The sequence below is a fragment of the Epinephelus fuscoguttatus genome, linkage group LG19, assembly GCF_011397635.1.
Source record: "Epinephelus fuscoguttatus linkage group LG19, E.fuscoguttatus.final_Chr_v1".
Taxonomy (NCBI): domain Eukaryota; kingdom Metazoa; phylum Chordata; class Actinopteri; order Perciformes; family Serranidae; genus Epinephelus; species Epinephelus fuscoguttatus.
Window position 1 is genome coordinate 8,391,738 of NC_064770.1, and position 144,179 is coordinate 8,535,916.

The 144,179-nt window shown below is 40.0% G+C and overlaps 1 protein-coding gene across 1 annotated transcript; it reads right to left on the reverse strand.

The window, feature by feature from the left end:
* Positions 1-2,410: 2,410 nt before the first annotated feature.
* doc2a (double C2-like domains, alpha) lies at positions 2,411-119,187 on the reverse strand. Its single transcript, XM_049561568.1, has 11 exons — positions 118,930-119,187; positions 91,200-91,529; positions 83,748-83,827; positions 56,882-56,956; positions 56,025-56,134; positions 47,589-47,715; positions 46,487-46,546; positions 21,722-21,945; positions 14,285-14,366; positions 11,434-11,530; positions 2,411-8,930 (listed from the first exon to the last, which is right to left on the reverse strand). Exons 1-11 carry the CDS (start codon positions 118,982-118,984, stop codon positions 8,794-8,796), a joined length of 1,377 nt encoding a protein of 458 aa, XP_049417525.1. The 5' UTR covers positions 118,985-119,187; the 3' UTR covers positions 2,411-8,793.
* Between the last annotated feature and the right edge of the window lie 24,992 nt (positions 119,188-144,179).

Here is a 144,179-nt window from a genome sequence, read left to right on the forward strand (position 1 = left end):
TAATGTAACCTTAAAGCAACCTGCAGTTCATAATTTGCAAATTTTAGCGACACAATTACACTCACACACACACACACACACACACACACACACACACTCCACTCCCTGTCCCCCCTCTCTCTCTCTCTCTCTCTGTCTCTCTTTCTCCCCCCTCTCCCCTCTCTCTCCCTTCTCTCCCTCTCTGCATGTCACTAACTCTGCCGTACTGCATGTCAGTAGTATACATACCAAATATTCATTGTGGGTGTATGTATGAGAGAGAAAGACAGGGAGAGAGAGATAGACAGAGAGAGAGAGAGAGACAGAGAGAGAGAGAGAGAGAGAGAGAGAGAGAGAGAGAGAGAGAGACATGGAGAAAAAAAATAATGTAACCTTAGAGCAACCTGCAGCTCATAATTTGCAAATTTTAGAGACACAATAACACTCACACACACACACACACACTCCACTCCCTGTCCCCCCTCTCTCCTCTCTCTCCCTTCTCTCCCTCTCTGCTCGTCACTAACTGCCGTACTGCATATCAGTAACTCGGCCTCTTCTCCAGAGCCTTTGTGTTCCACTGTCTTGCAGGTTAACTTCTATCACAGCGGTGCCTGGATAGTGTGGTGTGTGTGGTTGTGTTGCTGCTGTGGTGTCAAATGCGTCCTGCTGATTCTGTTATCATTAGTCATTAGTCAAACTGAACTTGAAGTGCCTGTGCTGTCACCTAAGTACATGGTCATTAATTAGCATAACAATGGCTTCACTCTGACAGACACAGGCCTGTGTGTGTTTGTGTGTGTGTGTTGTTTGATCATTGCACATGTCAAAGTTTCATTAGGTCACATGGCTTACGTCTGCAACTTGAGCTGGGGGACGACGGCGGGGGGCCGAGGTCCCTCCCAACGCTGCTTGCAGCTTTAATTTTAACAGTTATTTTCATACAGTCATACAGATTGGGATTCATGACAATAAATATGAGAAGGCAGGAGGTTAAGCATGAGCAACCATTCTCAAAGTGACAAACATTTTGTTTCACCTTTGTGTCTGCCTCTATTCCTTTTTTAAAATTTTAATTTTAACCTTGGTAATGACATTGTATTTTTTCTGTTGGTTGTCCATGTTTATATAGCCTGCATGCATGCAAAGTACAGTAATAATAATTTTATGCTGTTTTTAGATCACTTTTCAGGATCCACATTACAAAAGACTTCTCAAAGGCAGCAAAATAAAACAGAAAAGTCAAAAAACCCACAATTTTTAAGACAATAGTTTAAAAAAAACAATTTGGTGTATAAAAACCAATACAATGAAGATGTGCCTCACTTCCGTCTTCCTGCCTGCCTGCGTGCCTGCTGTTCTGCCATGCTCACACCCAACCATCTCCTCTGCCTTAATGCCCCACTTCTCCAGCTACCAGCTCTCTTCTTCATCCTCTGCTTCCACCAGCCGGATTCATCCATCTTAATTCCCTGGAACCAGTAATCATTCCATCATTATCAGTCTGGGTCCTGCGTTTAGGTCCATCTGCTCCTCTCTTTATAACAGATTGCCATGTATTAGCTAATGGGAATCCTCTAACTGAACAAATAATCTAAGGAGTCTATTTAGGACTTGAAATCAGTTATTTAGAGACAAGAATGCTTTTAGAGGGATTTTTTAGTGGAATGTTTTGTGTTTTTGTTGTTTTGGTGTCAGATTAGAGAGTTTATCACCACCTCAGCAACCACTTCACGATTGAGCTTAAGTGTTAAACTCTGACAGTGGTGGTGCTTGAAACCACTATCCCACTTCTATTTATCTCAGAGGGAAAGATACACTTTTTATTTCAGTACATCTGTTGTACAGCTGTAGATACTACCTATTTTTCAGATTAGAATTTCACATGATCACTTTCTAAAATATGATTTATTATAGATAAAACCACTCAACAGTATAAGATGTAGGTAAATTAGCTCCTTACTGACAAAAGTTACAACATTAAAGTACAACCTCAATAATGGTCTAATAATATAAAACTGACAGGGGCCAATCTGCATTAGGACTGCTTTTATTTTCTTGCTTATTTCCTTAAAATTGACTTAATAGCTATACTTTAAGCACATTTTTGAACGCAGGACTTTTATTTGAGTATTTTCATAGTTTGCAATTGCAACTTTTAACACTGCCTCCTGATAGAAACTAGAAATGTAGTAATATAGTTTAAGCCATCTGTTGGTGTTAGAAGTGTGATAGTAAGTGAAAATTCTTCCCATCTTTTGTACATTTATTACACAGTCAGATGGCTGCAGAACAGTCACACTGTGTTCAGATGTTTGTGAAGCTGCAGTTGTAGTCCTCTTTCCTGGCTGTAGGGGGCAGTAGTGAACCGCTCACCCGAGGAGCACAACAGCATGGGAACAAACCAAAACTCGCCTCTCTGTCTGTGTTGCATTCCAAATTTATTGTTGCATCGTACATAAAACACCTGATATAAATGTAAGAACAACTGTAAAGCACAAGATCAGTGTAAACAACAGTTCAACGATATTGTATAGAAAGCCACATTCATACATTCAGTCGTGCATTAAAGAAGAACAATAACACTGTAAACCCAAGAATTAGAACATGAGCCGTACCTGAATGTTTCATCATGTCTCAACACTTTGAGTTAGAAAACAGGCAGGGGGAGTATAGAGATATAAAGAAGTATATCAACATATTGCATCATGCAACACCAAGGAAGAACCACTTGTATTGAAATATCATTATCATCATCATCATCATCATCATCATGGCAATAATAGGATGCAGTTTGTTTTTTCACAGTCTCATTGAGGAGTGCAATAGAAATATTGTTCTTGCATTACAGAGCAGAGAAATGACATGACAGAATTTAGATTATATAAGGGTTTGACCGATATGGGTATTTGAAACATGACGCCTGTACAGTCTTAGATGAAAGCTGCCAGTGGCTCATATTTTATGTGTCTTTCTGATGCTGTATAACATAAGATGATGCATAACAAAATGCACCAAGGGTAAGAAATGGTATACACTCTCCTGTTGGCACCACGCCCCCCTCATCCCCCCACCTTGATTTGAAGTGCTATTAACGTCGTGTGGATAAATATAAGCAGATTTAAAACAATGAAACATGTACAGTACAAATTTAGAGTTTGCACCTTATTTCTATTTATTTATTTATTTATTTATTTATTTATTTATTTTTCTTAGGTTCACATTTTAGAATGAGTCAGCTAGAAACATTAAGAAGTCGTTTCATGAAGCGAGCATTAGCTTAATTAGCAACAGCTGGTAAAGATGTCACTTAAGGTGATATTGTTGATCATTGGCTAGAAATTATGAGTTGCTTTTGTCTCCTTCTATCTGAAATCAACGAGCCATTCTTTCATATAATGTGAACTTTGATGGTGAATGTGCCACCGTTGTCATTATCTCTTATCCGTCAGAGTGGGAGGATTTCTCATGAAATTACAGAATGTTCTTGTTGTTTTGAAGCATTTGAATCAGTGGACATTAAACCACTTCACTGAAACGTACAATGGTGAGAGTCCCTCACCGTTAGCACCTTTGAAGACCCGTCATCTATTGAAACAGCCGAAACTCTGGAAGATTTCACTGCCTTTACAATACTTCATACAAAAAAAAAGGAAAAGAAATAACAACGAACAACAAAAAATAAACAATTGCATGGATAAATAAAATTACATATTGCTGTTGCTTTTCCAGACTGCTTTCCTGTCAGTGGTGCCAAAATCGACAGTCACCCATTGAAAACCCTGAACTTGCCAAATGGTCATAAAAATTGTCGTAGGTCTCCCTGTAATGTTCTGTAGCATGTTATTAGTGCTAAATGGAAAATAAACCACTCCATCCAAGGACATGTCCCTAGTCTTTTCATTTTAATAAGGTTAAAAACTAATGTTATATTGAAAATGATCTCCAGTAACACATTAACTTTAATTACATTTGGTTTTGTTGATCATCAGCTATCAGTCATTGTGTGTCAAGCTGAGACTCCTGAACCCAGGGCCCTCTCAATATATAGAGTGGTGCATGCTTGAGTCCTAAAATGCTGAAATGAGTTACCATTTTTGCACTTTTGGTTCCTTCATCTCAAAATCAGTATGTTTTTTTGTCATGGTTAGAAGCCCGAAATAAGGTCTGTTGTTTACACAAGCTTAAGAGTTTTTCATGCTTTGTTCTATGAAATAAAATACATCAGAAAATGAGTTTTGAGGCTTTTACATGTCTTCAAAACGACGGCTGCCAACAAGTTGCTACAGCTCCAGAACATCATCACACCAAACATGGCTTTCCAGCCTCATTGTGGTGGTGACGCTGAAGCCATGCGACTATGGTGTAGTTCATTTATAGCCTAGCATTAGCTTTTTACATCTGGTGGTTGTATTTGCTTTTCAAAAATCATAAAAGTGAAGATTATAGAGCTTAGATTGAGCCAAAAAAAAAAATCCAGCCCGACCCCACCCGAGCCTGTGCATGTTCTGGCCCTTTAACTGTAATTATGAGCCCGAGCCCAGTTTAAACCCTACATTTTTTTAAGGATACAAACGTGGACATTGAAGGCTGACTCTTATCTTTCTTTCCATGGCAAGCCTTCGACATGTGCCTCTTAAGTGTTGAGGTCCCCGTCTTTTTGCTGTCATATACCAGCCTCGTGCTACACTAGGTACACTTGACGAAGCCGACACATACGTTACCACCGCACCGTCAACAACTCACATGTGCGCAACCACTGGCACTGAAAACAACGTGTAGTCAAGAGTTAGCTAGGCCAGTACAGTCCAGTACTCTGTAACACTAAAAGATTCAGTGCCAGTTTGCAGCACTGGGAAGAGGGGTAGGCCGCTGTCTGCCAAAACCGACACACAACAACCTGCCATTCTCAAGTCTCCCCTCACATTAATAACTTCTCAGACCCCTTCTTAGCGACTTTACTTTCAAAAAGCGACTTGAGACAGACTAACAACTTTTTTAGACCATCAGGGAAAAAGTTTTAATTAATTTCCGGGCATGCTGCTCAGAGTAATCCAACCTGTTCTAATTTCTTCAAATTTGGCACAAACACCCACTTTGAGACAATGATGAACGGATAATTTTGTAAAGGTGATATCAGAAGAAGGCCGTGAGGGAAGGTCAAAGGTCACTGTGACCTCATGTGTGGCATTCTCATGAACGTGGCATCTCAAGAACACTTTGAGAGAATTTCTTCAAATTTGGCACTAACACCTACTTTGACACAAGGATGAACTGATTAAAATGTGGTGGTCAAAGGTCAAAGTCACTGTGACCTTGCATCCATCTCATTTCGTAAATGCGATATCTCAAAAAGGCCTTGGATTAAGGTTGAAGGTCAAAATTTGAGGTCACAAAACATAGCTGGCCATAGCTCAGGAATTCATACGCCAATTATGACAAAATTTTACATAAATGTCTGACAGTATAAAATGATGAATGATGACATTTTATATCCAAAAGGTCAGAGGTCAGCTTCCCTGTGACATGATAATGTTCCGCAGAAACACTTTTCCTGGCCATTATTCAATGTCAGTTTTCAGGAACAGAAGGGGAGACATTTTGTCAGATACTGAATTGGTGACACTAATCTTGGGTGTGAATCTTGAAACTGTGCTGATTGAATAGATCTTCTGTGCTGCCTGGGGGAAGATGTGTGTGAAGCATCCATGTTTTCACTGAAATGGATGTAAACTAACTGCAACTTTTCACAGAGGCAAACAACTACAACAACAACAGCAAGGCAGTAATTCTAGTTTATCCATGTTTCATGATGTTTATCTGTTTGCCACACTCTCTCAAGTTCAACTCTGCAAGGCTAAATTATGAAGTAAGTTGGTCCTAAAAAATGTAAAAAAAAATAAATAAATAAATAAATAAATTAAATAAAAAAAAAAAAAATCTAAAAAGTTCTATTTACGTGCAGAAGACTTGCTAACTAAATCTGGATCACTCACAGAGCTAAGGCAAACCAAACTCAGTGTTCCACCCTGTTATAGACCACCTGAAATGATAATCTGAGTGCCTGGGATTGGTGATCGATGTTTTTTTGTGACAGTTAAACACATCAATATTTTTATATAACACAAGCACATAAAAAAAACCACTTTTAATTTATCAAAACTTTTGAGGCCAAAATGTTGGTGGGTAATGAGTTGGCTATGGTACTAAGCTTTCCTGGTATGGGCGATTGCGGTTTTTCAGAAATAGACCCATGCAGGACTCTGACTCATGGGGTAGAGTGAAAAAGCATTAAGGCTCTAATCAGTAAGGCTTTATTTTCACTTTCGCTGGTGAGCATGTTTGCGAACAGTAGGTTACTGACAATCCTGTGTAGTATACCTTTAAAGAGCCTTCCATATATTCTGCTGATTAGCTCACTTTCAGGTTGGGGCTACAGTTTGTCAGCAAACTGTTGTGTTTCACTTGTTTCACTGTTGTGTTTCACTGTTGTGTTTCTGTCCGAATAAGATTAAGGTGATAGATGTCTGGCAAATGTTGAAAGATAAACCTAATAAGATTCAGTTGGGGATTCAAAAGGATTCAGATTTAGTAAGTGGATTCAATACTGTTTTTTTTTCCAATAAAATGCTACCATACCAGCACTGAAACACAATGTAAACAAACTCACTGTGGTAAGTGCAGCTTACTTGGCAAAGACAGTGTTTTGTTAGCAGTGGTATTGAAGATTAAGGACCACAGTTACAACTGATTAGCTCTCTAGCTAGCAAACATTAGCAGTGTGGTTTTCACAGATCTGATTGTTTGATAGTTTGTTAGCGAGCGGTGCAACACAAGACATGTTCATGCTTGTTACATTCTGGATACATGTAAATGTAGCACAACATGCCTCTGCAGTACTGTACTTCATTGTGATTGTACCGATAAAGCATATTTGAATTAAACTGATAAGAAGAGACACAAGCTAGAAAGCTCACGCCTCTGGTTGTGTCTCAGGCAGTTGCAGCTGTTAACTTACTGATTCATGCAAATACGCTACATTTAAAATGACATTATTTCATTGAGGACAGCTCCAGTTTGTGCTTCTCGTGTTTAATCATTACACTCAAGTCAAAGAGCTACGCATCCGACAGTCTGTAAGGTAAATATCCATCAATCTGTGCTGTTCCGAATCCTCAAATTCTCTTCCAACAATGGATGAAAAAATACATTTGCTGTATGATTACAATTATTTTTAATCTGTTTGTGACTTTTTTAAGTTTCAGGTAGCCAGAAATACCACACACCCTAGCTCTTTTTTTTGAATATAAAATATTAGGATGTTATTTGAATCCACATAGTACAAAAACAGCATTTGCAGCTACCGTGTCTGGAAATGTGTTAAAATGGTCATTATTGTGCAATGGATTTGAAATTTTCCATCCAGATTGTTAGGAGAGTCTTTAAAGATTCTCACACACACACACACACACACACACATATATATATATATATATATACATGCAATGAAGTGAACAAAAATTTAAATGCACCACTGTTCTTGCTCCCATTTTTCACAGGCTTAGACTTTCTTTATGCACTCAATAGATATATTTATCTCAAATTTTGGTTGAAAATTGTTTAAATCCATGTCAGTGAGCACTTCTCCTTTTCCAAGATAATCCATCCACCTTACAGGTGTGGCATATCAAGATGCTGATTAAACAGCATCATTACTCATGGGTGTGCCTTGGGATGGTCACAATAAAAGGTCCCTTTAAAAAGTTTTGAGTGAGTGTGCCATTGGTATGCCGACTGCAAGAGTGTCCACCAAAGTTGTTGCCTGTGAACTGAATGTTAATTTCACTATAATAAGCCATATCCAATATTGTTTCCAAGAATTTGGCAGCACATCCAACTGGCCTGACAACCACAGACCACGTGTAACCACATCAGCTCAGGACTGCCACATACAGCGTCTTCACCTATCGTCTGAGACCAGCCACTGGGACAGCTGGTTTGCACAACAGAAGAATTTCTGCCCAAACTGTCAGAAATCAGGTCCTGACCCTTGGAGGTACTGCCACATTTATGACAACAAATTTGCAACCAAAATTTGAGAGAATCATATCTATCTATCTTAAACCTGGGTTTATATATATATATATATGTGTGTGTGTGTGTGTGTGTGTGTGTGTGTGTGTGTGTGTGGTTTGGCCAGTAAAGCTGATTGTGATATTTTTTGAAATACACATACTGAGCTCTGTGACTCAAGTTTGAGAGTTACACATGAGAGGTATAAACTGGAACAATATGTAAAGAAGTTCTCTGTCATTGTAGACAGACTGAATGACAGGGAGTGACATCATGACACTAAAAATGTAAAATAGAAATTTCCCCCTTTGGGAAACTATTTTTTTAACAACAAATCTTTATGCTGGAGTAGAAAAACAACATGCAGTTTCATGTTTTCAAGTACAAGTCTGAGTCTACAGCCGTGGTTTAAACTTAATCTTCACGAGTTCCACCCCTCATCATTCGAGTGTATCGGTCTAACCCTGTTATATATGCATGTGGTCTGGTGTTAATGTCAGTTGACAGTGTTGATGGAGCTGCTTCTTCTGAATGACTCATTGATCAATAATGAAGGCACACCACCGTGCTGCTGCAGCCTCACCCTGTTCTCTCTCGTCATGGCGGCTATTATTATAATACACTTTTCCCCTCAATTGGTGCTGATTCCTGTGGTGAAGTTTCTCAAGTCCGTCCCGTAAAGAGGATCTCTGTGAACCATGTGATCCCTGACAGCAACCGTCTGCAGGATGCTCTGTGGATTTAGTCATGGCTGAGGGTTCGTGGCAGCTCGTTGGTCAGGATATGCCACCGCTCCACCCTCCTGCCCTTGTTCTTCAGGCAGTCCATCCAGTGCCGGAGGCCGTCACCCTGGGAGTGACAGCTCAGGCAGACGCCACCTAAACAAACAGTAAACAAACAACAGGAAGTGTCTGCAGTTAGTGTCAGTGTCGCATCAAAGCCTAAACTCCGGTGTCATTTCATTTCACATGTTCACTTTCCATCAGTTTCTAATCACATGACAGATGTAGTCCTCACAATCAGTGGTGGAAACTCCGTACATTTATTCAAGCCCTGTACTTAAGTACAGTTTTAAGGTAGTTGCACATTACTTGAGTATTTCCATTTTATAATACTTCACACCTTTACTCCTCATCTTGGTTTGTGTAACTCATACTAATGAAACCACATATTAGCATGAGATAAACTTCAGAATAAGGAGGACATGAGATTTAACCCATCGGAAGTACATTATGAATGATTTCATTTCGCACCTGAAAATCCAAACCAAGGTGTGCATTTTTTTTATATTGTATCCACCTTATTCCTGAGGGCACTACTATGGAAGTGATCATGTGCACAACTTCAAGTGAGATAGCGCAAGTAGCAGTAAGCTAGTTAGTCCCATAGACTGTCTGTGGTTAGTCCCAGTCGCCACTCTTAGTGGCTAACCGCCAACGCTGGTTCTTTTCTGAAGTAGTTTGCCTTCAGTTTAGCAAATACTGATTTATTTTTCAACAAATATTTATCTAATGTTAACTTTGCATTTTCTAAAAGGTCTATGCAGAGCTCTGGTACTTGTTGCACTATCTGTGTCTATAACAACTAACAACCAGAGGAACAATATATAAAGAAGCTAATTGTGTGTTGAACATGTAATAAGAACAAAAAGGGATTGTTCCTGTTGCCAAAGGAACCATTGATGTGAGAAATAAAACCATAAGAATTAGCGAAAAAGTATTCAATCAGAATTTGCAGAAGAGAATGATACCTAGACTGACAGGTCCATCACTCAACGTCAGTACATGATATCCCTGTCTTTCCCCGTCTGACATCATTCTCAAACTACATTAGAAAATTGCTCGTTATAAAATAAACTCAGCATCATACCTTGAAATATGTATTTAGTCTTTAGGGCTGAGAATGTTTTACTGATTTACCGTACTTCCTTTTTTTTAATAAATCACAAGCTAAAAAACATGCAATCTGCATGGTTAACGCAGACGAGCAGAGGATTAGCTGGGAAACATCACATTTATTCACTTTACATGCAGCTACAGTTAAAAGTGAATTATGTTAAATGTTTGCCAAATGTGTTAGTATCTCTTACTAAGTCATCATAAATCATACATCATCTTTAGAAGGAGAAGATGTTTACCTTAAGGTAGCTCAGGCCATGTTAAAGTTAACAATATTTTAACAGAGCAAGGCAAGCTAATTGCTAGTGTGCTGGGTTGAAAAGGAAATAGTGCTGTAGTACTGTAAACAAACTGTTACCACTGGAAATTGCCGGTGTCAACACAATGCTAGAAGATATCATGGGGAAGGAATAAGGTGGATACATTTGACATTTAATCTTTGTTTTACATTGCAATCGCAATGTGAGCGTACTAAAGAACTATACATGACATACCTATCAGCATTGATATTGACTGGTTTGTAGATGGGCACTCGTGTCCAATTTGGTTAATTTAGAGATAACGAGCAGTTTTTTCCCCATCGACCAATTGATTGGTTGAAGAGTAGGAAGAATTTCAGTCAACCAAGATTTTCTTCGTTTACACCAGTAGCAAACCAAACAATGGTTCAGTTTGATCCGGAACGAGACCACCTCTTTTTGTTTGACCAAGGTTTGTCTGTTTGGTATGAACTTTGGTCTGGAGGAAATTTCACACCTGTAATTTTGGTTGGGATCAAACTGAAAAGTCCCAAAGTCCAGACCAAACAAGGTAAATGTAAAGAGGGTCCCCAATGTCCAGTATAGACAGAAGAACAATTACAGCAAGCAAAAACCTTTTGATTGTCCATGTATGCACCTGATCGTTGACGGAAGACATTAAATATCCTTTAAAATCTTGAATGCAGATATGTTTGATACTCTGATTGTTTTCATGGTAAAACTCCAGTGGGTGTACACTTTAAAAATACCTTTTCTTCAGGACAAACAGCAGGAAACCAAACACAAGCTGCAGGTCTAATTAAGATGTTGGGGTGAATTATGGCAGCCAAGAGCACTTTTTGTGTCTGTTTTAACAAGAATATCAACATAATAACAGAAACTGTGTAATTATTAAAAAAAAGAGGAAAAAGGGAGCCTGATCAGGAATACAGCTGATAAGATTACAAACATACACAAGCTTTGACAGAACAGCTCTGCTGACACTAATTAGCAGCATGTGTTAGATTCATTAATGTTTACAGCTGAACCAGGCGATGATCTTCTGTTTATTTTGTGGTTATGCACTCCATTCATCCATGAAACCTATTCTTGAGACTTCAACAGAGAGACCACAGGCTTCAGAGAGGTCTTTCTGGACCACTGGGTTTCCTCAGCATGATTTTATGTTCAAAGTAAAACTCAGTGAGAGGGTCAGCAATCACAATGAACCATCAGTGTCTCACCTATAAAGTCATTGGAGCGTCCCAGGTCATAGTCCCACACCGTCACTTCCAGCGTCTTGTTGGTGAGCTCCGACAGGGAGATCTCATAGAAAAACTCCTGCAGTGATCAAACACATGCAGGGATTCAGATTTAAAACACAATACAGGTCTGTGAGGACTGGCGTTAGAAATAAAGAAATAACCTGCATCATGCTGTGTTGCCTCCATTTTAGCTGGAGGATATTTAAGTAGAAGTTTGGTGATATTCTATATTTTTTTCTTATTGTCAACATTTTCACTTTCAAAACAGCACTGAATGTATCTTTTGCCAAGTGTTGTGTGTTTCAAAGCCTGATATATCTTCTTCCTTTGTGTCATAGATCTTCATTGTTGAAAAATATCAGTGAGCCTCACTGCTGCACTGAGTGACATGTTCCTTTATTACCATAAACACATACACTGTAGTTTTGTGTGTGTGTGCATATGTGTGTGTATGTGTGTGTGTGTGTGTGTGTGTGTGTGTGTGTGTGTTTGTTTGTTTGTTTGTTTTGTTTTGACTCAATTCCATACATGAGTACATTGAAAACAAAGATCTTTTGCAGCAGATTTCTGATGGACAATATCCACTTAGTCACAGAATGTAATACAGCTCATATGGACACCATGCACGGATCGCATGTCTTTCAACAAAATATTTCACAAACCTGGCTACACACCTGGCAGGTCAACCTCCTCACTTATTTGTCACTATGCATTATCGGTCAGGTTTTGATCTCTGTACTGCTCCATGTGCATATTCCACAAGACTGGATGGCAAAAAACACTCAAAATTAACTTTCCTCCCATGTCCATGGTGGCCTTTCTATCCATCCATAAAGAAATGCATTTCCTGATATTGAACACTAAGGAGCATACTCTTTATACTAAACATATGGACCCAAAACAAAAATGAATGCAAATGAGGCATGACTGAGATAGAAATCATGCTTTTAATAGATTTTACTCTCTTCTAACGGCGGAGAAATGACTTTGCGCTCATTTTATGTTCAACAATAAAGTGACACATTTTGGGGAGGAAGGCTTGATTTCAACATGATGTGAGGTTTTTTTTAATCAACATTAAAACTAAACCATTTTATATTTCTATAATGCTGCCATTCACTGAAAGGACTGAATCACATTAGCCTCTGCTTTCCTTAGTTAACTCCTTACCTGTAGACCCCATCGCCTAATTAAAGAATAATACTGCCAAAAGGTGAGCAGACAGACTGAAAGTTTTGACAAGAAGTACTTGGAGTCCTTACCCTTAGAAAACTGTAAAACTGTGCTCATTATTGTTAACTTAAGTTATGGGTGATGGTAATTAATGTTCGCTTATACAGACCACAGATAGATAACTTCATTAATTGCCAGTTAAGTTGCCTATGCACAGTGACAAATAAAGGAGACACAAGTCAGACAGGTCACAGGAGAGAACATAAAAGACAATATAAGTATAATTAACACACATATTCCAAGGGGACATGTGTACTTCCTAGCCACTAAATTTAGAAACAACATGTTCTCACTCCCAACTTGTCAAATACAGCAGCTTATTCAGTGGCCCTTACACTTCAAACTATGAGGCTCTAACGCCCGGGCTACACTGCCTGCATGAGCAACCTGGCTTAACTGTTGCGTCTCACAAGTGTGTGGTGTTCACACAGACAGCATTGCTGCTGAAGAGCTGTCCTCTAATATGATTTCTATATTTCCACAGTTAAAAGTCAGCACTCCACCAATTTCTGGAACCGTGCCAGCCACAACATTGTCAACAACATGATCTTGAAAATATCTCACAATAAAAAATCTTTTAGCAAATTCAGGAAGTCTGTCCACAGAAATGTTGTCAGAGGGCTTTTAGTTGAACCAGAAACAGATAGTGTGGAGTTTAAAATAATTATTTATATTTTTCCCTGTCTGTGACAGATAGAGACAGTGAAACTGTAGTGAAGGTGGTATGACATCAATATGAATATAAAAAGATAATTTTTATTGCCTAATTTTGCTGAAAACCACATGTGTCACATAGAAAAAAGTAGGCAAGACTCCCATTCTCTCGATGTTCCACAGCTGAACATTAGCTAAGTCGTACCTGAGTGGTGCTGCTCACATGGACAGTGTGGCTGCTATAATCTGTTATCACAGGCACCAAAAAAAACCAAAACAAAACATGTCTTTCAAAATAAACTTTCATGTCAGCAGGACATGTAACAGGACTAAACTTCAGGTTTAGACAACAAAACTTGTTATTTATAGGGTTAGAAATATCTATATAACTTTTTAAATTGATATTTATATAACTATTTGTTATGTAACAACCTAAGTTAACCAGTATGTGACATGACACATATGTCATGCGACCTTAACTACTAATTAAAAAACAACCCTCAACATTGACATTTGGTTTCAGATGCGAAACCAACAGCAGTCTGCTGGGTGAAAGTTCATTCATCCTTATCCATCTCTATTCTCTATTCCATATCTATTTTTATAAACCAGCAGTGGTAATAGTAAACACCAGTGAGTGCTGTCTGATTTTTGAGGTGACAACAATCAGATTTAGTGCAGGAAATCCAAAGTACATAATGACTCTTTAGAAAATTCTGGTTATGATTTATGTGGGAGAAACACTGGAGACGTTTCCTCTGAATGGAAGACAGGTTTTCAGAAACATAAGATGAAGCATTGCAGAGGTTTTTCATGCAGAAGGACAGAGAGAGTGAGCTCACTGACATGGTCTCAGTGGAGCAGTGGGGCATGTGTGGAGCTGATGTGGAGCTCGGGGGTTGGTCGGTGTTGGGGGTGGGGGGCCACCTGTGGGAGTTCTTACCTCATTGAATTCAGGGTTGAGGGTCTTTTTCATCACTGCTGTTTTGTGCTTTGATTTCTTCTGTAAGTCAGGCTTCAGGTATCTGACAACAGGAAGAGAGAAGAGGAACAAGCACGTTAGTTTGCTCTAATTTTGACATAAGTAGAAACGATTGACAGTTCCAAGCCTTTCCAACCTCTGTGATGCTATGTGTGGTCATAAATGTGCTCCAACCACACCCAACATCGATGTCATAGTGTCCTTGAGTACACCTGTACAACAAGCTCTCAAGATTTTCCGGGGCAGCTCAGTAACATCTTAAAGTCTTCAGGGTTTTGGTCAGTCATTGAATTTCGGAAAAATCATGAGGAACATTTTTGTAGGCTGACACTTTTAAATGTTACAGTACAATGGTCATATAAAAACAATCTTTATGTTTCTTTCGCTAATTTGATGTTTTTTTTAACCATATATTTCCTCACAGTTTTAAATATTTTTGTGTAATATTAAATTTTTTTCTTTCTCTTTTTCTCTATTTTGTCATATTTTATATATTTGTATTTTCAGTCTTTCTATTTTTCTCTTATTTGATTTGTGCTTTCTATTTCTATATATTTTTTTAAATATTTTATCATATCTATTTTTTTCTCTCTTTTTTATGAATATATACAGTACAGGCCAAAAGTTTGGACACACCTTCTCATTCAATGCGTTTTCTTTATTTTCATGACTATTTACATTGTAGATTCTCACTGAAGGCATCAAAACTATGAATGAACACATGTGGAGTTATGTACTTAACAAAAAAAGGTGAAATAACTGAAAACATGTTTTATATTCTAGTTTCTTCAAAATAGCCACCCTTTGCTCTGATTACTGCTTTGCACACTCTTGGCATTCTCTCCATGAGCTTCAAGAGGTAGTCACCTGAAATGGTTTTCCAACAGTCTTGAAGGAGTTCCCAGAGGTGTTTAGCACTTGTTGGCCCCTTTGCCTTCACTCTGCGGTCCAGCTCACCCCAAACCATCTGGATTGGGTTCAGGTCCGGTGACTGTGGAGGCCAGGTCATCTGCCGCAGCACTCCATCACTCTCCTTCTTGGTCAAATAGCCCTTACACAGCCTGGAGGTGTGTTTGGGGTCATTGTCCTGTTGAAAAATAAATGATCGTCCAACTAAGCATAAACCGGATGGGATGGCATGTCGCTGCAGGATGCTGTGGTAGCCATGCTGGTTCAGTGTGCCTTCAATTTTGAATAAATCCCCAACAGTGTCACCAGCAAAACACCCCACACCATCACACCTCCTCCTCCATGCTTCACAGTGGGAACCAGGCATGTGGAATCCATCCGTTCACCTTTTCTGCGTCTCACAAAGACACGGTTGGAACCAAAGATCTCAAATTTGGACTCATCAGACCAAAGCACAGATTTCCACTGGTCTAATGTCCATTCCTTGTGTTTCTTGGCCCAAACAAATCTCTTCTGCTTGTTGCCTCTCCTTAGCAGTGGTTTCCTAGCAGCTATTTGACCATGAAGGCCTGATTAGCGCAGTCTCCTCTTAACAGTTGTTCTAGAGATGGGTCTGCTGCTAGAACTCTGTGTGGCATTCATCTGGTCTCTGATCTGAGCTGCTGTTAACTTGTGATTTCTGAGGCTGGTGACTCGGATGAACTTATCCTCAGAAGCAGAGGTGACTCTTGGTCTTCCTTTCCTGGGTCGGTCCTCATGTGTGCCAGTTTCGTTGTAGCGCTTGATGGTTTTTGCGACTCCACTTGGGGACACATTTAAAGTTTTTGCAATTTTCCGGACTGACTGACCTTCATTTCTTAAAGTAATGATGGCCACTCGTTTTTCTTTAGTTAGCTGATTGGTTCTTGCCATAATATGAATTTTAACAGTTGTCCAATAGGGCTGTCGGCTGTGTATTAACCTGACTTCTGCACAACACAACTGATGGTCCCAACCCCATTGATAAAGCAAGAAATTCCACTAATTAACCCTGATAAGGCACACCTGTGAAGTGGAAACCATTTCAGGTGACTACCTCTTGAAGCTCATGGAGAGAATGCCAAGAGTGTGCAAAGCAGTAATCAGAGCAAAGGGTGGCTATTTTGAAGAAACTAGAATATAAAACATGTTTTCAGTTATTTCACCTTTTTTTGTTAAGTACATAACTCCACATGTGTTCATTCATAGTTTTGATGCCTTCAGTGAGAATCTACAATGTAAATAGTCATGAAAATAAAGAAAACGCATTGAATGAGAAGGTGTGTCCAAACTTTTGGCCTGTACTGTATACATTTGTTTTATTATACTTGTCTTGTGCATGATTTATGTGGCAACAAAGCATTTCACTGCACACTGTACTGTGTATGAGTGTGTGACAAATAAATCTTTCAGTTTTTGAATATGTGATCAGAGATTAACCCCTATCACATTTGAGCAGTGACTTTAAGATACTTTACTTTTATAAAAAGCTTAATATTTGCATCATGTATCGCTGTGAGTTTAATTAGAAAGCCATTAATTAGAGGAAACACAACAATGTTGAATTACATGACTGGAAATGAGGCAGCCCCTAAATTTGGTGGCCAATTTTTAATAACCCCAATGTAAACTAATGTAAAAACCAAAAAATAGCCTGCAGAAATTTCTTTTAGTGCAACCAAGCACAGCCTTCCTTAACTGAGACACTTCAATACAAGAAAAGACACTAATCGAATGAAAATATCTTTGTAAACATACGTTACATATTCCGCAGTCTCTCAGTTCACAGTCTTTCATTTCTCTACTATGTTATTACCATCTATAGCTGTTAGTGGCCTAATAGAAAAAAAGTCACAGTAAAAGATACAGGATTGATTTTAAAATTGATAAAAAAAAACAAACAAAAACTGTTGCTCAGCAAATACAGTCAAATTGTTTATTTAAACCAGCATGGATATTATTTGTTTAAAAATTAGGCTTCAGATAACATATCAATTATGACTCATTCATCTGATCTAGCTCCAACAGACACATCAGAAAGCGTTATGGCACTCGAGGATTACGGCACCAGGCATACTGACACAATTCCACTTTATCCTGTTAAAACAACACTCACAACTTTTTTAATAGTTTATGAAAAACCCTTTTGATTCTTTTGATTTAAGGACCCTACTAATAATAACTTACAGGGTAATTGAGGAATGGACACATAATTTGAGGGCGCCATCAACCGGGTTTTATACTTTACATCAGAAGAACTTCTTTAAAAAAAATTAACTGTTTGGTAACCAGACCAGGCATCTAATTGAGACAGACGTTTATTTTTCAAAATATGTAGCCACACCAGGCTCGTAAACGGGACTGGGTGTTTATTTGGCATTAAGCTTTTGATTAAAGTTTTACGGTACTCTGAACATTACATTCAAACTGCTCATTTAAAGCATCACTTACCTCTCTGGAAATTTTACACTTTTCTTTGTATAGGTTAAAATGCTATTAGTAAGCTGATGGCACACTAAAATGTAAGTGAATTCCACCAGAAATAAATACTCATAATTATACCATTCTCTTATGGTTCTAAGAAAACTCCGACCAATCACTGCATTGCTGAGCGTCCTGTCTGTCTTCCCCACGTGGAGGTCTCCCACGACCGACATAACCACTCGCGTAACATCGCCTGGAGCTGTCCCGAGTTAGGGAGACGCTGGCAGCGCTGCAACAGGATGCGGAAGCGGGGGGAAGTGCGAAGGGGTTAGCTCTAGGCTAAGAGCTAATCCCATCAAAACAGCTGTTCTCAGCGGCCTTCTGGCGAATGTCTGCTCGTTGGACACGAAAATGGATTACATCCGACTGTGGAGATCCACTCACCAAGGAGTGTTCACTGAGACATGGATGAACAGTAACATATCAGACTTTGGATCTTTTCTTTCATGTTGCACAAATTGTTTTTATGTGTTTTGTTTCTTTTTGCTTGGGGTATGCGAAATGTCATTTTGTTTTTGTGCTGCGCATAAAAATGATAAATGAAGAAGTTCAGTTCAGTTCATAACGTTATGACAACACAGCATCCAGTTGCTAATGGCTAACGTTAGTGTTTACGTTATATTATAAAACTGTGCAGGACAGGTAACGTTATGTTTAGTTTGCTTCTAATACATATATAACACAGAACGTTATATGACAATACAGCATCCAGTTGCTAATGGCTAACATTAGCATTTACGTTATATTATAAAACTGTACAGGACAGGTAATAGTATGTTTAGTTTGCTTCTAATACACATATAACATAGAACGTTATATGACAACACAGCATCCAGTTGCTAATGGCTAACGTTAGCCTACTGTAGCGTAGCCTCTGAAACATTTACGCTATCTTCCTTGTGCGTTTCCACTTACTTGTAGCGTTAATGCTACTATCTCACGTTAGCACTGTAACCTTATTCTCCCCTTTGGAGGGAGGTGGGAGTTGTGGATGTTCAAATTTTTTGTAAGTGCTGTGTGAAAAGCAAGAAAGGTAAGAGTCACTTTAAAATACTTCAGCAACATTACATCTATTTACTGTAAATGTGTTTGTGTGTTTACAGTAAAAGCTCACTGTTAAAAGCTTCATGTTCCTCTAAACAGAAACATTCAGTCCTGCTCTGTTTAGCTTTGTTTGCTGTTAGCTCTATCAGCTCGATTTGCTGTTAGCTTCATCAGCCAACTCTTCGCAGAGCTTTGCTGCTCACAAGTAATTGCTAACTAGCACTCTTCCCAGTGATAGGAGCACCAAGATTCAGAGGCTTGGTTCAGTTTGTCACTTGCTAAGCCATAGTTATACATACACACATTTTCTATCATCACTGGGACAACGGGATGCTATTAGTCTTGAGCCCTGGCTAATCGGCTATGAGTATTGTTTACTGTTTTACTAACTAAAAGGAGCAAAGGAATCAGGATGTTTGTAAAACAACTATTTAATCTTTATTTAGACAGGGTAATCTTATTTAGAGGTGCAGTCTCATTCTCAGAAGAGACTTGGGCCCTGGGCCATCGCACTATGGTTAATGTCAAACCCTAATTTTGTATTTGTAAATTTTGTTAATGTATTTCGAGCTTTACAAGACACTAAATAAAAGTCAGATTAATGTCACACTTTCAGCTTTCAATGCAGGTTTAAAATGTATTGTTAAAAAACTGCAAAATGGATATAAAGATAATAATAAAGTCAGACTGATCAGAGAGGAGCAGGTGGGACACACTGACTGGACCTTCAGAGGGAATATTGACCGGTTTTAATTAAAGCAAAGTATTGGCTGAAGCTGAGCCATGACACAGCATGCTGATACCCCGGACGCTGCAGTGATTTCTTAAACTGATGAATCTCTTTGAGTTCACTCAACCCCTTAGCTGTCAGTTGCCTCCTTGTTCTGGCTCTGACTCAGTTTGTATTCAGACGGTGTGCGACAGAAAAAAAAAAAAAACTCTCCTCCTCTTCAAAGCCAGCATCCCTCGAGAGAAACGAAAGCAAAGAGAAGCCTTTAAATCCGCAACTCTGTCTTCCAGTGTTTCCTCCTGACAGGGCTACTCCTTTGTTTCCTTTTTCTCACTGATTATCCTTCCTGCTGCAGAACACATGTCACTTCTTTAACAACAGCTGCATCACTGATAAGCAAAGTTAATAAGATGGAACTCCAGCTATTATTTGTCTCATTAGTGCTGAAGTCCAGTGGTGGAATGTTACCTAGTACATTTACTTAAGCTGTTACTTAAGTACTGATATTTCATGTGATGTTTTGATATCAGTTAAATTGCCCAACACTTTGTACAAGTACAGCTGAAACAATTGGTCTATTAGTTGAGGCCCTCTGGAAGTGTGCCAGGCTTTGAAGACAATTTTTGTAGTGGCCAAATGGTGGAATTACACACTCCAATTCCATCATGTGATGCCATGGGGCCCAAAAAGACCATTTCCCATAGACTTACACTGGGAAAGAAACATCTGTAAATCTGTGGATATATATTTTTTTTTTCAGAACCGCCATGAAATGTCTTATTTTACTATCATTTTAGATTAAGAAATTCTAGAAGAGCTGCACAACTAAATCATTTTATCCCCATTCAAGTTAGCTGTGCACTAAACCCAAAGTTAGCTGTTGTGCTGACGAAAGTCTCTGGTGCGTCTGCTCTATGGGCAGAATGATATGAATCCAGAACAGGGTCCTGCCTCCAATGCTGTATCCAGTTCTCTTTATACATCTATGGTTCAAATAGATTTCCATCACATGTCATGCTTCAGGCTAATCACAACCATTTATCCAATATGGGGCGGGTTTACAATGACTGACAAACTGCAGAGCCTTTGCGAATGTGTGATGATGTCATTTTTGGCTTGCACACCCTTGAGCTGGGGACACCACTCACTTCACTTCACGCAGCTGCCCGATAAACCCTCTGCTTCTTCCCATTTTAACCTGAATAACAAACCAGGGCTCGGTGCTCCGGTTGGATCCAAATGGAGAGCCAGGGATAGCTCAGAGACTAGTGGAGGCTAACTGGCTGTGCTTCCTTCCGGTAATGCTGTGGCTAACGCTCCGCTAGCCGCTCACAGGTAGCTCCGGCCGTTATTCAGGTTAAAGTGGGAAGAAGCAGCAGATCTGTCGGGCAGCTGAGTGAAGTGGAGCCTGCGGAGGAAGCACTGGTTAGCCCTGGTTTCACTACAGGCAGATTCACTCGCTACAGGGGCGAGGGAATAAAACCTGAACAGCCAGTCAGAGTGATCTCTCTCACCGACAAGCTCCGCCGCCGGTTCAACATGCTCAATCGGCCGATAAGCTGCCGACGCAGTTGACAGATGCTCACCAACGGCCCGACTTTGTTCGATGGCCGACCGTCAGCTTGGTGGGTCAGGGACTTAACTCACATTTAAGAACTGGTCTGGCTATTTATGTATTTGGACAGTTTAATGTGGTCTTTCAATTTGAGGCAGTACTACCACCCTCTGTGTTATAACCTGTGATGGAAAATTCTGGTATTTGGTATTGCTATGATGTATGATGTGTGTTGCTCATTTAACCCCTACTGTGACAGCAGTGAGAGACACCAAGGTCACGAGCCAGGGAGGCTCAGACACCAAGATTATGAGCCAGGGAGGACAACAAGTGTCCTTGTTAGTCTGAAGATGTGTTGTGTTTTAGGAATGTCAAGGCGCCACATATTTTGACTGTTGATGTGCATGTGTTATGGGAACTATAAAGATAGCAGGGCGAGAAGACTTGCTAGGCACTTGCTCACTGACTGACTGTTCATGCGGTTGTATGTGTGAGTGTCTCCATTCATGAATGCTTATTAAAACTCAAGAAAGACAGCCGACGTGTGAAGACTTTTTCTTTAAACTGTTCATTAAATAGTAGTTTTGCCACCACAAACCCTAGCATGTAACCCCAGTGACCTGACAATAGCTGTAAAAAAAGAAGCCAGAATTCTTACATTTTGACGTAGGGGTCGGAGAACCCGTTTACATCCATGGCTGCCAGGTGGGCACAGCGCTTCACGCCGACACAGAGACCTCCGCTGCGACGTCTTTCACCTCCTTCTCCTCCTCCTCCTCCTTCAACAAAGTCTTTATCCTGCGAACTGAGTGGAGGCAGAAACTGCAGGGAGAGAAGAAGACGACCTCTCTCCTCCAGGCTGTGCAGCTGCTCGTTTTCCCACTGTGGACAATGTCAGAGTAAACAGACCAGCTTAGTCAGACTAAATTGGTTTGATTAGTTTGGTTAAATTACTTCAGTCAGGTAAGCTTTGTCAGGTTTCTATGTGGAAATAGTTTAGACTGATTATTTTATTTATTTAGTAATATTAGTTAAATCAGGGTAGTTAGGTTGTAGACTCACAAGTCAGTCTTTAGATGCTTTGCTTAACTAAAGACTGATGTCTTTCTCCCTGATTTTGTGTTTAGATGGGCGGATACAATTTCAGAGTTTAAAAAACTCCCTACATTGCAGAACCAATAGTAAATCCGCAGGGCGGTCCTTAGGTGGCTCGCTGAACTCTTGTGCTTGTAAACATAGTCCAACTAGCAGTGTTGCTAACTTAGCAACTTTGTCGCTATATTTAGCGACTTTTCAGACCCCTCTAGTGACTCTTTTTCAAAAAAGTGACTAGCGACAAATCTAGCGACTTTTTCTGATGTTACTGAAGACTTCTGGAGACTGTTGTGAGAGCACGTATCATTCTTATTCTTCTCAACGAGCAGCGGATGCTGCCGTGGGCTCCTCTCTCGCCCCAAAGCACTCACAGACGGCCCAGTCCTCCCTCCCAGCAGCAGTCAGAGCAGGAGATGCTAACCCCTCCACATCCAGACTGCAAGTGAATCGCGCATGCTCGGAACCGCCGCTGGCTGATCCCAACCTGGTTTACAGTCAGGGCGGGATGTAAATGTAAAATTTTCTTTGTTTAATATAAATCACTGAAAGAAGGTTCATTTGTAGCTCTAAACATATTTAGGGTGTTTTTTTTTTGTGGCGACACATTCTCGCCAACTAAAAGAAACAGACATAATCTTTTACAAGGCCATGACTCATCCGTCCGGGTAGAAAACCAGCTTAGCTTTTAGCTATATATATATATATATATATCACATTTTTCACATCACTGTATCACCGTTTAGACTAATCCGATGTTTGTAAAGTCTATAAACACAATGATTGAACAAACATTACTATTTCTGTGTGTACGTTTAACTGGGCTAACCGTTAGCTGTTAGCCCTGTTAGCTGTTAGCGGTGTCTGTAATAGGTAATAACTCATTAAATGGTCCGTGAAAAAAATATCTTTTCCAGCGGATATCTTAGTTACAACATGATTGAGCTAGCAAAGCAGTTTTGTGTTGCTATGTGTGGTATATATTCAGTTTTGGGAAATCACCATGTCTAGAAAGCATCAGTGGCTGCAGGTGACAAGGACAGCTGACACTAGCAGCAAAGCTAATAACAGGACGTCATCTGTTAAAAGCCTCCCATTGTCGGATACGACATGAAACTACTCCAGTTAGCTCAATCATGTTGTAACTAAGACGTCCGCTGGAAAAAATATTTTCTTCACGGATGAGCACACGTTTGATAAAACGGAGTTAAATCTCTCGGCATTCATTTTCAAGCTCTCTGTGTGTTTGTTTCCTTGCGGACGAGAAAAGGGGGAGCGCACATTTCCGAGTAGGCTTGTCCTTTTCAAAAATGCAAGAGGTGTTGCTTTGATGCCGGCTGTTTTCGCTGGTGTGTTAAACACACTTTAGAAAGGAGTGTCCCCAGACTATCAGAAGGCGGAGATCTCTGATTGTCTGGTGGCGAGACTAGTTAGGTTGCATTAATTGACTAGTTTGGTTGGATGTATTTAGTCAGATTAATTTAGTCGGATTAGTTAAATCATTTTAGTGTTAGTTCAGATTAGTTTGATTAGTTAGGTCGTTAATTCAGTGTTATTAGTTTGGTTGGATTACATTAGTTGGATTAGATTGGTCAGATTTATTTGTTGAATAGTTTAGACTGATTTTTTTTATTTGATTAGGTAGATTAGTTAAATCAGAGTAGTTAAATTGGATTAGTTTGGTTGGATATATTTGGATTCATCTGTGAAATGTGCTATATAAATAAACTTTACTTACTTAACTAATCTAACGATCTAGTTTGGTCTGATTAGTTTTTTCTTAATAACTTTTCATCCTGCACCAACTTTGAGACGAGATGTCAGCTTTAGACTCATGCTATCTCATGATGTAATGGGCAGATTACCATTAGATTTACTTTAGTCAATCTACCAGGTCATTTTAGAATCAAACCACAGTATCATGTTTTAGATATTGAAAACAACCAATAGAAGAAACTCTCTGAAGGGAATGAACCCCTGCAGAAATAAAGGCACTCTGCTTGTTATAAAACAAAAACTAAAAAAGCCTTTATTACAGTGGCCAAACAAAAACACAGAGAAATAACAGCACAGCAATGAACCTCAAAGCTTCAAAACACAAAACAATAAAATGTCTTATTCTTTAGGGAGGTCTGTGTCCATTTGTCTTCAATTTGGGTACATTTTCTGATGTTTTTGTCTGTTATTGAGGACTCAGTGATGTTGGCAGGACCTGATTGCCTCCGGTGTTTTCAGCAGCTTTTGCTTCAAATTGAAAATATTCCAGCATTTCACATTCAGCCACCATTATGATTCCCACAGGTGAGGACATCACGGACACCAAACCCACGATCTGCACTTTCTTCCACTGAAGATTCATTCTGCGTGTGTCACCTTGGTCTCTCTGGATGTTTTGGTATTAACTGGCAGATTTTTCAGACTGTCTCTCTTTAAAGAGGGCCTCCAAACTGAGGATTGACGACTAATGATTTCACCACTTTTCTCTCACAGTTGTCCCCAAACAACAACATGGGAGCCTTATGAAGAAGAGACATTCAGTATTATTTCTGCAAATTGGAAAAAGTCAAAGCAAAGATGAGGATAGAACTAGAGATCGCTTGTGGTTCACTAACTGTATGCATGTAGATTAAAAGTGGCAGCCATGACTGGATGATGAATGTGTTGTATCTGCATTCAACTCCATCTGAGAATTGACCTGCCGTTTGTGGGAGTAGAGCCTTCTGAGTCCAGCTGTAATCCCATTTTCTATTTTAAATTCATTCTAAAACGCTCCCACAAAGAGGTGATCATGAGACACACACCACCACTTCCTGATGCTGTTCATTAAAACTCAGCCCACCGCAGGTCTTTGATTTGATTTTTGTGGTCATGACACAGCAGAGGGGGAGAAGATCGATAGTGTAATCCTCCTTCTTTGTCTCGCCCCCTCCTGTCTCTATTAGACTCTCTCCTCCAAAAACTCACCTCACCTCCCCACCAGTCCTCATTACAGACTCACAGTGTACCACCTGCAGCTCCCACTTTGATCAACTCAACCTCTTTCCCACTTTGACCTTTCACTACGCACTACTAAGAGGAAAAAGGTGAAAATGATATTCACGTTCATAAGTGCGTCCTACAAATTCAGCTGGTGTTCAGATCCAGAGAGCCGGCTTCCCAGCATCCTTCACAATAAAACTGCAGCTCAGAAAAGAAAAAGAAAAAGGTCAGAAAATAAGCAGATCAATGGCTTTTGCCCTGAGCCTGCATAGCTCGGCAGGATTTCTCACCCGCCCACCTCAGATTGGTGGGAGAGACACTGTGGATGAACCCTGTATGCACTGGTTGAGATTTCAGCTCAGTCACATTTTACAAAGTCAACCTCTCTGGGTGAAATGAAATAAGCAATGAGTCCTGCAGCCCCCAGATATCTGCTCCAATCCACACTTCAGTTAACATGCTGGAAGGAAATGTCATCAGGCTGCAGGTTCATGTTCCAGGTGAGCGGCTGATGGACGTCACCACTTCCCTTTCAGAGAGAGAGCTCCGTCCTTGTGTTTGAAGTGAGCCTCAGAGGTCAACTGCCAGATGACCTCACAGGAAGTTATAATTTAAAATCTGCTCACTGTGATGTTTTCCCGGAGACCAAAAAGTTAATATCAGTCATAGTTCAAGTAAACAAAATGCAAAAAATTGTTCATTTCCCCCAAATTGCAGAATAACACACATTGAGTGATGGAGCAGTTCCTGTGTACTGGAGGCCTAATTTACTGTTTCTGTTAATGGCGTCTGGTGCTTTGATGAGAGCATAGATAGGGAACTGAAGCTGTTATCAGCTGTATGACTGAAAGGTTAAGTGGTGAAAATACTGTCAGTATAGTGTACATTTTAACTGTTATGTTATTTTAGTTGCCCAAAATATGTTTATACGCTTCTCCAAACTGGTGGTGTGCCGACACTTACCATATGCAATTCATTGACTATGGATAAGTACCCCATATATCCCCATTAGTATTATCAGCACAATGTACTGAAAGTACTTACAGTAACAGTATTCATTGTGCAGTAAAATGTTTCCTGTCAGTGTTTTACTATCATATGTTCAGTTTTAGGATTAATATTACAGCTGCATTAAAGTGTATGTTGTATTTTACCACTGTAGATGTTTAAGGTTGTGCTCATTTTAACTCCTTTATAGTTTAATCTACAGTATTGCATCATATTCTATAAGATCGTCATATGTTTATTGCATCCCTGTCCTGTGGCAACCACATATTTCTGAAAAGTCAACATTTTTTTAGTGTCAGAAAAACAGCCCACTTTTCAGCTATGTGATGATGCATTTTGCAGCTGATCCAAGAGGGTTTTAAAGAGTTTGTTTAGCTTAAGAAGTGGGAGAATTTTTTCAGCATTTGAAGGAACACTTCATCCTTCAGTTTATCACAAACATTCACTGTCAATACACCTGGAGATACATGGTTTTCACTGGACAGAAAGGGGATGAAAAAACAATGATCTGAAAAGTAACTAAAGCTGTTAGGCAAATGTAGTGCAGTGAAAAGTACACCACTGAGATGCAGTCTTTTTGACTTCTGACACTTTCACCAGCGTTCATTAACAACAGAGCAAAAGCTGAATATATAGATAGCTGTTTTGGGGCCAAGGAAGAGACAAGGTTGGACAAGAACATGAAGAGAAAACATTTATTCATACCTGTTAGCAAATATATATATTATTATTCAGGTTGTAGGAAAAGCATTGATTTCATTTCTAATCAATCAAATGTCTTCATTTCCCTCAGCAGATCAATAGTAGAAATTGACCAAAGATGGAGCTGTCCTCTAATCCCACCGTTACAGAGGGGCAGTTTAATAGACTGAGCTGCTGTTTGTGTTTTACAAGCAGCTGCTCTCAGATCAGTCTACACACAGAGGAAAGGTAAAGGTGAGTCATTAAGTAAAGCTCCTGTTTGACACCACAACAAGGTCAATTGGCTGAAAAGAGCAGAGGGATTTCAACAACAATAAAACACCCCTGTCTTTGTTCGAACACTTGTATGACTGCTGAGGTGACGGCAGACAACTAATGAGCTCACACACTGTTATAAAACAAACAGACAGGAAGCTCTACTTGCGTCACACACACCTGGACACAGGAATCTAAACAAAATCTTAGAATATGTAATTGGACCCAGAAGTCCTGTTTTCTTCAAACAAGTGACAGAATCAGCTGATGGGACATCGCCAACAAAAGACAAACAGGTGTGACACCAGAGACATGGACATTGTAGGTGATGGACACCCTGTGGCGCCTGGAGCCTGTATCACGAAGCGAGATCAACCTTTCCTGGGTTACCCAGACCTATCCTGGGTTGACTAACCCTAACAATGGCAATCAGGATAATCGGTATCACAACGCTGGAAATCAACTTGGTAACTCAACCCAGGGTTGCTTTATCAAGAGCCATGACCAATCACAATCATGAGAGAAGCGCAGCGTCACTGAGCGTCACTGAGCGTCCTCACAGAGCACCGTATGTGAGGGAAGAAAAAGTATTTCTCATGAGGATCAGAGATTAATTCTACTAAAATAAGAGGAGGAGAAAAGCAACATTAGAGAAAAGGAACAGAAACACCATGGCAGCTGCAGGAGGAGGAAACATGCGTGGCAACGCATAATGGGATGAATAATGTTTAGTTTTAGTTTAGATTAGTTTATTTGCATATAATGTTAAAAACAGTATAACATTTACAAGATTAAAAAAGAAAAGTGCCGGAGAGGTTAGAAGCCACTAAAAGCTTATCAAAGAATTTCCCCTGTCAAAACATCAATGAAATCACATAATAGAGAAGAAAAAAAAAACGGGTGAGGAAAGAAGAAATAGAGGAGGAGAGAGGGAAAAGTCAAGACAACACAAGGTAGCAAATAAAATGATGTGTAGGTTAAATTACTCATCACTGGTTCAAGTAGCTACAGTACCTGTACCTGTACATCTGACACTGATCACACCCTTGAATCCCATGAAATCAATGCTGTGCAGATGAATTGCGTGTATTACAATCATCGTCTAACATCATTGCGTCTGATAAATTGGTCTTCTTTGTCATAACGTTATATATGCTACAATGAAGCTTAAAGCTGATGCCACAATTAAATCATATCAACACCAAATTGATAGTCTGAATAAAATCATCCTGATACTGAGCTGTGTTAGAAATTAACAGCTGCGCAAAAATATACCTAGTGTCCCTCTTTAAAAAACAAAAAGGAAAATCCCTCAAACACCATGAAGTGTAGACATGATAGGCTACTTTCCACACTTTCTGTCAGCAGAGTCATTTTTTTCCGAACAGCTGATTGGCCGGTGGGTGGTGCTTTTTATAGGATTAGATGTAACCCTGAACTTACCCTGCTCCGGAGCAGGATAGCCGTTCAGAGTAAGTTACCATGGTGATCTACCCCGATAAGAACTGAACCGGCTTCGTGAGACCGAAAACCCAGGGTTAACCCTGAAGTTACCTCGCTAAGACATTAATCCTGCTTCGTGATACAGGCCCCTGGTGGGTCACTGTTGTTGTGTAAACACAGTCCTTGATTCCATTTCAGAAATAAATGGCAAACTGCAAAGTTACAGGTTTCATCTGCAAACACAAATCAAAGGCAACCATCAAAATCAAACCATGTAATCATGTAAACCAAGTCAAGATAACAAGACCCAAACCAAGTCCCAAGTCATGACCAGTACGACTCAAACCATGTCCCAATTCAAGACCTATCAGACCCAAACCAAGTCCCAAGTCATTGAAAATCAGACTCAAACCAAGTCCCAAGTCACGGCCGATCTGTCTCAAACCAAGTCCCAAGTCATGACCAGACCCCAATCAAGTCCCAAGTCATGACATATCAGACTCAAACCAAGTCCCAAGTCATTGCCAATCAGACTCAAACCAAGTTCCAAGTCATGACCAATCAGACTCAAACCAAGTCCCAAGTCATGACCAGACTCAAATCAAGTCCCAGGTGAAGACCAATAAGACCCAAACCGAGTCCTAAGTCATGACTGATCAGACCCAAACCAAGTCACAAGTCATGACATGTCAGACTCAAACCAAGTCCCAAGCCATGACCAATCAGACTCAAACCAAGTCCCAAATCACGGCCAATCTGTCTCAAACCAAGTCCCAAGTCATGACATGTCAGACTCAAACCAAGTCCCAAGTCATTGCCATTCAGACTCAAACCAAGTCCCAAGTCATGATCAGTCAGACTCAAACCAAGTCCCAAGTCATGACCAGACCAAAACCAAGTCCCAGGTGAAGAACAATAAGACCCAAACCGAGTCCTAAGTCATTACCAATCAGACCCAAACCAAGTCCCAAGTCATGACATGTCAGACTCAAACCAAGTCCCAAGTCATTGCCAGTCAGACTCAAACCAAGTCCCAAGTCATGACCAGACCAAAACCAAGTCCCAGGTGAAGAACAATCAGACCCAAACCAAGTCCAAGACATGGTTGCAATGCTAATGTGGTAACAGAATCTGTCCATAGACTGACAGGCAGATAAACACCTGGCAAAATATTCAAACTCACATTTTGTCATGATGACACTCACACACGCACACAGACTCACAAGGTGAAAATAATACCAGCTGTCACGACATTGTCGCAGCTGGTAGTCAGTAATCAATGTGAAGTAATGAGCCATCTGTGTTAAAGTGGACAAACAACTCTCAAAACTTTCTCAAAGTCTACATCTCTATTTCAAGTCAGGCTTCATTCAGTGTTGATGATGCTGATTTCAAAAAGTTGTTCACATGTTTTAGGAGTCTGGAGAAGCAACATCATTATCTAAACACTTCAAAGATGCTTCTTATTTATCAGTGAATATGTAAAAACAACAAAATGTTTTCCAGACTTATTAATTAATTCTGTGTTATTACAATTTAGGGGTATTATCACTGTAATGTTGTCAAGTAATAACAACATTGTACTCACCAAGTTAATATCTGAGATCTGGGAACATGATGACTTCACTGAAAAGAAGTCAGTCAGACTAAAACTGTGGCCCAAGTTGTAATCAACCAAAAGCCGGTCTGACTGAGGTAACACTTCTACAATGTCTAAAAAAACCAGAAAGGCCTGAAATTGTATTGGGAACAAGTGAAATTATGTCACTTCACTGGCCGAGTATATCAGAGCAAATGAGTCACTGAGAGTTGAGATTTTCCAACCTGCAGTTCAGACATTCCCAGAGGTCTTTAAGAGGTCCAAGACTCATCCAGAAAAAATGAGAAGTAGTTTCATCTCATGACTGTTTAATTTACTGGAAATGATCCCAGTTAGAGGGCATATAATAAGGACTAATTCAGATAATAGGTTTTGCACCATTCTACTGCCGTTTTCTCCCCACATGGAGAGGAGGAAGTCTGAACTGATGAAAATAGAAGGGACTTACATTCTGTATGTGCCTCTCTTTGTATAGAGTCCAGCTTGATCCAGTTCCAGTAAATGTGGATCACTTTTCTACCTTTTAAAAAAGAAATTTAACATTTTGAGAAATAGTCTTATTCTCCTTTTTTCTTTCTGAGAGTGAGATGTTCAAATGAATGTCAATTTAATGTCAGTGTGTTAAAGAGAGCTGTAGTCAGAACAGGGTTAGCCTAGCTTAGCATAAACACTGGAAGCAGAGGGAAACAGCAAGCCCAAATTCAATTCAGTTCAATTCAATTCAATTCAATTGTCACATGAAATCATAAAGATACAAGTGGTATGACAAAAAATCATGGCCAACGTATCCCAAGTCAAGGCCAAAGTGAAGACAAACAAGTCCTAAATCAAGACCAACAATCCAGAGTCTAAACCCAAGTCAAGACCTAAACAAGACCAACAAGTCCCCAGCCAAAACCTTTGAGAAGACCAACAAGTCACAAGCCAAGACCTAACTCAAAGCCAACTTATCAACTCAAGACCTAAATCAAGACCAACTAATCCAAAGGCAAAACCTATGTCAAGGCTGACAAGTTCCAAATCAAAACCTAAATCAAAACCAACAAGTCCCAAGTCAAGACTTCAATCAAGACCAACAAGTTCAGAGTCTAAAACTATGTCAAGACCAACAAGTCACAAGTGTTTCTGAAGTACTGAGCATTCAACTACAAGAAATAGACTTGGTTTATACAGCAGTTGTGTAGGAGTATGTGAACAAATGTTTAGCTATTGTTTTGCTGTTGTTAAACATGGTCCCCAGTCAATGATAAATTAATACATGCGCAGTTTTCTGTAGAGGCAGTCAATTTAAGGTAATACAGTGACATGAATGAGATCGCGAGTACAAGCGGCCGAAATGAGTTTCCTCCGCAGGGTGGCTGGGCTCAGCTTTAGGGATAGGGTGAGGAGCTCAGACATCCGGGAGGGACTCGGAGTAGATCTGCTGCTCCTCCACATCGAGAGGAGCCAGTTGAGGTAGTTCGGGCATCTGGTAAGGATGCCTTCCGGACGCCTCCCTGGGGAGGTGTTTCGGGCATGTCCAACCGGGAGGAGACCTCGGGGCTGCCCCAGAACACGCTGGAGGGACTACATCACCCGGCTGGCCTGGGAACGCCTCGGGGTTCCCGCAGAAGAGCTGACGGAAGTGGCTGGGGAGAGGACTGTCTGGGCCTCTTTGCTGAGGCTGCTGCCCCTGCGACCCGGACCCGGATAAGCGGAGGACGACGAGTACGAGTACAAGTACGAGTACAGTGACATGACTAATTGATTTACAGATAGTCATTTAGTGGGTGATGTGTTCCTTTGAAGTGCTATTAAAGATTTGAAGACTTTTCCTGCCTTTGAAAGTTAAAAGTTGTAAAGGACAGATAAAACCACTGTACGGAAACATTTTATATTCAGATTTAGTATGATGAAACCTTTCTGATCCACACACTCAGCCTTCAGCCATCAAATGTAGCGTGTAGTTTAACATGAAACACACCAATCAGGCCTGAAGCATCAACCCTGATGAATATTTTATAACTCAATTTACCTGCCTCTCTGAGACCTTTTCAACATCCATTGCTGGTGGTATTTGGTCACTCTAGAATTTACTGAGGCTGCACTTATGTGTTCAACAAACTGATAATTGGGCAAGCCGAGGCATCTCTATTTACTTTTCAAAATAATATGACTTCTTTTCTGTTATTTGAACCCTAAGGTCAGTGAGTTTCCACCTAATCCCTCCTTAACTATCTTCACAGCTCTAGAAATTGGAAAAAAAGTAAAGCCAGCTGTGGGACACTTCAAGGATTTAAAATCCCCCAGGCAGGTTTGTAAGGGTGCTGGACTGAGCTGTAATGTGGTCTGGCACCTTGAAGTCTCCCAGGTATTTTTCACAGTTTACTCACAAATGTATACAGGGATGGTGTCAAAATAACATTTTGGACCATTTTTGAGTGATAAACCACCAAAAAAATCTGTATTTTTAGTTTCAAATTTAGTTTGTTTTCTTTCACAGAGAACAGCATGCTTTAAGTAATAAAAGTAAAAATACTGATGCACCATTAAGTATATATGTCACTTTTCATTGGATGTTTTCATACTTCATATGTCCATGAAATGTGACAAAGGGCCACAATGAGACACTGCTGTTTTTTAATGGGTCACAAGCTCTAAAATCAGGAACCACCACATTAATCTTAAACCATTTGTTGTATTTTTTAAACGTATATGTCTTTTTTTTCTAAAGTGCCTAAATGTTAGGAAGTAAGAAGTACAATATTTCCCTCCACAGATACAGTGAAGGTAAATGGAAATACTCAAGTGAAGTACATGACCACGAAATTGTAATAAAGTACAGTAGCTGAGTAAATGTATTTAATACTTTCCACCACTGGACACTGCAACAAAACTCCAGTATTTTGTTGACACTGAAGATGAGAAGAAACTGCCTGATTCTTCTTGGCACAGTAGATTTACATTGCCACCCCCTTCCCTAAGTAATGTACTATTAGGCACAACAGGATATATAAAAACATTACTTTTTGGGGCCAGGGAGTGCACATCAGGAACATCACCACTGCAGCCACTACACTCAGCACTGGCGACCAGATATAACTTCAATCATATTATCAAGTTTGTAGATGACACGACACTGGTATGTCAAATCAGCAACAATGATAAGACAGCGTACATAGGAGAGGTGGAGTGGCTGTCAAGATAACAACCTGTATTTTAACTTTGATAAGATCAAAGATATGACAACTGACTTCAGAAAGACCAACGCTGCCCACCTCTCTTCTAATCAGTTAATCATGTGTGGAACAAGTCAGGAGCACCATGTTTATTGGGGTGCTGTGCACATTGCCGGTGACCTCAGCTGGTCACAAACCTGCATCTCCCTGACCAAGAAGGTGGTATGTCCACTGCCTCTGCCGTCTGAAGAGAGCCAGCTTCCCACCACCCATCCTGTCCACCATCAACAAAGGAGCAATCAAGACCATCCTGACCAGCTGCATCAGTGGCTACTTGTACATGCACATAATAGTCAGGTTTTTGTCCTTTTTCCTAAAAAGACAATATTCCTAATATAATTATGAAAATCAATATTTCACTAATACTTCTGTTTCCATGCAGCCATGAATACTCATACGCTGTTAGACCATGCTAACACAGCCTCTCTCTTTCATTCCTTCAAACACCTTCTTTAAAAGGTTCACCTTGCAATATCTGCGCATATCCAAAAACCTGTTGATATCCAAGTGTTCCTCCTTCTGACCAGAAACGTAGGATTTTCTGTTGGGCATGCATCTATACATCAGCCTTGCAAACTGTTGGCAAGTTGGTTTCTGCACAACATATCCATGACAATGCACAGCACAGCCGACCGTAAACAGACAAGAGGCTCTGTGTCACAAACTACAGTAAAAACCCCAGTTGAGATGCATTTTCCGAATGTGTTATATACATTCCCAAAGAATGCTACCAAAAACCCAACACAGTCTTATTCTGAAGTCGTTGAATACCAGTGCCTGAGCAGTGACTTATGCTGTGTTCCCACCAAACGTGAATTCGCAAATTCGAGCGTCAAGATTACATACAAAGTCAATACAAAGACGCAATTAGACGCGAAATCGCGCCGGGCGGCGGGAGACGCGATGAACGCGATGGATGCGATAGAAGCGTCTAGCGTGGTGCGATAGACGTGAAATTCGCGTCCAACGCCTCATCGGTCGAGTTGAAAATATTGAACTTTTGAGGCGAATTCGCGTGACGTTGTGCCGCGAAAGCCAATCAGCGTTGAGATTCTCCCAACGTCACTGGCGTGTGTCAACAACGTCCAGTTGTTGTGTCAACAATTCAACAACAACGAATTCAACAGCGTCCAGTTGTTGACACAGCAATAAGCTGCTACTCACCGGAGACAGATGGACAGGCGCTCCACAGCTGAAATGGAGCAGCCTGTAGTTGGTGTCCTGCCAGGAGATCCTGGCGCCAACCCTCGCCAACAGGTCCTCAAACTGGGCCCCAGTCAGCCTGAAGTACCGCTGAAAGAGGCTATCATCCAGACGGAGTTCCTGGAGGAGGTGGTGAAACTCATCGAGCTGGATGCGCTTCTGCAGGATAGGGTGAACCCAAAAACGACGGTGTTTGGCCCTCTGACGCATTTGGGACTTCCAGAACAGGTACAAAGCAGCGATGGTGGTTATCTCAGCCATGGTTGTCAGTGGCTACCCAGAGCTATATGATACTACATGTCTACTCTACAGAGACCGCAACAAAAAGGAGCAGGCTTGGGTGAAAGACACCGAGGAGACTGGTCTACTTGGTAAGTTCTGTAAATATGTGTCTTTAATTAGTTTGCAGAATGGTTGTACTATGAACGTTAGCACTAGCTTAGCTCCAGTTAGCACAGCCGGCTTTCCCGCTACTCGCGGGAATGATGCGATAACGCAAATTAACAAAATGGTCAGGCGTCCAAACTCGGGCGTTATGGGCAGTGCGTTACGAGCGATTAAATCGCGTTCATCGCGTTTGGTGGGAACACAGCATTAGACAATGACAAAATAAGCTGTCCTTTCACGTCAGTCCCTGTCATTGTGTAACATCGCTCAATGACATCAGGGGAAACGCAGCCAGATAACAACATAAGTACAGGGGGCAAAAAGTCCAAGTAGGGTGGGTTGTTGGGTTGGTGGATGGGTCTAACAACCACTGATGTTCACCTGGAAGGCTGGTGTTCACTTCCCATATGAATGTAAAGCCAAACCCTGTTCTTTTCTTGCCTTAACTCAACCACATGCGTTTGTTGGCTAAACACAACCATGTGCATTTGTTGTTGAAGGATAAAAACCATCCGCTCACAGTGTTGCACTGACGTAGTACGTTTAATTTGAAAAAGACTGCATGCAAACTGTACATTTCTTGTGAAAACACATGTTACAAGCTGAAGCTGACATGGCGTCCCAGAAGGTTGCCTTGCACGTCACATGTCGGTGTGGAAAGTCCACGACCAAGCGGTGATATGTGACAAGGTTGGAGTGAAAATGTGTCGTAAAACCCAATTAACACCACCATATCCCACATGTCTAAATCGGAAAATGCTAAATACAGAATAAGGCCTAATTTGGAATATCCACATGGAATACCCAATGGAATATGCTGTTTACATGACCCAAATCAAATTTAAAATATATTATCATTTGGAATAACAGTAGTTTATTAGTGGGCATGTAAATGTATATACTTTCTAGTATGGGAACTGCAACAATTTAGACTGAAAGTCACTACAGAGGATAATGAGGACAGCAGACTTTATCACTGGGACCTCTCTCCCCTCAATCCATGACATTTATACTAATGGCTGCACAAGCAGGACCTCCAAGGTCAGGCCTCTCACACAGACTCTTCACTCCGCTGTCGTCTGGAAAAGGAGTCTGGAAGATCTATGCAAGATCCTCCAGAGTCAGCTGTCAGCCTCCTCAACACACTGCTGCCCCCCAAGGTAAACACCCCACTACCAACACCACACACACACACACACACACACACAAACACTGTGCCATTGTAAGGTGCCATTTTTATTTTTCTACTATTGCACCACATATTTTTCATTGCACTTCATATTTGTACATGTTTTTCTATCATGTTGTTACACAGTATGTGTAGTGTGAATGTTGCTTCGCTCCCACTGTAAGTTGCATCATTCATTCTTTGTATTTGCACCAGGCACCAGGAGAAACACGATTTGTTGTTCTGTGTGCAGATGGATGACAATAAAGTCTTACCTGTCTTTTTTCTTTGATCTTTTGCTGATAAAGTTAGGATGTTTTTTTCTCAAAATCAACATCTTCTGTTTCCTCACAGTGGCTCTAATGAGCTATCATAATGTCCTTTTGTTTCACCAAGCAACTCTCTTTTAACTTGTATGTTTTTGCATCTATCTATCTATCTAGACAGACAGACAGACAGACAAATACATTTCTTTGGTTTCTCAATATCATGTGCATCATTTTAATCTTATCTCTCTGCACTTCAGCTTGACGGGTAGTATCCTTCAAATTTAAGATCTCCACAAGCCTTTAAAAAAAAAGCTGTAAAAGTTTGAATGACCCTCAGTTACGTGACCTGACTTCATATTCATGGACTGAACTGGAAGAAAAGTTTCTGTTCAAATCGGTTACTTTTCTTCAAACTATTCAGGAAAGAAAAAAGTGTAATTCTCAGGTCCCAGCGGATCATCTTGTTCTTCTGTCAGTTTAAACTCCTCTGGGCGGTTCATCATCTGTCATTTCATCTCTATTCACACACTCTCTGACTCTCTTTCTCCTTTCTCTCTCTATCTCCTTCCTGTCAAATGGTATTGTACCTTCTGAACTAAAATCTGCTGTCATTACTCCCATGCCCCAAAAGGATGGTAGTGATTTTGATGAGCTCTCCAACTACAAACCTATCTCTAATCTGCCTTTCCTGCCCAAAATCTCAGAATGCCCAATTTTCAGAGCAGCTCAAAATCTACCACTCCAGTCATTAGCTGTTTCAGTCAGGCTTCAGGACTGGTCACAGATTTTCATGAACAGCACTTGGACTTAAGTGCAGGCTTCAACATAGCTAGTTATTACTTCTTACTTGACCACATGGAAATCACTGGTCATACCAGGAATAGCTCTGAAATGGTTTACATCATGCCTTATAGACCATTCTCAATCTGTCATCATATTGGCCAATGGCCAGTCTATCACTCAGTCTCTGTAAAACAAGGAGTCTTCCAGGGCTTCATATTGGGCTCACTTTCATTCTGCAATCATATGCTGCCTCTAAGATACATCATTAGAAAGTATGGGCTAGGATTCTACTGTTATGCTGATGACACTCTAATTTATTTATCAACCAAGCCTGATATGACTGACTAAACTCTGATTCTCTCTGCCTGTTTAAAAGACATTAAAACAAGACTCTGATTCATTTAAACTCACTTGTTGAAAAACAGAGACTATACTGATTGGCAGTCTCAATCATAAATAAAGCATGCAACCTTAGTCTAAACATTAACAACACTCTAGTATCTCCATCCACCGTTGTCAAAAACCTGTCACCTTTGACAGCCTGTCCTCTCTTGTTTTACATCAATAACATTACAAGAACCTCATTCTTCACCTTCATAATATTAGAAAAATGAATCCTTTCTTGTCACATAGACACATAGAAAAGTGCTTCACACCTTTGTTTATTTCAGATTTAAAGAAAAAACTGTCCCTAGTTCGTATCATCCCCCCTTGAAGATCCACATATTTATGTAAACCCAACAGTGACAAAAAAGCCTTTCTCTATATGGCTATTTAGCGTAGCCTCGGTCGGGTCGGACACAGCGGAAGTCAGCAAACCAGAATACGGCACCCAGAGGTGGAAGTAAGTCTGCACGCCTGTGGCGGCCCGCAGTGGTCCACAGCCATTAAACCACAGAAGAAGAAGGAGCTGTGTTGACGAGTAGGATTTAAGAAACAGGCGAAATAACATGTAGTAGGGAGTAGTGAATGATTTCGGACACATTGCACACTCTTGTACAGTAGGTGGTGGTATGCACCTGGAAGTTGTTTGTGATCCGCCAATAAATTGAGAGAAGAAGAGCCGTGTTTACAGAGAGTGTTGTTGAAGTAAGCGGTACGTAACTGGCATTGCTGAACACATAACAGTTTTACCAGATGTATCTATAAGGACTTGGTTGTACTTTCGATGTCATGGCAGATGAAGAAGGAGCACCATCTAAAAGAAAAAGAACAGAAGAAGGCTAAAGGGGACAGTGATAGGGCTCGAGCCCAAAAGCATGTAAACCTCGGTCGGGCATTCACCAAGTGGAGAGAGCTGAGAGATTTGAAAGGTTTCAAAACTGATCCTGAGTTGGCCCTTTTCCTAATAGACAGGTATGTCATTTTTGTTTTTATTTAGAGAATATATCGCAACTTGTTAGACTTTGTTTCACTTCAATATATGACGACATGGAAGTTATAAGCAAGCTAAATGTAACGTTAGCTGATGTGAACCGCTTTTGTCTAGTAATGTTACAACAAACGCCACAAAATTATCTGTGACTGTGACCATGAACACAAATATACAGCAGGCAGTTGTCCTCAGTTTATAAGAAATTCAGAGCTACACCAGAACATCTATGATTTTCCTCTCGCGCTCCAAAACAAAGGCATGCGGTAATTGCCGGCTGCAGTCGAGATTTTACGACACCAGGCTGTGGGTGTCATACCACTTCGATCAAAGGGGGCACTATAATCAATGAAAACGAAAAGTTCCGCACAGCTGCTTTAATTACTACTAATGCTTTTTTTGTTTGTTTTTGGTTTCCCATCTAGTAAATATTAATATGTTAAAAACTGTGCTGCCCGTATTCTCACTCACATCCACAAATTAACATATATAACTCATATAGCCTATTACTTCAACATTTACAGGCTTACTCTTCACTCCCGCATTAGGTTCAAAATCCTCACACTAACCCACAAAGCTGTTCATGGCTCTGTGCTCCATTACCTCTGTGATTTCATTCAGACCTACCCACCCTCCTGTCCACTTACCTCACGTAGCCTACCCATCAACCCCACTGCAACCTAACAGGCTGTTTTCTTGCACTGTTCATACGTTTTCCTGTGAAAAGTAACACACCAAAATTGGTACATATCCTATGTAATTATGATCCTGGAATTTGTGTAAAACATGTGACTTTCCTTCAGGACTTTCCCCAGGAGACTGGTGTTCAGAACCATGTGAATTTTGAGTCATTCTAAGGTACACTGTCACCGTGTTTTTTTCCCCTAAACCTTACCATAGTAACTAAACTTGCTTAATCCTAAAGACACCCAACCTTGTTTCTTGTTTCTTATAATGTATTATTATTGTCAACAAATCCCATGTGCAGACTTAAACCAATACAAAAAATTAAATTAATCATAATAATAATAATCATCCGGTCCGAATGATTATTACTATTATGATTATTTTAATTTGCATTTGCTGTGGATTATTTTCAGTGGTGGGTTAATCCACATTTGGTGCACAAATGAGTATTTGTAGCAGCAGGACATTGTATGTGGGATTGAGTCAAAATAAATCATAGTGTGTACATTCATGGTAATGAAGAAACATGTCACCCCGTGCAACAGTGTGGCTCATCTTTTTAATAGTTTTTGGACACCAGTGGAGCTCTTTGGCACAGAGGAAGAAGATATTTTAGTCTCTGATTAACACACATGGTAGTAGTTACATTAATCAATAGTATTTATGGGGCTTAATGGCAATTTGAGAAATATATAATATTTGCATTTATTCTTATTCTTATTCTGAATTAGAGACCACATTAGGTCTTGACTGCTTGGTGACATGTGTCCCTGGATTACCATGGTCCCTCACTAAATTATTTCACCGTCATGGGGACAATCAGAATCACATTACCTGGGAAAAATATAATTAATAACCTTCCCTGGTTGTAATACAGCTGCTGAGGAGGCTCTGCACTGCTGCCACACATCAGCAAGTCTGTGGTTTAAACCTGTTCAATAACAGGGATTTTGTCACACTGTGTGAGATGAGTCTAATGAAATCTTGGTTTCAATTTGTGTCAGACTGCACATTAAGCTTTGAGGCATGTGAGATTGTGATGAATGTCTGCTGGATCGGAGCACAGAAAGAAATGACAGCAGAGACAGATTATCTAGTTCAGATCCTGTAAAAATGAAGAAAAATGAGTAAAACACTTTGGCCAAAGTGCAGGACATTTATTCCACAGCTGTCAACCACCAAAATAATACAGCATATGGGGTGTATTTAGTTATTGTGGTTTTTAACTGGGGGTTGTCCATGTCCTCCCACACTACTCTGCTCCTCTGCATCCAGGGTGTTCTCAGTCTCAGGTCATCAAATACTGACACTTTGTCAGGCCCATGGACATCTGATCCAAAAGGACAAGGCTCCCTTTCATGTCTGTATGTGACACACCATCCTCTCAACTGATACTACAAAATCTGCTTCGGGAGGAGGTTGGGGTGGATGTGTCAGAAAAACACAGGACTTTTACCCAGGAGGCTGCTGTTTGTGTTGCATGTGAGGCCAAATCCACTGACTTATTTTAATGTCACGTGACATAAGTTACATACTTACATCACATATTTACACTGAGTTACATTATGTCTAATCCTAACCCCATAAAAACCATATGAGTTTTTAACCAAAACATTATCTTTTTTCTAGACTTAACCAAGTAGTTTTGTTGCCTGAACCTAACCGTGACTAATTCACAATGTTAACCACGTGTTATGTGTTTCATCCACAGGCCGCTGTGCGTCTCATACAGATGCTGAAGGATTTCTTAAAGGTCATTATCAGACACTGAAGGTGCATGGCAGAGCATCAGCATACGATGACCTGAGAGTGAGAATGGGTCGCCACACCCTGCATGAGCTCACGGTGGCTGCTCGAATCCAACTCAAAATATTTGTATTTGCCTGTTGTGCCTTAAACATCCCAGCCCATCCATTACACTCTGCTGCTCCCTCACTATGATGAGGGACATTTTTGGAACAAACTCCACGTTGGCATCAGGACAGCAGAAATTCTACACATCTTTGCACTGAAAACTCATCTGTTCACTCTGAAAACTCATGTGTTCTTTATGAAAACTCATCTGCTCACACTGAAAACTCATATTATCATATTATTACACTGAAGATGCATTTGACAACTTATCTGTACAAAGTTATACAATAAAAGTTTCAAATGCCCTGAAAACCAGTTGCTTCACCAGCTGCTTGTTTATGTCAACTTATTTTTTTTTTTTTTATTTTTTTTTTAACTGAGGAAAAAAGATTTGCTTTTTCAGTGTTGCTTCCACATTTTGTAGAGCAGTAAGTGCAGTCACTCCTGGGCTGTTCTACAAAGAAAAAAACACACAAAACCATACACTAAACTAGGTAATTGAAAGGAGGGCTATTATAAATATAGACTAAAATATTTTACATTGATGAAGCTGTAGAAGTGCCAGGAGGCCGCTGAGAAGTGGAAACTCCTTCAGCAAGCCTTACACTTTTGGAAGAAATGAATGAATTGAACACAAGTATCTGAATAAATTAAATCATTGTGTGTCAGTGGATGCTCTTGTATACAGCTCTCTAATGGTCTCAATTAGATGATTAAATAAAGGACTAAATAAATAAAATGGGTTTAATCAAAGTGCGGGCAGAATGTGATAGTTTTTCTCGATTGCTGAGACACACTTACTATAATGACACTGGGATTCATTTAGTCTTCATCATCATCATCACTTCTTCTTAGCACAGCAGAGGTCTGCTCTTGCAAGTGCTTACTTTTTTTCTGAATACTAACAGTTTTTCTCAGTTGCTTGAACACATTTGTCCATTCAAAAGTCACATTTTCAAAACACACAGGCCTTAACTGAAAGTTGCTCGGCAAAATGACAAATTCTGTTTGCAAAATGCTCCAACACTCACCAAACGTAAAAAATAAAACATGGGGAAAAAATACTTCCAAACTACTACTTCCACATAGGTGTATTAGAGATTCTTAATCATGCACACAACTCCAATCCACTGTCAGTTGTTTTCCTTTTGTTTATAACAGAGTTAATCCAATAGAGTTCTGGGTCTTTCTATGAGATCTGTGTTATCTGTTTTGTAAAACAGAGTGTAAAAAATGTGTGAAACCAATGCAAAAGTGTTAAAACATTAACAAGAGAAGACTTCTGCTGTGCTAAGAAGGTGATGATGATGATCATAAGCAAAGGGTAAGCAAAAAACTGTAAATAATAAGTGATTCTCGCTGAAAACATTAATACTTGCAGCCAGTGCATTTACCAAGTGTGCCAAAATGAATGTGTGTCATCTGCTTTACATTCTGCTTGTCTGATAGAACACAATTCTAGCAAAACTGTGAACATTGGTACCTACATGCTACGCTATTTTGCCAACTGCCTTTCCACATTGGCATATGTGCTCAAGACAATATCATATGTGATGTGGATGAATTCTTATGTCAGACTGACAAAGAAGGTGAGCTTTAGTCTAGTTTCTATTTCTTTTAAAATTCTAACACTTTTTTGTTGTTATTTTCTTCTGTGACCCCTGGTCATAATTTCATTTACTGTGTGTAGTTAAACAGAAGATAATGACCTGATTTTCCAAAGGCATGAAGTTAAATATGACACAATTACAGTTTCAAAATAACAAAAAAAGAAAAGGACCTGAAGCAAGATGGTGTGATGTTTGCTTCCAGAATTTGCTGGACTTTAACTGAATCCATTCTTCCCTCTACTTGTGAGATGTTCCCCATGCCATTGGCTACAACAAAAGCCCAAGGCATGATCGATCCACCCCCATGTTTAACAGTTGGACAGGTGGTCTTTTTTCTAGAAAATTCTGCACACTTTTTTCTGCAAATACCTTTGCTCATTGCATCCAAAATTAACTTTATCAGTGCACAGGACTGGTTTCCAAAGAGCATCAGGCTTGTTTAAATGTTCCTTTGCAAATTTCTGAAGCTCAATTTTGTGCTGAGGACACAGGAAAGGTTTTCTTCAAATGACTCAATGAAGGTCATTTTTCTACAGGTGTCACTGCACAACAGAACAGTGCACCAGCACTCCAGAGTCTGCTAAATCTTCCTGCAGGTCTTTTGCAATTAAACGGGGGTTTTGATTTGCCTTTCTAATAATCCTATGAGCAGTTCTCTCTGAAAGTTTTCTTGGTCTTCTAGACCTTGACATCGCAATTCTTGTTAACTGCTATTTCTTAATTAGAAAGTCAGAATATCTATAAAGCTTTGAAATTTGCATCACCTGGCCTTTCCCAATGATAAGCCTCAACAACACAGTCCTAACAAGCTAATGGTCTGAGACCCTGTTAGTTGTCTAAGGGCACTAATGTCTTGGGATACCCAAACTTTTGCAGGGTTCTCCTTTCCTTTTTTCACTCTAACATTGTACACTAAACTTGCTTAAAATGTTGAAAATAATGTTTTATCTTTAACTTCATGCCTTTTGGAGTTCAGTTCATCTTCTACTTACTTAACTATTCACAGTAACATGAATTTTGACCAGGGGTGCCCAAACTTTTGCCTGCCACTGTATGTGTGTTCACTTCATGTATGACAAAACTGTGTTGCAGACTGCTATGCTCTATCCACAGTAAAACCAAAAGCCACAAGTGTTTTTTATTTATACTAGCAGTGTGTAGTAAGCGCTTCATGTGCGTATTCAAATGCTGGTTTATGTGTCCTGTATTTACACAAAAACACATTTTTTTAAAGAGTTTGAAGAATTTTGCAAAGAATGTTTGCTTCTGCATGAGACGTATAATGTTTAGCTGGTTTGTTGTGTTTGTGATTAGTGTGTAAAGTTTTGCATAAGTCGCCTGTGGTTTCAAAGATAGTTCCTAAGCAAAAAGATTTTTTCCATGGCTTGTATTGTTTATTAAAGAATCAAAACTGAGTGTGAATAGCTCATTTTAGCTTGTTAAATGCAGAGGGGAAAAAAGCTCTGCAAAATGCTACTTCTAAGTAATGACATTTCCAAAGACCACTGGAGTGAAAGCTTAAACTGGCTCCTCATGTGAAGCCTCCTCTGACTGTAATCCACAATGCTGCAAAGTAACCACGAGTGCCACTTAACTCACTCTTATGGGTTTAAACTTGACAGAATCCTGAGACATTTAGAGTCAAATATCACTTAAAACTGAAGAGGTTTCTCTTCAACATGCAGCTTGTATTTTCACTGACTTTCTCGATTCTGATTAATGTAGTAGGCACCCTGACTTAAATTCAGATGATTCAGAGAAAAACAAGCGAACAGTGGAACAAATATTCTGACTTATGAAAACTAAATATGCAAAGAAAAACAAACAAACAGAGGCCAATTAGAGTATCGTTTCCTTCAGCCTCTTGGTTAACCATTTATTAGCATCAAAGATAATCCTTTCTGACTCCATTTCAGAGTGAAGTCACTTTTAGTTCCTGCTCAACACACCGATGAAGCAGACTGTCTTCATTCATTAACTCATGAGGCTCAAGCAGACAAGATTTATTTTCCTCAACAACAGTCCTCACTAGGAGTGAAACAATTCCATTTCACATTTTAACCTGTTTGAAATCAGGCAGACCTTCACTTATCACACACAGATGTGACTAACAAACATCAATAATGAGGTAATAATTAATTACAAGGTGTGACTACTAATGTTGTTAATAAGATGTAACTAATAACATTAATAATGAAGTGTAACTATTACAATTATGAATATGTTAATAACTATAAGGATTATTAATAAAATGTACCTAATAACATTAACTAATAATACCTAAAAATTATGACTTCACTAATTGCTGTGTTGACTAATGTAAGAGTAAGTGCTAGTTGCTTTGGGAGTCACCATTACTGTACTGCAAGCAGTGGACTACTTTTTTCATCTTCAACTACAACGCAGTCCCTGATTGGCTGCTTACATGGCCCGGATTGGCTCTGATTGGATATAAATTTCTGGAAAGTGTTGGGTAACACTGAGTCCAGACTGATACAGCATCACTACCTGCAATAAATGTGTTTCTGTCATCTCTCCTCCTGACAAAATCAAAGTAAAGGGAATATTTCCAGTTGCTGAAGGTAAGCATTTCAGTTTATAAACTTTGTAACTTGCGTGCATCGATTACGAGAATGAATTCACTGATGTGATTGTTTAAGTAGGCCAAAGTGGGCACCACTATTTACATCTTGTGCCATCACAAACCGGAGTCTCTCATCCATGAGTAGATGCACGCTTCCTTCTGTCCAGTGATACAGTTGTCGGGTTCAGTTTGGTAGAGAGCAAAAAGTTTCAATATAAAACTGCTCACAACAAAGGTCTGTGGATTATCTTGAGTAATTGAGTAACTGGGTCATGATTTCTGGAAAGAGACATTGCTGTTGAGTTTTTCAAATGTATTTTTTTGTCACTTTGAGCACCACAAGCTGAGTGCCATCTAGTTCCATTATACTGGGGAGAAGGCAGACATCTTGATAGCTAATATCTCCAACACTCAGCAGCTCACACCAAAACAATCTAGACTGATAAATAGCACTACAGAGGAAAATATGTAGCTGTGATTTTGGACTGAACTGTCCCATTAATAACTATATAAATATAAATAAAGTAACTAATAGAATTAATTAATGCAGTGTAACTAGTGTATTAATAATGAGGTGTAATTAATAACACTAATAATGACAGCATGGCAGCATTATCAATGGTACACTTGCTCATTTGTGCAGCTGAAAGGAAGCTGCCCTAATTAATGTTACTAGTGACAAATGAGCCTGTCCTGTTACAAAAACTTGAAAATTGCTTGAACAGTTTAACACATTGTAAGAGCTATACGAATGTAAATTGAGATGAGAAACTAATTAGATTCATTGAACAATAATTAAACTACACAAATAAGCATCACACTGCAGCATTGATTTCCAAGTCTTCAGCAGTTTCCTCTGCAGTGCTGATTTATTCTCCTCTTTACCTCACAAATACACTCTAAATTCAGCCTGTATGACTGAGGCCTTTTCAGTCTGCAGTGTTTCAATAAAAGGAAATGCATCATTTCAAACAAATTCAAAAGCCAATCCAGTTGCTTTCAGACCAGCAAATCTTTAAAGAAGCTATATTCCCACCAGGGAGCAGAGGGCCACGTGATCACGTCACTCTCACAAGACAGAAACCTGTTGATGTTTATAACCTCATGACCTTTTGTCTGGTTCCTCCGCATCACACTGGTCAGTGCTGAATGTGAATGTGACTGTGAACTCCGCGACCTGTATTTATTGACAGATAGATGAACGCTTACCTCTCTTAAATAGCAGGATATTCCTCGAAGGGCTTCGCCCATGGCAGTCGGAGAGGGGAGCTGAAAAAAAGAGCAGACAGAGTGAGTATGCTTCGGTATGTGTGTGCAGAGCCTCTGTTCAAAGTATCAAACTACTGCTGAAAACATACACTGTGCATTTTACCAAAGTTGTTTACACTCTGGGATGCAGACAAAGACATGACTGTGTCTGTATGTTTGGAAGACTCTGAACTGAAATACATTAGCATATAAAGCAATTTTTTATCTTTCACCTACACACCATCCTTCCTGTTTAGTGGACCAATAAAGCTGCTGGATTCATTTCTCCATGCTTAGAAGCGTAAGAAGCATTTAGAGTGTCACTTTAATCTTTTGCAAACAATTCTGTTGTTTTACACCAATTCCTGCACGTATGTCCTATCACCATTGTTCGAGAAAGTGTAACAGGAGAGCACTCAGGTTAGAATTAGGTTTAGGATGTGCATTATCTTAAAAGGGAACTATTATGCTCATTTTCAGGTTCATACGTGTATTTAATGATTCTATAGAACATGTTTACATGCTGTAATGTTCAAAATACATTTTATTTTCCTAATACTGTCTGTCTAAATATCTCTGTATTCACCCTCTGTCTAAAACACTGCATTGTAGTACATGTCTCATTAACGCCCCCTCCCAAAAAAGCCCAGTCTGCTCTGATTGGTGCTCCCAGGTCTCCTTCATCTATGCATTGTCATTGCAGCAGGGATTGACATTAAGGGAGTATAGCAGCACTTTCAACCATGAAAAACCCTCCAAAAAAGCTTCTGGCTTCTGACCTGTCTGAAGTCTTAAGGTTTTTGCTCACAGGGATTACTTTTACTTAAGTTTACCTTATTATTTTAAACTTAAGCCACATTTAATTTGAACATCCAACACTGTAACATTATGTAGTGTATGATAGAAAATTAGGAAAAGCATAATAGGTCCCCTTTAATAAGTGCCCTCACAAGCATAGACAGACAAGCGTGTGTGTGTGTGTGTGTGTGTGTGTGTGTGTGTGTGTGTGTGTGTGTGCGTGCGTGCGTTCATGCAAGCGTGTGTGTGTGTGTGTGTGTGTTACCGGAGGCGGGTGCTCCAGACAGGTGTGGAAATGTTTCGTCTGGTCAGGTTTCACGCGTTTCAGAGGCACCCGGGACTCTCCGATCAACTCATTATGAGTCAACTTGTCCTCGTCACACACAGTCAACCTGGAAACAAGAAGGCAGGAAACATGGAGATGAAGTGAAGAATCAAGAGCGGAAACAAGGAGACAAGAGAGGAATCAAGGAGAGAAGAGAATTCAGAAAAGAAAACAAGGAAAGGAAACAAAGGGGGGGCGGGGGGGGACAGGAGAGGAAGCAGGAAACAAGAGAGGTTAGACAGCAAGAAGAAAGTTAACGACAGAGAGGATAGAAGACGTTTCTTCTTTCTATGAACCTGATGAGATGAAAGAGGAAGCAGCTTTCAGAGCCAATGACTGAGCTGACGTATTAAAACAGTGACAGCACAGGCAGGAGCTCGGGATTAAAGCAAACACAAACAGCATATTAAATGAAGAGGTAAACAAGTAGGGAACACTGACAGGAAAACATGGAGAGAACAACAGCTTGAGACGAGAGTGTCACCAAATAGATGGGTGAAAATGTCCTGTAGATATGCTTAATAAATCATCTCACAGAAAATATATTCATATAGGAAAAGACTGTGTGTGTGTGTGTGTGTGTGTGTGTGTGTGTGTGTGTGTGTGTGAGTTTGAGACTGACCTCTGGCGTCCATCCAGAATGTGTATTTATTATGAATGAACTGAATCAGAATGAGATTTTCAGCCGTTTGAGGTAAATGTGTTCAAAGGTCAGCAGCCTGCTGAGCTCTCTCTCTCTCCACATTATTCTCTAAGCTCACCTTCATTTATTTGACTTAGTTTTACCTTTTCACTTTTATTAATATCCTGTCTGCATGAATTTTTTTTTTTTTAATTTTCATATTTTATTTATATTGACCACATCTGTCTGATGACCTGGGTCTCTGGGACTAAGGGTGCTCCCCACTTTGACCTTCCATATTGAACTTTTCAATTACACTTACCACACCACCACCTGGCCTAATCGCCATCTTCTAAATATTTTATTGTAAGCTGTTTAATTATTGGGGTTTCATATTGGATTTTACATGTGATGTAGTCTAACCTTCTCTTGACCTAACCCTGGTTTTCAAGCATTATATATTATATTCCTAACACCAAACCCAACCCAAATAAATTTTTGTTGTGAAATCATTGTACGGTAAAACTTAACAATTAACTTAACTTAACATTATTTGCTTAAATCACTTAAATCAACAAGCCTATATTTGGGACAGGCCTTTAATTCCTTCACACAAATCCATTGCTCAACAAAGATCAGGAAATACATTTAAACTGATTATTTAAACCAATATGAATATAACTTGTTTAAAAATTGATTAATTTTTATTAAAAACCTATTTGATTCTTTTAATCTGAGGACCCTTACACACTAAAGGGAAATATATGTAACTTACAGGGGAACGGACACATGATTTGAGGGGCGCCAACAACCTGGTTTTATACATCTGAGAACTTCTATTAAAAAAAAAAAAAAAACAACTGCTTGACAACCAGACCAGCCGTCTAATTCTGACAGGCCTTTTCTTGTCAAAATGTGTAGCCACACGGGCTAATAAAAGGGTTTTACGGTATACATATCCTCCATTTGTTTTGCCTTGTGTAATTATACAGCCACTATTTGTAGGATATCATACGAACTGTTGAGAAACTAAGTTCATTTACTCAAGTGCTGTACTTCAGCACAATTTTGAGGTACTGTTTTAAGCAACTTTTTTCATTCCACCACATTTCACAGGGGCAATACTATACTTTTCACTTCACTTTTATTACCTCACCTGAGATTCTGTCTCTCTGTCTGTTGAGCTCAAAAGTTTCTTGCAGCTAATAAAGCTAGCAGACCATGCATTGTGCTGTCTGAGGGTTGCCAGACCGTTAGTCAGGTCTCCCCTCCACTTTTTTCATTCTCGATTAAATGATCTCCTTTTTACTCAGAAAATACACAAAACTTACATGGCAACTCTGCATAGATCTTACCACTTAATCCTATATGGATTAAAAAGAAGATTGTTAAAAAATATTGCTAGGGAGGGATATGGTTTAGACCACTCAAAGCTGTTGCTCAAGGTTCAGGAAAGGATGTATTGATCGTTTTCAACATCTAATGAAAAGCACAGTCTCTCAGTAAGCTTACCCAAACCTGTGGATGATTAGTCTAACACACTGTGTGGGCCCTGTCATCTCCTGGGGCCTATTAGCGAGAAGCATCATGTTTCACAAATGTTTGTTGATCAAATTGTAAATAAATTTGTGAGTCCAGCAAGGTCTTGAATATTCTGTTTGAGTAGAAAAAAGAAAATCACCTCCCTATATGCCCTCTGTGCAGCACGAGAATGTCACACATCCTGGCAGCAATTATATTTCCTCTAACACACGTTTGTCAAAGATAATTAGAGGAATATTCTGTAACATGAGAGACACATTTGCCCTGTAATCTGCTTCGCTGCTCCCTCAGACCTTCCTGACAACGCTCCTCTGAGATTACGCTTTTTCAGCTAGTTCAGCTTTTAAACAAGAAAAAGACATTTTGTGGTTTTGTCCCAAAGAGCCCCAAGTGTGTGGTGTGTGTGTGTGTGTGTGTGTGTGTGTGTGTGTGTGAGAGAGAGAGACAGAGAGAGAGAGAGAGAGAGAGAGAGAGTTCTTGTACCTCTATCTCAGTGAGAACCAGTTTTATAGCTGGGAAAGTGAGGACATTTTTTGTTTGGTCTTTACTTCTTCACAGGGCTGTTTAAGAGAAACTTGGTTGAAGTTAGAATCTGGTTAAAGTTTAAAGTTGAACTGAAAGTTGAAGTTCTCCTCACAGTTAATGTGATGTAACTACAGCTGTTGAGTACACAGCGTTTTAAACTTAAAGCAACCGGGTGAGCATTTCCATGGAAACAACCTAATGACAGCTGAAAGCTAATACATAACAGCTCCATAGCCTATGAACATACAAGAATGGTTTTTTTTCCCTTTTTCATCAGCAAACATAACGTGCACTGTCTGTCCCTGTGATATATATTTAGTTTTTTATTCCATGTGGAAAGTGAGAGCACGTAGGTCAAGGCTCCATCAAAATTTAGCTCAAATCTTAAGTGAATTTTCCGAAAATGAACCAGACTGAGTGTATGTTTCCATCCACTCCTGTTGTGTGAATAGGAGTTCATTGGTTGATGGAAATTAACAGCTGTTAAAGCTAATGCTCTCGTCTGTGCCACTGAACCACTGCAGGTGAGGTCATAATATGACTTTTCTGTTTGTTTCATGTATGTACATTTCATTTTTCACACGCATCTGATGTTCTCAGCTCTTCACTTTAAAGCCCTGTTTCCACCGAGCAGTACGGTACTGTTCAGTTCAGTACACTTTTTTTCCGTTTCCATTGTCAAAAGTGGGTGCCAGTGGAACTGTTCCGTACCATCTCCTTTTTTGGTCACCACTCTGTTGGGGTACCCAACACACAGATCTGGTACTAAAAGGTGGAACTGTGAATACTGTAGTCTGTTGATTGGTCAATAGAGGACGGTCATAGAGCTTAGATTCTCTGCCCGAGACCGAGCCCGGCCTGACCCGGCCCGCGGGCCCAAGCCAGGTCGAGCCGGGACCCTCCACCCCTCTGACGGGCCCAGGCTGGCCCGGTCAGATATGAGAGAGAGAGAGAGCGGGAGAGAGAGAGAGAGAGAGAGAGAGAGAGAGAGAGTCAGATATGAGAGAGTGAGCGGGACAGCGGCTTTCCTTGCCTCCAAAAAATAGGCCCTCTTCATTCAGTGTTTACCCAACACGCTCAATACATGGACATGCAATGAGAAATTGTTACTAACTTATTACGTTATAAAAAACAATGAAAATATGGACTTACCCATGTTTAAAATGACCTGTTGAAGTGAAAAAACGAGTACTGACGGACTTCCGCGACACTAATGGCTCGGTGTGTCCTTAGTGTTAATTATAACAGCCAACTTATTGAAAAATGTCGGGTTTAAATCGGGCTCGGGCCCATAATTACAGTTAATTGGATGGGCTGGGCCGGTCCCGGACATAACGTGCATGGGCTCGGGCCGGGTCTCACTCAGGGCTGACCTGTGGCTGGTTTTGAGGCTTATGTAACCACTGTTCATACTGTGGAGAATTTTATTAGTCGACTTTAACTGTAAAATGAAAAGATGATTTGTTGCCTCTTGCAGCATCTGGAGAAAAAAAGTAACTTAATTCACTGGCAGCTTTGCCAGGTGGGAAATGTAGGATTATCGTACCAGAGACTCAAAATGATCGTATTTTGAAGGAAATTATTGTACATCCGTCATAACCAAAATAACAATCCTACTGATGCGCTATAGGCAATTATACAACAGTTAGTTTCGACTGAGTAATTTGATTGGACGAGAGGCATTCCATGAGTGCTGATACAGAGTATAACATCACTGGGACATGTAACAGTAAAATCACTCCGCTCACAGGTGTGATAAATATAAATACAACCGTTAATTAACCAGCTGTCACACTGGCTACATTGACACAAACTGACACTATAGCGTTACACCAAGAAGATGGATATTTTCCCCCAAACTACATTTGAATTAAATTATGAGAGGTCGCCAGGAGAGGACGAGGAAAGCCGGGCCTCTTCAGTGCAGACCTCCAGGTGTGTTTGAATCCGGCCGTGCCAAATAAAATTGATTGATTGATCCAGGTTTGCCAACGTTTCATCAGCCGAACTGGACGAAGTTAAACAGTTGCAAATCAATGTAAATACAAAGTAGCGTGTGTGCTGCGTTGCCTGGCAACAGACTGGGGGAAATGTTTGTTTTCGCAGAGCTACATAACATACTTAAATAACTTATTTCATCACCTTTTGTTAACATTTCCTTACTCAGCATTGCCGTTTAAGCTGTTGTTGCACTGTTGTATAAAAGCAATATCACACGGAGGGAGTGATGTTGTAATGTATATTGTCACAGCTGTGATTCAGTCATAGGCAATCACAGCCGTGACGATATACATTACAACATCATTCCCTCTCGTGTGATATTGCTTAAATATAGTCACCCTAGTGTTTACTTTATTTTCCATTTTCCTTGCTTCTGTTTTTCCTCTTCTTCTTCTGTTTTGAATCTCATTCTCACTCGACTTCCTGATGGGTCCTAGCGCCTCGTGGGTCGAGTACAGCCAAAGATACTGACCATTCAGTCAATCGTGCTCATTGTTCAGAGACAAACGTCACCCGTATCTCATGCTAAGCAAAGTGCGATTGGCTGGAAACATGTCACATGGGAACAGATGCCTTCAGGGCTCACAAAAAACACTCCGGCATACTGATTACAACCACACATTCATGAAATGGTCAAATTATCGTACATTTGGCCTTTTTTGGGATTATTGATCGTACATCATACAGAGGGCCAAATTATCGTACAAATCCGATAATTATCGTACACCTGGCAACGCTGTTCACTGGGCCGACTGCCGGCACCTTTTAAGGTGGAACGTTTACTTGTTATGTTACTCAGTGTATGAGGTGAAGGCATGAATCCATCAGCACACCTTAAATTTCACTGTGACAACTTTGACCATTACTTTTGTTTTTAAACAACATACAGTTTTAGTAATGAGTCGAGTTAAGCATTTATATATATTAATTTCGACCGTGTTATGTAAATGGCATATATTCTAATCCTCACTCACAGAAAAAAAGCACTATGGAGCATTGTGTGGGCCCACAACCCCCAAGCTTGCTTTCAAAGGAATAAATGCACAAACCAGCTATTTCTAAATATCCCATTGAGAGAGACTCACTGCAGCCTGTTTTATTTTGTTCTTGTTTGTGTGGCAACCTGTGGACAATAAACTTGGTGCAGACTACCCTCTGTGTCACTGGTAATGAGGAAATACAGTGAGTGTTGGATGGTTCCAGGGGTACCATACCAAAAGTGTTTGGTGGAAACGGGCTTAAGTCACATGCTTCATGAAATATCACGTGATGTCACAGATGACCCTCCTTGCAGTCAGACAATAGTGGAAACATGAGTGAGATTTAAAGAGTATAATAACCTGAGTAGTTTATCGAAAATGTATTTTATTGTTTAAAAGATTTTCAGCATCATGGATGATTTTTACCTGATTTTGACAATGCGGCTCAGGCCAGGTGAAATGTGTAGTGTTACAGCAGCAAAAGTGTAATAACAAAGTGTAATAACAAGAAGCATCAGCAAGATGCTTCTTGTAATGGTAAAAGTTGTCACAGTAAAATTTAAGGTGTGTTGATGGATTCATGCCTTCATCTCATGCATTGAGTAACATTAAATAGTAAATGTTCCACCTTAACATTTGCCGGCAGTCAACCCAGTGAATTAAGTTATTTTTTTCTTTGACTACAGCTGCTGCAAGAGGCAGCAAGTCATCCTTTCATTTTATAGTTACAGTCTACTAATACAACTTTCCACGATATGAACAGTGGCGTCTGCCTCAGGGCCTGTTTATACGGTTCTGTATATTTTTGAAAACAGGTATTTATCTTTGCGTTTGCACATATCATTTACATGTAACCTTTGTTTTTCTCAACGAAAATGGAGATTTTCAAAAACGGCTTCCAAAGTGAACATTTTTAGGTTCATTCACCATTAGGTGCCCGGGAACCACAACGACAATGGTGGATATATGCCGGGTTGTTTACGTTTTGTTAGCACTTTTGGGACTACTTACGAGCTTACAAATAAACTTAGCACTGCTGCATCAACATCACCACTACATCTGCACACAAAGACGTCTGCTGTGCCCAATATTAGTAAGTGTATAGCAGCTAACTATGCTACATAAGGTTAAAATGTAGTTTATCATTGTTTTTATCACTAACGCCAAGAGGAAAACAAATCACTCTGCATGCGCAGAATGTTCTTCTATGGTGTTTGACATATGGCATATTGCCACCTACTGGCCTGGCATGCTAATCGCAGCAAACAGCTGCCGTTTTTGCATTTTCGTGTAACAGGGATATCGTTTTCACAACTGATCGTGTAAACCAGGATTTTTTTTTATACGTCATGAATAAAAATCAGTTTTTATTTGTATCGGTATCTGTGTAAACAAGGCCTCAATCTCTGCTGCTTTTTTTCTCTGTCTCTCCTCGTCCTCTTTTTATTCATATACTCAGAAATAACAAACAAATAAATATGGACGGTGATCAAATTCAAAGTCCTGAGCCACATTGTCAAATCAGGTAAACAATCATCCATGAATTTGAAAATCTTTTAGAAAACACTAAAATACATTTTCGATAAACTACTCCAGTTATTATACTCTCTCCAAATCTCATGTTTCCACTGTTGTCTGACTGCAACAGGTGGCATTTTTGATATTACAGAAAGAGACTTCTGCTTAACGGGGCAATAAAAAACAGACTGGCATTCAAGGCAAAGGTAAAGAGACACTTCAGACACTTCTAATAACAATGTGAGCCACTCTGTGTCAAAATAACAGATATACAGTGATAGTGTTCAGTTGCCCCATGTGCTTCCATTACAGCTTGTTCTGCAGCTGCCCTCTCACTCAGTGTCGAAGTTATCTTTTAAGTAAAAGGCTCTGAATATGTCTTTCGATGGTAGACTACAGGAGGAAGACAGGGTCCTGATTCTGGACTGAAGAGAGTTCCACTTCACTTCAGTGCAAATTGTTACTGATCAATATCCTTCAAAGCCATTGTGTGTTTTCACACACACACACACACACACACACACACACACACACACACACACGCTTTCTTTATTACATTTTCTAAGAGGTTCATTCATATTTACAATCTGGCTTTGCTTCATGTTTAGTTAAGATTAAATGTTTGCTCCTGAGCTTTGTAATTAAAGGCTCTCCACACTGCCACACTGTTGTTTCACTTCTTTTGATTATGAACGCTCACCCCCATCTTTGTGCCATCTATGGGAGAAACATTAATTCATCATTAAAGGGTGGAAAACACATCAGCACGTACTGAGCTCCTTCAGGCTGCATGCCGACTGCAGCAAGTTAAAAACCACATCAGGCTTCATTGAAAGAAAGTGCACATTTCTCCAAATAGCACCACTGATTATGTTGCACTTGAATCCAAGCTGATGAATGTTTATTGCACATGTTTTCATGAATGAACAAGAGCTGAAAACTACAAAGATCACGTCACCTCTTGAGCTCTGTATGTCTAACACAGCGGCTTTCTGCTCTGACACTTAAATTAATCAAAGATGACAACTGAGTCTGAATGTCTGAATGAGTCTGAATGTCAAGACGTCTCTGCGCTTGATTACTGGCTGTGTAAGTGTAATCAGTCTAAAATGAGACCCGATGAAACCAGGCATGAATCATTCCAAGTGTCACGCATGCACACACACACACACACACACACACACACACCTGAGTGTCTTCCTGTGCATGTCTTCTTCTGTGATCCCGACGTAAGTGAGTGTTTCATTCCACACTGGATTCAGGGAGTTACGGATCGTCTTCGTCTTCAGCTTATTGGCCTGAACACACACACAAACACACACACACAGACAGTCAGACAGACAGATTGGAAAATATTGATCATAGTCACACATTTCACACTCTGCAGCTCCACACTGTAGTCCACAAAATGTAGCCAGATTTCAAAGTTCTCCCTCTCTCTCTCTTTGTTGGAAAACATTTAAACCTGGATTAAATCTTTCCAAATCTCATTTAAGATTGAATTTAATGTAATCAAGGCTTAACATTCATTAAGTGTGGTCAGGTTGCACCAACGCTACAGACTCACATTTAAACTGTAATAAAAAAATGGATTTGAACCGCAGACAACACATTCCACTTTTCCAAAGACTTAAACAGAATCGCAGATGAATTTTGCTTTTCAATCAGTGCACCAGTTATTTTTATGCTCCACACATCAGCTGTGAGTGAGGATGATTTAATTTCATGGGTTTTAATAAGTGATCTCATCTGAAATCAGACAAATCCGCGCTCTACTGTCACTCCAGTGCAAACATCTTTTACCTGCACCTCAGCTGCATCAAAAAGAATGTATACACAGTGAATTTAATTTCTAACACCCTAACCCAAAGTTTACATAACAATATCATGATAAATATAGAGCTACTACTGTATTTTAATATGTAAATCAATGCATTTTTATGATTTTAACTCAACACAAGTGTCATCAGACTCAGCTAATCTTAAATTATTCTATAACTCAATTTAATCAAACCTTTGTTGACATGTCAGTGGTTGAATCTCACCTTACAGGCTCCAGGCAGCAGGTGCAGTTTGACATATGGGTCGGCCAAACCGTTAAAGTCCATTGGCTTCAGACCCTGCAGACAGAAACGACAACAGGTCATTTAAACAAAGATTTACAGTGACAGTCATTGTGTTTTGTTCAGGTGGGCTAGTTCAGGGGTCCTAGTCCTGTTCATTCTGGCTTAACAAGACACTTACAGCTGCAGAGTTTGGTTCATCCAGACAGATGTGTTTAATTATTTAGCACATTAGAACTCCTCTCAGGACTGCATGGGAATCTGTGTTTGATTGACTTCTCTCCCTCTCTCAGGTAGAAGACGCGCCTTCAACCAGAAAGTGTGTGCTTTATGGTGATAAAGGATTGGTGTGACAGCTCTCACCCTGTGCCACAAGGGGAATAAACACTCTGGATCACTGCTATGTGCCGTTCAGAGGCAGCTGCAGAGCGGAGTCACTGCTGGTGTTCGAGAGGAGCACCCATGCAGACATCTTGTTGAGGACAAGATATGAAATGAACTATGATGCATCCCCCCAGTGACACAAAAGAGGTGGAGCCAATCAGAGTCTGGAAAACGTTCCAGAAAACCACTAACGACATCACTGATGACATCACTGATGACATCAATGAATTTACTGAGTCAGTGGTGGATTTAATTTGTAAAACAACATAAGCAACTGCACCTAAAACTACAGTTAATCCATTCCACAACCAGAAGAGATGGATTACCAGAACCATCCTAAAACAACTGGAGTTCATCTTATGACAGGATCACTGCAGCCACGACACAACAGACCCTAATTTAAAGCAAATGTCAGCCGGTTGCATGAAGTGGGCTCCTTCCCTACTTCCAGCAGCCTTGCTCAGACCACACCCATCCTCAAACTCAGCTGTCATTGTGATTTGTCATTGGTACACACCTGTTAAGTTTTCTGACTATCTTGCACAGTTGTGATGTTACTGCATTCACAAAATCTGTCCACAGACAGACAGACATTTATACACTTGGTAAAATACTCAACCACCTCTGTGGTAGTTCCCAGTTCCCACTACAATAAATTTCACCTGGACCACATTTTCCCATAATGACGCACAACACACAGACTCACAAAGTGATGCTGTGACATTGTTGTGACTGGTAATTACAAGGTAAGGGCTATTTTCACCCTGGTGCAAATATCAACATATTGCTATATTGCTATTGCATATTAACGCCCACCTGGATGCAAATAGCAACGTATGCTACTTGCACCTCTGTACAGTTAGAAGTGGATGCTATTCATAAAATTTCATTATATGCAGATGATGTTCTTTTATATGTATCTGATCCTCTTTTATCTATTCCGCATATTCTTCATACTCTTGAAGACTTTGGTAAGTTTTAAGGATATAAACTCAATCTTGACAAAACTGAGCTACTACCTATTTTCAATACTGCCACCACTCTAATCTCTTTTAATTCCCTACCATTTAAAATAATAAATAATAAATTAAATTACCGTGGTATATCTCTTACAAAATCTTACTCTCAATTGTTAAAAGCCAATTTCACTCCACTTCTGAATCATACCCGGCGGGATCTTCTGCGCTGGTCTAATATGCCTCTATCATTAATCGGACAAATTAACACAGTTAAAACAAACATTCTTCCTAAGTTTTTATATTTATTTCAATGCATTCCACTCTTTCTCACAAAGTCTTTCTTTAAAAAGCTGGACAGCTTAATTTCATGATTTATTTGGAGCAATAAAACAGCTCGGATTCGGAAAGTATTCTTGCAAAGACCAAAGATGCATGGTGGTATGGCTCTTCCGAGCTTTCAAATTTATTACTGGGCAGTAAATATCAAGACTATGCTTTACTGGCTGTTTGATACTACTTCTCATGATACTCCTGCTTGGCTACAAATTGAATCAAGTTCCTGCACTCGATTTTCACTCTCTGCCCTTCTGTGCTCATGAATCCCTTTGTGCACCCCCCAAGCCTGTCTGAACCCAGTGGTCTTACACTCTTTGAAAATTTGGTCTCAGTTCAGGAAACATTACAGATTATTTTCCCAGTCTATATATGCCCCTATTGCAGCTAACCATCTGTTCCCAGCCTCCCTCATCGACAAAGCATTTGATCAGTGGTCCAAAGCAGGTATTTCAAATATAAGCTTTCTGTATAATGAAGGAACTTTGATGTCATTCAGTCAGATCAAGAACAAATGTAATCTTCCTCCACATAGGTTTTTTTTTCTTCGCTATTTACAAATTAGAGATTTTATTAAAAGTCAGTGTATACATTATTCCTCCATGCCACCAAAAACATCTTTTGATTTAATCTTGGAAATCAAACCAGAAGTCAAGGGAACAATATCCAAGCTTTATACATTTATTTTTGAGTTGGAAGACTCTTCACTTGTGTCTTCCTTAGGATTATACAACTGTAAATGTATTTGGTTGTGAGTATTTTGATTGTCAATGTGTTATGATTTGTTATGTAATAAGGACATGATGGTTAGATGTCGCTTTCATGTCTTTGAGCTCATGTTGATACAATGGTGCCAGATAAACATATATATATTTATTTATTTTTATTTTTTATTGTTGCACACGTTGTACGAGATACACATGTGTATTTTTCTTGATGCGTTTGTGCATTGTACACGATATGTAGGCAGTCATTTTCACAACACGCTAGTGTTGTTGTTTTCTTTTAGGGAGAGACTGGCGTTTCCGTATGGGTGTGGCCTTTTTTTCAGGCCCCCATGTGATTTTGGACATTGTGGCGAACTTGAGTGCGACTCCAACAAGACTGTACGGCTATGCAGCCCTATTTTGTTGTGTTTTTCTATCTTGTGTTGTTGTCTCGTGTTGTGATTATTTGTTTTTTATGTTTTTGGTTTCTTTTTACTTAGCCTATAATAATGTATTATGTATAATACTTGGGCAACCTTTTGTGCTCTGCACATGTTGTGTCCATGATTCTTTTGTGTTTAAAAAAGCTCAATTAAAAAATAAATAAATAAAAAAAGAAGAAGTGGATGCTATTCATACACTGGATCATAGTGATGTGTGCTGTTTATACCCACCTTGGTGCAAATATTTGTACCCTCATTTTGTACAACTAAATTATTATCCTCTCAACCTCAACCCTCAGGACCTAGGTTAGCTACATAGCTAACTATCCTACTATTACAATGCAACCATGCCAAGTGTCTTTTCTTTAAGCGGATTTATGGTTGTGCTTAGACCCTACACACGTAGCATATGCATGTTACCCACACCGTTGTGAGCATTTTTACTTCTGCTGTGGTGTGACTGTGTCACTCTGCAGTTACACCTCCAAAACACTAGTGGCTACGGAGGTTTCTGGGGAACTGCCCATTGGTTCGACATCCCATTGTTCTGACCATATTAAACTCATTGTTCCGAAGTCTGTTCCGAAATCATCATGATGCCCTGTGTTTAAGGTCTGGTTAGGTTTAGGCACAAAAAACACTTGGTTAGGGTCAGGAAAAGATCATGGTGTGGGTTAAAATGAAAAAGAAAATGACAAACACATAAGCCGTGAGCCTGCTCCGCCTCAAGCCGGTGGCGGCGCACCATACGTCCGCCGCGAGCCGTTTAGCACCGCGGACAGTCGGACTAATGGGATGTCGAACCAATGACATGGACCCGGTTTCTGTGAGGTGCTGTAAAGTTTTGTTGATTCAAAACACACCCAAAACACTCATTAAACATGGCTTAATAGAGATGATTTCAAACACAAGTACACAAATCAGCTTCACTATAACTCGCAGCATTCACAGACAAACACTTGGGTTAATCCGGACACATTTTCCTCACAAATACAACATGCTAACGTTATTAGCACAAGGCTATGGCATTTTGCATTGTATAAATTAGCCTAGCAACTAGCGATCTTTCCTTCTTCTCATATAAAACCAGGGACAAAAGCAACATTTAACAAAGGTAACGGCACACAGTTTTGCTCCATTACAACTCACATAGTTCACTGACAAAACAACTGTCCTGTATTAAACATGTTTTCCAAACAAATAAAACATGCTAACGTTATTAGCACAAGCCTATGGCATTTTACACTGTATACATTAGCCTAGTGGCCGGCCATCTTTCCCTCTTCTCATATATAAAAACCAGGGACAACAGCGACATTAAACAAAGGTAATGGCACACAATTTGACTCCATCATAACTCACAAGATTCACAGACAAAACAACTGTCATACTAAAAACGTTTTCCAAACAAATACAAAATGCTAATGTTATTAGCACAAGCCTATGGCATTTTGCATTGTATAAATTAGCCTAGCTATAAGTGGAGATTAAGTATAAGTCCCTGAAGAATAAATCATACACAAGACTTAAAATGCTATTTTAGTGGAGGCTTTACTGTCTTCACAAGTTACAGTTTCATTTTCTGTGAGTTTGTCACACGTCATACAGGGGTGAAAATAGCCCAGCTGAGAGGCCAAGGCTATTTATACTGGGGTGCAAATAGTCACTCCTTAATTATAAAGCCTATGTAAGAAAAGGGGAAAAAGGACTAACTTGCAATGCACATGTTAAAGGAAATGATACAATTTATATTCATTTCTTGCTGTTATTTGTGAAATATTTTCAAATTTTATGTCAAACTATCATTTAAATGAGATCATTTGAGAAATTCAGGAGGGAAAGAGCTTTCATAGACATCTGGAAGTGTAGTTGGCAATGGCGATTTTGAGGGGTAGCCTGGGGTGGCCGGGGCCACCCCTGAAAACTCATTGGCCACCCCTGTGGCCATCCCAGATCTGATAGGTCATTGGTCAAGTCCATCAACAAAAGAAACAAGAGAAATTCTGCCAATTAATGATGACAAGTAATCAGCTGATTTAGGGCCAGTTTTAGATTTTAACTAACATAGTAATGGTCGTAATGAGGCTGTGAGCGCTGATTTCTGCTCAGCAAGCATTTGGCCAATGGCCATGCAGGTCTGATAGGTGAGCCATCAGCCATTAGATGAGCACACCGCATCTGCTGCTGCTGCTGCTGCTAATGAAACAGTAGAAAAAGTAGGCTACTGATCGAGATACAAGTGTCATAGAGAGGAGAGACGCCATAACCTCCTGTTATTAACTCTGAGGTCCGGGTTGTGTGGGGAGCTCTCTGCAGTGCTGAACGCCTCCCAGCGGCTCCGTGACCGGCTCTGGGTCAGCTGGGAAAGGCTTGAGGCGTAGCAGGCTCACGGCTTATGTGTTTGCCAATTTCTTTTTCATTTTAACCCACATCGTGATCTTTTCCTAACCCTAACCAAGTGGTTTTTGTGCCGAAACCTAACCAGACCTTAACCACAGGGCATCATGATGATTTCTGAACAACAGGACTTCGGAACAATGGGTTTAATATGGTCGGAACAATGGGATGTCGGACCAATGGGCTGTCGGAAAAATGGGCAGTTCCCCTTTTCGTACATCATAAGGCATCATATAATGACGTTATTCAGCCATAAGGCCTTCAGCTGTGTCACCTGTATTGTTACCTATGTTTACTTTACTAATTTAGGCCCCATCTTGTGGATAAATAAAAACACATCTGGCAAAGAACAAACCAAAAAAAAATCAAATTCCAGTATCTCCAACAAATTATATCTATATCTAATTATATCTGTAAAGAGCAACAAATATTCCTTTTTTCCTTAGGCTACTTTTTGCTTACAGATAAACTTTTTAATAAGGCCTATCTTTAAGTATTAAGCTTTGATTTGAATTTTTGGTTTGTTCTATTGCCTGGATTGCTGTGTTTTTATGTAACCACAAGATGGCGCCTCAATTAGTAGAGCAAACACAGGTAACAGTACAGACACAGATGATGAGCTGATGACTGATTAATGTTATTCTATAGGATGAGTTAAGAGCAGTTGAATATGGCTACCCTAATCTAATTTGTGAAGAGATCAGGACTTTAATCCACTATAAGGAAATGGCTCTTAGAAAATTACCCTATCCTGAACATAATTACTGATTAAAAATCAACATGTTAAAATAACCAGAGATTCCTGAGGACTGTGATAGGTGGAAATGGAATAAAAAAAAAGACTCTTTTTTTATCAAATATTTTTTACCTGCATAGACATCTTTATTTGACAGTTACGAGACAGGAAATCACAGGAGAGAAAGGGCATGTGACATGCAGCAAAGGTCCTCCGGCCAGGATTCGAACCAGGGTTGACTGCGTATGTGGCATTATACTTCGCTATGCCATGGCCACCCCACGCTAGCTTTGTGTCCCATCTTGGCCACCCCAGTAAAAATGTTCTGGATACGCCACTGGTAGTTGGCCCCATCTACATGCAGAGTCACGAGCAAAAAAGTCAGGAACAACTGGTTTATTCATTACCAGCCATGACAACACTCAACTGGTACTGTTTTCACCTTGTGAATATGGTTTGTGTCATCATGGGGAAATGTGGTCCTTGTGACTGTAGTGGGAACTACTACAGAAGCCTCTCTGAGTATTTTACTGGGTCATTGTTTGTCTGTCTGTCTGTCTGTCTATGGATGGAGTTTGCATATGTTACAAGCTCATGTTGTTACATTGCCTCTTGGATATCGTGCTCTGATTTGCTTTGTTCGACAAAGCACTTTGTAAACTCTATTTTTGGAGGTGTTTCTTAAATAAAGTTATTATCATTATTAATCCATCACAAGTTGTGTTACGTCAAATTTTCTTGTGAAAAGTAACCAGTAGCTCAAGCTGTTGTAGTATCTGATGTGCCACATGTTATGTGATGACCAGGGTCTTATATGATCAGTTAGGAGCCCAGGTGAAGATTTTATTATGGCTTAGGTCAAGGATAGATAAGCTAGGTGAAAGGTTGGATTCCATCTAGATTGTCTTTCTGTCACCTGTCACATTTTGTCTCAAAGTTCACAAAAACAACCAACCTATATATGCAGGGTAAATTGAGCCAGTATCCAGAGCAGTTCACATTGGCTCCGAACTCTCTCTCAGGCAATCTAGATGCTTGATAGATGCTGTACTTCTTGTAATAAACCTTTTTTTATGCAAGCAAGATGGTGTCAGCGGAGTCTCCTTCATCACCTTCACATCATCGCTATGTAATATACGACAATTTTGGCGTCACGAACAGGATGAGGCTTGAGGATGAGAATGAGGATGAGAAGAAGAAGGAACAATTTTGGCGTCACAAACTCCGGACGTGTTGTGGCCTGCGGCGTCGCCGACAGCTTTGGTGCATCTGCTCCCGCATCAGGTCGACAGATATGGTGAGCATTTCATGTGATTGGGTGCTGCTTTGAGTGCTCATTCACGGCTGTTGTGTGTTTGCTGTTTGGTCGCACCGTAAAGAATCGTGTGTGTGTGTGTGTGCCATGATGTGTAGGTGTTTGGGTTGTTTCTCCTTCTAAATTTGTTTTTGTTTGCGCTGTGTACAGTGCAAAAGGGGGGATTGGCCTGTCTTAGGAAAGGCAGAGGAAAATATTGATGTAAGGAGTCTGTCTTAGGAAAGGCAGTGAACAAACTGATGTAAAATGAGTAAAGAGAATGAACTTTGAAGTAAACTAAGGAAAGAAGAATAAAAAGATGAAGTAATAATAATAAGTAGAATGCCTGATTAGTAACGATAAGGTGAGCTAAATAACACCATGCCAGATTAATGAAGAGGGGCCCTTATCTTCTTAACGGTAAGATATGTGTATATTAGTCACTGTGTGAAAGTAGGCTTTGAGAAATAGTTGGAATTTGGCTGAAAATAAAAAGAGGACAGTAACAACCCTGGGCCCAAGGGAAATTGGACGCAGGAAAAAGAGATAAGGAAAAAGAGATAGACAAAAGGAAAAGTAAAGAGATAATAGAGAAGTAAAGAGAAATAGGAATAAAGGAAAGAATAGGAATGCCGCAGATTAGGACAAAAGCCCTCAAGGAGGCGATTTTAGATGGGCCTAAAATCCTGGGATACCACTAGGTGAGTTTCAGGTCAGTTCAGGGAACTGGAGGTGTAGAATGAAAAATTCAATTGAAGTTCCCACTCTGAACATTAAAGTTGACGAACGATGTTTTGAAGCAGCCTCTCATTGAATATTTTACACCTCATAAGGTAGCATAAATTTAGAAAGAATAAAGAAAAAGGAAAATAAGAAAGGAGCGGTAAAAAAGCATGCTAAAGGAAAGTATGAATGAGTCAAGTGTGAGAATTAAGGATTGGATGCTGTTTGTATTTTTGGGAGGATGTTGAATTTGTTGTGTGTTTTTATTTTGTGAGGTTGTTTTATGTCTTTATTTGTTGGAAGAGTGATCTCTGTGTGACGTGCTGTCTCAGCTGTGTTCGTAGAGTGTGAAAGATTGCGCAACGGGATGGTTACAGGGGTTTATGTTATGTTCATGTGATAGATTTTATATTATATAGATATCTATGAGATTTAGTAATTCATAAGGAAAAATATTTTGTTTCTTAGTGTTAAAACATATGAGCCTCAAAAAAGAGGACTTTATAAATATTGACTGAAACTTATGAGCCTTTGAGGGGGACTTTGATAAAGAGTTATGAGCCTCTTTCGAGGGGACGTTTTTGAATCTGTTAATAACGTATGAGCCCCAAGAAGGACGTTTATGATTTTGCAGAGAAGTGTGAATATCAGTGAGAATATTTTCAGTGAGTCTGTGAGAGTGTGTGTGCTCCGGAGGGTGTGTGTGTGTTCTTTGTTTTAGACTTTGTACCTTGTTATATGGAGTTTATCTGATCTTTGGGAGATTGGGTGAGATATTCACTCTCTGAGAACTAGAATACACTGGAAGTTCTTGCTAAATTTAAGAGGTGGAGCAAGGGGGGACACCCCATATAGGATGCAAATAAGGTTGATCTTTCTAATGGGGGAGTGCTGAGGGATCTCCCTTCCCTTCTCCCTTTGTAAGGTACAAGTAGAGAAAAAAAAGGAAAAGAAGTTAAATCATTATGATTTGATTCTGATAGTTGACAGTTTTTAGGATATTCAAATTAATTTAAAGTAAAAAGAGCATGAAGAAGTACAGCCTGGGGGTAATAATGTACTGTTGGAAGATTTAAGATGTTATTAGAGTAAAACAAACTAAAATTTCTAAGTTGATGGTAATGTATTGTATGTAATTATAATTGGGTATTGGTTAATAGGTGTAGTTTGAAGGAGGAAAACCTCTGTTGTAGATAGAATGACCTAAGTGTTGGCGGATAATAGGAGTAAATCACAGCGAATTATTTGTTGTGTGGCTTATGAGGACTGAGGAGATGATAGCTCTAAGGAAAGTGAAAAGAGGAGACATGGAGAGAAGAGGTTGAGGAAGTTTAGGAAGGAAAAGAGGAAGTGCAAGAGAGGCTCAAGGAGCAAAAGAGGAGACAAGGTGTTTATGAAAGTGTTTGTGAAGGTGTGTAGAAGGAAGTGGATTAACGGATGTTGTGAAGGGGAATTTAGAGTTCAGTGGGAAGACAGCCATGGAAGGGTTCTAGATCTGTCAGGGACATCATCATTAGGGAAGTAGGTGTTACTTAACGACAAGAGAAGATTGAAGATTGAGGGAGATTGTAGTCTTTATGTATGTAACACCCAGCAGGAGCATCAAGGTGATTATAGGTGTTCTTTTTATGACCCATAGTTTGAGAGTGAGGGGTCAGAGAGAGGACTCAGAGCTAGTATGGTGACTCTAAGGGTGAATAGTGCACAGATGAGGCTACTACTCTAGTTATGTCTTTGGAGGGGATAAATGCTACAACAGCGATGGTGACAACTTCTCCTTTTGTCACTTCTGGAAATTTTACAAGTGAGGTTGTGACAAGGGCAACCTTTGTCAATAAAACAGTGACGACATCTCTGATGCCTATGGAAATTTGTAAATGTAACTCAGACATTTGATGGGATATCCTTGAAATGTAAGGAGATAGTAGATGTAACACAGGAGCCTATGTTAAAGAGAGAGCTTAGTGTGAGCAGTAGTAAGGAGATGTTTGAACTTAAGAAACAGAAGGAGAAAGAGAATGACACAGATCCATCTTTGACAGCTCAGAGGACTGTTTCAGATGTGGAAGATGAGTTTTTTGACTTTGATTGGACATCAGAAGATATGACAGACCATCACCATGCATTACAGAAGAGAGACACTAAGTGGAAGGCATGTGGATTTGATTCCTAGGTGTTACAAATCGCAGACCCATGGGCAGGAAGGAAAATATGATGACAGCGGTCCCTGTAAGGTTGTTTTTGTTCAAATGAGACTTATGAGGGGTATGAGATGTTTATGGGAATCTCAGATTGTGACAACTATATGATGAATGTGGGTAAGCTTAGACATGAGACTATTGATGACTTGTATGAAGTGACTTTTTATGTGCCACATAGCAAATAGAATAGAACTGTGATGGTACAGAACTAAATTTTGCCTGGTAATGTGACTATAGGGAATTTCAAGGATATTTGAGGGGTTTTGCGAATGCGACTATAAGAGGTTTTGAATATTTGTCAAATACTTAGAGGAGTCACAGACTGGTGTGGCTGCTATTGACCTTTGCAGAAGGCTATGATATTGAGATGGGTTGGAGTTGTAATGCCTGGAGATGATGCTCAGATGCCATTATTACAGAAGACTGACAGAGACTTGACGGGGAAGTGGTGATAGAAGGTGGACTGGAATGTTCAATTATATTATGGTTTTAACATCTATTATTTTGTTATTTAGTAGTTTCTTCCTATAGCGTGGTATGATTAAAGGGGGGCAATGGAAATGTGAATTATAATTAGGAATAATGTGAAAGTATGGTATTGTGAATTTCACAGCTACTTATAAGGTGAAGTTTTGCATTTGATGTATTAATTAATTTGCATCTGCTGTCTTTCCAAAAGATACTGGTTGGTGTCTTCTTTTCTTTCCTCCTAGGACGATACTGGGGGAAGACCACAGTGAGGGTGGTTGGTTGTTCAGAGACCCCCGACGTTCTGAAGGGATTCAGACACTCAAACATGGACAATAAAATGGACTGGAGGGCTCTGAACAAGGACACTGTGATAAAATGTCCAGATTTAAAACACCATTGACGCTACACTGAGAGTCGACGCTGCTAAGGAGTTGCAGTGTGATACATTTTTATGTCGTCTCTTACATGTGTTTTTGGATTTTGTTCTATTACATTGTAATTTGTAATATTGATAGAGGATGATTTTATAGTAGTGATAATCTTAGTAAGACATAACAGTTCGACTTAGTTTTTGAGGTTTTTTGTATGATTAATACTTAAATTTTATAATATTGTCTTTATTTTAATTGTTTGAAGAATGACGGTTTCTGTTAGGGGGTAAATACATTGGGACCTCAGATGTTTTGTTTTTTTCGTGGGAGCTTAGGGATATAGGTGCTAGGCAGGGAAAGGTCCACTGGAAGGTGCGATGGGTTGACCAGCCTGAATTTGAATTTGAATTTGAATTTGAATTTTATGATTTTATTTACTGAGGTTTCTCATATGTATTTGCTTAAGTCATATTTTTACACAAAATATTAAATTCCTCCTTTTTTAAATTGGTTGGGAGTACTATGTGTGGTCGCCTAAGGCAGAGGGACCATGAGAGAATTTTTCCTGTCTAGACTGAGTGAAGGGTATTTCAGAAAGACAGCTGCCTGACAGGTTTTCGCTCTCGCACTCCATAAAGTTGCTATATTGTTAAGGTTATACTGTAGGAAGCACTGTAGGAGGAACTACTGGTTTTTTCACAATTGCAAGTATGTATGTATTGCTCTTTCCTTTTTTGAGACTCTGTGTAGTCTCGAAGGGGGGAATATGTAGTATCTGATGTGCCACATGTTATGTGATGACCAGGGTCTTATATGATCAGTTAGGGGCCCAGGTGAAGATTTTATTATGGCTTAGGTCAAGGATAGATAAGCTAGGTGAAAGGTTGGATTCTATCTAGATTGTCTTTCTGTCACTTGTCACATTTTGTCTCAAAGTTCATCAAAACAACCAACCTATATAGGCAGAGTACTTGTTTTTCAGAGTAGTTCACATCGGCTCCGAACTCTCTCTCAGGCAATCTAGATGCTTGATAGATGCTGTACTTCTTGTAATACACCTTTTTTTATGCAAGCAAGATGGTGTCAGCGGAGTCTCCTTCATCACCTTCACATCATCGCTATGTAATATACGACACTGTCATCATACTTTATTTCTCAATTACAATATTTGTTGATTTATTTGTTGATCTGAATCTGCAAATTAACTGCAGCTGTCAAATAGATATAGTGGAGTAAAGTACAATATGTATTTATCGAAGCTTACAGACAGACATTTACAATGATTCACGACGAATCTAACAATCACTGTAAATATAACAGACAATTATTAATCACATTATAAATTATACATTATGTACATAAATATCCCTCTATAAATCAGCAGTACTCTGTGTCTGTTTTCCTGGCTTACAGATCTTCTTCAGTGATATGAACACAGTATGTTAAATGATTCAGGAGTGTGAGGACAGCAGGATGGATAATTCCCTCACATGACCAAAGGATCAAACACTTGATTCGAATCTCATGACCCCATTAATGGGACTCATATCATAGTGAATTACTCCCAGATATCTCTTAACAGCTGTGACATTTGCAGCGACAGCAGAGACAGATTTATTTTTCATGTCTATATTTTCAATGAGGCAGAGGGTGTAGACTGTGACCCCACAGACGTGTCTGGTATAAAATGTAATCTCAAATACACAATTAGAAAGTAATGTACGTTTAAATTTAGAGGTGGAACAAGTACTCATATGTTTTACTGAAGTAAAGTAGTAACACTGATCTGTCGAAATACTAGTAAAAGACCCGCATTTAAGATTTTACAAAAACATTTACAACAAAATGTAGGTAAAGCTGGAGTAGGTAGTTTAATTTCAAGTCATTTTGTAAAAATCCCATACTAAACTTTGAGCATATTGTAATTCAAGCGGACCGAGAGAACATTAGACTTCTGCACCTCCTGTAAAATCTAGCCCCCGTTCATATTGGCTGCTCTACAAATACAGCTGTCTATGCACGTCCCTACAGAGAAAGCTGCTATTCCAGCTTTGGCAACAACTGCCTACACTGCAAAGCAACCCACAGAAAGGAAGATAGACTTATTAAAGTTTGACAACAAACAAATAAAATACATGTCAATTATTGCTGAAGCATTTCAGGGACTGAGAGAAATTGTCATTTATAGTTTAGCTTTGTGCTAATCAGAGCTAAAGGCTCCCACCTGCGGCTTCAAGGTTATGTTTATGTAGCTAACGTTAGCCAGAGACTCATCATAGTGGGTCTCATTCATGAAATGTCAGTAAATCTGAGTGGATTTGCACATAAAAAACCTTGGCACTAAAAACCAACACCAGATTCATGAACCCCACAGGACACTCGCATTTGATCATAGGTACGTGTGTATATCTATGATAGCCAATCAATCGTAAATTGACAGCACGCTCCCACCAGTCAGCGATTAGCATGCATCCCGGCCCATGAATAGCCAGTGACCACCATATGGAGGTGATAATTACTATCAATAGGTGCATCCTGTCGACCTGCTAACACGCAACAAACAAAGACAGAGAGAGACAAAAAGGCAAACTTCTCTGACACTGAGTGTACGTTCAAACCAACAGTAACCAGAGCTTCCAAAATGGCAGAAGTCATTAATTTTCAATGAGAGCACAGCAACTTGGGCGACCTGGTCGTCAGCCACTCATCTTGGGAAACCAAAGCGACCGGAGTGGTCCAGTCCGGAGGGGAGTAAAACCTTTTTTAACTTTATGGTAATGAGCTCGGTGACAACCAATCGGAATGCTGATGTGCTTTGATGAAGACTTTGGTTCCTATAGCACACTTGTTCCGACAATGGATATCGAGAAGTTTATTTCTTGCCTTCGCACCCACTCAGTCCTTTATAATGTGTCACTGTTCGGTTACAGAGACCGCTGCAGACCATCTCACCAGGAGGACAGCAGGCAGCAGCTCCAGAGACGAACCCCCAGTCAGCTGCTACAGCAACCCTAATCCAGCCAGTGCAAACTGTAGCTCCAGATAGAAGAACAGCCCCTTGTTGCTGTTGTGAACTGCAGCCCCCCTGTAGTTTAGTTCATCCAGAATTTCGCCAGTTTTTGTTCACTGTAGAGGCATGTCAGAAAAGAAGTTTTATTTATAAATTCAAGGTAACACAAATGATTATTTTGTGGATGAAGTACTCCTTTAAGGTATCAATGCATCCACCAAATAGTTATTCATTCATTCATTCATCTTCTAACCGCTTCATCCTCTTGAGGGTCGCGGGGGGGCTGGAGCCTATCCCAGCTGACATCGGGCGAGAGGCAGGGTACACCCTGGACAGGTCGCCAGACTATCGCGGGGCTGACACATAGAGACAAACAACCATTCACACTCACATTCACACCTATGGACAATTTAGAGTAAGACAATTTAGACAATTTAGTCCCCAATCTGCATGTCTTTGGACTGTGGGAGGAAGCCGGAGTGCCCGGAGAGAACCCATGCTGACACGGGGAGAACATGCAAACTCCGCACAGAAGGGCTCCCATGCCCGGGATCGAACCGGCAACCCTCTTGCTGTGAGGCGAGAGTGCTAACCACCACACCACCGTGCCGCCCCACCAAATAGTTAACTAAAACAAAACTAAAAACTAATTAGACTGTTATTGTGGAAAGAGCCATTCTTTACAATGAGTAATTTTACTTAAGCCCTTCTGATTTAGATAATTAAATGTATCTAAGCAGGTTAATTTAGTGTTCGAATTATACCATGGCTTCGGGGGAGCCCTATTACAGGGCTGGGGGTTGAGAGGATACTGTATACATATACATTAATGCAGCCACTTATGTGCAAAAATATCAATAATTCATACAGAGAATCTTTAGTCTGGGACAATAAGAAGCAGAAACAGTTTTTGTTTTTAGTGGCTCTCCATCAAGAAACAATAAAACCGCCAAAGCACAGTGGTCATGCAATGGTTGTTTGTGTTATTTTGTGAAACAGACCAGATCGAGGCTGCATCCCATGATAATTATGAACCACAGCCTCACAGTAAAACATTCAGATGTAAAGTCAATGCAAACACACTATTGTGCAGTAGGCTGTGCAAAAACTGTCAACACTCAACAAACAGTGGACTAAAACATCACAGGACTACTGTAAGTAATACGGCATTACATATCACACAGCTAGAAGACTTTAAAATACAATCATTACCATAAGTGCCTTGAGTGCACCCCAGGCATGGATGTCCACAGCAGGAATAGACAGTATACTGTTCATTAGATACTAACTATCAGAAATCGGTAAACACCCACATTGATAATTAGCCTATTAATTATTGGAACCTAAATTTACAGGAAAACATGAATTTATACAGAAAGAAACAGTGGCACCAAATGTTAGACTACAATATTTTAGTGGTTCCCCTAAATTTCCTAAGTTAGCTCATGTCTCTTTCAGCAGAGCTGAGCTCCACAGTTCCAAAATTTTTATCTATCCAACAGCTTTGTTATTGAACATTGTGTCTACAGACTTTTACTCTAGTTTCCATGTGTGTAAAAGAAATTACACATTCCTCACTGCCACAATCACGAGGCTCTTTCTGTGCAATGTTTGACCTTTAAACCTGCTGTATACTGACCACAAACCAATCTGCATGTTCAGTTACAGCAGCAGCTACCAGAATTTCCTTTGTTTGTAGTTACGCTGGTAAAAATGTTTCCTTGATCCCCAAAGAAAACTACCTTCACAACAGGCAGCACTGACTTAATCCATCTGTTCGGGTCTGAAACTGCTTCTTTCTGTCTCTGAGTCGATAACGGGGGGAAATCATTAACATTTAAGTAGCTCCTCGTATAAAGAAATCACTGGGGGAGACAAAAGGAGGCAAAGCTCAGTGACAGCAGGTGCATCCTCTGAGAAAATGAAGCAATCTAAAGCTCACTTCTGTAATGTGGTTCCTCTTTGTGATGCTGTTGTATTCGATATGTCATAAACTGAGACAAGACACACAGAAACAACTGAGTCTGATTATGTTTGAATCAATGTGCAGTAATACTGCAGTTTTTAAAAATACCAGTTTAGTATTTCAAGTGTACTTGTACATGTTGTTCTTTTTGAACTCATTGTTTTGCAGTTAAGTAAGCAAGTCTCAAGTCCATGCACTTAAGTCTCAAGTAAAGCCTAGAGTCAAGACAGGTAATCTTCGAGTCAAGTACCAAGTCAAGACTGACAAGTCCCAAGTCCTACACTCTTTCGAGTCCCAAACAACTTATAATGAGCTCTTTACCAAATGTAAAAACATAGTAAAAGGTTAGCTAAGCATTAGCTTGCCAGCAGACATGGGGGAAAGTCACACATGTGCAAGTCACAAGCAAGTCTCAAGTCTTTACCTTCAAGTCTCAAGAAAGTCCCAAGTTAGTTGTGGTGAGAATCAAGCAAGTCAAGTCCCTGCTCAAGCAAGTCAAGTCGAGTCATTGCTCAGGTCAAGCAAGTCACAAGCAGAGTTGGGTAAGGGTTACTTTAAAAGTAACCAAATTATTTTACTGCGTTACTTTTTTGAAAAGTAACCAGTTACTTTACTGTGTTACTCTCTGAGTAAAGTACCTCAAGTACTTTAAAAGTTCTTCCAACATTACTCCCTGAGAAAAGTAACTCAACCACTTTTAAAGTACTTTTGAATATTCTACATTTCCTATTGGGCAATAGACCACAGGGCGCTAAGCCTACATCTTTTTGTCTCCAAAATTAAAGTTATGGACCACTTGCCCTTCAGTGAGATCCAATTCTCCCATCACAGCCGTCACTTTGACCAGTAGAAACACACAACGATCTGCTGCCGTAGACAACTGCATGACAACAACACCCCAGCATTTTTAATATTTCCTCTAGGGATGTTACCACACAGAGTAAAAGGGGGAAATGATGGTGTGAAACAGCAGAGGCACTTTGTCAACCCTCTGAGTTAACATTACTGTCATTCACATACTGTCACAATGTTACGTCCTCATAATGGAGACGGACATAAAGTAGCCTAATAACATTAACAAATAGCAGCGGGGCTTTTCCTCACCACAACTGCAGAGGCTCCCAGCTTCATTTGAAACAGATTACAATGTTATTTATTTATTCCTCTGTTTATATTTACTTTTTATCGCTCCCATTGCCTTGATAAAGTTAACACACATCGCACTGTCATTTTAAACTCAACACTTCCTGAATTTGTTTCAAATTAAAAGCTCCTTATAACCTCAGCTGAGAGAATCCCTCCATTTTCTGAATAGGCTTTTATTGTGAAATATTTGTATAAAATACAAATATTTTATAACTTGGTTGTGGAGGATACAGTAGCTTCATTGTTTATGTACGGTGCTTCAAATGTTTTTCCTGCCATCTGCTGGCGCTTTTAGGTGACTACAACAACATTTCGGCTGGCACATTAACAGACACAGTGACTCAAATAATAGTAAAAGTAATAAAAATAAGACAAGAATAACCCGATGACATCACACACGTTGTGAAAGATGACCAGGGATAATTGGTGAGTACCATCATGTAGTGTGTCATGTCTGTCGGCCAAGTCACTGCACGATTTTATGACTTCACAATCGTGTAATGTGACACAGTGACTTTCAGAACGGGCAGAAAAGTCATGTAGTGTGTACCAGGCATAATACCTGTCTGTCAGCGAGTCCTCCTCCATCTATTGAGTCGTGGGGATTTTACTGATGATCCTGACAGTCGTTGCTGTTTCGGAGCTTAAGGACCAGCGTTCTAAAAGTAACGGAAGTAACTGATGGCTTGTTTGAAAATGTACTCAAGTATTTGATTACTCAAACAGCAAACTAACGCATTAAGTTACTGCAAAAAGTAATCAAAGTACTCTAAGTAACGCATTATACCAAATTCTGGTCACAAGTCAAGTCATATGTCACATACAGCAAACATCTCCTCACGATCCGCTAGCTACATGTCCTCTGAATATGCTGTGAAAAGTCTGGTCTCTGTAGGCAGCCCAGGCTCCGCAAATGGCAACAAAAACATTTTGGTCCAGGCTGCACCAACCAGCCAGCGCGAGACCAGCGAAAGCAAGCACACACATGCAGTGCCCATGCCTTACGGCCTCGCGCAAGCGCGCACAGGTGAACGTGGTGCCCAGAGAGGCAGTTAGAGCTACAGGCTACAATGAGGCTAAAAACAGAGTTTAAATGACGTTTTTCCAAACAACTTTTTATGTTGGGGCTTCAGGACACCTGGATCACTACGGATGACCAATATGGAGATATTTTGTGGTTTTAATTATGTGTTTTTGGACGTTTGAATCTGGGGCGCCATAAGCCTCCATTAGGTGGAGTTTTGTTGCTACCCCCTCTCCCCTTGGATCTCCGCAAGTGTTGTGAGGATTCTAAAACTTCACCTGATCATCCATCGGCATGAGGGTGAGTAGATTATGGCTGAATTTTCACGTAGGGTGCACCATCCCTTGAACAGGTGTGTAAATCCAGGGTAAATAGCAGCTATTGCTCGTTCATGACAGAGTCACGGAGGACGAGGGGGGGAGGGATGAGCTAGCTCCATTGTGTTTGATAACACTGTTGAACATAAACAGCAGTGACGCCCAACGGTGCTTAGCATGCCTTTAATACTGAATAAAGCCAAGTTCCTTCGAGTCATCTGTCTCAAGTCAAAGTCAAGTCTCAAGTCATGAATTTGAGGTTGAGTCTGACTTGAGTCAAGTCATGTGACTCGAGTCCCCTATCTCTGCTTGCCAGTTATATTAATATTAGTCTTGACTCATCATTCGTGCAACCTCAAAACTGAACAAAGCTGAAAGTTGTTTCATCTCATCAGTCTTTTATATTTGACCCACACCTTTTGCATGCTGTAATTCATTTTTTGTTGACTAGCTGGTAGTATTTGTACACAAAAGAAATTATCTTTTATAACAGTTTTTCCATCAACATAATGTCAGTTCTTCATGGTTCTCTCCTGCAATGTGGATGCTGTTGGACTGGAAAAGCAAAGTGGATCGGACTGGGAATGTAGAATTGATTCATGGCGCACAATTTAAATAACATAGTTTTTCATCTTTAGGCTTGGGGGAAGTGTGTCAAGTATTTTCAGTTCAAAAGGCTCAAGTCCAATTTAAGACAAGAGTCACTGGTGGTTAAGTCCAAGTCAAGTTGCAAGACTTTTGATTTTGGCACCAAGTTTGAAAGAGAGACTGAGTATGAGATATGAAAAACAAGTAACCACCAAAACATTTTCACTGGCCTCCATACTGTTTGCTAACCTTTTGTCCAGTGTGTCTGTAACGTTGACCGTGACACATCACAAAAAAAAAGGCATACTCGTCGACTGCAGACTATTTTAACAAATATTCCTGTGGTGGAAAAAGAGTGTAACATGTAGTTTCCCCTTTTATTTCCTTGTCCACATACTGTCAGAAAGCATCATTTATAATTATACATACATTTTGTATCAGCTTCTGTATCATTTCATACACATTTCCTACAAATTCAGTCTGATGTATAGGCACCTCAGAAAACCTGAAATCTCCACTTGAATTTAAATCAGTTCTCAGAGTGTTTGAGCACCTTTAGGCTGCACAGTTAGTTGTAATGACTAACTAACATCAGTTGGTTTAGGTCATGGTTTATGGACAAACTTCCACATCATGTATATGAATTTGTTTGAATTTTTTAAAAGATCCAGGTACTAAAAACATCATGGCCTCGGTTATGGTCATAATGATGGTAACCACTTGTAAATGAGGCCATTTTTGACATCTGTAGAGAGATCATCTAGACTGTGAGACTGAAACAACAACAACAAATTACTGTTTGTTGTAATTTGCCTCTGGGTCCTTAGAGAATTCAATCTCTTACCAGTTTGTATGAGCAAAGACAAAAAAAGCCATCTGGGAAATTCAGGAAGTATTTCTGAGTGAAAACAAAATCCCAGGCACAAAGAAAATCCCAGAAAAATAGATTTAAGTTTCGCCCTAGTCAGTGTCAGTGCAGGAAGTGTGAATGTCCCTTAGAGATCTTCTGTGGTTGCATCTCATTGAAAACTTTAGGGAGGCAGCTGTTCTATTAAAGAGCAGCTGGAAGTTAATCAGACATTCATCAAGCCAACCAATTAATCTTCATCATCAAAGTCTTTTCTCTTGTTAAACCCCGAAATATTGTTTGATGAAACTTCCCATGAAGCATAAATCTCACCTTTGTGTCACTTGTGTAACCAAGTTTAGAAGTGTGATGTCGAAGTTCTTTGCCTCATTTTGATGCACCAAGTTGTAATGAGCTCATTATAGTCCTCCTGAGACTGGAGGTCTGAAAACACATGCTGGTACTTGACAGTTGGCGAGAGCTGCAGGTGTAGTGGCTGTTGGTTCCTCCAATAGGCAACAAAGAGCTCATTCCTCACACTAAAAACACTTTGACAGGCAACAGGTGACATTTCTACTTTATCAGAAGAGTCTGGTTTCAGTTTATGCAAGAGAAAAATAACATCCTGCAGCCCACAAAGCTCATTTCCAGGCCTGCAGAGTCTGAAAACCTATCTGTAGTCCACTATGGGGCAGGCAAGACTCAATCATGTTGCTCAATAGAGAATGGCAATATGTCATCAACATCAGGGACCGTAATGTGAATGGGTGGCAAGCTGTCAAGCTCTATACGAATCACTATCATTAACTAACTTCAGTTTTGGAATATTAACCTTTTTTGCTTGTCAAGAGCTTCTCTTTATATGGGCATTTGTCTTTCGTGTATTCGTATACATTTGATGATAAGCAATTGACAGATGACAGATGAGACTGGCAACTACTGTAGCTACAGACTCTTATCCTGGTGGTGTCACCACCCCAGAATGTTCTGCGATTCCCATTCCTTATTGAAGTGTCACAAGAATGTCTCAAAAAAAGGAGCCTGGATGATATCACGGATGAGTTCATCAGGAGGAGTGAGGAGTGACACTTTGCTTGTAAGTCATTAACATCAGTGGTTGATGGTTTATTGACTGTATTTTACAAGCATGTGTGCTTTTTTGCATGTGTAATAATGTTCAGTAGCCTATTTTAACTGGCTTGGCTTGTTCTTCGGCAGGCCTCTAGTGGCCTTTACTGTTATGTTGTGTTCATTATGTGTATGGTAGCGATGTCTCACAGCCATGTTGATATTGGATTGTGTTGGATTGTACACTCTCCCTATGACATATGTCCATGTGAGACTTTTGACTAAATGATTTTGTTGGCACTGATTTTTATTCTGCATTTCTTGCAACCTCCAGAGCTGAAAAATGAAGCCAACACAGATGGGCCAAAAACTGCTCTTCTTTGAATGTCTGCTTGAGGTTAGCTCCAGAAGCCAGTCAATCCCCATATACCGTCATCGCTTTAAATATCCCATGGTGCTGGAATGCATGCATTTGACTACATTTTCTCTAAATCCACATGGCAACAAATCATGCAGGCAGTGGTTATAGCAGGTTTATCTTGCTTGTGGGGGTGGGACACAACCAAGGTTAATTGGTTGGTTTTGGAAGTGCGCATCTGGTTGACTTCCCTTCCTCCATTAAGAGGTAACACACAGCCACCTCTCTTCATTTTTCAATGGGAAGCAGCCAGAAGGCTAGAAGGCACTTGTAAGGGTCATTCTGACATGAAATGATGGAGCAGTATTTTCCAGAATTTTGTATTTATCAATTTTCATGTTATATTTAAAGGGGTGTAAATACACTGATCACATGTCTATGTGTCTCAGATGTACTCCCCCCACCCCCTCCCCACCCCCACCCCCCACCAAGCAGAGAGCTGTGGAGGCTGTGGAGTCATTCATTCATTCATCTTCTAACCGCTTCATCCTCTTGAGGGTCGCGGGGGGGCTGGAGCCTATCCCAGCTACATCGGGCGAGAGGCAGGGTACACCCTGGACAGGTCGCCAGACTATCGCAGGGCTGACATATAGAGACAAACAACCATTCACGCTCACATTCACACCTATGGACAATTTAGAGTTACCAATTAACCTAGTCCCCAATCTGCATGTCTTTGGACTGTGGGAGGAAGCCGGAGTGCCCGGAGAGAACCCACGCTGACACGGGGAGAACATGCAAACTCCGCACAGAAGGGCTCCCACGCCCGGGATCGAACCGGCAACCCTCTTGCTGTGAGGCGAGAGTGCTAACCACCACACCACTGTGCCGCCCCGCTGTGGAGTCAAATATCAATAAAATCCCTGGTAGTATTTCAGTGCAAATTCAAGCTTATTATCAGACCTGTAACATCTCAGTCTGCTGTACAGATTAATGTGAGGTTTAGTCAATAAGTTTCACTGGAACAAAAAGTCTTGTTTCCCATGTGACTGTGGCTGAGGCTGGAGCATAGTGATAATACAAGTATAAATATGATAGAAGAGTTGTGGCAGGAGTAGAGAGCAGTCCTGCACTGCTCTCAGCAAAAATTGCATTAGTCTGGTTTGCGAATTGCTGAGTCAGTCAGGCGCTCCGTCTCATTGAGTCCCACAGTGGGTGTTAAATGTCGGCAGGTGAGATAAGAGGCAGCAGAGCTTCAGAGTAGGTGTCAGGTTTGAGATGACTGATCACGGTCCACTGAGATCACCGCTGAGCAGATTCCTACACACACACACACACACACACACATACAGATATACATACACTGAGCGCCTTGACAGGTATCAGGTGTCTGGTGAATTGTCCCTCAGCTCCAACGAGCCTGTAGATTAACAGCGGTGTGGCCTGTTGTCTTTTTACAGTCTGCAGTTATCATTTCTGACACTTTAATCGAGCTCTGGTGAGACAGTTGGCTCTGAATTATGATACTTCTGCTGGTGCTGTTACATTGTTGTGGCAGAGAGGTTTGTTTTGAAGCCAGCCGGTTAAACAAAGCTAGATTTACCTTAGTTGGGGGTCCTGATTAAAAAACAGCTCCCTAGTTGCTTGTATCATTTTTCCAACACACTTTTCATGAAACCATGCCCACTTCAAAAGCAGGCTACCTGACGTAGATGTTTGATTGGCTGCCAGGTTACTGCTAGCAAGCACCATTGATTGAGAACACTGGGAGCTAGCAAGCACACCCATTGATTTACCCACAGACTGTAAAGTTTTTGGTCATCACCATCTTGTGTTTTCTTGGAGCAAGAAGTGACCATAGTGGAACAATAACGTAGGACTGTGGGGGGGCAAGGGGTGGATCTGACTGAGAAGCCGAGGACACCATCAGCAGACAGCCTGTTACTCGAAGCGACCCCTCCCTTAATTATGCGTACCTTCAAGCCTTAACAAACTATAAACGGGTGAGTTATGAAAAAAATTCACTCCCTGTACAGTTGTCATTAGCCTGTAGAGACCCAAACTGTTTTTTGTACCAGGTTGTAAACATGTTTATTTCTGTTGGGCATTTTAACATGGCGGTCTGTGGGGATTGACTGGCTTCTGGAGCCAGCCTCAAGCAGCCATTCAAAGAACTGTAGTTTCTGACACTTTGTGTTGGCTTCATTTTTCAGCCCTCGAGGTTGCCACTTGGATTTACCCCATGGTCCCTCCACCTCTCCTTGCCAGTCAGAAACTAAATCACCAGAAAGTTTACTAACCAGTAGTTAGCCGGGGGCAGTTTGCTTGGTGCCATGGCATTGTCCTGATGGCACATTGTTCTAAAACCCCAGTAGTCTGAACAATGTCCCCTTGGACCAAAGCCCATTTGTCCGACAGCCTGTTATTCCAAAAACAAATGCCCATTGCACTAAAAATACACACTCTCCCTGTAGTTACAAAGATTTATGGCCTGCAGTTGGCCCTGCCACAATTTTTTTTCTACAGTATGTTGAAGGCATGACCTGTCCTACTCTGCCTCTGATTGACTTACCTTAATACCCTTACCCCAACAAAGCTCAATCCTCATGCTTAATTGTAACCAACCCATCCAATGAAGGCAATGAGTACTAGCCAATCAGATGCAGAGTAAGGCCAGTCGAGCCTTTGCCATAGTAGGAAAAAAATTTGTACCCGGGGAAGATCTGGTGATATGTAAGGGAGACTGTGTATTTTCTGACTGTTGGAAAGATGGGCTTTCATGGAACATTTCAAACACACTATTGGGATTTCAGAACAATAGGCCAGTGGAACAATGTGCAATTAATGTCTGGGTGCTCTGACTGATTTTCTACAACCACTGTGAAATATGACAGTTACAGTAGCTTGGAAAATGGTGAAACAGCTGGCTAAAGGGAGACTTGGTCAATTTTCAACCAGCTCTGTCATCACAGTGTGTGCACATGAATGGAGTTTGGCTTTTGCTTGCAGATGAGCGGAAAGGCAAACACTGTTCATCTGCACACACTGCCCATACTGGGATGACAGAGCTGGTTGAAAAGTTCCTTTAACCAACCCAGTCTCACTCCGAAGTCATCAAATACCAGCACTTGGGCAATAACTTCTGGCATCAGACACCAGAGAAAAAAAGCTGTCCATTCATGTCAGCATGATCAGTGGCCGGTCACCGTTATTGTATAATGGTGCCCAGGAGCAACAGAGGGAAATGCGGCAGGACAACAACGTAAGTTAAGTGGGTGGAAATCCGCAAAGGGTGGGGGGAGGGGTGTTGGATGGGTCCAACAACCACCTACTTTCACCTCGGAGGCCGGTGTTCGCTTCCCGTATGATTGTAAAGATAGACCCTGTTCTTTTGTCCCAAACCCAACCACGTACATGTGTTGGCAAACCGTAACCACATGCGTTTGTTGTTGAAGGAAAAGACGTTAATTCACGGTGTTGTGTCAGCGTAGTGACTGTATGCAAACTGCACATTTCCTGTGAAAACGGAAGTGTACTTTAAAAAGAGACAATATAAGTAACAGGCCGAAGTTGACACAGCGTCCCAGATCATCAAAAATCCAATGCACCCAGGGTACCTTGCACATCATATCTCAACATGGAAAGTCCATGACTATACGTGACGAGGTCAGAGTGAGAACATGTTGCTTTAACAGCTGTAGCATCTCCAATTCAGTCAGCGACTGTTGGTAAAAACAGATAAACACAGGGGAGGCACACACATGTAAACAAGACACATTCATACATAAAGGAGGTAGAGGGGCATCAAAACCCAATGTCCTGCCTCTAAGGAGAAAGATGAGAGGGGGTAGAGTTCCTTAGTATATTTTGGCAAGGGTGGTGTTCAAAGCCACTGATGATGTCAAGCTGTGTCATTTCACAGGGTGCCCAGGTAAGAAGCCTCTTTGAGCCAGCAGCACCCGACTTACAGCAATAAGCCAATAGCTGTGCTTTGGTTCATGCAACATTAAAGCTGAATTGAATTTGTTACAGGTCTGATTCACACTGTGAGAGCTGATGTCACTTCCTGTCTAGCTTCTGCAACATGATGCAATCTCTCATTCAACATTTCTTTCATTGATTTTTCTGAAAAAATGAAGCATGTTCCTAAAGTTTACTTTCCATGTTCTTAGATAAGTCAGCTCCACTACAGCAACTGATATTAGAAATAAAAAACTTTGTAATTTTGACAAAGTTCAACAGTGATAAATCAAAAAGCACTGACTAAAAAACTGGCAAAAAACATTCTACATTGTTCATTATGTCTGAGACACTCAACTCACTTCTTGTTGAGCCATGACATTTAACCTGTTATCAACTGTGGGCTTATGGGAAATGCTTGTTAAAGGCCACTTAAAACAGAGATACTGAACAAACCATTAGTTTGTTTTTTAATATAAATATGAGTTAGCTTCATGACATACTGTGGAGAAAGACTGTGTCCTAAGACTGCACCTTTAATTAACAGAGTTGTTACAAATATCAAGGATGTTTTGAATGAGGTTCTTGAACATACTCGGTTTCACAGCGATAGCGATATGCAGCAGTTAAATGCACTTGTTAACAGGGGATGAGCACAAGGATGTTATCTGGATAAAGTCTCTTATTAGAGAGACAGCATAGGCTCCCGGCTATTAAATATCCCAGGGGCCCCAACCTGTAACATCATTGTTTGTTAGGTACTTGTATATTTCTGTTTTCTGCCACTTTAAACTTTGCTTCTTATACATGTGAGAGGGATATATCTTACTTTTTACTGCTTTACATTTATTCAATATCAATAGCTAAATTGCAGATGGAGATTATCAACACAAAATGTTATTTATTAATAAACGATAATGTGTGATTATAGATTAAACTAATGAGCAGTATATAAAGTCATTTAAATGAGCTCCACCTTTACCAGCTGCAACATTAAAGTAGTGGACTGTTTAGCTGTAATATAAGAATTTGTGCACGGGAAATGGGGGCCATACTGTTTCCTGCATTGTGGAAGGCTGTCAAACTACAAGATCATTTGTTACCAGCCAGCCGCCATAGTGTTTTCAGAAGGGCAGCTCACATTACATCACCTACCAGCAGGAGCATTTATGGTTTGGTGGGGTGCAGTGCATTCTGGTAGTTGTAGGTTTTCTCCCTTTTGAGAAAAAGGACCACAGCCCTTTTTTCTGTTTTCTTTGGTTATGTAGCACCATTTTCAAAAGTATTTGTGTATTTGGGCTCTTTTTAGAAATCTTAATACTACAGCACACAATGATATTTTAGACAGCTTGCAGATTCCACTGTTGAAAAAATTAATCCAAAAAGCACTTCACTGAAAGCACACTGAAGCCTTAAAGCTCTTGTGTCTGAATGGGAACAAATCTCTGCAGCCAGGTCCCAAAATCTGGTGGCAAGCCAGAGACCAGACGAGTGGAGGCTGTGAGAGCAGCACATTAATGATCATGGTTTGGAGAGCGTTCTTACCTTGGCCCGAAGCACAGTGCAGTGCAGCTCACTGGAGCTCTGCTCGTATCTCAGCTCAAACTCCAGCGTTCCCAGAGCAGCTGAGGAAATAACACAGGAAAAAGACAATAATCATAATTCATTAAAAAAAAAAAACATGATTTACAAGCATCGCATCAGTAGCATCAGAAAAAAACGGCATTGTTGAAAATCAGTCAGAATAAATTGAAAGCATGCAGGAGAACGGAGAAATATCTCAGCATGCATTCAGAAGATGGAAATCCAATTTAGTGGAGCAGCAGCTGTCACATGAACCTGAACACAACACATCACGTCAACATGAAAAATCCTCTTAGAAGCAGAGGAGACACATTCGTCAAGGCTTCTTACAAACATGCATACATACTGCGTGAAAAGGTACATGTTCATACAACACACACACGAACACACACACAACCTGGTGCTCTTCCAGTGCAGTTATATAAGAAGACACAGAGAAAATGTGATTCACAGGGATTAGGACAAACATTTATTTTAGGCACCAGCTCTCATAAATACCAACAAACCACTGCTTACACAACATATTGTGTTCTTACACTAAACTATAAGCTTCTGTAAACTGCCGTGTGTTTATCAACCTGGAGTCTTGCCCACATCCTGTTTAGCTCCTGCTGATCTCAAACAAGAACATCTGAAGTGACTGCTTGGAGAGTCAATCAAATGACTGCAAAGACACATGAAACAGCTACAAAGAGCATGAGACAACTACAAGAGAGGCGACTACAAAGAGACGACCACTAAGGGATGTAAAATCACCACAAACAGATGATAAACAATCACAGACTGCTAAGAGAGACAAACAAGATTCACAACAAGATGCAAAATAACTACAAAGAGACAAAAAACGACCACAAAGAGACCCAAAATGGCTATGAAGAAACAAAGAAAACCACAGAGACACAAAACAACTACAATGAGACACAGAATGACAACAAAGTGACAAATAGCAATAACACAAGCAAAATCGAATAACAAAAACAGACACATACAGTAACAACCACAAAGAGCCAAAAAATGATCACATAGAAACACAAAGCCACCAGAGAGACAAGAGATGCAAAATAATCACAAAGAGACAATAATGGCCCCAAAGAGAAGCACAAGAGCCGTTTGAAGTTGTTTTTTGTCTCTTTCAGTCTGGGGTTCCTGCTGTTATGTTGCGTGGTGGGGGGTCTTTTACATGTCCGGAGGTGGGGATGGTTGTTGTCTTTGGCTCATTGTCTGAATAATACATCTATGGTCGCACTAGCTTTCTGTTGTCAGTGTATTTTCCCAGAGAGGGTTTCTGGAAAGCTGACACAACTTTCCTTTATTACTCCTCCATAGCTGAATGAAATGAAATGGATATCAGTATCACAACTGTTGTCCAAGAGATACTTCTGATCATTTGCATCCTAATTCTGAAACTGTGGTCGTGAATCAGCAGCAGCATATCAGCAGCGGCAGCTTTAGTCCTGCATCAGTGAATCTGAGTGGGAAAAAGACTTGAAACCTAGAACAATGATTAGGGTTTCAGTTATGCAGACATGGAAGTCAGTAAGTACAATGTACTTATTTTAAGTGAATTCCTCCCTTGTATGTGCATTTTAAATTACTTTATAATTCTACTACTAGCCCATTACATTTTAGCTTGCGTTGTTTTACTTATTTTTAAAAAGAAAAAACAGCACAAAATGTTAAAGGGGCTATAAGCAGAAATTCATAATTTCTAGATTGAAGGAATTAAAAAATTGCTATGTGAAGAACTAGACGTGTAATTTCATCTGGAGTATAGCATGACGTCACACACCCTCTCTCTGTGTTGATCTCCAGCCCCTTGTTTACAAGCCGGTCCGGCTGCACGTTCATGTATGTTCATGTGAATCGCCGCCTCCTCCCTCATCTCGGAGCCCTTGGCCCCCCCTCCCTATAAAAGGCTACAGCCAGTGAGCAATGGCAGCGCGTATTTTCGAAGTGAAATGGCAGAGAGCGGAACAAAACGTTGGCGAAGAAGTTGTCGGATAAAGAAAGGGACAGAACCCAGATTAACACTGGCCTTGCATTTCCAAGGTGGAGAGCACTGTGAGAGCTAAAGGGGCTACAATTTGGAAAGCAGAGGTAGAGGGAGGTGTGGCTCATGATACACTTTGTTTTGGTCTACAAGCAGTGCACAACAGCGAACCTAGCAGTGAAACGGTTTTGCTTTTTGCCCCTTTAAAGCCAGTCAGATCACTTTTCATCCAGTGAGCTGAAGACTCAGTTTCCATAGCAACCAACACAACAGAATCTGCTAACAATGCCACTGTTTAGACTATTTTCCAAATTTCAGTGTGCATTTGTTGGCTGAATTAAAGATAAAGTAGGACCCTAAGAATCATCGTTGTCGTTTACAATTGTTTTGTTTTGTTGTTTCAGACACTGTTTGTTGTGGTTTTTAGTCTATATTTGTTTTATTGTGGATCTCTAAGCTTGTAGTAGTGTTTTATCATGCTGTTTTACCTCCCAAAGGCCTAACCAGGGACAGGGACTGCAAATTAGCTGTGGCCAGAAGCCCTATATACATTGCATTGATAGCATTTTAATCAGGCTGTTCTCATTTGTATTGTTTTTGTCATCATTACTCAAAATATCCATAATTTCTGAATTATCTCATGCAAGCAGTATGTTTAAAACCTCCTAAGATAAATATTATGTGTACATAATAAATAGAATGCACTATAAGCTAATGGTATCATTAGAAAATCAAATTAGAACAGTATTTAAGAATTTCAACTGTGTTGTCCAATTTAACCCTATAAATTTCTCCTGTGACATTCAGACTCACCATCCATTCTAACAGATGGATATTCCTAAAAAAAAACTGAATAAAGCTACAAATCTTTTATATGATTTTTTGACATGTATAAGTAATGTAACATCTCATGTTTACTTTTACAACTGTTTAAACACAAATAATGCACTTTTACAATATGATTAATAAACTGAATTAAGCCTTGCGCTCCCTCCTTGCCACACAGTTGACCATGCTTGTTAAAAAAGGAAGCGTGGCTCTTCTGCAGTCCACTTTAGATGATGTGGTACCTTGCGATTTGCTCATAGACATGCCATCAAATAAGTCTGTGCATTTGGGTGGAGTCAGAAAACAGTAATCATTGATCTACTCATCCTAGAAAATGTATGTCCATTGGAATGGATGGGGAATCTAATCAGGTTGAGTGTGATAACACTATTGCTTGTACTTAGATGTCTGTGAAAGTGTGGTACTGAGCAAAACTCTTTGCCAATGACAATTAATTTTAGATATCCTCAATAAAATGATTCGAATCACACCATTCGCCAGAATAAATGTTGGCATTGTATGTTTCTGCAGACCATGGATATGTAACATTTGTACACTATTTTATAGCAGGTACATTAAAACTTTATGTTTCTTCACATTTTAATAATGCTGTGGTTAAAATGTTATGTTCAGGTGCAAAAAACAACTTAATAGAAAACAACCCCAAACTTTCCCTGAGAAAAGTACATAGTAGGGGGGTAGGACTTTTCACATTCCCCGGAATTATGAGGGGCGGGGCTGTGTGCTGAAAAACGCTGATTGGTGGAACACACACTTGCAGCATTCCGCACTTCCATGCCAGTGTGGCGGCAAACTTTATTTAATTTCTACAAGCTTCACTTCTTTTTTGTTTTGATTAAGAATGGGTACCGAAACTAAACTAAATTATCAAAGACCATAGTACTGATAAGCGCCAACGGTATCGGCTCCTTTATCTGTACTTTTACACATTTTGGTTTAATTCATTATCATCCTGCAGCCTCTCCTCCACACACACACACACACACACACACACACGCGCGATACGGTAATCAGTGAACAGCTGAGCAACCGTGGTGGAAACAAAGTGAAAATAACTCAAAAATTACCTGAGTTGACATCAGCTACACTCGTTATTGTAAGTGCAATTAAACCATAGCGAGTAAGACGGCAATACTTTATCATATAACATGTAAACTTTACATATAAACATGTAAACATGTAGACAGCGATATTTTAAAATGCTCCATCCACAGTCTCTCATCTACCGACACTAACGTTATGTTTTACACAAGGACAGCTAGTTCAGCTGATAGCGAATTGTTACTAATAAACTAAAAGGACAGCTGTCTGTATGTAGACTAACTTAGTTTGACACTTAGCTTAAAATACTTTTAAACTTAGCTGCTGGCTGAGACAAACACCCCCTCCTCACTCTACCAGCACTATGTTACCAGCCAATAAGCTGGCAGAGCCAAATACAGGGCACACACCGAATCATCTATGTCATCAGCCTGATTTGAATCAATTTTTCGGAACTTTGAGGTGAGGTGGAAACGCTAAACCACATGGATTACCAGGAATTCTTTTACCCAGGTAGATACATTCCTAGAAATAAAAGTTCTTAGAAATTCTGGTGGAAAAGGGGCTAATTACCACTGAAAACAAACAATTTTCCATCTTGGTGGCACAATCGAAATGCACTGATGGCTTGCTAAAAACATCTATTGTTGGTGGCACAAGCTGCTGGAAACGCAGGGATGAGTCAGTAAAAAACAACCAACAGGGGTCCTCACCTTCCCAGCTGTTTCGTATAGGTGTCAGGCCATCAGCCATCCCCTCCACCTCCCAATGACAGCTCATACACGTGTAATCAAAACTATGTCACTTTAGAAACATTGATATGATAAGTGTAAAATGTAACATATCTGTGGTTTGAAGAAATGTACCACAACATTTTCTTCTGGCGACTGGGCTGTTCTGATCTAACAAGCACAGAGAACAGATACAAATCTCAGAGCTACAGTAGGATGAACACTGTTTCTCCTCTCTGCTGACTCCACTGCAGTCCTCAACACAAAATGGAAATTAAAAAAGCAGTCAGTGCACTTTCCATTTACATGTTCATTTTTTTTAAAATCTGAATTCTTATGGTTCTAATTCCACCCACCTACACTGACTTCCAGCAGCCCGGGGCAGACACGACCGGCTGCTGTATACTGCACAAACAAACGCAGTACTTCACCATCTTAAAGACGTCACCGCACAGTGATATTGCTGTGCACTGATGAAATCTGAGCCTGTGGAGGAAGTCTCTGTTGGGATCATTTCTACACAAAGGACTTACTGTAACAAAAAAAAATGTTATTGATAGTCTCTTTTATGATAGGTTGAAGCGTCCTAGTTACTTGACTGTCAAATTTTCATTATTAAAAAACAAAATCAACCAGTGATCGCGAAACAACACAAAAGGACTACAAAGGGGTGCAGGATTACTACTAAGAGATAGAAAATGACAACAAAGAGACACAAAGTAATGCAAAATGAATTCAAAAAGTTGCAAAACAACCCAAAGAGATGCAAAATGACTACAGAGAAGCAGAAAATAATGCAACAAAACAACAAATGGTTGACCACAAAGAGACACAAAACCCCTAGCAAAGATACAAAAGGACCACAGAGTTGTGGAGTTGTGGGGGGTCTTTTTCACGTCTGTACTCAGTGGTGTCAAAGACATGAGACAGACTGTCAAACTGACACAATCTAATTATTATACAACAAGCAAAATCATCAGTCAGTGACTGGAAAATAAATCTGATAATAAATACATGTTAATGAGTAAATAAAACCCCTAATTAGTCTTACTTTAGAGTGGATCTGAATCACAGAGGAGCTTGAAAACATGTCAGCAGCTCTGGGACCTGCATTCAGCCCCAGTCATTCATCACAATTTATTCTTTTTTTAAAGCTGAAGCAACGATCTCCTCCCTGCTCTCCTTCACCTCTCAAGAAACTCATCATTCATTCATTCAGCAGGATGATGCTGTTAACCCGAAAGCCAATTCCAACACATTTGAGGCGTCTCAGAGGCATAGATCATGTTTTAGCTGCAGTCGGAGCTTTTGTCTGCAGCCTGCTGCCTCATCAGACTCTTCAAATGTCTGTAATCCACCAGAGATGGAGGTATTCTCACGAAAACACACACATGAGCTTCTCAAGGTTTGCTTGTGTTGTATTATTAATGTTATTTTGTCGTAGAAACATGAATTATTCATTAGTTGTATCTAATCTCAACTCTGGGGTAAACTGGTCATTTGCTTGTGGCTGGTCAGATAAATTGGACTCTTGTGTTTGTTTGTTTTATTGATCACACAGCAGCATCATTGCATCCCCTCAGTCCTATAGTCCCTGAGCAGAACACCATCCACTTAAGATATCTCTGACAAGCTACCATGAAATGCTTTATAGTAGAAGTATTTATAACAAAATTACAAAATTTTACATTTAATTTGTGGGCCCAAAAGGAAATGACTCATCTCAAGGACCTGGATATGTGAATTCTGCTTTTGGACCCCTTGCCATGCATTTCTAGCTAACATCTGAAACACTGTGTTCACTGGCGAATGAACGCCAACTGCAAAATCTTCTCTAACAATCTAACTCTAAGTTAGGAAAGTTCACTTTGCATCTGATCATTTATTCATGATCTTTGCTGTTGACTAACTTGCACCTCAGTGTTGACAAGTTATATTTATCACACCTATCATTCATCTGTTTACATTCTGGCACTGTTTGTATCTGTTTTTTGCACATTCAGAATAATCTTTATTGTTTTATTTTTTATATGCACTTGTATATTTGTTCTCTTTTTTGCTTTTTAACTGCTCCTGCATCTGCAAGTTCCCTTGAGCTACATAAAGTTTTATTTTTTTCTTAGAGTTTTTGAGGAAGTTCAGCATACACACATTTTCAGTTTGGGCATAAAAAAACCCCAAGTGGAAATACTGAGAAAAAAAAAGAAAGAAAGAAAAACTAAATATTTCAAAAAGGTCTTTCAGGCTTGCTTCAGGTTGGAAAGTTAGTATATCAATATCAACAAAATGCAAGAAAGTGCAACAGAAAAATACTAGGTAAATATGACTTAAATGTTAGTGAAGAGCTGAAAACATGAGATCTGTGTGGAGCAATGTGGAGACTGTAACATTCCTCACATTAACACATGAAACAAACAGTTATGTCATATATTTCTATTATGTTTTCCACATATTCTCCCACCATTTTAATTACGTCTTCTTATTCTGCAGTGGTTTAATGGCACCTGACAGGAGAAATTAACACCACCTGCATTTTATCTCAACAAACCAACTCCAAATACTCCGTTATCAATGGACACATGCATACATTTGTTTTTTCTTCTGCCAATTTCCTGGAAATTTGTTTAAAATTGAAGACGCATTTGGAGGCAAAACTTTGCTATTGACAAGACAACTTCCCATAAGCCAACTCCGCCTGAACTATAGTATGAAAAATCATGATGTGACATGCAGAAAGCCACTACAGGTGTATAGAGATGCACAGTAACACACAGACAGACACATGGCAACAGCGAAGCTCACTGCAGTCGTCACTGTCGGAGCTGTTGATCTCCACCGATGTGTCCACGCTGCTAGTCAGAGACAAAGACCCACCACCGCCGGGCCGGCCGTGGGCCAGCAGAGGAGACAGGAGGTGAGACCCGCCCATCCCTGAGGCCACAGAGCCAGGGCTGAGGGCCAAGGGGGAGTAGGCGGGATTTGGGGACACGGGGCCAGGGGAGGTGGGGGACAGGCGGGGGAAGTAGGCGGAGATCTGTCGGATGGGTCTGATAGGGCCAGGGCAAACGTCAATGGCCATGTGTTCCTGGATGGAGATGCTGAGCTTCTTTCCTCTCCGCACCGTCATAGAGTCTGGAAGGACAAAGACAGACAGGTTTAACAAAATAGTGTCACCACAAGGTCAATTTAGCATTTGGAGCTTTCTATCTTATCACATGAGCTTCATCAAATGGTATGTCAAATGCAGTGTGCCAAAAATACTAGTATGTTCTACAGCATCACATTTTGCAGTATGCAACCCAGCATGCTTTTCTGATTATTCTGACCCACAATCCTCTGCACAACAACAGAAGATTCATCACATGGACTGAGCAGACAGATGACAGCTTGTTGACAGCTCGTTGAAAGCTGTCAGAATCCACAATGACAGACGACAGCACACTCAAGTGACTGATGACCAGTCGAACAGTAATAATAAGAATAGGAATTGTTTAACTGAACAAAATAATCATTGAAATATAACAAAAGGACATAACTATGCATGCAGGTATTACTTTAAAGTTAAAAACTACACACTGCGCATTGCTAAGTACCAACATCAGAGTCCTTTGTCGACCTCCATCTCTGATGAGCTTGGTGAATGGTGTTTTGCTGTATCTCAAAGGTAATGTTAAATGATAATGTTAAGATTCAAATCACATACACTTTTAATTCATTTTCATATTTCTTATTTAGAATTTCATGCTCAAACTGTGACAGATCCATGACAAAGAGGTCAAAGTTTGAGTCGCAATGTTATGACGAAGTAATATGTCACATTTGTATGCGTACACCATGTGAACCTACTCCCATTCTGCTGATATTAACAAAGAAAAAGTATGCCATTTGGAACAAAGGGTCTGTCTGCCCCAAACAACGCCTGACCAGAGGTGACTGAAAATTGACTGTAAATTTTTAAAAAACACGAATATATATTTTCATGTTTACAAGAATTTCCTAAATCAGCTGATCACTTCTCAAATGACCAGGAGGAAACAGTTAATTTGTTGGGGCCTATTTTCAGCGATGGATTAATCCACATTAGATGCTCTAGTGAGTATTTGGTGAGGGAGGAGAGTGTATGTGGGATTTAGTCAAAATAAAACAGAGGAAAATGTCACCCAGTGTAATAGTGTGGCTCATTGATGTGTTTTTCAATAGAGCTCTGTGGCACAGAGGAAGAAGATATATTAGGCTTTGATACACAGATAATACCTGCAAGTATACATTCACATTCAGTCAGTTGTAGTCTGCACATGGGATTTAAATATCACTAGGACCCTTTACGATCAAAGATGAGCTGGCAGACGGTTTACATCCCAAGTTGTGTTGACCTGACAATTTTAACATTTCCACTCTGTCTCTGCAACAGTTGGGAGTCATTATGGGAAAACATGGCTGCACTGACTTGGCCGTTCAAATCCTAATGTTAATGGAAACACACACACAATGCTACTTTCATTTTTTGACACCAGGTCTGACACATTTTATCCCCAACAGCAGCTTCTGTGGCCTGTGGCAGGTTAACTGACAGCAGGTGTTAAATAAGGACTGTGTGTGTGTGTGTGTGTGTGTGTGTGTGGGTGGGTGGGTGGGTGTGACACATGAATAGCGGAAACAAATTGAATTTCTCTGAAAAAGATAGCAGCAGGATATGTTAAGCATCATATTGGAGTTTGAGAAAGCAGACAGAAAAGGTGGGTTATGGAAAAATAAAGTGCATGCGCAGAAAATAAAATCACCAGACAGTTTAACAACCACTGTAAAGGAACTGTAGAGATACAACAGAAAAGATAAAAGAGCCATATATGGGACCAGAACCACCCAAGGGTGCAAAGGCAGCTCCTTAACTAGGTGTCCTACACACACTCAACAGCAGGATCTTGTCAAACAGCTTAAGAGGCCTCCAGCTGCTTCACTCTGCAAGAGCAAGACTAGCCTGACATCCACCACACAGATCAGGGTGCAGAATATGGGCCTGAGACCCAGTTAGACCAGTACTAAAGGAACTATGTACCCCCAAAACAATATAAATTGTATATAGCACTTCGGCTCTTTGTGGTCTTAAAAAATGTCTTTTGAATGGCATTAAGAAGACCTGAGTGGCTGAAAAATAAAAGCATATAAGTGCAAACAGACTTTGACTGAGCCTGAACGAAAGACAGCAAAAAAGGCAAGAAATTGTTGGAAAACCTTTTCTGTGCAGCATTATCAAGTCTTGGATCTGAACTATTTTTGCTAAAATAGAGTGTGTATACCAAATTCCTTCACAGAAGGGTTATCCAAAAATGCCTTGTGTCGCAATGGTGTAGCCAAAAGAGTGGTGTTTGGAGTCCACAAATGGCAACAAGACAATGCTATATAGGAAACCTCAGAATCCAAATGCAACTATTCTCGCTGTGCTATTGCTAAACAAAGCACTTTCATATTATCCTCCTGTGAAGGAATTTGTTGTACGCACACTAGCAAAAATAGATGTTTGCAAACAAGAAACTTGATGATGCTGCAAAGGAATTTTCAGAAAGTTTTTCAGTGTTTTATAACCTTTTGCTGTCTTACATTCAGTCTTCGTTGAAGTCTGTTTTCACTGCTCTCTTTCTTCTTTCACTCCCCTTCATACCATGTGATAGAAGGGAATTATCCCTTTAGTACTCCAGTATTAAAGGGATACTTTGCCGATATCAACCAGTTCTGTATCAAAATAATGTGGGTAGTGCTGTAGGCTATGTGTAAATGAACTGTGGTACACTTCCTTTCATTTAAGCAATGGCTTGAGTTTTGCTGGCTTTGGGCTGTTGCTTGAACTGTAGGCTGTGCTTCTGTATGTATTGCCCACCACCCATGCCGCCACCACAGACACATGCCGCCAACCCCCATCCCCAAACTCTAATTAAAATCCAAATCTGATTAAAAGGTAAAACTAGGCTGTGCTGATCAAATATATATCAAGTCAATGTTGCTGTATTGCCTATTTCTCGAATACAATCTTTAAAGGGAAATTTCGGTTTATTTCAACCTGTCTCCTATCGTTCTAAATTTGTTTCAAGTGACTAGTGACATAGAAATAATAGTTAGCATGTTAGCTGTTAGCCTAGATACAGCCGGGGCGCATAGTAGCGCCAGACCTTTAAAAACGTAAGTGAACGGGCATACTTCAAGTGCAAAGTTAGTCCACTAAACAAGCTTTTTTTCCACAAAGACCGCCTCATATCTTTAGGATAAATGTCAGAGAACATATAGAAAATTACATGTCAACGTGTTGTCTTACCTTACCGGTGTGCTGCCATGTTTGTTTACCATCTAGCTCTGCTTTCCAAAGCGTGGCCGAAATATTGCGAGAACAAACAGCAACAGCTGCAAGGCAGTACCGGACAGTAGTCTGAATGGTTCATTCATTTATTTTATGAAAGATTTATAGAATAATGGCTGACTTTTTGCCAGAATTTGATTTTGCAGAGTTTGATGGCCGGCCGTATTTATTTGAGCCAGAATACACTGACGAAGAGCTTCGTGAAATTGAAGAACGGAGGAGGAGAGAGAGAGAGGCACAACAGGTAGAGGACAAGAGAGGAGGAATGGCTGCCGCAAGGCTGCGTAGCTCTGGAGATTGGTGGTGCACCTGTGAATGCTGTGCTCCAGTGCCCACAGAAGAGGAATGCCTCTGTTGCAAGGAATGGGACCGGTTGTAGCCTTATTTTCAAGGTCTGGATGTAACCGAGGATGAGACACCTCCACCTGGAGTAAGTATCCATGATGTCCAGCTGGGCTTTATCTAGAGCTGGCGAGATATATTTCGTTTGCGCTTTGGAAAGCAGAGCTAAATGGTAAACAAACATGGCAGCACACCAGTAAGGTAAGACAACACGTTTACATGTCATTTTTTATATGTTCTCTGACATTTATCCTGACGATATGAGGCAGTCTTTGTGGAAAAAAAGCTTGTTTAGTGGACTAACTTTGCACTTGAAAATGCAGCACAAAGTGCTTCACAGAATAAAAAACAAACAAAAATACTACATACATATTGAAAACCCGCCCCTCCCAGCCCCACATATAAACACACACACACACAGTCATATGTCACTTATGTCACTAGTCACTTGAAACAAATTTAGGACGATAGGAGACGGGTTGAAATAAACCGAAATTTCCCTTTAAAAGACATATTTTACTATCTTGTTTATTTATAACAGGTTTGTGAACAGGAAGTGGGTGCCACAGTGAAAACAGAGGTCAAATAGTAAAACTAGGCGGCGAGCAGGGCGGCTGAGTTGTCTATTTCTCACCGTAAATGTTTTGAGAAACGTGTTTTAGGTCACTGTTTAACTGTAATATGAGGTTGTTTCTTGCCAGCCGGCCGCCATAGTTTCAGATGGGCATGTTTTCTTTACATCCGCCACAGGTAGGAATGTTTGTTGGTCTGGTGCAGTGCATTCTAGTAGTGGTATGTTTTCTCCCTCTTTAACAAATGCATCCTTTTTCTGTACAGGCTGTTATGCAGCCTATACAGCATTGCATTGTGTTGCAGTGAAAGTTAAGCCAGGTTCAACTTTTATTTTTTACTGTGTCTGAGTCCGTGCTGTGCCGACAGCGTGGTCTCATTAAAATGACTTAGGGCATATTTGTCTCATTCATTAGAGGGTCGGGAATGTAGCAGGGGAACCAACACTGAAAGAAAAAAAGGAAAAGAGTTGAACTTGGCTCAAAGTTTGCTGCAACGCAACTTGATGTCAATGTCAACTGCAGTCTTCATGTCCATGCGGGAACATTCCTTGTAAAATGAATGACGATCAATAAGAATATAATATTTGCTGCCATGATAACTTTCCAGAGTGCTTTGCTTTGGTGTCAGATATTAGACTCATTAAAGGAATACTTCACCCACAAAATTTTTGTTTGTATAACATTCTTGATGAATTTAAGTAATGGGATGCAACATTTAACAACAGTAAAACTACATCAAAACATCAGTTTACAAACTGACCCACAACTCCTGTAATAAATTCCCAGTCTCATTTATCTAGTCTAGTATGCTCAGTACTTCCCAAACACATGTAATGGAATGCAATTCAATTCAAGTATCCATGCTTTGCCATGCTGTGTATTTTAAATACTAAGGTTCAAGTGAAAATGCATGTGTTTGGGAAGTACTGAGCATACCACTGGATAAATGAGGGCTGAGTATACTTCAGGAAGTGTGTGAGATTTAGTAGATGGATGTTTTGATGTAGTTTTGCTGTTGTTAAAAGTGGTCCCCCTTTACATTAATACATAAGCATTTTTGCCATTTTTAGGTTCTTCGGTCACTGTTGAGGCAAACAAGAAAAACAACATTTTCTTCACAAATTCAAGGTAACATGCAGTGAGTTATTTATATACAAGTGATCATTTTGTGGGTATGTTCCTGTAATCTGTAAACTAAGGCTCTCTCGGCAAAACTCTATGAGAATATTTTCTCCAGCCTGTGATAGATGTTGACAGTCTCCAGCAAATCTTATCGACACATTTTGGCTTTGCCCGTTGATATTCAAATACTGGATCAAGATATTGATTCCTACATCATTTCCTTTACTCCACAAGCCCAGAGAGGATATTATAGCCTTAACAACCCTACTGGCTTGACATCTAATATTTACCACATGGAAATCAGTGACACCTCCATGTCATACTCACTGGATAAGATATGTCCTATATTTTATCAGGTTGGAAAACTTTGCATCTGGCTTCCCATTAGCTGTCAGTGTTGGTTTATTTTAACTGGACCACAGTGTTCTGTGGCCATGACCCAGCACCACTATGCTACATATCATTATCCTGGATTTTCCATAATTTGGACATTTCAGTCTCCAAGAAAATCATAAAATTCATCAAAGGAAGAACACTGGAAATAAGAACTCACTGAATCACAGGAGAAACTCTTGCAACTTATAAGTGTCACAGTCCTAGCCCTGACTTTAGTTTTGTCTTCATATTTTTCTGTGTTTTCCCCCTCCCCAGTGTCTCCTATGTGTTCCTGTCTGTCCCTCTGTGTCTGTGTGGCGTGGGTGTGGCACTCCTTCACTCTCTCTCTCCTGGCTCCTCGTACCTACTGAGTACTCAAACCTGTCTTCCATCAAGCTCATCACACTGCAGTACATCTATCGTGGTCCTTTATCCTCTCATCACTGTATCGTTTAGTCAGCTACCCTGGAACACATTCAACCTGCCTGCCTGCTCTCAACAAGCAATCCACCAGCCACCATTCCCCCCTCACCCACCGCCTCGCCAGTCTCGTCAGCCATTGCTCATCACTCTCTGCCCTCTGCCTTGGCAAGCTGCCACCTCACTCATCCCACCTTCAATTCTTTACAATGAACTGCTTTTATATTCATCTACTTCTGAGTCTGTGTCTGCATTTGGGTCAGTCTGCAGTAACCACAACAATAAAGAGGCAAAAATGGGCTAATGGCAGATGCAAAATGGTCTTACCTTTTTAAAACAATACAAACCTACTAAAATTAAAGAGTGCTCCAAAAGAACAATACAACTCCTACCCAACCAGTGCTTAACGGACACGGAGCCGCCTAATCAAGCTAGCCACTTTCATTAAAGGAAATGGCCACTTTAGAATGAAAATACAGACAGTACTTACTGACCCTCCTGCCGACAAGAAGTCCAGTGTTGTTTTTTAATCCACAAAACTCGTGCGTGCTGTACTTTTTGCTCCGAACTTCTTTTCATGTTAGCACAAAAGAGATCTCCTAACATTAAAGAGGTAACCAATGAATAAATGTCCATCCTGAGGGACAACTGGGTATCTGACACAAAGACGCTTTTTTAAAGCATTTTTTTATTGTGTAACAATCAGCAGTATCTTCGCATTACTCTAGAAATTTAAAAATCTAATGTGAATAAAGGGAGTACTGGCCCTAACACTGGGAAGTGATTGCTACCAGCAAAACAAAAGTCTTTTAATCCTTGAATGGGGTTTGACCAGGCTCACTGCGGGCTGGGCAACATGGAGAAAATCAATTATAACACAATGATTTTGACCAAATACCTCAATCAATACTGCACTGATATTGCAGGGTTGACTACTGGTGCTTTCACAAAATATTTACATTATGAGACTTTTTTTTTTAAATAATCATGAGTAATGTGGATATGAGGACTAAGTGGGTAATACAAATAATACAACAGCTACAACAGTTTGGTGAGTTCAAATAAACACATCATTTTACTGTAATGCAGCCTTTGAAACCAGACAAGACAACACTTACAATGTTATGATATCCAAAATCTGAGACCATAGCTAATCTGCCACAATATCAATATAATGTCAATATATTGCCCAGCCCCAGGCTCACCCTAATGTAGTCCCATCCATGTCACTTTGGTCCAATCTCTACCCACCCCTTGCCCATATTTAGCCCTTACCCCTTCTATGTGTGATCATGTATAGAGGTAGGGTGTCCTGATTCTTGTTGGGATAGAGGAGTAGAGTGAAGTCTCAGGGCTGCATTGTCCTCCAAGCAGAGGTCTTTTCAGAGACACACTCTAAATCAAGTGTTATGAGAAATCACTGACGAGACGGCTGCACACTTCTAAAGGTGGTGGGGACATGTACCCAGTGTCCCTAGTGTAAATAACACCAACTCCCATCTACTGTACGAATGAGTCAGAGCTGAAGCTTCAGGCTCTGCTGGTGACCTTTCCAAAAGTAAATTTGCTGGTCAGTTCTGACGTCAAGGACCCCCCATCTCCTGACATGATGTGCAACACAAGAGCAGAGTTTACAAGAGGAGCTGCTGAAGGACTCACAAGTGTGGTAATCATTAGTTACTTTTACACAAATCCAATAATACTTCATTATAGATGTGACTCTTATAGATGTAGAGAAAATATTTGTTATATTTTAGGGGGAGGGTAATTTTATAAAACTGATCTGTGATCCATTGTTTGTACTACAAATTTGTCTCTTGAAGAATCCACTAAAGCACTGGTTCTCAAACCATGGTGTGTGTACCATCGGTGGTACGAAAGCTCATTTTAGCAGATAAATCTTACAGTTTTTTTCAAATCAAATAAATTTGGATATATATATAATCCTTTTATTTCACCTTTTCAACATTCAACATTTTGAATGAAATATTTAAACTATGAGATCCCTGAAATGTAATTTAAAGTAAGTTTCATCTTTCCAGTAATATTTTTGTTTTGATACCGGCCTGCTGGTACGTCCATGACTAGTTATGTGTTAAACTGCGATGGAACAATAGTAAGCAGAGGTAAAATTAATGGTTTAAAAACACTGCCATCGTGGCTCTGAGTGGGAAACTATTAGGAGGGGAAGTGCGGGTCAGGAGGAGAACATTTCAAGCATCCCTGTTGAAACAGAAGTGGACAGCAATTAACTGAGTGCAAGTGCTTAGCAGTGCCAGTGAAGTCTCCACCGCACCTGAAGAGGGCCTGGCCCTTGTGGTGAGTGATAGTTGTGTGTAAAAATAAATGCCAGTTCTAGTGCTGCCCCTTTATGCAGCATGACTGACAACTGTCAACAATAACTAAATCTTCTGATTAGGAATAAACCTGCGTGAACTGTCCATAGCAGAATAGGACATACCTACGCTACTGCATTTCAACGGTTATAGTGGTGGTATGCAGAAAATATTGAAGAAATCAGTTTCATCCTGGTGACAGTGTACAGAAATATAGTCCATCTGTTCAAAACCTGAAATAATTTGGATTTATCAAAGTAAATGAACAGGACACAGAAAAGATAGGTGACCATATTAAGTGTCTTGAAAACAAATTTAGTTTCCTCTGCTTTGCTAGACAGTTGCTTGTGGCAGTACTCCACTGAGATTAAATTTTCCTCTGAGAGTCTCTGTGACCCACAGGTACCCATAAATCCCTTCTCTGTGTAGGTTTACAGTGATCTTTAGATGTATTTCTGCAGAAAAAGACTTCCAGCGTATGAGTCTTTCATCAGTTGCTGGTTAACGCTGACTACCAGTACTATGGAAATGCATATTGCTGTTCATTTTACCATCAATCAATCATTTGTCACATATACTTATACAATTATACAAGGTACAACTCCAGTGAATTGTGATCCCATGAGTTCCTTTAACCTGTTCACCGTAATTCAGTTTTGTTTTTGTTTTTTGTTTTGCGTATTTGTACAGTGTTGGCTGCTGCTCCATAATTGTCAGTGTTTCCAGATGGTTCTGGTAATGTTAATTTCTGGTTGTGGAATGACTTAACTGTCCAGATGTCCCAACCTCAACAAGATGGATGTATGGCCCGAACACAACTCTGAACAGTGTATAGCAGTGATCCACAGCAGGAGTGGGACAGTACCTCTCATTCCCACCAGTCCTCTGCTTTGTCAGATTGGCATATAGGAAGTGACTCACCTGGTTAAATCATACTGTTTTGTAATTAGCCAAGTTTCAACGAATGAAGGGATATTACAGTTCCTGATATCCCACTGGTAAAAGATGCAGCACAAAGGTTGTCCAGTTTATTTCCACCACCTGTACAATGGCTAGCAGGCTGCTATTTCAGCTGGTGTCCTTTCTTCTCCATCTTTCATCAATTCTTACTGACGTTTACATTTAAAAACATCGACCTAGCTAGCTAGCCAGCAGTTAGCTAACTAGAAGTCGGCAGAAGGAGAGTTTACAGAGTGGTGATTTGATTTCATCAACCCTATGAGTGACCCACAGCCACACACCATTATTGTCCAAAGCCAACCACAAAAAGCACCACCAAGGCCTGCAAAATAGACGTAAGAGCATAAATTTAGCAGAAATTTAGCAGAGCTGATAGAGAGGTTGCTGGAAACACCTGCGCCTTTATGCACTGGAATAAATAACTTGGATCACTACCTCAGTAGTTTTTTGTTTGTTTTTATTTGTATTGTATCAGGTTCAATCCATACAATTATCTTTAACAAGTCCTGAGGCCACACCTCACACAGATGACATCACTGTGACATTATCAGGTGCTATTTTCTCAGACTTGAGCCACAGAATCATTATACATTATACAGCTGTATTTACAAGCTGAGTAGTACTAACCATGGTGAATAAATGTATCTTGATGGGTAAAGTCAGTGCACTGCCCCTTTAAGGTGCTTTGAAGTCAGGCAACATAGTCAGTATTTAATGTGGACGTATATACCTAAATTAAATCAAGAAGGAAAAAAAAGCCTGCTCCAGCTTTTCGTGCTCCCAGAAGAACAAATATAAATGCAAGAAGCTGTGCTACCCTCACGGAGTTCATTGTTTCCACACATGCATCAGTTGACAGAATGTACAGTAATGTATTGTATCTCATATGAGAGGAACACTTGATTGTCTTTTCCAGTTAAAGTGAAAGAGTTCTGTGAAATTCAGCAACAGATGGAAGGTCCACGCCTCTTGCTGTGTCTCTGTATCTGATAATCAACTCACTCTACATGCATCCTCACGAAGCTAAAAGATGAAATAGTATCCAGAGTCTTTGTCACTTTCAGCAGCGGAGGAAGTCCGCAGATTCTTTACTTCAGCAACAGTACTAATACCATACTGTAAAAATACTCTGTTACAAGTGAAAGTCCTACACTAAAAAAGTTGCTTCAATAAAAGTATGTATTAAAAACAAGTTAATGTAATGAGTGTTACTATTATATATTGTGTCATTAGATTATTAGTATTATTATTCACACAGGCTGTTTTCATGCAATGTTTGTACAAATTTGTACATATCCCATATGATCATGAGCCAGTATTACGTGTATGACCAAAGTATTTTGGAAGGCTGCAATCGTGTGACCAGTGCACTCATATGAGTAAAGATAGAAGCAATCCGTTAAGGTAGCAGGTTATGGTGGTGGATGGGTCACAAAACGCAGGACTTTACCCAGAAGACCAGTGTTCTGAACTATGTCAACTCTGGGTGAACTCTGTTATTTTAAAGTATGTCTACACCATGTTTCTTGTCCTAAACCTAACCACAGTAATTTTACTTTAGTACATAACTTTATGTTTTCTACCTAACACTATTCATGGGCTTGTAAATCATAGGACCAGCATTACCAAATGCAGGTCTGTGGTCCGGGCACAGACTAAATGATGGTTCTATCCAGACTTGTGACTAATTTCTGATAAATCAAGAAGAAAATGTAATAAGCTTCATGGAGCGTTGTTTTTTCTCCAGACAGTCACATCTACAGACTGCAGGTGCAGCTAATATCGAAATCATTTACCATGAACATAGCGTCACTCAACTGAGCACCTACATATGTGAAAATTTTAGCTGCTGGTAGGGCAGTCGCATGCCCATTTCTCTCGGTAGATAAGAAAGTAAGAAATTTACTTTATTCAGAAGATTTAGTCCTGTTTTCTTTTACCTGAAATGTAGACCTCAAGTGCCTGTTCTGTTTTACTCAAAATGTATGTCATTGTTGTGCTCATTGTGTTAGGAAAGAAAGGAAGGGAAGCAGAAAACAATGTGAAGAGAAAACAGACTTCCAGTTACAATCGGTGTTCTGCAAGGTTCTGTCCTGGGTCCCCTTCTGGTTATGATCTCTCTACTTCCTCTTGGCTACGTCTTCCACAAATTTAAATTCTATTGCTATGCAGATGACACCCAGCTCTATCTGTCCACCAAACCTACCTCCACCCTCCCACCCACCTCCCTCTCTGACTGCCATCAGGAAATCAAATCCTGGTTCTTCTGCAACTTCCCCAAATTAATTAGTGATAAAGGTGAATTACTTCTCATTGGTACCTAATCCATCTTAGCAAAAATCATTAGTTTCTCACTCGATATCGATAACTCCTTAGTTTCCCCCTGCCCCGCAGGTTGAGAGTCTGGGTGTCATCCTTGCCTACTTCCATCTACGCAATATTAACTGCCTTCACCTGTCCCTCACACCCAGGGGCGGAAATCCCGGGGGGGACAGGGGGGACATGACTCCCACTTCAATAAAGCTGTACCCCCCTAGAATAATTTGAGACACAATTAATAATTTTTGAACAATGCAGTAGTATTTATTAAAACCACAATGTAAGCGGTGCTCATTATAATAGCGCAATAATGTGCTATTTAAATCTTAAAAGATTTAGTCCCCCCCTCCCATTCCTAGTAGTGGTATATCCCACACTATTTCCAACGGGCGGGGCTAGCAGCTGTTAGTACTTGGCAGCAGTAGAAGCGCCTGGCTGGACCTGGCTGCCCACATTGCGCATCGCCGGGTAAGATGTTCACTCACACAGACACAGTTTAACTTACACAAGTTACAACACATCCCATTTACTGTTACAACAAGCCCCAGGCCCAGGCTGATAATATAAACTGTCTGCAACATTTCTCCTGCATTGTTCAAAAGCCTACTCAATTACCAGTGCTGCTAAGCTAAAAGCTAATAATTACAGTAAGCTCAGAGTTTAGTGATAGTCAGAGAGGACAGGAGAGAAAGAAGAGGGAGAGGACAGGACAAGAGCAGTCAGTGGAGGAGCAGTTCGTAGTTAATATCTGTAGGCTCTCCACCTGTCAGTGAGACAAACATGAAAGACGTGCAGTTTAACTGATGAGGAGCGGTCATTACGCGCGACTATTACGCATGGTTGTGACGGAGCGGCTTGTAGCTAATGGGTACCTGTCTGTAGGCTCTCCACCTGTCAGTGAGACAAACATGAAAGACATGCAGTTTAACTGACGAGGAGCGGCCATTACGAGAGACTATTATGCACAGTTTTGAGGTGCGCAGCGGCAGATCTCACAGCATACTGTTTATAAACCAGTTCACCAGTTTAATTGCAGAAAATGTTTATCTAACTGCCAAAACAAAACGGTTTGCTCCTGCAGCCAGCCAGAGACGACGGATCCATTCCACACACCTGAGTCAGATGAAAAAGAGGGAGAGAAGGAGAGAGATTGAGTTTCGGTCTTTGATGAATGAAGCCTTACTGTTTTGCTGCTATTAAACAATGAGAGACATGTTTTCTCTGCTTACTTAATAGCATAAATATTCACACTACTGCGCACGGGGAGACAGTGCTCCAGACAGTGCTCCAGACACACTCAGCACCTTGGACAGCACGGTGCACCTGACTGTTGTCGATGTGTACATGTTAATTTGATTTCAATCATTTTGTTTTAAATCTGGACATGTGCAGGTGGACTCAGCCAGTGCTGAGAAAGGTCCTATGCCGGCCTGTTGGAGACATAGAGAAAAGATTAAAGCGTCAAATTGCGGTAAAAGATGCAGACAGGCTACAACTTTTTTTCTTTGGTCCCCCCTGGAATTATTCTCTAAAATTTTACTGTTTATTGTCCCCCCCAACTATGCCCCTGCCCCTGCTCACACCACACAGTACCACCATTCTTGTTCACACCCCAGTTACATCCATATTCATTACTGTAATTCGCTTCTTTTTGATTTCCCTCATAAGTCCAACCACAAACTTCAACCGGTCTAGAGGTCTCTGCCACTCACATCATCACCAGAACCCCTTCATCAATCACATCACTTCTGTCCTTCAGCAGCTTCACTGGCTCCCTGTTAAATACCGCGTTGATTATAAGATCTTACTCCTTATCTTTAAGGCCATCCACAACCTAGCTGCTCTGAACTCTTGCACATCCACACCCCCACCTGCACTTTAAGGTCTTCTTCTTCCATCCACCTCACTGTCTCACCAGATATAGGGGTAGGTTATTGGATGCAATTTAGATGTTATGAGGTTTGGACCTGGGGTGACATTTTAGTAACTGGACTGCTTGAATTTTGATTAAAAAAGTGTGTCAAAGAGTATCACGCAAACTTTTGTGTGTACATTTTTGTAGGATATCATACAAATGGCTGTATGAGGATACATTTATTTATTACAAACAATAGCTAATTATAGCTGCTGCACAGCGATGGGTCGGGTCCGGGCATTTTTAGGCAATTCTGAGCAACAAGCAGAAGAATTGTAAGACATTTAGCAACACAATATGCCTTTTGCATCAACTGAGGCTTGAACTCACAACCTCTGAGACTAAGGATCAATTTCTGTCTCACTGAGTTAATTAGTCAGTGACAATTCATGTATAGCTTCACAAATTGACTAAGCCAGATGTGCAGGTTTAGCAGCCGTCCATGCATGGAAAAGCAGATTTCAAACCACTGTAAAAAATTCAGTTATCGAATCAAAAATCTGAAAATACACATATTGCATCTAGACAGCATGGAGATGTTGGTAATTTATTTTAACAATGATTGATTTGCTCCATAAGTGAAAAACTGATGTTTAACTAGTTGAGCTATGTGCAAAGAGAGAAGCCTCAGATGGTTTCACACTGAAGTATTGACACCGGACCTTTGTGCAAAGTTTGGTTTATTTTCAAGCATGAGAAGGCAGATTTTCTAGCAGGAAGAACACTTGTAGATGCTGAACATCAATGAGTCAGGCTCAGGCAATTCTAAGCAATAAACTGGAGCACAGGAAGATGATTAAGATGTTTACATTACAATGTGGATTCTGCACCAGTTGAGGCTCAAACACGCAACCTCTGGAACCTAAGATGGTCATCTGCTGCTCTGAGCTAATTGGCAAGTAGCAACTCAACAGTGGCTTCACAAATTGAGTAAGCCATTCAATGTTGTGTAGGAAAGCAGCCATCTGTGCATGGAAAGGCAGATTTGAAACCACTATAAAAAATTCAGTTATTAAGACAAAAATCTGAAAATACACATATTGCATCTAGACAGCATGGAGATGTTGGTAATTTGTTTGTAACAATGATTGATTTGCTCCATAAGTGAAAAACTGATGTTTAAAAATGCCATTTTTACATTGACTCCAATTGTTCACATTAGAGCAAAATTCAAAATGCTGTCAAAAATTCAGTTTTTGAGATAAAATTCTGAAATTTGCCACACATCATCTACCATGACTCTAGAATTTTATCATTTTTTTCATGAACATTTAAGATTTATTTGGCAAGAATTTGCCTGTATATGTTTACAGTACCGTTTACAGTCAAACATTTTGATGCACTGTAGGCTCAATTTTTAATAAATCAAAAATCTGAGAAACATAGTTTGTGTAGGACAGTGTGAAGATGCTCTGTAGCAAGTTTGGTGTCAATTGAGCAAAAATTGTGGGAGGAGATAGGTTTAAGAAGTTTTACAGTTTTTGAAAAAAACTGATGAACTTCATAATTTTTAATAGGTTTAAATGTACACATGTTTCTTCAGTGTTGGGGCTACAGTTTGATGAAAGTTGTGAAGTTGTAGCACGTATGGTTGATTTGTTATGAATTTTCAACGTTTTGAACTTTAGACGCTTGCTGTAGCGCCACCATCAGGACTATTGGCTTGAGTTTACAGCTGAGGATATCAGGCATGAGACTGGACCTTTGTGCAAAGTTTGGTGAGTTTTCACCCATGGGAGGTATGATTTCCTTGGAAGAAGAAGAAGAAGAAGAAGAAGAAGAATACTATAATATGTATGTGCAATATGGTACAATATGGTATGTGCAAATTTGCACATTTTTGTTTGTTTTGTTTTTGTACTGCACCCTGGATGGCTCCCAATGGTCCCAATATTTTCTCAGGACTGGTAGAGAGCCCAAAGTAACATCTTCACAATATTTGTTCGGTCCAACCAACAGTCCAATCCTCAATATTATTACTAATACATTACCATTAATACCCTTACTAAAAGGAAGATCCTTCACAATTGTGAAGCTGGAATCAGGAAATGTTTTTACATGAAAAATTAACTTCAACCATCAAAATATTGCTAATTATTTTTATAAACTTTTCATGTTTCGTGCCTAAAAATCTTATTTTGTAAAGTAACTAGAGTTGTCAGATTAATGTAGTAAATGTACAAGAAGTAGAAAAATTCAAATAATGTACAAGCAGGCCTACCTCAAATTTGTACTGCAGCATAGTACTTGAGTAAATGTTCTCAGTTACAGTATACTGCACCACTGGCAGAGAGTCTGTGCTGGGAGAGGCAGAACAAGAACTTATTTTTCTCTATGATTAGAGTGTTGAAAGGCAGCTGCTGTCAAATAATAGAAAATTGTATTATCAGAGTGTCTACTTCCTTTACCCTGTTAAAAGGAATAAGGAGTGGACTACTCATTAGCCTGACATGTTAAACAGCTGCTTCCAATTATCAAACATGTTGCCTGATTTCCCCCCTGAAGACCTGCAGCCTTCTTCATGTTTGCTGGTAGGACACAGTGATCGTGAGGGGAGAGGACAAATCAAGTGTTCATCTGAAGACGTTAAAACAGTGGGAGACACGGATGTTCATGTGTGACTGTTTAAAAAGCTCTGCAGGAAGGCCACAGCTGAGTCTTATATCTAAAATAAAAAGCGTGAACAGAGTGAGTGGGTTGATCAAACTGGTAACTGAAAATGACTCAACTGGACTCCATTTTCAGTTTTCTAGTAGCTTTTATGAATCTCGAGATGCATGATTTTATTCTCCTACGCAGTCATTTTTAATACTGATGGCAACCTATTTTTTGTATAGCTTAGAGGACATGTTGGTTTCATACTCTGGTTTTCATAGCTGGTAAAAACATTTTGTCTATGTTCCTCTATCAGCGATACACCCTATAAAAAAGAAATGTGCTGTGTTCGACTGGATTCTCCCCCTCAGAGGCTTTTTACTTGCTGTTGTGAGCAGAAGGAGAAGGGCTGATTCTTGCATTTTTTTGGGTACTCCAAGATAAAATTAACAATTAATTCTTGCTACAGCAACAAAGCAGCTTTGATCGACCATACTGGTGTACATCTAAAGGCATTTAGACTGAAAGTGCTGCAGCTATGTGGCTACAGGTGCTGCTGAGGAAATGAAATAGAACAAAGGAAAACCCAGTTTCAGTAACAGGCTCATGAGTCTTAGGGTTTATCAGACGACACAACAGTTTAGGATGCTGTGAGACAGGATCTTACTAGGACAGACATTTTATTTTTGTCCACAACTTTGAAGTCAACAGTACAAATTCACCATATACCAGGAATCTATGTACGTTTGCATATGTTCAATTGGACATGATGATGATGCTGATGCTGTATTGTTTATATCTGCCTGAATCACAATTATGAACTCACAATTCAAAATTCTGCCCTCACAGGAAATGCAATTTAAATTTCTCACATGTGAAGCACATTTTATTTGCTTATCACATGAAGGAAAGCGCTACACATTAACCAAAGAGTGTGTCTGTGACAACCAATTACATGTGTTGAAAGTATGTGTCATACCTAGTAATTGGGTCAACCACACCTCCTCACCAAGGTAAAAGTTTCTGTCCCTTGCTCAGAGTTGCCCTGACAACTTTCCTAATTTATTCCTAAGCTAGGACTCCTTACTAAAAGTTTTTAGCCTAAGTTAGGAGCTCTCTGAGAGTGTTCCCACAATGTTTGTGAATACAGCCCTAGAACTTCCTACAGACAAAAACAACAGAAGAACCAGAAACTTCTGCACACTGTCAATCACCAGCCCAGTCACCACAAGAAAATGTTTTTATTATATGTTTCTGCAAATCACGAATACGTTGCATTTGTACTTTTTATACATGTCATATAAACATTTCTAAAGGAAATGTTATACAGTATATAAGATGACTTTTCTCATTGGGAGTTGAAGAGGGGATGGTGGATTGTGAGATGCCTGCCAAGCTGCAGACCACTGTTTGAAACCAATAACATTGGTAGTTTTCTGATGACCCTTTGCTCCATTTCCCAGCAGCATTTGTGGCACTAAACTTGAGTGCTTCTCACCAACACATCGCTGCATTTCCTAGCAGGGTCTATGCCAACAAATGTGGGTGTTTTAAGGCAAAACACAGTCTTTTCCCAACAATACCAAAGTGAATTTTGTGCCTAAACCTAACCACACCTTCACCGTAGCGTTGTTGAGGAGCAAAGTTTCAGCCTATGTACTACAAAATAATGTACAAATGTAACATATCCATGGTTTTCAAAAATCCACAATCCTCACTTGTGCTCACTTTTTAATCAGCTACATATCAGTCCTCCGACCTTTACCATTTTTTCAAAATGGTAAAACTTTTGGTGAATGTGCAGTTTGGGGGATTTTTTGGTTCTTTCAAATATATGTCATATGTAAGACATCACAAATTTTTTATGTAATATCATTAAACATATTTCACATGTGATATATTGACTGTTAGGCACATGGGGTGTGCTGTGTATCAAATGCAACAGTATCTTAGATATGATGACTTTACCGAATGGCTCATGTGGTTTTTAGAAATAACACATCTGAAACTTATATTTCACATATACCTTTATGTAAAGACAAAATTCATCACAGTCTGACGATAAATAGCCCAGTGAGAGCCAAGAATCCGACCGACTGTCATTAAAGTAGCACAATTTTTAATGTTCAGTAATGAATACATTTTAAAGCCTCAGTGTGTAAAAATGGTGAGTAACAGTGACATCAGCGGTCAAATTCTAGACTGCAGGGCTCACTCACGCTCACTCGCTCACCCCTCCCGTCAGGTAAGTGACGGTGGCCTCGTAGGACAGAAAGCCTTGTGCAGACAGAGATGGCATCATCCACGAGTTTTTCAAGTTTTTCAGGAGTAGGCCTATCTAGCGATGAGGTGAATATTTATTTAGGAATCTAAACTATGTTACGATATTGTAGCGACCCTGCAGTAAATGTTCTGTTATAATGTCAATGTTCTTTGAGTTAATGGCATGTTTGGGATTGAATGAGTATAGGTAGGGGGGCGGGGTGCGAGTGTGACGGGGATGAGAGCTGTGTGAGTGCGCATGCTGGTGTGTGTATGAGCGAGCTGGAGGAGAGAGCAGGAGAGCACAGTTGGAGTTACAGCTAAGTTCTTGTTTGTTGGTAGTTTTGGCGTAGTTACAGCCAACAGTAACCTGTACTGTTCAGTAATAAACGGTGGTTTGCCGAATAACTGCGTCATCCTTTCCACACGTCCTGGCGGAAGCTACAATATGTTATAGCTTACCAGTATTAGGAGTGTTTTATTTCTAATTGTTTTGGTAACACGAACATCAGCACAGTAATGCTAAAATAACACGTTTTATGCGATAGTCACGGCACAGTGCGGCAAATATAGGTTGGTACGATTATAGTATATGCGTCTCCAGAGTGTTCTTCCACAGGAGTTCTTTCCACCTGGAATAAGCAACGCCGATATTCACTCGCATTTTGTCACGTCCTCGCTTGTCTGATCTTTTTCTTTTATTTGGTGGCATGGTTTCCCTCTTACGGGGCAAAACATATGTGTAGTCCTCCATTTAAAGTGCGACAGAATCATAAAAGTACAAAGCAGGTTCACGCAGAAGCGCCCCGGGTGGATCTTCACCTTAACCGTCTCCAGTGACGGCAGGTTCTAGGTAAATGCGAAAGGCGAAGCGCGTATATCCCTTTCGGCCACTGTATTCAAATATGGCGACACAAGAAGGCAGCCCCCAGCATACTGCGCCCTGCTTGTGTATATATGCAGAAATCATTCTAAGCCTATGAGAAAGCTTCTATTTGTATGTGAATTGCATTACACTTTAGTAAATATATATTTATGAAAGCAATAGTTGATATTTGCTAATAAACAACCACGTAAATTACACATTGTAACTTTAAAGAAATTTTGAATAAATGAGTAACAATGCTGAGACTCTTTGTCTTCAGTTTTACTTCAAAAGCTTTAATCAAAAGGCAAATTATGAGATTATATGTCATAATTATTACTAATTTACCATAATTAAAAAACTAAATAATCATTACAAAGTCATGTTTAGATACAAATTAAATGTCTTGATTTGTTAGTATAGTCACTCATGAGTCAGAAACCATCATATGTAATACTGAGTCTTCAGGTTTTTTTTACTTATTGTTTATAAGATAGCTTAATGATTTACTGAAAAGACAACAATTACAAAATGTGAAAATTCTGAGTTCTAATTGTAAAATGTGCAGTGTGTAATTTTGGAGAAAGATTGTAGATGGTTGAGTCTTGTTCATCAAATACCGACGCCTTGGGTTGGTGGTTGGTATTTGATGACCAGGAGACTCAACAATCAACTATCTTTCTCCAAAATTACATACTGCACGTTTAATTATCAAGTTCACTAAATTGATTACAATGGTGACGCATTGATGATCATTTGAGTCATAGCTTGGAGATACTCATCATCTAAGTATAATTATGACAAATTATTAATTAAAAGTCATAACTATGAGGTACTGTCCCTTTAATTTGATGTAACTTTTACAGGGCTTTTTCCCCTATTATTCCCAGTCACATTGTGTGAATTTATTTATGCTGGGAGTTTCATGTGTCTGGTGCTCCACTGTAGAGCCGCTGTAGTCATGTTTAATTCAGGAGGAAGCAACATTTATCAGTGGAAACATTCTCCCACTTGAAAGTGAAATCTGGTGTTAGTCCAGTGACTGATATTCAGTCACAGTGGGATTACTGGTGAGACTCAGCAGTGAAAAGTTAAGCTACGGGAAAAAGCACAGTGGAGTATGCTAATTAGGACACATGAAATGCTTCTCTGTTTGCCTCCTCATCTCCCTCCCTTACCCTCTCTCCTCTTTACTGTCCTATCTCACATTCCCGCCACTCTTCATTGTCATCCTGGTAGGTCTCTCTCTCCCTCTTCTCCGTCTCTACTCTTCTTTCTTTCCCTCAGTGTTGCTTGTTTTGTTCTTTTCCCTCTGCAGACATGTCAGTGTCTTTATGTTGCTCTCTGCATTAACATTCTCCCCTTCACCATGGTTGTGACTCAGTGGTCAGTGAGTCCTGGCACTTCGAATACTGACTGACAGGTGTGAGTGAGGAATGAGTGAGGAGAGGTGCAGCTATGAATGATCACAGCCTCACATATTAGATCAGTACTTATTGAATATTACTTAACTGAACATTTCTGCATTCAGTTTCCATAAATTAAGCTGTGAAACCAACTCCCATCAAGTGTTGTCTTGGCTGGATAAAGTTTCTACACAGGCGGGGCTTAGTTGTAAAGCGGCGTTACAACTAAGCCACCTGTAATGTACATAATGAAACAAAAACAGCTCATTTTCACAGATTTTTTTGAGAATGAGGTATCGAAAACAAATGACAGATAGGGGAGTGAGTAGGGAGGTCCTGTGTCTGTGCTAGGGATGTGGATAGCAGCAGGTCTATAAGAGGAGTGGTGAAGTCATATGGCATCTACCTTGTGATTCTCCATCATTACTGATACCTATCCTGCCCCTGATGTAGATGGACTGATAGGTATCTACATGTTCATCTGAAGAAAGATATATGCTATATCATACCATGTATCCATTTATGTGTTGAACTTTCCATTCATGAAGCATTGGTGTTTAGATGAGGGATGAGTAGTTGTTTCTATATCTATCACAGATCCATAAACAGTAGCAACCTATAGTATACAGATAGAATTGTATTGAATTAATTGTGTTAAACAGCAAGTGTTACAACAACACCTCTGCCTGTTACAATGCACCCCATCCATGGGGTGCACTGTAACATCTCACTTCCGCCTCTTCTCAGTGCAGTTGTAGGAGAAAGGTAAGTTCTAGCAAAAAACAACAACTGTTCATTTGTAGCAGAGCTGTGCACGTTGTTAGAATAATACCAAAAGATAATTAATCTCAAACTGTTTTAATAACATGTAGCCAAAACTAAAATGCGTTATGAGCCAGTATTTTCGTGCATAGCCCACATATTTTGGAGGGCTGCGATCACGTGACCAATGCGCTGACAGGAGTTAACAAAAAGCAGTCCTGAGCGGCTGAATAAGAAGGATTGCTGGGGTGATGGATGGGTCACAAAACACAGGACTTTCCCCTGTGACTCTCTCCAGGAGACCTTTGTTTGGAACTTTGTGAACTTTAAGTGAACTCTGAGTCATTTTTAGGTATTTTAAACTCCTTAATTTTACGTTAATTACGTAACTTTACATGAAGGACGTAACATTAATCGTAGGCACTAATTTGTAGGATGTCATACAAACAGTTGTGTGTGCATATTTGTAGGATATCAAATGAACTGTTGTAGAAAGATGCGTCAGTTATTACAGTAAGGGTGGGAAGGTGGTGAGGGATCACATCCCTTTCACTACGCTAGCAACTCCTACTGGCCAGGCAGGGCATTTGGCAGTAGAGTGATGGGATCTGGGGGGAGTAACATGGAAATCAATATGCTTCAAACAAAGTGCTTGTCTGCCATCTGACAGCATCCATAACCCTCTATGGGAGCTCTACTGTCAGAAACAGACAGTCCTACAAACATGCCCACTTTACACCCACTCAGTCTCTCTTTTTTCAATCCTCATATACTTACTTCTGTCACTTAATATGAACAAGCAAGTCTGAAAGTGTGGTCTATAATCCTGATGTGTATGATTTATAATCAGATGTGGTTTTTCTGTTTTGAAGCACAATATCAGACAATCTACATAACTAATTTCTCAGATATATGGCCAACGTAGGCTAAGAGCTAATTACAACTCATTAGATAGATAACGTTTTTGGATGGTCCTAGACACTTATTTTTTATATAGATATATATTACATCTGCAGCCCATCATAAAATCAAAGTCTGAGTCTGAGCCTGCAAAATGTCATATGCTCATAAATCTGACTCACTTGAAATTTTGTCCTTGCTCAATGCCCATATCCTCCTAAAAGACAGAACATCAGCATGACTCTCCATCTGCATGTGTTTTGATGCAGTTTTCTTTTTAATCATTTTTAAAATCACTCTCCATCTCTGATTTGAAAAAGATTATTAGTAGCCATTAATTTTCTTTAGACAAGACATTCACTGCTATAAGTCTGACAGGGTCTGGAGCTTCTCCCAGCATGCACTAGGCAGAGGGGAGTTGGTGATTGTTAGTGGATATCATTATTGTATTTATCCACAGAGTGATGACCGACCACTAGGGTGTCTTGTTTAATGGGTAATTAACCACATGTGTTGCAAAAGGAAGAGAAAAAAAACACATAATTTAATTCCCTTCCCCTACCAAACTTTTCTCTGGGATTTGAAAATTTCCACTCACCAAAACACCACATTACAATTCATACCCAGCCACAGCTGCATGTAAATCAATACTCACACAGACCTGATGGTACTGGCTGTTTTGAAGAAGTTGCATTAGCAGAGAAAAAGCAAGGAAGTGTTACAGGCATTTTCTGAGGCAGGATGGAGGAAAAGTAACAATGTTAAAAAATCAATAAATAACCGAACACAATATGGAAATATGGGGGTTTTAACAACCTGAGGATGAGATGATATTCTGCAATTACACATGAATTTTTTGTTGTTGTTGTTGTTGTTGTTGTTGTTGTTGCCAACCAGGGATGTATTTCTGGGATAAAATTCATGTTGTTGAAAGGCTGCAGTGGAAAATCCTGACTGCGGCTCTGACAGTCAGCCTACTTTTCATATTGAAAGATTACAGATACAAAATAAGCTGATTAAATAGGATGGATTGTTTTTGATTTACTCGTCAAATAAAAAGAAATTTAAATATAATAGCTGTTGAGTAATTGTGACTACTTGTAGGATGAAATACTGTAGGCCCATTTGGCAAATAAAATGCTACTGGCAGCTAGAAAGTGCTCGTCGTTTAGTCACTGTTTGCTCCTTATTTTGCTGCTCATTTTTTCTGCTAGCTTAATGTCTGATATCAACCATCACATTAGTTGTTTCCAGATCTCACTAGCATGTGTTGCTAAAACAGAGACATATCTTGAACATTTTTCTCCTGATGTATGTGTCTAATAAAATGTCATCTCAATGTCAGAATGTTAAGAAGGCTTGGGGCTTGTGAAAATGGGTCCAGTATTTACTTAAGTGACTATGGGGTGAAGGAAATGGTCATAATGTGTACTCACATTCACTTTTCTCATTGGAATGAATGGAGTCAGGACCGCCACTAGTCCCCAATGCATTATGGGATATTGCTTGCCCTCGGTAAGCTTCTGCTAATGGCTTATAGCAGCAATAGCTCCTTTCAACAAGAATAAATTGATAAATAAAAGACATTCATCAATGGATTTATAGAGGGAAAAAAACCCACTGCTGTTCCATGTTGGATAACAAAGCCTCTGATAGGGCTATGATGACACTGGAGCCATCGTTGAAAAGCTACAACACCATTTAAAGTAAGTTCTACAGCATAGCATGACAGATATTCTAAGAATAGCAAAATGCCTACTTTGATGTTGTCTACAACAAACAGTAGGATAGATTCGTCTGAACTTGAAAGGTGCTAACAATGTGTGTACGTACTAGTCCTCATGTACTGCAGACACCACAGCGTGCCCATCTTCCTCCTGCAGTGGCTGATACTGTTACCTGATGAGGGGGGTCATCTTGGTGACACAGATGTTGTGGAGGATATAAAATATAGCTAATAATAAGGATACTGTCAGGCCCAAATTTCTCATTAAGAGGTGAGTTGTTTGTTCATTAATTTATGCATTTAGTCTATTAATGACATGAGGCAATGATACGATGTTTCAGCACCATGGACAGCATCATTTTCGGTCTCCCTCTCCTGCTTTGAGCCAATGAAGCTATCCATGGTGCTGACACAATATACCACTTCATTCATAACATCCCTTTTCACTTTACTTAATCTTTTAACTTTATCTAGCTTTATCCTGAATTTTCCATTTTTTTGGAAGTACCTCCATGTTTCTACATTTGTTCACTTATTCAGCATATATTTTCAAATAATTGTAGGCCTGAATAAAAATGAATAAATCAGAATAATGATAGCATATAGGCAAGTACTAAAGTTCAAATGGGACTAATGGAAGAAATAGGTTAATTAGAGTTTCTGTGCAACAACAAACCTAGAGGTGGCGTGATGTTACACTGTCATTTATACTCAGTCCTGTGAGCGATAATCTGTGTAATCAGCCAGCATTTCAGTGGGTAGCCACTGTCACTGAGGAGCTGCCGCCACCCTTGACGACCTGGCATAAAGCACTCTCCTATGGGGCTGTGGGTAAATCCAGGCCATTTTGCCACCACATCAAAGATATTATAATTGCATAGCATGCAATCTGAACATTTGAATGGTGTCCCTTGCGGCTGACATAAATACACTCATGTTCAGATGATGCCTGGGCCTGGATGTGAGTCCCATCAATGCTGTTCATGATGCCAGGAATGCTGGAGGCCTGGTGGAATCATTGTTTTATCACCACTGATGATGCTCCAGTGGGGAGATGGGCATACTGCGCATGGCGTCAGAACCAGTGACTCCCTGCAGATGGCCCGGCAGGCGGTGGGCTTGTGGATGCTGCTCATGTCTTCTACTGTAACACGCTGTTTGCATAAAAACAAAGTGTGTGCTGTCTACAGCTGCAATGCAGGTCAGACACGACCTGTAAGTCCAGTGAGAGCTCTTTAAAAAGTTCAAATACAGACTCAAATCTCTCTTTCAGCTCCTAATTGTTGTATTTTTCATGGATTGTTTCTGACCCTAATACTTCTTTCCCATCTAAATGCCCCCTCATTAAGTCTGAATGTGAGATGCCATTGTGTTTCAAGCTGTAGTCATTATTATCGAAACAGCCTAGATTTTGACTTTACACCTGCTCATGACTAGGTATGAGATTTATGCCTGGTCTTACTGAGAGGAAGGCTTAAGCCTGGATGCTGCAACCAGCATAAGTGTTAGGTCAGACTTAGAATGCCAAGTTACAACAAACTTAGCTTAAGACCAGGCATTGAAGCAATCGGTCCCAGTAAACCACACCCAGCAGTGGTGTCACAGTGTAGTGACACACCCTGGAGAAAACGTCTACATCACTACAGCAAGGTGAGAAGTTAAACCACTAGAGGTCACCAGAAACAAGATGATAAGTTACTTCTTTAGTACATTGTGCTGATATCCCTGATGTACTTTAAACTGCTTTTTTAATTATTATTACTATCATTGTATTTCTACAGTTGACTACTTTAAGTAAAGTATTAATATCACTGATTAATCAAACTGAGACTGAGATGAAAATGAGTAAAAGAATCCAGGGAGAATGGGAGCAAGTATGCATGAACTGTAATCCCTTTGGGCTGTGGATTAACTAAGTGTACACTGGACGGGAACCAATCCATCCATGAGCAGTGTACAAGTAAGACCATACAAAAGTGCTCTTTCCAAAAAAAAAAAAAAAAAAAGAATAAATGCTTCTTTCAAAATTTTAATTTAGTAAAAATATTATCTGCAAAATGTACTAGTATTAACATATCTATCTATTTGGCTATTTTTGTTTGTTTGTTTTCAGAAAAATTGAAGGATTACATAAAGTTTTAACAATAATCCTAAACATTAAGATTACAATAATGAAATCAAAGTCCCATCACAAAGCTTTACACAAGGCACTTTTCAGTAAAAGTTGACATTATGGAGATAGAATTTTAATTGGATTAATAGAAAAGTTAAAGCACCCATTATGCAGAATGTTATATTATATATTACATTATTAGATTATTATAAGTGATGCAATGCAACGTGCTTTCAAACAATGTAATTGATCATGAAAAAGCTATTTTTAACTATTTTAACCTACTGTTTACTCTCTCGGCTGAGGGTTTACAGACCCCAGTGGTCTGCACCAGTACTGCAGGGTCTCCATTAATGATTTGAGAAATTAATATGTGCATATATTAATTTCTGTTAATGAAAATCAAAGTTACACACTCTAATATAAATAGACCAAGAGTAAATTTCCTTTGAAATAAATAAAATTAAAGTAAAATATTTCTTAAAATAATAATTCTTCCTCTAAAATTGTCATTACGAGATGAGAAAAGTTTTTAAAGGTATAAATAATTCCTTAAAGTAAAACTAGCCTACCAGAAAAATGCATTAAGTGTTATTTTGTTTGTTTGTATTGCCCCCAAATACAACAACTTATAAAGTTTTAGACCATTTTGATCCACAAAACAGGCTTTTGTTAGTGAACTACTTTACATACTGTTAATAATCATATTATATATTATATAAGATGATCATATTACAATGCATTCATTTTGCAAACACTTTCATCCGAATTTAGTCCTGTAACTGCAGTCCAGCTCAAAAACAAACTAAATATCATTCAAATCAGAGATGCAAAAGTGGGTTTTGTTTTATTTTCATACATTTTAATATAGGAAAAATATCTGAAATGTAACTATTAAATACAGGTTCCCCACTTGCCTTGAATATGTAGTGAAGTAGAAGTATAACATTGTAGAGTACAAGTAAAAAAAAACATGTGCAGTACTGAGAAAAATAGTGACTTCCCACCACTGATATGCACATCCATAGCAGTCTTATTTGAAAAGAGAAACAAGCGAGAGGAAGGGAGGCAAAAATAAAAAATGCAAAAGCCTCTGAGAAGTGAATAATAAAAAATGAAAAGCATTAAAAGACCAATAAATCACGCCAATATCACCAGACACAGCTGACAATAAAACCAATAATGTTTCTTACCTTTGATTGTGTGAATGGAGGAGATTCCTACACAAACAGGTGGATGTGAGTGCATGAGGGGTCCGCACTAACAGGTGGAGAGAGAGGCAGCGAGCAGCCGAGTGGTCGAGAGAGGAAGGGGGGGGGAGGAGGGGAGGAAGAGAAAGAGAGAGAGGGAGGGAGGGAGATATTCCTCTGATAGATTTGGACTTTTAACCCTTTCTCTTCCTGTTCTTCTGCCTCGCTTTGCAGATTTCTGTATGTTTAATATCCTTTTCGCTGATCCTCACATTCATCTGAGATGTCAACAGTGGTGAAGCTCTTCCTTTAATCACACCACACATGTATTAGATTAACTCTCCCTCACTCTCTCCCTCCTCCTCCCCTCTGTCCCTCTCTTTTTTCCTTCCCCCTGCTGCAGATTGCGGGGGGGGGGCAAAATAATGTGCCAACAGCAGCATCTGTCTTTCTCTTTCTCTCTGTATAATTTGTGGTTAATGATGCCTAATGATACATGTGTGAATCCAACACACATATATACAATCACACATGCAAAGCTGCAGTTTTTTTACTCCTCCCCTCCAGGAAAGGGTGTAGATGATCTGGACCTCCATCCCCCCCTTTCTCCCCCCTTCTGCTTTTTTCTTCTTCATTCCTCCTCCACCTCTGCCACTTCTTCTCCCATGGTCAGACAGATAGGTGTCCCTGGAGTGAAGGAACCCCTCGTTAAAAAAAAAAAACCCTCCATCTTTCCTCCTTCTCTTCCTCCTCCTCCTCTTGTACTCCTCTCTGCATCCACCCACACACTCTTCTCTCTCTCTCTCTCTCTACCCATCCATGCATGCCAAATGGACGAGGGAACCCTGACATTTTTTTTTTCATTTTTTATCCATCCCTTTCCTCTCTCTATTTCTATCTAACATGATATAAAAACCCTGCAGGCCAGTTCAGTGAAATAAAGAAGGAACCAGTGCTGCTGCTGCTGCTGCTGCTGCTGCTGTGTTGGTTTTGTCTTGGCAAAACCCAGATGGAGCAATTTTCCACTAGCTGACGGTGGAGTCCAACCAAACCAAACCAAGCCTAAGAAAAGCCTCTCGCCAGATCTGCTTCTCTGAGGAAGCAGGTTGATTATCTGAGATAAACAAATCACTGGGTTGTGATCCAAAGGAATCAGCAATTTGTTCTATAACTGCAGGCTTGGGGACATATTTTCAAACCATGGAAACATCAACTTTTGTGTGTTAAGAGAAGCCTTGCTGGCAGAGAGTAAACGAGAGTGGGTTGGTGATAAAGGATGTAGGTAGTGTGGAGGATACATCCTACATTAGATGCTACATTTATTAAATCAACCTATCAAATAACAAATTATGATGAAATTGGCTACTGTGCCGTCCTTAGTGATGGTATAGTAGGAAAAATAGATGCACACCTGTATTGTTAAAGTAATGCACTAATGCTAAAAAAAAAAAATTAAGATAAAGAACTTTACTGTTCAATCTAGCGTCTTTTGAGGTGATTACCTTTAAATACAAATATTGATAAAATAAAATGTTTTTCACTTGAAAAACATGCCCAGCGTAAATTCTGTTGAATACATAAGTAAATTCTGTTGAATACAATCCAGTTTTTCATGTCAAGTTCAACTTTGGTCACTGTTGGCTGATAGCAAGCCATCCTGGCAGCACTGTGCTTTACAAGGACAGAGAATCCAGAATAAAGGAAGCTAGGAAGACAGCAGAGGTGAAACCCAAACTTTTAAGTTCTGTTCCAAGAGAGTCTTAAAATCCTACTGACATTTGTAAGAATTCTAAAAATACAGTCTTGAAACAAGGACTTTCTCAGCAGTCATCTGGTTACACTATTCACAGTGACATAGGTTTATTACTGTATAACATGCCAATTCCTAAATGTGTTAAAATAGCTGGCAACACAAAAACAATGCCAATGTGCAATGTCTGGTTGCTCTTTTATTGTGAAATGGTTGCTTTTTGGTAAGGTTTAGAGAGAGAAAAACACTTGGTAAGGTTTAGAGTACAAAAAAAACACTTGCATAAGTTTAGAAAAAGATGGTGGTTTTGGTTAAAATAGTTACGTACCAGACTTAACATAAACATTCGTACTTTGCGTAGTTACATAAAGTCAGTCAAGTCACAAAACTAATGATTTCACAGGGGACACAGCAGCCTCCTGATTTAAGGTCCATTGTTTTACCCATCCATTTTCTTCTTCTTCTTTTTTTTTTTTACGATTCCTTATTAAGCATTTTTACAGTTTTAATCACCGGGCTCGTTAGCTTTAGAGAGAGAGAGACCTCTGCAGATAATTCAGCTCCTAGTAAAAGCTTCTGAACAACACATTCTCACACCATCCTTGTCACATATCAGTGTTATGTCCTGCAAGGTACCCTGGGTGCGTTGGTTGTTGATGATCTGGGACGCCGTGTTAACTTCTGCCTGTTACGTGCATTGTAGTCTTTCAAAATACACTTTACATTTTCACAGGAAAATGTACTGTTTACATACAGTCTCTTTCAAAATAAACTACGCTGGTACAACAACCCAAATGTATGTTGTTGGGGGTTTTTTTAACAATAAATGCACATGGTTACATTTAGGACCACTTTTTTTGTTGGTGTCTGATTCCGCTAGTTGCTACCCAAGCGCTGGATTTCAACAACTTCCGAGTAAGACTGTCCTGAACAGCAAACACTGAAGGAGTTCTGACCCGGACAAGTTTTAGCTGGTTGCAATTTGCAGTCCTCACCTCCCGAAGCCAGTAAATACCATTCAATTTTACACACTGGAACTTGAAAGATGTTTTACAGAAGTTTTTTAGAGAAAACAGATAGAGTTTCTGCATGAAACATAAACTGCAATTTCATTAAAAATATAGTCTAAAACAGCTTTCAAAAGGCTGATTTAACCCAATAAAGATTCAAGTCTTGTGACCTGTTAAGCATTTAAACCATCTGTCTTCATCAAAGTTTTATGAAGTTATATTGGTGGGAGAAAGAAAGGCGGGTTTTGGCTCTGTTCATTACAGTTTCCCAGTGTTGTGCATGCAGGATCGATTTGCACTTTTTTGTTTCGTCCTAAGAAAAGTCACAACACATCTCTCTCCCACGCCATATTTTCATGTATTAACTTGTGTATATGTTGAATTTTTTTCATTTAAGTATGTAGGAGAAGTGCAAGAAGAAGAAAGTAATTTGCATAGCAGGCACACTACATAATTTATTATCATGTCCTCATTCTGCTGCCCTCTGATGGACAAAAGTTTAATTATAATTCTGTTGAAGTGAGACGCTTAAAAATCTCATTCCGTTAAACTCTCAGCACCTTTCTGCCCTTCCTTCACTCACTGCAGCTGTTTGTCATGACCGACCAAACACTCATCATCTTGTTAATTATACATGATAATGAGTCAGATAATTGAAAATGTTAACCTCCTCCATTCTTTGCCTCAGAGATATGTGCTGCCAGTGAATCAGTCATGTATTATTCAGACTGAGTGTTATTAACCCTAATGGCCCGAAAGAAATGAGACAGTAACCATTCAGACTCCGATCCCCAGTCCACCGCTGCTTCCCTCTACTCCATCCACCCTCTCCCTTTGTTGACCTCCATTTCTTAATCCTCTGCTAATGGAGCCACTGTTAACCCTTTATCACACAGACACTAATCTGCATAATTAAATAAATGCAAATGATACCACACAACATTTCAAGACATAAAAGTCTTGGTTTCCTCTTTACTGCTGCTGTGAATTAACATTTCTCCACATGAGAGGATGGCACCCTTCATTTTACTACTTTTCTCTTGGGTTTTTTTTTAGGGTTTTTTTTTTTTTTTTTTTTTGGCTTTTTGCCATTATTTGATAGAACAGCGTCAGAGTGAAAGGGGGAAAGGGGATGGCATGCAGCAAAGGGCCAAGGATTAGAATCAAATCTCCGGTTGCTGCAGCAAGAACATAGACTTAATACATGGGGTGCCCACTCCACCAGATGCGCTGCTGGGTGTCCCCACTTTACCTCTTACATAACTTTGATTCACTGAGTTTCAGTCTGAGGAAACATCTCTGTATTTCTTCAAAATGACAATCACATGCACTGTATGTTAAGTGTACAGGTGTTGAGACATTTAAGTTTCCTTTCCACTTTTATGGATTCTGAACGTTAGATCATTACTTTTAGAAATATTAGTCTGGTAGTAAAAAGTAAAGAGCAAAGTTAATTCATGCTGGTGGATACTACAATGATAGATCAACAATTCACAAGGGTCAACTTAAACCATAAAACTGTATTTAAAAAAAGAATAAATCCATTTAATTTGACAAAGGGTAGAAATCCTAAAAAGTCATTAAATCTTATTGTTGATTTAAATCTTTATTATTTCACTGAAGCTGTTACTGTGATCTACAAAGCAGTGTTAATCTGTTACCCTCGGGTCAATTGCTTTTGTCTCCATCCACACACTGAGGTGAATCATGGTTATTGAGGAAATCTTTGTGTTTTTATCAACTGGAAATGGTGAGAAAAACAAAAATGTGCCTTATAAACAATTCATGAAACAGCATTCAGGACCAGACAGATGTAGGTTCTGTTTTTAATAGTGAATAACAAACCCATATTGATACATTTGCAATAAACTTGAACATCACAGACAAAGGATAAATGAAATTAGCATTTAGGAGGATATTTAAGAAGGATTTGTGGCCCTTTTCATGTGCTCAACAAAACCTGTTTAAAGTGTTAGGCATTATTGGTGGTTTGGGTTAAAAGGGTCCTGCTTCACCAACTAGTATGTTTAGAATGCCTTTATCAGCACATTAAACAGCCACATTAAGTCAGCTGACACAGTGACAGTATAAAGAACATGTAAGTCCACATACGGAGGTCAGTCAGGGTGGTGGATGGGTCAAACACAGAAAACAAAGGACTTTCACCCAGGAAAACTGTTTCTGTCCCATGTGAAAACACAAGTCAAGGTAGAGTTATTTTATTATGAACGAACTGTCGGTTACTGTTTGTAAACACAACATTCAAACTTGGTCCTTCACCCCTTCACTGCTTGTACGTACATTGCAAGCTACTGTTGTAGGAACATTGCATTTGTTGTGCTGGAAAAGCAAATACTTTAGCAAGCAAACTAAGCTAACCATCAGCACCAACCTGTCCAAAAGAAAACAGGCCAACTCTGCGTCACCCTTTATCCCCATCCTCTCCTTCAGTGCTCGCCAGCAACAAGCTTTGAGAGTTATTAGAGTTTCATCGAACTGTATTTGCATTTTTTAGGGCTGTGTCTGCATTGTGTATTTTAAGGTGTTCTTGTTTATAAATATTCACATTTACTGGCCACTTTATTAGGTACACCTTGCTAGTACCGGGTTGGGCCCCCTTGTGTCTTCAGAATTTAATTCTTGGTGGCATAGATTCAACAAGGTGCTGGAAACATTCCTCAGAGATTGTGGTCCATATTGACATGATAGCATCACGCAGTTTCTGCAGATTTGTCAGCTGCACATCCATGATGTGAATCTCCTGTTCCACCACATCCCAAAGGTGCTCTATTGGATTGAGATCTGATGACTGTGGAGGCCACTGGAGTACAGTGAACTCATTGTCATGTTCAAGAAACCAGTTTGAGATGATTTGAGCTGTGTGACATGGTGTGTTATCCTGCTGGAAGCAGCCATCAGAAGATGGGTACACTGTGGTCATAAAGGGATGGACACGGTCAGCAACAATACTCAGGTAGGCTGTGGTGTTTAAACCATGCTCAGTTGGTACTAAGGGGCCCAAAGTGTGCCAAGAAAATATCCCCCACACCATTACACCACCACCACCAGCCTGAACCGTTGATACAAGGCAGGATGGATCCATGCTTTCATGTTGTTTATGCCAAATTCTGACCCTACCATCTGAATGTCACAGCAGATATCAAGACTCATCAGACCAGGCAATGTTTTTCCAGTCTTCAGTGAGCCTGTGTGAACTGTAGCCTCAGTCTCCTCTTCTTAGCTGACAGGAGTGGCACCCAGTGTGGTCTTCTGCTGCTGTAGCCCATCTGCCTCAAGGTTCAACATGTTGTTGGTTCAGAGATGGTCTTCTGCATACCTTGGTTGTAACGAGTGGTTATTTGAGTTACTGCTGCCTTTTTATCATCTTGAACCAGTCTGGCCATTCTCCTCTGACCTCTGGCATCAACAAGGCATTTTCGCCCAGAGAACTGCTGCTCACTGGATATTTTCTCTTTCTCAGACCATCCTCTGTAAACCCTAGAGGTGGTTGTGCATGAAAATTCAAGTAGATCAGCAGTTTCTGAAATACTCAGACCAGCCCGTCTGCCACCAACAACCATGGCACCTTCAAAGGCACTTGAATCACCTTTCTTCCCCATTCTAATGCTCAGTTTGAACTACAGCAGGTCGTCTTGCCCATGTCTACATGCCTAAATGCATTAAGTTGCTGCCGCATGATTGGCTGATTAGCTATTTGCATTAATGAGCGGCTGAAGAGGTGTACCTAATAAAGTGGCCAGCAAGTCTATACGAAACTAAATAAAGAAGGGAGCAAAAGTATCTGAACACCTAATTTATCAGCACAGACTGAGCACTTAGAGGAAGTGTAGCTGTAAAACCTGCAGAACTGTTTTATCAAACACACACAGAGGAAGAGAAACTACATCAGCGAAAAAGCAAATTAAAATATATAAGGTTACTCAACCAGAGCTCCCACTTTACCTTTGTTTCTCTTAGCGGACTCCTACTTAATTTTGTATTTTCTAGACTTCTGTTGCTCACAGCAGCTCTTGTTTAGCATGGTATGACTAATGCAGCCAGTAACAGCTTCTTTTTTTAAACATTAATATTTCTTTTAATCTATTTACTCCCACATTATTTTCTGTAACTCATCTCATCACTGACCTCCTTGTTGAGCTCATACACTTGTAAATTAATACAGCACACTTGCAGTCCCAGAAGTGTCTTGTCTTTAACCAACATTTCAAGTTCAGCAGCATAAAACGTTTCCTTTGTGCTCCATTACTTTCCAGATGTGCACAACATGTCAAAACAGGGCTGTTTATTTTTCCAAACTGTTACTGGAGAATCCAGTGAGTTCACACCTAACGTCTTAAAGGTGTGTAATATAAACATCTTTAAATGTAAGTGAGGTTCGCTGCCCCACATGTTGAAATATGTATGTGTTTGTTACCTGTGTTTCACATTAAGGCTTTTCCTTCCTGGTGTGGTGGTTGTGTTGGGTGAACACATTGCAGTCGTGTGGCTTCTCACCTGAATCTTTGTTTCTGAATCAGGTCACGTCTATCCAACTTTAAGATCTCATATGTCTTTGAATACTTCCAGTCTCGTGGGTCCACACTTCAAAGCTGCAGTTCTTACCTCTCAGCAAAAATCTGACTAAAACTTTGCTCCGTCAACAGCCATGCCCCCAGAAACATTCCCAAAACTTCAACTCTACGTGACATCATTAGTTATTCATGATGTTCTCTGTTCACTCTTGATTAATTTTCATCGCCCACGTCTTTGTTTTTATCACATTTTACACCCTGAAGACATCTTGAGTTTAACATGATAAAACTTTGTTAGCAAAGCAGAAAATCTGTCCAAAGTTTTGTCAGTTCCCAAAATCCTTAGGTGAAGCTCCATCCTCATCATTCATTCACACACTTTGAAGAGCTCCTTGGGAAGATCTGCAGCGAAGACTGTCAACATGTTAGTGTTTTGGAAGTGTAGAAAATGAGACAAAAGTTTCCACACACACAAGAAAACACTGCTCTTGATTTTGTTGTAATGAAGACATCTGGCTCGGAAAATTCACAGGGATTTGGAGAAAGTCTCTTAATGGTGTCCTGTGCAGTTTGTTGCTTTCAGCTGTACGTGTCTTTGTGTCGCAAACTGTCAATTAGTGTCTTTGTGTGCATAATACAAACAAAACCTACAAAACTCTGCCCCATACTGCTGCTATTGTTCCAAGGATCCACAGGGATCATATGACAACCTGAAATACAAAAGAATCTGTGTAAGTGGGGGAAGAAGTGTTCAGATCCTTTGCTTCAGTAAAAGTACTAATACCACACAGTGAAGTCCTGCATTCAAAACCTTACTTTAATACAGTGTTGCAGTACTCAAGCCCACTCTTTGTCTTGAGACCAGTCCCAAGACCACTGTTTGAAGGTCCAGGTCTTGTCACGGACTCAACCGCAGTTTTACTTGGTCTTGTCTTGGTCTTAGGCCAAAAGGACCTGGGATTTTATTTCAAGACCAGTCAAGACCATGACAGCAGGGATATCACTGATTTGCCTCTACAAAAAGGAGTGTTGAATAAAGTCAGTTAAGTTGATTTCAGCTCCTAAGTGTTTGTATTATTTTTCTCATAGAAAACAAAGGAACATTCCCACATAAAATTCACCTCTGCAATATCTTTTGATTAATTTATCAATACATTTCTCATGGTATGTTTATATATACACATACAATATAAAGTATGGCAATAAAACAAGTGAATGAAAATGAATCTTTATTGGTTTTCATTAATCTTTCAGATTAATTTGAGGATATGGTTTGCATTTTCCACATTTTAGGGGTGTAACGGTACACAAAAATCTCGGTTCGGTATGTACCTAGGTACACAAGTCACGGTTCGGTTTTTTTCGGTACAGTAATGAAAAAAATAGACAACTATTTAATATCTTTTACTTATTGGTAACCTTATTAAAACATACCACCACAGCAGTTAACTCTTGTTACACAATTGTTGAATGAAACAAATATATATAAAATCCTGCTTTTTCACATTGTTTGAATGAAAATAGAAATATAAAAGTGAAAAATAAAATCCTGCTGTTTTTTTTAACACATTTTTTGAATGAAAAATATAAATATACATTTCTGCTTTAACAGTTTTACTCTACTAGGAACTTACTTAGCTCTCCCACTTTGTTAAAGTGCAGTAAACAAAACATGCTCATATCTAAAGTGCAGCTTAAACAATTTTACTTAACTCCAATAGCATTGGTTATTTCTTTAGCGTGATGGTCAGGGAAACTCTCTTTCTTTTTAAATGACGACGATATCGTAGTTTGCACCAGATTGCTTTTTCTAGTCGTGATGGTTAACATTCAAACTCGGGTGGTATCGCTTTAGATGCGTTAGCATGTTAGACGTGTTTCCAAGTACATACCCGACCGCTGTTCTGCAGTGTCGGCACACTGCTTTTGTCTTGCCCACTTGTTTATTTCCATCTTCGTATTTTACCCTGAAACCAAAGTGCTCCCAAATGGAGGACTTAAGGTTTGCGGGTGGGTCTTCAGGTTCGTCAGGCTCACTTGCCATGTTGTCAAAATGCAAGAATGCGCTGCACAAAGTGAAAGCGGAGATTTACAGGACTCGGTCCATCACGCAATTATGTCCGGGAACTAGATATTTTAAATGGTTCAGCTCGCAAAAACGGAATTAAAATAAAACAAAATAAAATAAAATAAAATAATATTCTGCGCCCAATAATTCAGTACAGGGTCGTGCCGAACCGGAAGTCGCGTACCGAACGGTTCGACACAAATACATGTACCGTTACGGCCCTACCACATTTTATCATAAGTGTATCACGCAGTTTGGGACTCTCACTGTCTTGGTCTTGACTCGGTCTCACCCTGCCCTGCCCTGGTCTTGGTCTTGACAACGGACTGTATAATCTTTGGGAAGAGTTATTTGACTCGTGATGGACTGGGAGTCTCATCCTACTCTCTAATGTGCTATGTGTGAGCTCAGTCCTGCGTGTTCTTTAATGAAGCAATAGGAGAAGATATTCGGTCTCAGTTAATGTAGTTTATTAAGCAGTAAAGGAATAAAATTACAGAGCTCTGGGTCTCAACTTCACGTCCCTGACGAACAACAAAGGTGTGTCAGTTCACGAAGTCTGACCTCCTGTCCTTTCCCTGACCCAGTATATTTGAGCGTAACAGAGTGTCATTGTGCACGCAAGGCGTTGTCCTCTTCTCATTGGCAGTTCCACTTCCTCCTTCACCACACCACGCCCCTGCCTCGTGTTAATCTGACTCCTTCCCGCTGGCGGTGGGGGCGTGGTTCCTGTTTTGAAAGACAAGAGAACAACACAACTCCCTACACGTGCTGTACCTTACTATCTGTACATCACTTTCTATTCTTTTTACCATATATGAAACTAATTATCTAAGCATTGCGATATGTGCTCCTCAGACTTCATGTCTCTTCCTCTCCTGTACTTCTCCACTTCTGCAAAGCAAACACATTCAGATCAGCTGAAATCATCTCAGTATTCTCATTGTTCACATATCTAAAACTTATATAGTGAAACACAACTGATAGTAAAACACATAAAATCATTCTATTCCCAACACTCGCACTTGGATCTTTTCGTTCGGCCTATGTCACATCCACTAACATTGTGGGGGAAGGGTTTCTGACCAATACTGCAGTGAGCTACTGGGAGAGATTAGATGTTTTCGCTTTACTTTTGGGGAACTGTCATGTCATCTATCTTTCTATACAGTCTGTGGTCTTGGTCTTGAGGGACTCTGGTCTTGGTCATGGCTTGCTCTCAGTTTAAGCAGCCTTGACTACAATGCTGTAGTAAAAGTAAAAGAATGTAATATTATTAGCAGAATGTACCTGAAAAGTAAAAGTACTCATTGTGCAGTAAAATGTTTCAGTCAGTGTTTTACTATCATATCTGATGTTTTTGGATTAATATTACTGCTGCATTAATGTGTATGTTGTATTCTACATACATGTAGGTTTAAGGTTGTGCTAATTTTAACTCCTTTATATACTGTTGGGTAGTTTAATCTATAAAATAAAAAGATAAAGTCCGCAGACCATCATAAATTTATGCAATATTAAAAAGGGGAAAACAAAAACTATGTTCTGTAGAGGCGTCTCTAATAAATATCACACAGAGACAGACAATATGAGAAACATGGCTCACACAGTAGTAGCGGAAAAACAATCAAATCCAACATCATACCAGCTACTGAGGGAACAATGTAAACACAAATGACAAGATCCTAGAACCATGGCAATGACAAATTCCTAGATCCATAGAAATGAGGCGCACGGACCACACACACCTCATAAAAAAGGCCTCAAGTCAAAATCAGCATTAAGCCCTTTGGGAGCCAAAGTGTCCAGGGTATATATCCAAAAAGCTTCTCTTCTAAGTATGAGAGAGTTAATGTCACCACCGTGTGCGGGCTGTTTGACTAGTTCTATACCTATGTATCTGAGAGAGGAGACATTATGCGAGGCTTGTGTGAAGTGCACAAGCCTCGGCTTGTGTGAAGGATAATTTCTATGAGGTCCACAATACAGCGAGTGCTAGGGGTGCAGTCGGTGCGCAGATTAAGAAAGAATTCAGCTGCCTGAAGACCCCCCTCAAAAGGTACATTTGTGTATAAAGACTCAATGTCCATGGTAACTAAAAAACAGTGATCATTATTCAGTTGTATAGTTTGAATCATCTTGATAAACTGCACAGAGTCTTTGACATAAGATGGCAGGGCAGTGACAAGTGGCTGAAGAAAATAATCCACAAACGCTGATATGTTTTCAGTGAGGGACCCAATGGCAGCGACAATGGGACGGCCAGGAGGTACAGTGGTATAAGATTTGTGGATTTTGGGGAGAGTGTATATCACTGGGGTGACGGGAGAGTCAACCACCATAAATGCATGTTCCCGTTTTGTGATTTCACCACTCTCCAAAAAAGCATCCAATTTGGCCTTGATGCGCTGTTTGAAGTCTTGAGTTGGATTATGGTTAAGTTTTTTGTAAAAGGTGGTATTGTTCAATTGTCTCTGTATCTCTTCATCATATGCAGCACGGTCCAAAACAACTATAGCTCCCCCTTTGTCCACGCTCTGAATAATCACCGTCTTATCATTTTGTAAAGTTTTCAGTTCATGTCTCTGTTCCTTCGTCAGATTGTTAGCCACCTTATATTCCCTCTTCTTCTGGAGAAGGAGGGAGACATCATTCTCCACTAGTCTGCAGTATGTATCTATGAAAGCATTTCTGTTGGGGGGAGGGATGAAGGTGCTTTTACCTCTAAACGGCGTCCTGGGTCCGGCAGAGAGTGTAGCATGAGTGACATCATCCCGCCCAGTCACCCCTGAGTCGCCTGGGGCCTCAGCGCCTCCAATTGTAGAAAAAAAGGAATGAGTAACGTTAGGGTTTTTTTCACGACTACTGAAAAACTCATTGAGTCTCAGCGTACGGAAAAACTTATGAAAGTCAACAATAGTGTCAAAATCCCTACAGTACGTGGTGGGTACGAAAGACAGTCCTTTACTCAGAGCTGCAACACAGGTATCAGATAATATTTTGCTAGATAAGTTTATCACATTCTGTACCTGCTGTGTCTCTGTGTCTGGCGAGTCCAATAGGGCTCTCTGGCGGGTGGTGCTCTTCCCTCGCCTACATTTTTTCTTTCTCCTCTGGTGTGGGGTGGTGAAAACATATCAGCGTTTGTGGATTATTTTCTTCAGCCACTTGTCACTGCCCTGCCATCTTATGTCAAAGACTCTGTGCAGTTTATCAAGATGATTCAAACTATACAACTGAATAATGATCACTGTTTTTTAGTTACCATGGACATTGAGTCTTTATACACAAATGTACCTTTTGAGGGGGGTCTTCAGGCAGCTGAATTCTTTCTTAATCTGCGCACCGACTGCACCCCTAGCACTCGCTGTATTGTGGACCTCATAGAAATTATCCTTCACACAAGCCGAGGCTTGTGCACTTCACACAAGCCTCGCATAATGTCTCCTCTCTCAGATACATAGGTATAGAACTAGTCAAACAGCCCGCACACGGTGGTGACATTAACTCTCTCATACTTAGAAGAGAAGCTTTTTGGATATATACCCTGGACACTTTGGCTCCCAAAGGGCTTAATGCTGATTTTGACTTGAGGCCTTTTTTATGAGGTGTGTGTGGTCCGTGCGCCTCATTTCTATGGATCTAGGAATTTGTCATTGCCATGGTTCTAGGATCTTGTCATTTGTGTTTACATTGTTCCCTCAATAGCTGGTATGATGTTGGATTTGATTGTTTTTCTGCTACTACTGTGTGAGCCATGTTTCTCATATTGTCTGTCTCTGTGTGATATTTATTAGAGACACCTCTACAGAACATAGTTTTTGTTTTCCCCTTTTTAATATCGCATAAATTTATGATGGTCTTCACCTGATGTTCTCCTTATGTGATATTTAGAGCGTGTGGGATTTGTATATATTTGTATATATTTATATTTGCACTGCAGGCTTTATACCTGCGCATTTTCTTAATAAGTGTCTTAAAGATTTTCTTACAGAACCTTCTTAAAGTATCTTTGTAAAGTGGTATTCCAGCATTGTTGCATTGAACTGCATTTAAAGATTGTTTCTCATCAATCAGAAACATATTTTTCTTTTCTGTTTTTTTCTTTCTTGTTTTATAAATTATGTTCATCGTTCCCACACCTGGGGTTCACTCACTTGATTGCATCAGGTGACCCTGAGGGGTTGGGTGTGTATATATGGAGGTGTATTCACATTCACTTAATGTCTGATGAAGGGCAGGGGCCCGAAATGTTACAACAATGCATGAATAAATTGTGCAAGGAGCAGCTTCTGGTGTGTGGACTTTATCTTTTTATTTTATACTTACCTTTTGGTCCAGCACCTAGCATAAAAATTTTTTTGGGCATGTGCGTGCTACTTTTACCTGTTATAGTTTAATCTATAGCAATAAATCATATTCTATAAGATCATCAGAAAAACAGTCCTGTTCACAGTTTTGTGACGATGCATTTCCCAGGTGATCCAAGAAGGTTTTTTCAAAGACTTTACAAAAATATAATATTTCAGTAAATGTATATAGTTGCATTCCACCACTGGTTAACAGACTAGAAATCAGTCAGGAGGTATAACAGTATCAATTCATTCTTTAAAAACATGTTTTTGTCCAAATAACAATTTTTTTAAAAAAACTCCTGCGTTGTTTCTCCAGTGTTCTTAGTTATTGCATTCTCACAGAAAGCTGTAATGAATTGCAGTTTTCTTTTCTTTTTTATGATAATTACATGCAGTCCTAAACCCAGGGCTGCTTTATAAAATCTCTGAGGTACGACTGTGAGTTAACAAAGAGCAATGAAGCAACAGTGACAGAGAAGAGAGAGGATGTGAGAAAATAATGAGGCTCAGAGGGAGCGGACATCAAAGTGGACAATGCTCGTCCCATGATGACATGGCCGCGTGCACCACCACCACATGACACTTTAGCCGTGAACACCTCTTACTCTCAGGTAAATTGAAAGTGAAATTAGAGGTCCATTAGATCCTTGTCACCTCTTTAATCAGGAGAGAACAGTATTCGCCTCCAGCTGGTAACAGGAGAGGAAGAAAGACCAAATGCAGCTCCAGCTGTTGTATTTGTCTTTAAAGAACATCAAAAAGAGAAGCACAGAGAGAGAAAAAAAAGCGAAGGAAAGTGTAAGTTGAGACGAACATCAGTGGATCATGATATGCAGCCAAACGCTCAATGGAGAATAAAATAAGCAGATTAATTTTTAATCAAAATGATCATGAGTTGTTATTTCAAAATGAGCTCCACCTCAAGCAACTAAAATTCTGCTTTAATGATAGAATAATCCATAGATTTCTATCTAAACACATTGTACACTTCAGAAAATACTTGCTGAAAAAAGGACTGTGAACTAACAATTTTGAAACTTAATTTTAAATAGGCTGTACTTAGCGATTTTTTTAATCATTCATTCAGAGAGCAACACATTTTTCTGTGGTGACAAAGAACACATATCATTTTTTGCTTTACACAGACTTTAAAGCTAGGGTAGCCAACTTATTTTTGAAGAATTTTTATCGTATTTGTTAAAAGTCTCTTCACATACTGATAGTAATCAATAAATGAAATGAGAAAAACATCTGATATCTGTGGCGGGCGCTGGCTTGTGATAAGCCCATTCAGTCATCTCATTTTGACTGAATGGGACGATTGGATGGCTTACCTGTCTGTCAGAGGGCGTTCCTGTTTGCTGTTCTATAAATGTAGATGCGTGTGCATGTCCTTATGTGGAAAGCCTGATTCAATGGTGGAGAATCCTGCAGAGAAAGCTGCTTTTCCCACACTGACAAAAACTGCCTACGCTGCAAAGCAACCCTAAAAAGGAAGACAGACTTATCAAAAAGAGGGTCTAAAAGAAACGTGTCAATATCGACCAAGAGTCTCAGAGATGGAGAGAAAATGTTCCTGGTATTCAAACTTCTGCAAACCTGAGCCAAAAGCTCACAGCTGCAACTTCAAGTTCATGTTTACATAGCCAACATTAGCCTCAAATCATTCACTTCACCCCCAGCCACTAAAGACCTCAAACCCCCAGTCAGCAGCCGCAGCAGCGTAATCCAGCTGGCAGAAGCCTCAGCTCCAGGGGACTGGACAGCAGAGATGGGACCAAGTCACACATGTGCAAGTCTCAAGTAAGTCTCAAGTCTTAACCTTCAAGTCTCAAGTAAGTCCCAAGTCATTTTTTCTTGGGCAAGTCAAGTCAAGTCACAGGTTATGTCAAGTCAAGTCAAGTCAAGTCCTGTAATAGGTCAAGTCACCTTATTATTGTAATTTTACCTGCAGAATCTGATCTTAATAAAGTGAAAAGACAAGATATAAGTAACTGTCAGTAAACACTGACTTCATCGCTGCAATGTTTACTTTGCACCCACCCCACCCCGTATCGTATCAAGCTAACGTTAGCTAACTACCGACTAATCAGATAATATTAGCTAATTGACAAGCACTTACTGGGCAGAATGGTTCTTCAAATGACGAACAAAGTTTGAAGATGTCTTCTGGCTGTCCGAGATGTTTATGCCGCATGTCTTGCACTGTGCTGTTCGTCTTTTGCCGTAATAATGGTAATTCCAAAAGCCGAAGACAATGACTTTTGGTACCCCTCCCACTGACATGTTGATGCCTATCTGATATAAGAGGGCCTGTTTCTCCAATAAACATGTAAGGTACGTAGAGAGGGCATGACTGATTGACAGGGTAGTGATCCAATCATGACAACACCATTCTCAGCCTGCGCTCCTACCGGGTAATCGACATTATTTTTTAAATTAATTTATTAATTTTATATTCTAACCGACAACATGATGTGAATAACACTCAAGTCATTCAAGTCATCATTTCTCAAGTCAAGTCAAGTCCCGAGTCTTTAACTTCCAAGTCTGAGTCAAGTCTCAAGTCTTTTATTTTTTGTCAAGTCAAGTCACAAGTCATCAAAACAGTGACTCGAGTCGACTTGAGTCCAAGTCACAATGACTCAAGTCACAATCTCTGCTGGACAGCCCTGACTCCTGATGTCAGATCAGCCAGTAGGATCCAACGCTGCCTTTGGCAACCAGCCTGCTGTGGCACCCAGTGCTGGGGGATGTGCACTGGCTGAATTCAAGCCACTACAGCTGCTGACTGAAGGTTCATCTCCCAAAGCTGCTGCCCTGCCCACTCTCCTCCTGGGGAAGCAGCGGCGGGGAGTAAGTCGAAGGGACGGTGGGGTGGCTAACGTTAGCTTCCTAATTATCGTCTCATTTATGGTCTGATAAAGACAGAAAGCAGGGTAAGGAGGGACTGAGTGAAAATGCTGCGTGCAACTGTAGAATGAAATTAAATAAATTCATATATGGGAAACAATGGGTTACCATGTGAACCATGTTGGCCTTTCCAGATTTCTGCCTACCTTAGCTTTAAGTACATTTCCCTGATTATACTTACAAGCTTTTTCTTAAGTAACATTTTACAGTGTGGTATCTCTAAATTTACTTCAATTAATGATCTGAGTACCTCCATCACTGTTGTTATGAAAAGTGAAAATGTTTCCTGTAAAAAAAAGGGAAAGTTGTAAACACAGTTGTCTTTCCATCTGTCTGTCAGGATGAAAATACTGACTTTCATCTTTTTTCGCATTCACTATACACCAAATGAACTCAGCTGAAGATTTTAAACTGCCTAATAATAACCTTCATTTGGTTTGACAACTTCATCCTGTTAACCATCTCCCCCTTCTTCACACAGAAACATAAAATCCTCTCCGACTAAAACAATTCACAGCATATTTATGTGGATGCCAGGAAAGGGTTTATGAGCTTTATGAAACAATATCAGGATACTTCTGGATACTTTAATCTCCTCTCTCCGGGATGATGAGTACATTGTTAATACCTTTATAATTATATTTCCTTAGAGAAAAAAGAAACAGGCTGAGGGAGTCTTAAATGGAATTTAGTCTAAGAAACTGGGTGACGTCTTAAGAGGATGAAATGCTGCATAAACATGAGCTTAAAGGGATAGTGCACCCAAAAATGAAAATTCAGCCATTGTCTACTCACCCATATGTCGATGGAGGCTCAGGTGAAGTTTTAGAGTCCTCACATCCCTTCCAGAGACCCCAGAGGGGGTAGCAACACAACTCCACCTAATGCAGCCTGACGGCGCCCCAGATTCAAACATCCAAAAACACATAACTGTAACCACAGAATATCTCCATACTGCTCGTCCGTAGTGATCCAAGTGTCCTGAAGCCCCATCATAAAAAGTTGTTTGGAAAAACATCATTTTTACTCTGTTTTTAGCCTCATTGTAGCCTGTAGCTCTAACTGTCTCTATGTACACTGCACTCACGTGTGCATGCTTGCGCGCCAGACCAGCGAAAGCCCGTGAACACACATGAACGTGGTGCCAATGTCTCACCATTTCGTGCAAGCACACACACGTAAGCGCGGTGCACAGAGATGCAGTTAGAGCTACAGGCTACATTAAGTACTTCCATTTTCTAAAGTGCCTCTGCTGTTTCACACTATCATTTTTGCCCTTTTTACTCTGTGTGGTAACGTCCCTAGAAGAAATATCTAAAAGGCTGGGCTGTTGTTGTCATACAGTTGTCAGTGGCAGCAGATGGATCCGTGTTCCTATTGGTCAAAGTGACGGCTGTGACAGGACAATTCGTGAATGACAAAATCAAACATGCTAGACTTTCTGTCGGGATGTCATGAGGCGTCCCACACGTGGCGTCTGTTGTCGTTTACTATGACACACTATTACTTCTCACATCTCTGGAGGCTCCTAAAACGTTTACAGACGTTGTACTACATGAAACATTATTTCTCAGAGTTATGAGTTTCAATGACAAGAAGCCACCTCCAATTTTATTCAAATATAAAGCAGTGTCATCAGCTAAAACTCACAGAGTAACACATATTTCAAATGGCTGTATCACAGGATTGTTATTATCTATTTACCCCTACTCAGACTTTCGCCATTATAGAAAAACAGCAACCAGCTGCGCCTCATGCCGATGTGTAAAGACATCTTTTTTTGGTTGGTGTCTGGCACCAGAAGTCACTGACCAAGCACCAGTATTTGAGGACTATGGAGTGAGACCAGGTTGGATCAAGGGTCCTCAAAGTTTTGATGACTGAGTGCCATTTTATGATGCCATCATATGATTTAGGACAGCACAGGAAAAGGACACACACTATGACCTTTTATGACATTTATTCCCAATGCCCTCTAATATTTTTTATAATTGGCATAGCTGTATCATGAGGCTTTTACAGAGTTATACACTGCATGAGGAAAGTATCACACTAGTAAAACAGATTTTCCCTTTTGCAGAGAAAGCAGTGATCATATGTCCCTGCTGTTAATCTCAGAGCTGTAAAACAGATTTGGTCGTACCGCTCTCTTCCTTATTGGCCTCACTGGTTTCCAGATGCAGATTGATGTTTTTAATCGTCCGCCTGGATAGAGCAACAAATCCCACTTAAACACCAGTGTACAAAACCAGTTACATTGGAATTCAATTTGGGGGGTTTTCAACTTAAAAATATTTTCCAAGCTTCCTTTGTGTCTCAGTGGTGTGTTCAGAGGCAGAGTCATGATTTTTCTCTGCTGCATGTAAATGACTCTCACCCACATGTGTGATTCGGTTAGTTAAGTAAGATAAACGGAGCCGATAGCTGCTGTATATCTGCTTCACTTTGTCCCTTTTTAATATTTCCCACTTGTTCTTCGCTCTGTTTGCCTTTAATCATGTTCTCATGAAGTCTCCAGAGTCTCTGCTGCACAACCGATGTGATGTTTGTATATATTATGTTATAGCCCAAGATAATGAAAGCACTGTATGAAGTGTGTGCAGAACAAATACAGTTTAGAGAGTCAGTGTGCTGCTTGTATTCTGATATAAACCCTTGAGGATGAATGATTGTCTCCTACAGTACAACTCGAGCTTTCTTTATTGTTGTAATCATCATTATATACACATTACTGGGTATCAGCGTGTCTGTAGATGAGCCTCATTTATGTCTCTGTTACAGTCCTCTGCTGTTTAGACTGCAGTGCTAGATAAAAGGAGGCGCTCATTTTCTTCTGGGGGAAAAGTGTTGATAACTAACTGTATAAAGGTATTTTAAACTATTTGCACATTTTATAACCGATCACAATCTGTTCTGACTACCAGGCAGCACGACTTCTTCAAAGACCTGCAGGCTACAATGTGAAGCTGTTAACAGCAGCTTGACGACTACAGAGACTCAAATTTTGCTTATGTAACAGAAATCTTAAGGCTGAAAGATTTCAGCAGCACTGTATCTTCAATATGCACGTTGGTGTTTTGCTTCTCAGCCATGGCTGCACAGAGAAAAAGAGCTTGTCTTGGTGCTTGGTTTTGCAAAAAAAAAAAAAAAATTCTTTATATATGATTAAAAAAATAGAGCTTGTTTACTGCAACAGTTTTACATACATCTCTTTTATGGCGGAAGTCTGTAAGGAAAATGCTTTCAAGTCTTTGGTGGCAGAACAGCAGCTGGTTACTGAGGCAAACCATTTACTAACTCCTGTAACCCAATGCAATCTCTCATTTAGCATCACCGGTCTTTTACGGTATTAACTATTAATTTTGTGAGACAAATCAGATCTATTTTGATTTAGATTTTTGATTTTAACAAAGTCAAATAATTGCTTTTTGTCCACAGGTGAAAAAAACTGCAACTGAAATCTTTTAGGAGGGGTGGCACTAGGGCTGATTATCATTTAAAAAAGTACAATACCATTACTATGACCAGTACCCTTAAAGTGATACAGATACAAATAGTGTGCTTCATTCGATACCCATGATGTGAATGGAGTGGCATGTTATGTTAGTAGCGTTACTGTTGAGTGTTTAGATGACATCTTGGTATGCTGAACAGTCAGCTCTGTCACACTGCACTGTTAGTATCACACAGCTAACATTTTTTAACTGCTATTAACGGGTGTAACAACAGAGTTTTAATGGCTGTGTTGCATGTTAGCCGCTGCTGCTGTGTTAGTTTATGCTAACTGGGCAGATGTTGACTGTTGACAGTTTCGATACAACTTGGCCCTGGGTTGTATTAATCGGTTCCTTAGAGGAATATCCTATGGAGTACCGATACACAGCCTTAGGCAGCACTTGTACTTATGTTATCAGAATTTTTCTAACTTTTTAATTTAATCTCTGCAGTCTAAAAACTTCAACAATGTTTGGCTCTCTCTTTCTGAACTAACTGCAGACACTTGCTCTTCTGTCAAGCGATGACATTTAATGTGTTGGTCTGTGGGCTTTTGGGAAATGCTGTTCATTAAAGGCTGCAAAACAGCAGAGACACTGAACTGACAATAACATGAGATCACATTTCAAAAAATCACCGTCCTTAAGGGTTAGGGGTGGGCATTTAGTTGAGATGGTTAAGGTTAGGGTAAGGGGCTAGGGAAACACTATGTCATTGAGGGTCCTCACAAGTATAGAAGTGCAAGACTGTATACATGACAGTTTGATGTGTGCTGTTGTATGGTTGTGACACTGACTTTCTTGATGTGGATTTGTCCCCTGAGGGCCAAATACAGACAGCAGTAGCTGGGGTCAAAGGTCAGCAGCAGGAGCCACTTTAATAACAGATCTCCTCGTGTGAGTGACTGCACACATACACATACACACACACACACACACACACACACACACACAGATGTGTGTTCTGAGGCTGATGGCCAGACTTCACTGCCCTTGCAGACTTGTGGATTTTGTGGGCGCATTCCCGACAAGTCTGTGAGTGCTGAGGGCTGTGCAAATCCACAATTTATCCAGTTTACAAGGGGCCTCAGGTGAACTTTTTGCAGGCTTACAGAGAGTCCGCTTGGGATGCAGACTTTACCAGACTTCACTGAATTAAATAATTACAGTTCACTGCAACATGGACTTCACGTTGAGTTTTTTCCAACTGCAAAAAAAAAAATTAATGTATTAAAACATTATTTGAACACTTAGGCCAGAAGTATTATGAAACCTCATTATGATACAGAATTATGTCGAAGTATTGGCTATAGAAGTATTTAAAATGCATTTTATTAATGCAGCCTACCCTATAAAAGCTGTGCAGTGACATGACAATTATATGCGCTCAGATAACTGGCCAAAAACAACAAACGAAGGTCTCCAAATGTAAGTAATAGTCTACCCAGTTCAAGTAGTCATAGTCTGGTCCTTATTCACAAACATCTCTGTATTTGTATAGAAATGTATAAATATAATTTTGTTCACTCACAAACAAAGCCTGTACATGGGTTTCATATCTTGTTATCTGCTGGGACAGATGAGCAGACACTATTCATTAACTTGCATGAGGAATATGACGGCAGCGATCACCGTGTATGTTTCAAGTTGTTGCTCTAATGTTTCCAACAAGTGAAACAGACCTGAGCTCTGTCTGTCAGCAGCATGCAGTCTCTGCACTCACAGACGTAACGTGATGAAAGTAAACATGTCACGGTATGTACAACTGAAGTCAGTGAGGGCTCAGTCTGCAAGTCCAGAGGGTGGACCTTTGGATTTAGCCTGATACACTTGTATTCAAGTCATTCACTAACCCTCAAAACAAATTTTAAACACCAGGCGCAGTTATGAAATAAATAGGAAATAGTTCTACAAACTTCTGCTTTAGAGTTGAAAACGTCAGGAAGAAAGAAAAGTGTTTTCTGTTCTCTCACTGATGGATTTTATATCGCTGTCAAGCTTTAATAAATTAATGACAAGCATAAGCATGAGGGACGCTCTCCTCATTTTCACATTATTTTCATCTTTAAATGTCATTAGACAGTGAAATCTGCTGCCTGCTTTACAAAGTCTAGCATGCCCAAGCACTGACTGACAGGACAATAAGGTAAAAGCTGCTTTATAACTATAGATTATAGCTGTGTTTGATTTTCTTACCTCTCTTGGAAATTTTTGTCCTCACACACACACACACACACACACACACACACTGAAAATCATATTACAGGATGTGATACAGTCAGTATTTGTTGACCTGTGGGTCACTCAGAACACGATAAGCTATATCTACAGGTGTAGGTCTATCACACACACACACACACACACACACACACACACACACACACACACACACACACACACACACACACACACACTCACTCACATTCACACACTGACAGGTTCATGTTCACTGTAATGAAAACAGCATATCAGATATGGCAGCAGCGGGATGTTTGCCCTGACAGAAAGTTTATCTTTTCTCTTCATACATACGTGACTGTTGTTTTAATTATACAGTATTTAATGTTAACACATACTAAAACATTATTCATATCTCTGATTCGTCTTCTTGGTTGTTGGTTGCTGAGTTCTGTTGCTCTGCTTCAATTGAAGCTTTTGTGTTCATCTGGATACATGAAGGAAGTTTATTGATTTTGATTTATAATGTGTCTGCTGTGACCTTTGAAAATGGAAAATGGAAGAGAAACCATTTCTTGTATGTTTCCTCTGCTTATTAATCAGGAGAAGAGTTCACAGTTTGAGTTTCATATAGAGGATTACAATCATGTCCATCATATCAAAATGTTCAAAGATGGACAATGCCTCTCCACCTCCTCCCACTGGACAAAGATGAAGCCAAAATATCCTGGATACGGCTGCCACCATCTTGTACTGGTGATGTCCTTTGGAACCAGAGTCTCCATTGTAGCCATTTCAGTGGTATTGAGTTCCCGCCCATACAAACATACGACCAATTCCAAGCAGCGACATTGATCGCATGGTGGACACAACTGTCAATCATAACATCAAACCCCTTTTGATAGCATCATATAAACACTTAAAATCAAACTGCACAATAAAAACTTCCCAAAAGGACAGAAACCATCTTTCAAAAAATTGTATTTGACATGTACTTTTAGTTTGGCCTGTGTCCCATCCGCTTATGTGGAGGGGGCGGAGTTTATGACACTGCAGCCGGCTGAGCTCAAGATGTTTTGGCTTCAGTCCTGTGGAGCTGTCATGCTGTTCATCTTTATCATATAATCTGTGAATGAAATTAAAAACTCCACATACATATATTCTTGTGGCTGCAGGCATGATCCTACATCTTAAAGGAATAGTTTAACAATTTGGGAAATATACTTATCCTCTTTCAGGCAGACAGTTAGATGTTCATGTAGCTGGAGCCAGGATACAAAAGGATATATAGGCTACTCATTTACACAGGTAAGTAAGTAAGTAATCCACTGACTATACCTGGTTTGTTTAATCTGTACAAAACCAAAATGTAAAAACAATCGTTTGCTATTTCACAGGGAGGTGTCAGACTTTTTCTTGGCCAGAAGCAGTGACTTCCTGGACTTTGGGCAGAGCCAGGCTAGCTGTTCCCCCATTTCCAGTGTTTATGCCACGCTAAGGTGCTGGCTGTAGCTTTAGATTGATGGTACAGATCTGAGAGTGGTATCAATGTGAACATTTCAGGACAGATATAAATATGTTGATACGCACATACTTCAATAAAAGAATGGAAACGTGTATCCTCTGTGAAACTCTGTACCATCAGAGAACCACGCACACACACACACACACACACACACACACACACACACACACACACACACACATTTACAGTATATCATATTACACTCATAACATCAGACAAATGATCTGTGGTCTCTTTTGGCAATCCTGAGAACCAGTTGCTAGGCAACCAGGGGAGTTTCTCAAAAGCACTGGTATCTCCTCTGCAGAGTGTGTGTGTGTGTGTGTGTGTGTGTGTGTGTGTACTGTGTGGTGCAAAAAAACTGAATTGGATGTTGTGTTGACTCCGTATGGTGAAGCTGATTATGTAACAATAGTCATCTCTATAAATATTTCCTGATCCCTGCTTCGAACATCGGAGCCAAATCCTGCTGGCTGGTGTGTTCAAGCTGCAGGTGTACAGGGGATTCGAACCACTCTGCTTCCTGTTTGTCAGATTTACTCCACAGCATCAGTATAAACACTGAGAAACACAAATACTGAGAGTCAAACACAGAGTCAAACACTGAGAGACAAACACTGAGAGTCAAGCACTGAGAGTCAAACACAGAGTCAAACACAGAGACAAACACTGAGAGTCAAACACTGAGAGTCAAGCACAGAGACAAACACTGAGAGACAAGCTCTGAGAGACAAACACAGAGAGTCAAACACAGAGACAAACACTGAGAGTCAAACACTGAGAGTCAAGCACAGAGACAAACACTGAGAGACAAGCACTGAGAGACAAACACAGAGAGTCAAACACAGAGACAAACACTGAGAGTCAAACACTGAGAGTCAAGCACTGAGAGTCAAGCACAGAGACAAACACTGAGAGACAAGCACTGAGAGTCAAGCACAGAGACAAACACTGAGAGACAAGCACTGAGAGTCAAGCACAGAGACAAACACTGAGAGACAAGCACTGAGAGTCAAACACTGAGAGTCAAGCACAGAGACAAACACTGAGAGACAAGCACTGAGAGACAAGCACTGAGAGTCAAACACAGAGTCAAGCACTGAGAGTCAAGCACAGAGACAAACACTGAGAGTCAAACACTGAGAGTCAAACACAGAGACAAACACTGAGAGTCAAACACAGAGACAAACACTGAGAGACAAACACTGAGAGACAAACACAGAGAGTCAAACACAGAGACAAACACTGAGAGTCAAACACTGAGAGACAAACACAGAGAGTCAAACACAGAGACAAACACTGAGAGTCAAACACAGAGACAAACACTGAGAGTCAAACACTGAGAGTCAAACACAGAGACAAACACTGAGAGTCAAACACTGAGAGTCAAACACAGAGACAAACACTGAGAGACAAACACTGAGAGTC

Excerpts from the sequence above, each read along its gene's own strand:
- doc2a (XM_049561568.1), bottom strand. The coding sequence starts at position 118,984 with ATGCACTCACATCCACCTGTTTGTGTAGGAATCTCCTCCATTCACACA. Across the intron at positions 47,716-56,024 it reads ATGCACAGGAAGACACTCAG|GTTGACTGTGTGTGACGAGG; the intron begins GTGTGTGTGTGT and ends TCTTGTTTCCAG. Across the intron at positions 14,367-21,721 it reads TCCGACCCCTACGTCAAAAT|ATACCTGAAGCCTGACTTAC; the intron begins GTAAGAATTCTG and ends TCCTGTTGTCAG.